The sequence below is a fragment of the Manis javanica genome, chromosome 7, assembly GCF_040802235.1.
Source record: "Manis javanica isolate MJ-LG chromosome 7, MJ_LKY, whole genome shotgun sequence".
Taxonomy (NCBI): Eukaryota; Metazoa; Chordata; class Mammalia; order Pholidota; family Manidae; genus Manis; species Manis javanica.
In genome coordinates, this window is record NC_133162.1 from 130,193,373 (window position 1) to 130,337,551 (window position 144,179).

Sequence of the window (144,179 nt, forward strand, 5' to 3'; positions counted from 1 at the left end):
TGCTGCCAGTGTTTGTATTTGTGGGCAGGCTCTCCCTGCTGGTGCCAGTGTTTGTATTTGTGGGCAGGCTCTCCCTGCTGGTGCCAGTGTTTGTATTTGTGGGCAGGCTCTCCCTGCTGGTGCCAGTGTTTGTATTTGTGGGCAGGCTCTCCCTGGTCTCTCATGGTTTCCAAGAGGGACCTAAAGGTTTTTAACCTTAAGGACAGTTTTTCACCTACACAGTTGGCTTGACCTGTCCTGATGGAGTTCCCCTTGCTTAACCAAGCAGCCCTGCTTGCCTGTCAGGGGGCACAGACGCACGGGGGAAATAAAACCTCATTAAGCTAGTTTATACATTTTACTAATGCCTGGAAAATGGTAGGGTTAATGGCTGCATGCCATTTTCAATGCTTTTTTCAGGAATCACATCTTATTTTTTCATTTTCAAAATGTGCCTACAGAAAGGAAGGAAGGGAAGAGGCCTGTGAATTCAGCCCCTCATCTCCCCTTGTGGTGGCTGTGAAGCCAGTGCATTAGCAGGAAGGAGAAAAGATAATAGGGCTAGTAATTGGCAGGGCTGTCCAGCTACACCTCCCCTCTCTCCCACCACTTGGCCCTGCCCCATTTATCTCATCCATAGCCCCTTGATGCCTCAGCTCTTCACCAAACTTTTAAAAAGTTGCCCCCTGTATCTGGTGGCTTGTTATGTAAGGATTTTCATCAAAGCTTCAACACGGATGTTCTTCCACTTGTTAATATTAAAACAAGAAAGAATCCCTAGTTTAAAGCATCCGTGTTGCCAGTCCCCAGCTGGATGGCCACTGCCAATGGTAAGTGGTAAGGGAAAAGTATAATTAAAACTTAACTTTCAAATAGATCTCTTAGTTTATACCCAGTAAGAAGCTCTTTTCACCGCATGAACCTTCAGGTGGCTGTTCCGAACAAAATAGGTGCTGATTCCTTTTATGTGAAACCCTTAAGATAACTTTAACATGGTCCTTTGCAGTTTAATTTATCATAAATTCTGGCACCATTTATCACTAAATGCAAAATGATGAAGAAATGGCTCTATTAAATCTGAATAACTACTGAATTAAAAAGCTGTTAAATGAGTTGAAGCGCATAGTACTGTTAACAATATGTGGAAGTGTATTTGCCTGGAATAAATTACTTTCACAGTTATCATTTGAAGAGTTTACCTTTAGAGAAGTATGTTCAAAATTCCACATCTTGATTCTATGACTAAATCCACATGCACTGCTAATGTACTTTTAAAATGACTTCACAGAGAACATGAGAAAACGCCTGGTCTGAAATTCTTAGGTATCAAAACAAAATTCCTCTATTTAAAAATTGAGAGAAAGAAGACCTTAAAATATCCTTGTATAATGTAATAACAGATTCCAATTAAGATATGTATTTTATTTTCCCACTTTTAATCTTTCTAGAAACGGCTTTGTAATATTTTCGTGGAATCTAGCACATTAATTTTTCAACAGCTCTCCCAAGAAAGTATTTTAGCATAGCCTATACATAGCAGTTTAAATAATAATAATAATGATAAAAGGATCAGCTCAAGCATCTAAGGAATTTATTTTTATTCTGAGAAATCAGGTGGTAACTATAACCAGGAGGATTGCTGAAACGAAGGCTCTGTCAGGTCATCTGTGTGCATCTATATTCTGAATAGCATTAACCAAAAAGTCTTAAATAGCAAGACATTTATAAACTTCAGAATATAGTATCTGGATTCAGGACTTCAACAAAAACCGTCCCTAGGATCTGCCCTGACAGACACTCTTCCCCAACTATGCCCTCCTGCAGTGTCTTAGCACATAGTAAGGGTGTCCTTAATCCCTACCCACATGAGGGCACTTTCTAACGTCTTTAATTATCACCCAGGTATTGTGATTAGAAACAAAGACTTTTCAATAATGGCGTCCTAGTGCATGTTTAGAGATATTTCAGTGTGAAATCTTTAATAAAGAGGATTTGTGAATGAACTTAATTAGCCCTGTTAAAAACATCTAGAGAACAGCAGTCTCCTGTCCACAGAGAGGGCTGTGTCATGGCATGGGGACAGGTTCCTTTCTCTGTGAAAAGCAAAGGTACTATTGTTCAAGGAAGCTCAAGCTTTATTTATATGTTTACCAAGAACAATATCTGCTTTATGGAAAGAAGTTTATTCAGCCATCCTCAAAGACAACCAGATGTATTGTTTTACAGGGAAAAAAATGTCTGTGGACACAATGTTAATTTCAACACACATACCTGCACATGCACATGCACACAGACACAGCACATTCTTCAGTTCCACTGTGGTACAGACATAACTTTTTTGCTTTTCTGTTTTAAATGAAACTATATGTATAAAAGAAAGTACAGATCAGTAATGTTTGTTTATATACCATTGGTTTCTTCTTTTTTTTGTTCTCATGTACCCCTCTTCATCTTCCATTCTTCCAGCCTATCTACCCCAGTAAGGTAACTTGATAGTCTCTAGATTATTGTATGGACTGAGGTAGAGAGAAAAGGGTAGACCACAGAAATTAGGAGATTGAATGGAGTAGAATACTTACCTTCTAAATGAACAGAGTAGTAGATAGATCATTCTCTAAGACCTCTAAGAGGCTCTAGCAGGCTTTGGTAACTGTTGGCTTATGGGATACCGGGGGACTTCTGAATCTGGTAGCCACATCATTTTCTCCCCTCCACTTTGAATTTCTCTGGGAGTGCTTTCTGCTTGGGACATGGCCGTTAATTCTACAAAACTCAGGATCCTCAGCGAAGTGGCCAGACAAGAGGAACCTATTAAGTTACCTACTAAGCTCAAAAGTCTTTGCTTGCTTATTTGTTTTCTTAGGTTTCTATTATAGCTTTTCTATCTGAGTTTAATAGGAAAAAAGGTAAAGATTCAGGGGTAGCATCCATCTAGAACTAAAACTTTTGCATTTGCCTGGGGCTTCCTTGTGCTGTAATGCTCTGTATAAGACAAAGGATCCTTCAGCATTAGATATTGAGGGACCTAATTAAGGGACACCAATCAAACTAGGAACCTGGAAGTCATCTCCTATTTTTCTTGCTATGTTATGGTAGGGAAGTTCCTCTGGCCAGGATCTTCACCTGACCCTAAACTACTCGATGGTGCTCACACACCCATTGGCAGTGAGCCATTATTGCTGGTGTTGCTACATGAAGAGCTCCACTCAGAGCTCTGCCTGGAGGCAGAGACAGAGATGGGCTTGCTGCATGCAGACTGCCCAGAGGCAGACGGGATTCCAGCACTCAACCTGCCACAACAAGAATAAAGTTCGGTTTACACCCTTTCATAAACACTAGCATTCTCTTGTTGTTATTCGGTCTCAGCGAAAGCAGAACAAACTTGCCTGGGGACAATCTCCCTCTAGTGAGACAATCATCCTCCCAGTAGTAGGAAGAACTCCTAAGATCCTTTCCCTACAAGATTCCTGTCCCCTGGTTATTCAGTCAGATGCTAATCTGGGAACATCTGTGAAGGGACATTGTAGATGGAACTAAGGTTAGTAATCAGCTCATTTTAAAATACAGAAATAATCCAGGTGGAAACAATGTAATCACACAAGGCCTTAAAAAAGGAGGACAAATGCAGAAACATCAGAAGAATCCAATGTGCCATTGCTGTTTCTGACATATAGGAAACTATGCGGATGGAGCAACAGGGAGGCTCTTAGGAGTTCAGAGACATCCCCACATGACAGCCAGCAAGAAACAAGGAAGCTAGTCCCACAACTACATGGAACTGAATTCTGCAAACAGTCTAAATGGGCCTGAGGACAATTCTCTTCTAGAGCCTCCAGTCCTGCCAGTACCTTGATTTCAGCCTTGTGAGACTAGAGGCAAAGAACCCACGTGAGCCCCCTTGACTTGCAATCTATAGAACTGTAAGATAATAAACAGGTGTTGTTTTAACTACTTACCAAATCTGTGCTAATTTGTTCTGGCAGCAATAGCAAAATAATATACTCCATATATGATATTAAGTTCTCTATATTCTATGTCCTTAATTTCTGGAATCTACTCCTTCCTCTCTTTACCCTATCACTAAATCCTCATCACTCCTTCCCTCTACTACCAAAATATGCCTAATGAGTTCTCCTTTTTATCTTCTTTTATCCTCAATCTATTCACCGTAGTGCTGCAGGATTAGTCTTTATTAAATACAAAATATGGCTTTAATATAAAGATGGTTGATTTCCTGCACACAATGATCTCTTCACCATCCAAGATCCAATTAAGATAACACTATATAAAACTTCAGTCATAAACCCATAATTTATTTTAAAACTGGGAAGGCAGGTCTATGAGTGGATGAAAAAGTTCCACACACATCTAGAAAGTAGTAAGTAGATGGATGACTGGTGACTCATGAAGCAAAACAAACGCATTACTGCTTAGATCCTTGCAGAAGATACTGCAGCCAGAAGGGGAGCCCATACACTCAGCAAAACTCCAAAGAAACTTGGGATTTGAAAGGGCAAAGCATGATTGAGGGCAGGAAAATGAGCAAGAGGTTGAAATCATGAGACCTAATCGAAAGTCAATAAACATGGCAATTGAATTCCCACTTCTTTTCCCACTTCTGTGCACAGAACTACAGCAACTAGATGTTTAAATACCAGGGCAAAAGACAAACAATAAGAACAAAACAAATGTTCTAGTCCAAAGAAGTGAGCAAACTATCTATGGAGGTTAGGGTAACTGGCATGGATCCGTAGCATACAGAGTGAAAGCACTTCCTTGCTGGGATAAGGGTGTGCCTGATGGCTGACTCATTGACAACCCCCCATGAAGTCTGCCAGTAGACAAGCAGATTTTCTTTCATTTCCTTCTTAATTATGAAATATTTAATAAGGATCACCAGATATTTGAAGAAATTCTACAATATGAAAGAGAAATGTCAGAGGAAATAGCGATAACTCAATAAATACAAGATTTTTTTGTAAGCTCTAAATAGTATAATAAGAAAGTCTTAAGATATTACAACCATTAAAAAAAAGACATGATGCTATGAAAAGAAAAGGAATCACAGCAAACAAGGAAAAAACTTTAGCACTAAAAATCTGATTACAAAATATTACAGATGGAGTTGAGGAGAAAAATCAATAGTCAAGAATTCAAACAACAGAAATCAGAAAATATGAGGAAAATGTACTTTCAAGGGTAGAGAGGATTAATCCAGAAATTCTATAATGATGATGTTAGGAGTTCCAGAAAGTAGTAACAGTGGAATAAGAAGTGATTAAATAACAGTTAGCCAAGAATTTCCCAGAGCTAAAGCACCAAAGCTTTTAAAATGAAAGTATCCTGCACAACTAATTAAAAAGAACCAGCACTAAACATATTATGAACTTTTGAAATGCAGAGTAAAAAATTTTGAGAAGCCTCCAGAAAGAAAAGTAAGTCTCTTAATGAGAAACAGGCTGGCGTCAGAGTTATCAACTTCAACAATGGATATTAAGAGAAAGAAAACAAAATTTGAATGTTCTGTGGGAAAATAAATTTCAACTTAGAATTCTATACCCAGCTAAATTATAATTCAAATGTGAGGGTAGAAATAACTATCATTTCAGACAAAAAAGAACTAAAATAGTTTACCTCCCAAACTCTTACAAAATTAGTTAAGATTTGTTCTACCTGAAAAAAAAGTGAAAAAAAGAAAAAGAGGATAATCTGGTATTCAGGAAATAATGGGTTCAAATTAGAGAAGAGCAATAAAGAAAAGTTGTAGGGTGACAGATGTGCCTAGATTTAGAGAGAATTTCATCCAGATGGAAGATAAAGGAGGAAGATTTCTGAGGGGAAAGAGAGAGAATTTCAGAGATTTATGTAATTATCTATCAATTGAAAGCCCTTAACTATGCATTAAAGTCCTTAAGTATGTTCAAAAGCACATGAAAAAGGAAGGCCTTGAGAAACTCACAGGAAAAGTTCAAGTACCTGAATAAATCCTGTAGATTGACTAATAATAATGTATTGATATTAATTTCTTAGTTTTGATCCTTGTACTATGACCATGCAAGATGTTAACAATAAGGAAAGCTGGGTAGAAGCTGGTACAGGAATGTTCTGTACAATTTTTGTAGCTTTTCCCTAAGTTTAAAACAGTTCAAAACAAAAGTAAATTTATCCTAAAAAGGTATGGTAACTGTATACTACTTGAATGTACAATGAACAATAATTACATAGTCAAGGCATAAACAGTGAAAATGGAGTAGCAGCATGAAGCAATTATTATTTTAGGGTGTGGGATGACTTCAGTTTTGTCTGCTACAAAAGCAGTGTCACCTGTGTGAAACATCACCAGCATAGATGGTCGAAATAGCAAATACCAAAATCTTTGATAGCTCCTTTGGTAGGAGCTATAGCTCCTATGAGGACTTGTCTCAGAAAATTGCTAACTACTTGGGAATGGAATTAGGCAGAGTGTTTAATGTAAAATTCAGCAACTAAGAGATAGGTGTGGAAATTGGTGGGAGTGTGCCTACACAAGAGGATATTTATATTATTCAGAGTGGTTGAGGCAAAATCAATAACAATCTACTGGCACATCTAATCAGGATTAATGTCTCCAATATCGTTGCAGCCAACTATGTTACTGCATTCGTCCCACACTTCCCTTAGGCCTGGAAGAACAAGAAAAATAAGAGCCAGGCCCCCGTCTTGACCAAACTTGTTGCAAATACGTTACGCATGTCAGACACTGATCATACCTTCTTCATGGCGTACATATTTCTAAGATTCAGAGCTTGTTGACATCCCATGAATAACTTGTATGTGAAACTAGCTGTACTAAAGTGAACGAAGAGTAATATCTCTATGTGTGAAACAACGATTTTCCAACCTGATACTCATGAGGCTAAGACAGGGATCATCGATGAATCACTCCAATGTGCCTTCGCTGTGATTGACAAAGATGAAAAGCAGGCCAGTGGTACGGATTCCAGGAAATAGTGGGGGATGTAAAGAATCAGCTGAGCATTATTGTGAATATCATAGCTGCCAATTGGGATACTTTTTGTCATGAAATTATCCTTCTCTATGAGGGAAACACTGAAGTTTTAGGCCCTCCTGACTCATGGCATCTTTTCTGGTCTAGCCATTTCTTGCATCAACAAAATGTGCTTTGATCTAGTTATAGTCGCCAACAGCAAACCTCTCTAGGTCCTGCCTCTAAAGATTAAAGCAAGACCTAAAAGTATCAAACCTTCTCCAAATAACTGCATTCCAGAATGAAGTACAGCAAGCTGAAAAGGAACACTATATATATATATAGTAGTGTGTGTGTGTGTGTAATATATATATATTCTGTTATACTATATTTATATATGTATATAATAAAATATACATGATATACATATGTGTGGGAAAATACTAAAAAGGTAAAAATACACAATACCTGTCACTTATCCAATAACAGAATTAGCAGATATGCAAAGAAGAGAAACACAACATGATAAGCAGAAAAATCAGTCAACTAAAACTGCTGCAAAATGACATAGTGTGCATAATTGATAAAGACATTTAAAAAATACTAAAACTGTATTCCACATATTCAATAAACTAGAAGATGGAACATGTTAAGCAGAGGCATGGATGATATTTTAAAAGACTCAAATCAAGCCTCTAGAAACAGAAGTTATAAGGCCAGAAGTTAAAAAATAAAAAAAAGTTAGTTTCATTATGTGAAATGCCACTGTCAGGAATAATCACAATTAACATGGTAGAATATCCCACTACTGCTGACATAACACACGTGTGCATGTGTACATGTGTGCAAGTAATTCTGCATGAAATGGTTCACACATTTAAATAGTATCAAACATCAGTGTGAAAGGAGGTGAACAGATGACAGAAGTGCAAATGTAAGAAAGTCAAGGTAGGAACACAATAGTAGCACACATTGGTCTTAAGGAAATCAATGTATGCTGCTACGTTGAGTGAACACACACAAATACAAATACAGTGTTTAAAATTGTAGTGGAAAGCTGTTACCAAAAATAGTGACATATTGCTATTACAGAATGTAGGAAAAAAAGTGGAGGGTTATATAAGTAAGCATCATCCATTGTAACAGGTAGTAATCAGAATACCTAGGGTAGATTAATCAAGAAACAGATTAACATAATATTTGATAACATAGCAAGCACCAGAAAAATGGAAAACAGGAAGAGATATAACAGATTCCCTCTGGAGAGCAGATACAGATGGTACAAATTAAGTATCTAACCCTAAACAAAAGGCACCACCTAAAATCTACTAAGCTGATGGTACATAAAAGTCAACATTGAGTGTTTTTAAATTTTTACTTTTTAGAATAAGCCTACAGACAATGCACTGAAGATTTAGTTATGCTTTTTATTTCAGTTATTTTAATGTTTCTATGTATTAATTAAAATCATAATGCTGTCACTCATTTTCCATGTTTGTACCTAGAATTTCATTCTCTTGACTAACTGCTATGGGCATTGGTGATAACCAGTGTTATTCCAGAGTTGAAGAAAAAACGTCTTTTCACTCATACAAAAGCATGATATTGAGGAGTATGTTAGTATGTGTGTGTGTGTTATTAATGAAGATGCCACCTATTTTAATAAGGGTTTTTGTCAGGAATAATGTAGAATTTTACCATTTATTTGCTTCATAAAAATAATTTAATTGTTGGAAAGAAGTATCATAATGCTATAAAAAATCAGTTGAGAAATTATTGATGGTTATCTTTATTCTTTAACTTTTTGTTGTCTATTAGTCTTTCTGAAGCAGCCAATCAGAAAGCCCTGCTTTTGAGAACAGGGACTCAGTGTTACATAGTGAAGATTAATACCCAAGAAGGCTTATAATTAAGCTTCAGTTCTTCAAGCAGAATATTGGCATATTGGACAAGTGACCTAAGAGTGCAAATCTCTAAATGGTTACAAGTAAGTTTAAAATTAATTTCCCACGAAGATGATTGGGAGTTTTTAAACATGACACCTGGGTTAAATGCCATTGTTTTGTAGTGCTGCAAACTCAAACAAGAGAGCTGGAAACAGCTCCAGCAGGAGGCAGCTTATCAGTACAATCAAGGGGAATTTATTAACTTCTAAAAAAATAGTATGTTTGCTTTGTTAATATTGTGAAAAATACTGCAACATTATTTATTAAAAATCAACATTTCTACTATTAGTTGTTTCTTTCAGGAAGAAGAATTATTTTTTGTTTTCCCATCTTTCTCATAATGATTTGAAGAAATTAATTGATATGACATACTGCTATAAGATAACAAAGGCAAAACAGGGAATTGATGAGAAGGAAAGGGAGAATAAATAAATCAGCGTATATTAACACTCATTTGCATAATTTTGAGCTCCTGTGAAGCAAGAGCAAAAAGGGGAATACATTATTTACATGTAACACAGAAGAATGTTAAATTTTTAGGAAAGAATCTTTTTCGGCATTAAATTCCAAGAGAAATTTCTTATATGAGACCATATGAGGTGGCATTAACAATGATTTATAACAAATGTGGTACCAATTTTTATCTTATTCTTTCTTATTAAAAGCCCATAAAAGTTGAAGAAAAGTTGAACTACCATTAAGTGAAAGTGATTTTGTAGACTAAGTTAATATACAACTTCAGTTAACACACAAACTTAGTTTCCAGTAAACTAACCTCTGTAGGAATAGAATTCAGAATAACTGGTGTTCAAGGCAAATAAATATATTTAATATGCCATTTTGTACTCTATTTGTTGATTCTGATTTTGAAGAATCCCAGAGACCTATCAAACTGCTTACTTTGTGTACTTTTTTCCTTTTTTTTTAGCATTTCTGGTATTCAAGGTATTACTGTTGCTGGAGAATATAAAGGTAGAAGACATAGTTCTTTATGGTATTCAATGAACATAATATATACCAAGATGGGTGTGTGTGTGCACATATATGCACTCACAGAAATAGACAGATAGGCAGATCTAGACAGGATCAGCTAAGAGCTCCAGAGATGCTTAGGCTCAGAATAAAACAAAACCAAAGAGAAGAAGGTATCATCCCAGGTGCCTATGTATTAATAAACAATAAGGAAAATCTGACCATGACTAGAACACCAAATCCTCTAAACCTGTCAGCAAGTCCATACAGAATGTCAAATTGCCATTATGGGAAATACAAAATAAGAGCAGGGTGTTTAGCTGGATCATCTTAAGAATTAGTTGGATACATCTCTCTGTGTGATCACGACATTGTCAGAAACAATCGAGTTAGATAATACTGAAGATATGCTCACATATTCTTGATAATTTTTTCAAGGATCCATGTTATTCATCCACTCTTTTAAAAATCATACTTTCTCCTGCATATCAGATGCTATGTCCTGCTCATATCCCTAGGATCTTGGCTGTTCAGGAATATGGAAATTCTACTGAGGATTTATTACCCTTTCAGCAATTTTCTAGACAAAATACAGTCTAGTGAGGACATGTGGAACACAGCAGTTTTCAGTGAGTATATGTGTCTGTATACACACAGACACCAGTATTATTCCTGAGTTGAAACCCATTAAGCTTTCCTTAATGTTGGATAACTTTATCCTCCTTATGAACCTCAGGAGTCATTCATTATAGGTTTACATGGAACCATCTCAAGTATTTTGATTTCACAATGATATGGACATCACCATAGCCAGTATGTATAGACTATGAAGTTTTGTTGTTCATATTATCCAAGAGGTAAATATTTTAGTGCCATTCTGAAGTGGCCTCATGTTTCTCCTTTTCTTTCAAGCAATGTAAAAATCACATGAAGTTTCCAAGATAATTTATGAATGCTTTCAGTTCTTTAAATTTTTGCTCCAATGTTACAGATGATGTCACACATACCTAAGAAATGAATGGATAACATTTGACTTATCACCAGTACTAATCATCTTCATTGGACTGCCATTATATAAGGTATTATAATATGAGGAATTTTAAATGTCTAGCACCTTGGTTCCAGATGTTTCTGAATCTTTGGTAATGGAACATACATTCTAAAACACAAACTCCATTCTCTCTTTCTGGGTTTTGGCTTAAATAAAATGAAGACTTCGAGACTGAAGGGATTAAAGTGGCAGTGTATGGAAATAGCCTGGCATCAAATATCAAAGGCATTTGAGCAGATTTAAAAAAATAGTATCTGAGGCGAAGGAAGAGGTACGGTGGGTAATGAAGAGACGCATTTCACTGCACACCTGCAGTCAGATGGAGGAAAGAGTAGGAGAAAGTTGCTCATGTAATATATTTTCTTAGCTCTGTTACCCTTTTGGGCATCAGTGGAGCCCAAAGTGGACATGATCAGGTTTTCCTGAAAATAATGGACTCAACTAGTTGATAATTTCAAGCCTCCTAGACCAAGAATTCTATGACGACCAGATATAGAGTTAATAGACATCCACTGATAATTTAAAGATAAGCAGTATTCATTTGGAATTTGGACGAGGAAAATATATTGAAAATTTTGTAATGGAAACCATACTATGCTAAATTGATAGTCTCTGATAGTAATAAGAGAAGCAAAAGAGATTAGACACAAAATATATTACAATTGCCATAACTGAAGGCCCCCTTGTTACTATATGGCTATTAAAAATCATGCAGAGCATGTAACTTTTTTATTGGCTTGGGATTTAGCCATTGATCTTATTTTTAAATTTTAATGACTGTGTTTTAACCCTTCCTTTAAGAACCAGAGAACTCCTATTTTCTTTTCTATAACAGATATGTTCTATGAATAAAATTAGGAGGGACATATTTTATTGAGGAAAAGTTACCTTTAGATGATCTAATCATATTTGAGTTTGGTGTTATAGATGAAATTAAAGACAGATAAAGATCATTGGGAAATCTTCTTGGATTAAGGATTATTCTTAGAGCACATAATCATTCACTTCTATGTGTTATAGAACATATAGAATATGAATTAACAACTAGATTCTATATAGAAGTGGAAAATTATACACTCTGAGAATCAGAAAAATGAGTGTGATCATAAGCAATATGCATTATCTCACATGACCATTCCTAAGCAATGGTTTTTCTAGGATTGAAACATTTTAAAGAAATTGGACATTAATTATAAATATGTATTAACCCCTATAATATGCTAGAAATTATGCCAAGACTTAAAATAAAGAGATGAGTATGATTCAGCCCTTGCTTTCTTGGAACACTTATCCTCTCTGGGAAGACAGGCAAACAAGAATTATGATATAATGTACTAAATGCAATGGTAGACATTTACACCAAACTGTAAGGGTGCAAGTATGTCTCCTGGTCCCTTCAAGCTTAAGTGCACCCAGATTGTTCATGAAAAATGGCAGCCTTTCTGTTCCTAAGGGGTTCCAGAAAAAGGCAGTCAGGGCAGGGTTGGTCCATCACCTCCCTTAGGAATAGATTCCCATGTTAAATGTGCTCCACTGACAGGTTAGCTTTCTTTGTATCTCATGGGGATCATTTTCTTTCTCAACAGGAGAGTTGATTCAGTGATCTAATTAATAGCACATTTTCTTGTTAGAAACGATAAGTACAATGGTTGCCAACTAAGAGATGTAATTTGGCAGCTATGCACGAGAGATCATGATCTTCAAATTATGTTACTTCTTTGAATTAGTTAGAAGACAATGGTAATAAATGAAGGTCTATGTATAAGGCCTAACTCCCACCTTCAGGAATGCAGAATTAAATGTATAATCTAGGTTGCTATTTTGTCCCACATATATCAGAATTGGGTTAATTGAACAAATTATTTTTAAGATTTTCTATTATAAATAGGATCCCAAATTAGAGTAACAGTGCAAAACCTAGTAACTTGTTTATGGTAAAATCATCCTTGCAGAGAATTTATTTTAAAATTTTGGAAAACAAATTTTTGGAACTATGGAGTCTCATAGTCCACTAAAAATTTGCACTGGTTATGTATAATATTCCTTTCTCTTGTTGATAATCCCCCTCTTTTTCAAGTTCTAACCTAAAACAAGATCACAATTGTTCTTTATGACTATCACATAGAATTGGGAATAATTCCTTCTTGTTCTCAAATTTTTCTCACCACCTCCCTGTAGAACACAAAACTTTTCATTGGTTGTTATATCACCCATTTTACAGTGAATGGTCTTGCCTAGATGTGACATTCCAGGCTGTTGGCCTTTATTTAAACATGTCAAATAGTTTCAGCAAAATGAAACAATCTAACTTAAATTATATTCCCCTCTTTCAATAATAAGTGTATGATATTGTACTCTCATTCAGCAAAAACATCAATTTGTTTCTGATAATTCTCTTAAATAGAATATGTTTTCCTCAGCGAAGGCAAGAGGTATGTTTGTTCCATCTTAGCAAGTCCTACTTCACTTCCTACTGCAATTATCTGAACGTTGTCAATTGTTATTTAAAACTATCATTTATGCAATGAAAGGTCTTATCTCCCTATGTATACTATAAGCTCATTAAAGACAGGAATTATGTTTTAGAACCATAAGTACCTATCCTAGATGTTCACACAGTCAGTACAAAACCAAATATTTAATTATGATGATAACTAAAAAGAAGTTGAAATTATTCTAAGATCTCTTCTTTTAAGAATCATGTGAATTCAGTGAAACAGTTACAGACCTATTTATTATGAGCAAAACTGGGTCATCAAATCTAAAGATCTCTAAACAATAATATTAAGTTTTTAAACACCTTGCTGAAGTATAATTACGCACACTTTACAGAGAAGGGAAAGAGGCAGATGGCAATAATGTACTGGACCCAATTCATATACTTTTTTTGTACATAATAAAATGGAAACCAAGTATCTTGTTCAGAAGAAAATGTCTGCATCATCTATTTTGACCTGCCTCTATGTGCTGGCTGTATGGATAACCCTCATAAAATGACATTTTCCAAAGATTATTTTCTTCCTTTCTAACAGTGTGTATGTAGTACATGAGTTAAGAGTATGATCTATTGAGTCAATCAGATTTAGACTCAAAATCTTGTTCTACTACTTACTAGATGTAAGACCTGAGAAAATCTCTAAATGTTTCTGTATTTCAGTTCCCTCATCTATAAAATGGGAAAAAATAATAACTGTACCTCCTCCATAGGTCATTGAGAGGATTAAACAAAATCATGTGCAAAAAGCACCTGGAACATGATACATGGTCAAAAACATGACAATTAATAGTAGTCCAAGCACACCAAATCTGCTTTCTTTCTAAAATTGTATTTCTATAGATGAAATGCATCTGCCGGTTGTGTTCTAAAAACATTTTAGGAAGCCCAATTCTTCACCACTGGTCCTGTGGGAACTGTAATGCCCAAGGAAAAGGGCAAAAGCTCTCCATTTCTATGGATTCCATTTTCTTCCATTCTAAAATTATATACTTATTTCAGACATCTAAGATCACCTCTTGGAATATGCACGTACTCAGAGGGCCCATGAGTGCTCCCCGCCGCTCATCTCACCTGTCTGCTTGATGTTATTCTTATGCTTCATTTCATAAATATGATTATTAGTCAACACTTATTGAGTGTTTACTCGGCATCAGATGCAGGGGTGGGCATTTTTCTTAGATTCTCTCATTTAAATTCTACTAATAAACTTATTTCATGGATCAGAAAATAGAGACTCAAGAATGTTCATTAACTTGCCCAATTAAACATGTAAGAAGCACATGGCAAATTAAAATGTAAGTCTTTATGACTCCAAGTCATCGCACTTTCTCTCCCCTATTAGGTTATTTTTTACAATCAAATGCTTTCCACCTTAACTTCTGACCATCAGATTTGCCTCACCTCTAAATTGAGAAACACTTCTACTACTTCACAGTATCAGCTGTCAAAATCCTTTTTGTGTGTGTTTTCTTTTGTATCTAATGTCCTTAGGCCAATCCTAACCATAAAGATCTAGTTCAAACCAACTATGAGACTGAATAGTCCTGGGATCTAGCCAATAAAGACCATATGCACCAAAAGAGAATGAAAATATTTTAACAACTTGGAAAAATGAGAGAACTCCAGCAAGTCCTCATTAAATTAAACCCATGATTATTTTTCTTAGAGATGGTGAGAGACATCATATGGAAGTAGGTTGTACCCATTTTCTTCAAAATTTCCGAGGTGCCTCTTCACGATCCTTTCCTTTCTCTTGGCAATCTAATTTAGGTTTCTCATTTAAGGATTAGTCTATTTTAAATTTATTTGAATTTTTAGCATCAGGACAACAAATCCCATAAATTTCCTCCTGATCCTGTGTGTGTATATTTCCTTTCACCTTTTCTAAATTTATTTTTCTTAAGCTTCAAGAGGTGCACCCCTGTCTCTCCCTCATCTTCAAATGGGTATGTAGATTTCAATCCTTATTTAGCCTTTATCTTTGGGATGGTGAATGCCCACGAACCTGCTTTCACTGGTTTCCCGATGGGCAGCCTCAGTGGCTCACTTTCCTTGATGATTTCGGCCACTCTTAGGCTTCTATCAAGCCTTTCTTGAGGTGCAGGACTAACAATTGCCAAATAGTACCTCAGATGATAAATATCAAGATCTTGTACAATCTAATTTTATTTTTTCTTTCCAGTGCCTTTCTATTACATCAACAGCCTATTGGATTTTCTCATCACAGTAATGTATTGAATTTGATTTTTAATGGATTCTTAGTTACTCTGGGGTATCATTATGAGCCCAGAATCCTATAAATGTAGTTTGGCTTATTTTACTCTCAAAGTTTTACCTTGCATTTGTCCATATTGAAATACTTTTATCATAGAACTATACACTTGGATATTCTCATAGGAACTTCTTGAAATTGATATCTATTGACTTATGTGATTGCTATCCATTGGGTAAAGTCCTCCCATCAGATCACATTAAATTATTAAATAAGACTATTTTTAGATCTTAAATATCAGCAAACTACTTCACTAACTCCCCATAACCTTTAAATTCCTAAATATGAGATTCTCAGGGAAGCAGAGACAATAAGCGTGACATAGACCAAATTTTCGGCCTGCCTGTTTCACTTTAGTTTACATACAGATAGAATTTGGAAATGAGCAGCTCTAGTGACTATCAAATAATTCCCAAACCAAAGCTTGGTCCAAGAGCTTAAGAGCATAACATTATTAAAGGTTTATGAATCAGCTTGGACTTTTCTCCACACTGACCCCTACTTACCCGTTGCCCTTTACTTCTGGGCAAAGATAAATTCTGCTTTTCACATAACATTTTATTATTTTTAATAACAACAATATTGTCACAAAATATTAAATCACAGTAGCCAGGGTTATTTTCATGTTTGGCCCTACAGCTTATTAGCAGGGAAAAAACAAGCAGCTTAAGGGAACTAAACGCTGATACCGAAAAATTAATTTGTAATAATCACACTTTTTGTTTACAAAGCTCTTTATATTTTATAAAATCATTTCAAAAATATGATCACAGGGTGTTTGAGAACACAGACAGCCTGGGCTGGAAAGCTGGCTCCCTGACTTATGCTCAGGGCAAGTCTTTGCATGTGTTTCAGTTTCCTCATCTGTAAAGTGACCCTGATGGTAACTGCAGAGACGTCAAAAGCTATCAAGAAGACTAAGTCAATTAATGTTTATAAAAGGCTTAGGACACTGTCTGGCATGTGGAAAGGGCTATAAAATTGTAAAAAAACAACAAGCTAAAGGGACTGCCCTTGCCTTCACACTTTCAGGGAGATGTGATCATTGCCTTTCCAGAGCTCAGAATGTGTAACTTAAGGAGATAAAGAACTGGCCCAAGCCTGCATGACTCCTAAGGGTTATAACTATGAGTCAAACCCAGCTATTCTGCTGCAAGTCTAGCTTCTCTTCCTTTTTAACAGGCATTAAATTGTGTAGATTAAATCTTCAGATTGTGCATATCTAATTACTTGTTTCATTTATGCAATATGCAGCCAGTAATTGTGATACAGTTTCTGTATAATGAGGTACCTTTACTCAGCAACCCTCCATAACATTTTAGCAAGTATAAGAATCACATACTTCTTTGCATTATATAGACTTCACATACAGGTTCTGAACCCACTTCATCAGCAACTCTTAAAAACTATTCTCAGACAAGATCTACTCTAATGAGAGCCTAGAAGACAGTTAAAAGTCAGTATTATTACAGCTGTGTCTTTTATGGTCTGGAAAAAAATGAAGACTAGCTACTGAAGGTCATCCTACAATAGTTCCAGAATAACCTCCCCACATCAACAGTCAGACTCTGTGGCAGTGGTCTTAACAAGCCAGGCTGCTCTGGTCTCATTCCCAAGCATTTATTTAGACTTTCCATGTGCCAAGTGTTGTGTTAAAGGCTGGGGAAATAGGAAAGATGCAATCTGTTCTCAAGATGCTCATAGTCTAGTGATAGAGATACATACATATTTATAGAATTACAATGGAATATGAGTATTGGACATACAATCCAGATAAATTTTTTTTACAATTATTAAACTTGGATGTGAATATATTCAGGAGTTTAAGGAAGCTTTTGGTTTTCAGTTTCTATATGTCTCTGTTTGTACTTTTTTAAAAAGAGCACATCCTACTTTTGTAATTTAAACACATCTAAGGTACAAAAAGAAAACTAAACCTGAATCTATTTCAAAGGGGAAAAATATCTGTGCAAAAGTGAGCAAGGAAATTTTTGGGAACTGTAGGAAGAAGTATGTCAAAAGAATCGGTGTAATGGTGACAAGAAAGGGTTTGACTTAGTGCACATTGAAAAGAGCAGGAAGAATCTTGTGGGAAAGCATTACTACAAGTGAAAAGCCCATGCATGTAACATTTGCACGAATTTTAGTTGTTTCCTGGGCAGATGATATGGGAGAGGTATTTCAGGCTTGGGAGAAGCGCATGCAAAGTCGCAGAGCAAGGAAGCCATGGGGATGGACAGGCGGTGATCACAGCCTCATCTTTAGCAACATCATGAAATACAGTGCAGACTGGAGGCTCAGAGAGAAGGCTACAGAGGTGGGCAGCGCCCAGATCTCGGTGGGCTCTGTACAACTTGCTAAGAATATCACGTTCTTATATTCTGAAGGAGTTTAAGCAGAGAGCTATCATGGCGAGGTTTATGTTTTCTACTCATCTGCTTTAGATTACTTCTTAGGTTGTACTCAAGAAATATCAAATATCTATCAAGTTGTAGGCACTGCTCTATGTATTGAGTGCATCCAAGAGCAAACAGACGAAAATCCAGTAGCGTGTTGAAGCCAACTTTTACCGGTTTGTAAGGGCATTTTTTAAAATATTTTGAGCGACTTTGCAAGCTGCTCATAAAATAGTAGTAGTTTGAACCGGTCATAATGGGAACATTTACACAACAGAAACTGACCTGTGTTATGGACCAGGGCTTTTTCCCTCCAGAGAGCTGACTGGGAAGCATTCACCAACCCACACTGAGGAGATTCCCAAATCCCATGGGTCTTATATCTAATGAAAGTATGTAATCATGTTTATATCATCTTTAAAATATATGTAGCTTATATTTTACATAACAGGTGCTATGGAGAAAAGGGTAGTGTTGATCAAAGCAACACTTGCAGAGGTGAAGGACTAAACCACGGCGTGCAGGGCTCTGGGATGGAAGCGAGCCTGGTGTGATGTTGGCAGAGCGAGTCCGCTGGGGCAGACAGCGAGGGCCGGAGCACTTGGGAGGCAATGGTGGGGGAGAAAGGGCCAGCAGGAGAACACAAACCTTCCTTTCTGGTATACCCTTTGGCTTTTAGGCTGCATGAAATAAGGAGTTATTGAAGACCTTCAAACAGAGGGAATGATGTTATCCATCTATAGCAACTCTCACTTGATAATGCTACTCAGCTTCCAGACTCTAATTCCATGACTTTATAAATAACAACTAAACTTTACAAAATTTCATTGTACCCTTCGCCTGCATGAAGCTTTGGTCTAATGATATTAACAAACCTACCCCTAAAAATGTTGGACCTCCCTGGTTTTCTCACATGTAAGCTGATTCTCATCACCCTTGAATGGTACACAGGAAAACCTGGCCAATAAAGAAAGAGGGTCGACACTACTCACCAGGAAAAGACACTCCCTTCTCCAATGTGACTTGAGGAATGTGCAGCTCCAATTTGGACAGAGCCACTGCTTTATACATGAGTCCATAACCAGGGCCAAAGAAAACCTTCCTTGACTAAATGGAAGAGGAGGCCATTTATATCCTCTCCTTTCATATTTCACAATATTAATCCCATTAATACTAACCCAGGAAGACAGCACAAAGTCTATATTATAGGTTTTCTTCTTACACCTACTCTTAGCAAATTGCAGTGGTATAAGTATTTATTTTATGCATATTGATCTTTTAAGTAGTAAACTCAAAGAAGTCAGAGGCTGTATTTCACTGATTTTGAGAACTATAAAAGATTGTCATTAGCAAGGAACTATTCAATAAATATTACAATGCTAATGATGCTGCTGGTGATTGAGTAAACACAAATGAATAGTGAAAATTATTTTAAACCTGGTTAGCAGATACTTTCCCATTTTCACAAAAGAGTGAACTGAGACAACATTAGAAATCATAGTGGAAACAATTTGGAACCAGGAGAGTTGGTGTAAACTACAACACACAGACCCAAAACAGGAGAGAAAGGACATACGATGATAGTACAGAATCACAGTTGGCCTGACTTCTTGAAGTATGGCTGACAGCTGGTTCTCCCACTAGCTTGTTGGCCACCCTAACACAACAGTTACAGGGGAGTCTAAGCCTGGAAAAAGAAAGGAACTGAAATATGCATTATGAACTATGCAAGAGTCTAAGCCCTGGATCACTCAGCAAAGTTCTGCAGAGGCACAATGATCATCTCAAAGACCTCAACTAGGCAGCCACCGCATTTAGTAGTAAAATAACGAAAACGTTTTTTATATTATCATTCATCCATGAAAATCATTTTGATAACCATAAGCCATTTATTTAGGGGTGTCTACTTTTTCATCCTATTTCTGAGAATGAATGTGCAAGCTGCATAAACTAGAGCTATTTTAATTTCAGTCAATAATGGAGTGTTTAACAAGCTGGATTTGCAGTATCATTTAGCTCATGGTCTCTGTAGTCTGAATACACTCGGTGATAAAAATGAAGGTACAGTATATTTCCAAGATACAAATAGTATGTTGGTACTTTTTGTGAATCCTGAACACTTTAATAAATAGAACAAACAGTTAACATGTGATGTAGGGACTTTTTGTGGTGCAGATTATTGACAGCATACAAACTCAATAGAATAAATACATGCCACTTTCTCTCCATTCTGTTTCAATTCTTTGATAGGCATAGCAACAATCAATACAGTAAGACTCAGCACTTCTCCATCAAATCCGTATTTGGTACAAACATTGAAAAATAATACCTCTTACCTCTGTAACATAGAAACATATATAATACAAGAGGATATCCATTCCAGTCATTCTGTAGATACAATATGCTTTGCATTTTTTAGTCTTCTTTGGAGACTAATATTTAAAACACAATTGCATTAATTATACATCCGTGCATTGGTATAAGAGTATGATGTCTATTCAAGACTCTTCAAAGTTTGTGTACAAATAATAAAGCGAAGTAGAAAAACGAGTAGCTTAATGCATTTGTGTAAGCTACTCCTTTAAAACAACATAGAAGATTCAAACAGTGACTAGATTGATTAATTAATATGGTAAAAAATTAGAAAACTGTGAGAAAACATCTTATCACATGAGACAGACTTTATTTTTCTAAAGATAATTTTTTAAAAGAACTTAAAAATTGTCAAATCTCATGAAAAACTGGAAGCAATATTTGGTAAGATTTTTATGAAACTATCAGCCATTTCTAACCTGTGTCTCTTAAATAGAATTCTTTCTACCTCAGTGTTCCTTCCAGTAGATTTTTCAGGTGACAAAAGCTAAAATGTTTCCAAAATAAACCCAGACATCAAATAATTATAAAAGCCTATCATTATCTAGCTATACTCTCTGCATCTAAATAGTTGTGGCTTTATAATAGTTAAAATCCATCAATTTAATATCACTAATTATTTTCCCTCTGCAGCTTTGATGGGTTAGTTATAGCCTGGAATAAAAAACACTGTGCTAAGGACAACTGTGCAGCAAGGTTAAGTGCCTTCTTGTCTTCAGTACCAATAATTACCTTTAAACAAAAAAAGGCTGTTTTTAGATTTGACAGTTAATTTACTAATGAGTATGTGTACCCAATTTATAATAAAGTAATATTGACCAGAAATAATCCTACATTGGTACTCATCTGAATTATTTTATTGTCCATGTTCTCTATTAAATAAATTGGAAAGGATTAATTTTGCAAGATGGGATTGTCAGAGACTGCTGCATAAACTAGATGCATGTCAGCACTAAATTTAATTATTGATCACAATACAATAGTGCTGAGTGTTCCAATCCCCAAACAGCTTCCAGTAACTATCAGCAGATTCCAAATATAGAGACTGAAGTAAAAATTTGATTGCAGATGACTATATTTTTAATAAATAAATATTTCATCAGCACTAAATAAAAATTTAATTTTACAGTACTATTTAGATCACTCATTGACCCATGGAGCAAATGAACGATGAATGAAGGTGACTCCTTTCAAGATACAAATTTTATTTTAATGCTTTAATGGTCTCAGTATTCATGGGATTTTTTTCTTCCCTTCATTTTGGCAGAGAAATGAAACTTGTAAATCGAAGGACATTTAGAGAAGACCTTTATGTTGTTGAAAAGCTTAAAGTGGCATCTGACTGTCTCAAATTCATATCTAGAATTCTGGACCACAGTCTCCTGCTATACAGGTTAGACTGGTGTAGTACAAAAATCAGTATCGGAATATAGTTTGATCTGTGAAACCTTGAAACGTGTTGAAAATTGAGAAATTCAATACATTAATTAGCTATAAAATATGAGATAAATAAATAAGATTTTTACATTGAAATTGTCCCCATTCACGAATTGGCTGTATTGTCAAGCAGACATTACTTGTAGACACTTACCTTAACTGAGAAACCATTTTGATAATGTAAAACTTAAGTTTAGCAATAAAACATATTCACAGTGCTTTTCCTAAGCTTATAGTTAAAGAATTAATGAATGTATAGCAAGATACACTATATCTATAAGAACTGAATTAGATGATGAGTTTTCTGCTACCAAAAAAATAGATATGATCTTAGTTTCATGGCTGCTGTCTATGAAGATATAAATATTCAGTGTATTCCAGATTTTATTATATAACCATAAAAAATTTATTTCAAACGAGAAAATAAAAAATACATATTAGCATTGTCATTACAGTTTGTATGACTTTGAATATTCTTTCTATGGTTAGTGTTCAAATAAAAACAAAAATATTTAATACTATGTGGGAGAGGATAAACCATCTTACTTTTAAATTACAAAAAAAAAGCAGCAGAATTGCCCTCCCTCCTAACTAAATCCTAAGGGAGGAAAAGATGCCTATAACATTTATCAAGAATTTATAGAGTGAAATTCATCAAATGTTGATTAGATCATTTGACTCCTTCAACTTATTTTAATTTGATATAAAACTTTGGAAATTAATACACTGTTTTAATTTTGATAAGCAATGATAAGGTAGAAAGTCATCATTATTCTAATAAATTTTAAACATGTATCTTGACAATTTTTCAATTTCCTCTGACCTTTTGAACAATAGCTCAACACATAATTCTTTAAAATTCATCAGTTTGGTTTGAAATAGAATTCATTCTTATCTATCTTGAATTTGAATCCAGTTATTCATTTCTGTATTACTTTAATAAATTAGTAAATTAAAAATAAAAAGCTTAGATCCATCTCAGAACTTACCTATTTACATGACAGTGTAGTACATTAAGAAAAGCCTGAGCTTCAGGGGTCAACCAGATATGGTTCAAAACCCAAATTAGCCATGGAATTCAATGTCATCCCAGCAATTCACCTACCTCCTCTGCATCTCAGTTTGTTCACCTGAATTTTTAACACCTACTTTTGATTAAATAAGAGCCTAACTTTGGATATACGTCTTTAAAAGTTAAAGGTTAGTTTTCAAAAGATTCAGTCTATGGCTAAACTTATTATTTCACTAGACTTCACTCTCGGCAGTCAATGGCATCTGGCACATTATATGCCACGGTGTACACCATGCATATTACATGTATGCTGTCACATCATGAGTGGTTTGGAGGTACCACAGTACTTCAAAAGCATTAAATACATCAAGTAACATTAAGGTCATTAAGTACAATTAACACCTGTTTCAGAACTTCACAAGGGAGTAAAATAGGACTGCTCTGTGTAAAGTAGGGCTATTTATATTAAAGTGACAAATCCAAATTAAACTGATTTAGACAAGAAAGGCTGTTTATTGACTAATGTAACTGAGAAGAATAGAAGGAAAGTGGTCCTCAGACACGGCCCAGTGAAGGCTCGAGGTCCATTTGCTGCAAGTCTCCCAGTTGGGCGCATTCCTGAATGTTGGTGGCATCTTTATGCTGTGTCCTCTCACAAACGCAAGCTGTGTGCTCTTTTGAGTCCCTAGGTCAATAGAGCAGAGACCTGCAGGAAAAGGCTGGCTTGCTGTCTGCTTTAGGATGGCCCATGGGCTAAGAATGGTTTTTACATTTCTAAATGGTTGGGGAAAAAATCTCGAGACGAACAATATCTGTGGCAGCACAAAAATTTGTATGAGATTAAAAACCTTCCAAGGTTCATAAGTAAGGTTTGACTGGAACACAGCCAGCCTCAGTCACATACTCATCACATGTGGCTGCTTCCATTTTATGATGGGAGGTAGAATCCAGTAGTTGCAAGAGGGACAGGGTCACATGAGCAACTGTAGCACATGCAGCCTGAGTTCAGCTTTAAGGGACAACCATAAAATAATTCCAGAGCAAGGGATTTGCCACTTACTGATTGTCTAATCAGTCTAGTGGATTTCTGCCTAAAAACAACCACTGACGTAAGGGGGATGGGATTACACTCATTGGCTTAACCAATCTTTACTATCCAATATGGAAGCCATTAACCAGCCACTTGTGCAAATGTGGCTGAGGATTGATTTTCTTCATTTTATTTCAACTAATTTTTATTTTAATTTAAAAATATTAAAGTCAACATATTTTATGTATATATAGAACATCGGTGTATGAATTTACTTGTTAACTATAAACTTCATGAAATCTAAACACAGATCAAGTATTTCAGATGAAAATTTAGCATCCAAGTGAGGCATCTGTTAGTCTAAAATACAGACCAGATTTTGAGGATTTAGTATCAATAAAGGGATATAAAATATTTCATTAACATTTTTATATTGGTTACATATTGAAATGATAATCTCTTAGATTTACTGGGCCAAATAAAACATATTAAATTGATTGCTTCTGTTTGCTTTTTCAACTATAACTATGCAAAATTTTAAATCATAATGACTTACATTATATTTCTAGTGGACAGTGCTAGCTGCAATCAATTTCTACTGTCACCCGAAGGAAGATATATGCATTATCTTCTGGTTGAGAGGGGCTGAGATTTTAGGTAGGCAACACATTTTTACTATGAAAATAACTTACAATGAATTGAGAATACCCTTGAAATGAATATTTTAGTGTGATAGTGTTAGACACTAAGTTCTACTCAAAATTGGTCAAAAGCATATTTTCTAGTAAGAAAACATAGCTAATTTACACAATTGATAGAATATGAGAACAATCAGTTGTTTTCTCTTTCACAAACTAAATGTAAGTATATGTATTAGGACACAGGGGAAGTTTATAGCATCTTCAAATCTGTACTAGTTTTAAAAAGATAGAAACTGGTTTCCTCTAACAAGACATTAAGACAGAGGTAGATTGTTCAAGACAGAAAGGCAGCTCTGCTCCACTAGGCAGTCGAGGGATCCAAAATCCTTCTTAGAGTGGCCATGAAATCGTGCCTCTCAGATATCCTGGAACAAGAAGCTTAGTTGACCAGTAACTCCAGCTGTCACCTTCTTGTCTGCCTCCACTGAAGCCACCACGCTTACCCCAGGAATCTGCCCACCAATTACTGCAGAGCTGAGGCACCAATGCAAGCCTTTTTCCTGCAAAGCGCAGGTCTGTCTTCCAGGTAACCTTAGCAAGAGGCCTCCCTGTAGCCTTGGCTGAAACGTTCTAATGTTCTGACAAGTGCTACCATCTCTCAGATGGGAGTCTGTCTTTCCCTGCCCAGTCCTTCCTTCAGCATCCTTTGATCCTTCGGAAGTGTTTCCTCCAATGTATCTCCTGCACAGCTCATCCCCTCTCTCTCTGTTTCCCTGCAGGAGGACCTGGACTAACAGATTTCTATTCTGCTACTGTCCCACTCCCTAGGTAGTGTCCTTGTCTGCACGGTCAGACCTAGCTGACCCGTGACATGTTCACACTCCAGCCCGCAGGAAGTGGGAAAAGGATAAAGAGGAGTTCACACTCAAATCATATTCCAAGGGAAAACCCAGAAGTTGCACAAATCCCTTCGATTCACTTCCCAGGCAGAACTGTCACATGGTCATGCGTAGTTGCAAGCAAAGGGAGAAAATCTCATCTCTAGTTGGGAGTACATAAGCTACTAAAAATAATGGGGGGCTCAAATGAAAAGAGAAACAGTAAAGCCTAAGGGATATTGAGAAGGTTCTGCCAAAATATGCTCTAAAAAATTTAGCTGTTTGGAAGATTGTTTACTATTTTTCCCCTAAAAATCATAAATAAAGTACATGTTACTCCTTTTGTAGACACTGACATTCAGGAAGAAAAATTGTATTTTCTGTGAATCACTTGGAAAGACTCTCTTGAAATTGTTCATAAAAAATTAATAACATTTGAATATTGCATGAAATCAGCTGAAAATGTTAATCTGAAAATTATCATCGTGACATCTCAATTCATAAATGATCTCAATATCATTTCTAGCATCAGTTTAAAATAAATACTTCAGCTCTTGAACAGACTGTATTTACACTGCTCCTTCAGGCCTACGGGAGATAACAAGTTCCCGCCCTCATTCTCCCTGGGTATCTCTACACACCATGTCTGTCTCCTTCATTAACGTATTATGCCCACACTCCTTTAAACTGTCATTTCATTAAAAAGCGAGCTCAAAAATTCCAGCAGAATGTGGCATATTCCTGCAGAGACACTAAGTGACAGAGCAACCCAAACCATAACATATGCTTAGGTTTAAAAAAGTAAGTGTTAGGAACAATGACACTTCCTTCCTCTAACAAGGAAGCCACAAATTCAGCTGAAGGGCAGACATTGTCCTAGATACTCTTGTCTCTGCACTTTGTTCCTCCCTCGCATGGCCCCAGGAGGCTGATCACCATTGCCTGCACCACCTGGTTCTCCTGCCTTCTGGGTTGTATGAATGGGAGGCTCTGGCAAAAAATAAATAAAAATAACAATGGTTGGAGCCAGCATTCAAGGTGTTTGCGCCCCCTATTCTCGCTCTGGAGGCCTGCAGCTGGGTGTGGTTGAATTCCTCAGCTGAGGTTTGCAGCTTCCGCCAGGCAGCCCTCCTGTACAGTCACCGACGTCACAGTGTTTGGGTAACTACTGGCCCTCCTGACCCCTTCAAGGCTAGGAGTGAGGTCCTGTTGCTACTAGTATCAAGGTGCCCAGTCCCCTCTTGCCTCCCCTTCTGTAGCTTTGCTCATAGTCCCTTGTCACAGTCTCCTCAGTGCCCCCCTCTGTGGGCTGGCTCTCTCCTGCCAGGTCTCTAGCTGATAGAGACAGAAAAGAAGTTCTGAATTCATAAAGACCAACCGCTCTTCTGAATGTGCAAACAGAATACTACAAAAATGGTGTTTCCCTAAAGTAATGTACAGATAATTTCAATGAAAACCCCAGTTTTTATTATTTTTTACTTTACAGAATGAATTGAGGATACATCCAAAAATCTGAGGCTGTTGAAGGAAATTTTGAAATAGTATATTTAAAGCAGGGAACTTCTGATAAATACTGAAAGTAGGGAGCAATGGTAATCAAAGAAATGGGATGTACCACAAACTGCCAGATAGACAATGGAAAGGAAAAGGTTCTCTGCAAGCACACCCTGCTGCAGAAAACAATTTAAGTAAAATAAGGATGCCATCACATACTAGAAAAGGAGGGGAATTCATGATTCCTGGATAGTTATTTAGTCATTTAGAAATAAAAAGAAACAAATTCTCCTCTGACCACTTAAGCCTAAATAAATTTCAGAAAGTGAAATACTAATTGAAATTATTCAAAAGATAAGAAAGTATAAACCGCAAAATGATGAAAGGCACCATAAATGAAAAGACTAATAAGTTTAACTACTTGTGATGCCTAAAAAGAATCCAGAAACACTAAAAAAAATGGTGTGTAATTAACTGGAAAATATTTGTAATGAACATATGCCTACAAAGGATTTAAACACATAGAAAGCAAAAAGAAAAATATAAGCACAACTAGGAGAATGTAGAATCATATAAGAAAAAATTTCCACAGAAAAAATGTAAAAATACATAATCCTGAAAAAATAACAATTTTACTACTAATTCAAAAAGGAAGCACTAAAACTATCAAGCCGATAATGAATGAAAATGCCACACACTGTCTATATTACATTAAAAGATGCTTAAATGCTCCTGGAGGCAAAATAAATCATCACCTCTCAGGAGATATTTGCCAAATTATTATCAAAATATTTTTAAAATATTCATAACATTTAAGACAATTTATTTACTACTGGCTAATCTCTTAAGAAACTATTCGGTGATATTAGGATTTTTAAAATTCACATTTAAATCTATTAATGAGCATGTCAGTCACAGTCTTATCTATGACAGTGAAATATGGAGAGAAGGTACAAAATAATATGAAAATGTTTAAAATCCATTATAAGTCATCCATGAGAGAGAATAATACAAGCCACAAAAATAATAAAATAATCTAATACTACATAGTGTTGGACAAAATACTTAAGCTAATATTAATATATAGGACACAAGATATTAACTTTATAATTGTATGATCCCTATTTCATTGGTATATATATCATATCAACCAAAGTTTTCTACACACCCATATAATATGCTGACTAGATGCCAAAACTTGATAAAGATCTAGTTCTTTAATAGCCTTAATTTATTCATAAGCAATTTGGTTTATATAATAACAATTTTAGCCTCTCGAGTCTTTCATATCCATGTCCAGTATTCTTTAGGAACACATCTGTCTCTTTGTATGTGCGTATATTCAGTCACAGAAACATAAAATAGGTGTATATACAAATGTATTGCTCTTAGAACTATTCAGATGGCCAATAGGCAGGTAAAAAGATGCTCCACATCACTAACCATCAGGGAAATGCAAATCAAAACCACAATGAGACATCACCTCACACCAGTTAGAATGGCCACTATCCAAAAGATAAGAAATAACAAGTGTTGGCGAGGATGTGGAGAAAAGGGAACACTCCTACACTGTTGGTGGTGATGTCAATTGGTGCAGCCACCATGGCAAACAGTATGGAGGTTCCTCAGAAAAATAAAAATAAAAATACCATACAACCCAGCAATTCCACTTCTAGGAATTTACACAGAGAAAACAAAATCCCAGATTCAAAAAGATAAATGAATCCCTATGTTTATTGCTGCATTACTTATAATAGCCAAGATAAGGAAGCAACCATAGTATCCATCAGTAGATGAATGGGTAAAGAGGAGGTGGTACATATACACAATAGAATATTATTCAGCCATAAAAAGAAAAGAAATCCTGCCATTTGCAACAAAATGGATGGATCTAGAGATTATTATGCTCGGTGAAATAAGCCAGGCAGAGAAAGACAATACCGTATAATTTCACTTATTTGCGGATGCCAGTGTGCCTGGATCACAGTGGTAGATAGATTCATGGTGGGAAAAGAGATCGCAGACAAACCAAATGGCCAAATGATACAGCACCTTATGGACCATGCCAAGGGGGTCTTGAGTTGTTTTTACTTAACAATAATGGAGAGTGGGAAAATAGATGTTCATGACATGAACTGGAGTTTCATTTTTCACAAATCACTCTGCCTTCTGAGAGGAAATCAGACCCTAAAGGCAATGAATAGAAACATGAAGATCATCGGAGAGGCTATTGCTGTGGTCTAACTGGGACCACAGTTTGGACCAGAGAGGCAAGGATGAGAGGTAGTCAGATTCTGGACGTATTTCTAAGGCAGAGGTCACAGGGTTTGCCAAATAATTGGCTGTAGAGAAGGAGACAAAGAAAGTAATAAACATTTTCTACAACCTTTGGGTCCGAGCAACTGAAAGAATGAATTTTTATACTGAGATGCAGAAGACAGAGGAACCATTTTATGGGGGAAAAATCAGCAGTGTGTTTCACGGCCTATGAAGTTGGGAGGTAGCTGTTGGGCATCCAAGCAGAGATGACGAATAAGCAGTTGATGTTCAGAACTAGAAGCAGGATTCTACAGATACAGATGTGCTGTTATCAGCACGTAAATATTATTTAAATCTACAGCGCTGGACAAGCTCACACAGATATTCAGTATAAACAGAGAAGAAGTCCGATGTGAGAATTCAGGGGCACTTCAAAATCTGGAAGAGGTGGAAGACCCAACACAGGAGACTTAGTTGTAGGAGCCACAGAATTGAAAGAAAAATATAAATACTATAAGATCCTGGAAGCCAAGTGAAGAAAGGGTGTTTCCAAAAAAAAAAGAGCGATCAACTTTGCCATGTGGTATGAATAGATCAAATACATGCCAACTGAGATGAGACTGGATCACTGGATCTAACAAATTAGTTCGCTGTTGACCTCAGAATTAGGAGTCAAAGAGTTTTAGCATAAAGGAGGCTCCAGTTCAAGTGGTTTGTGGATTTCAGGAAAGCCAAAGAAAATGGGAGAAGAGGGGGGTTAAAGGAGGTGGGAAATTGTAATTCAGTCGAACAGATCTGAGAGGTTATTGTGGACACTAGCAGGTACTGTATTTAAGAATTAACCTTGGGAAGTTAATAAGCTGTTTGTCCCCCCAAAAATATCTCTTACATAAATTTGAAGGGAACAAGTACTGTGGTATCAGGATAAATAGGCTCAACCCCAATACAAGGATGCTTTTACACGCACACGCACACGCACACGCACCGTCTTCCTTCTCAGCTAAGGAAAGGAACGCATCACCAGTGTTCATGAGGAAGAAACCAAACAGAAACTCTCACTGCTGCTGCAAACAAACGTTCTTTATGTGTGAGTTGTATATTATTCTCTGTTAATTAAATATATCGATATAACTTCTAAAACGAATGTTTTTCATTTCAGGTATTTCCAGGAGTTCTAGGAAAGGGGAATGTGCCAACAGGCTGTGTTCTATGAAATCAATTACTTGGGAGAACCCACATAACAAATGCTCTGTTTCAGGTGTCGCATGTCTAAAATTAAGATTACTGTTTTGACAAATGTAGTTGTCTAGTTCCCTTGGCAACTGAGAGTGACAGATGACAGAAAAAAATGCAGTAGAAAAACAGAAGACCAACCAGAAAAATACAATTTGAGTCCATTAGATACTAGACACAAACCATTCTGCCTAGTTCAATAGTCCCTAAGGTCTGTGCTGTTTTGCTGTAAAGGACAATGATTAATGCTTATTATAATGGACCTGAGTGATCATGAAGTGGTTAAAGTAATTCAGGCTTATTCTCTTATCTTTAGCTAGTAATACAATTTTGAAAAGATGCTTATCAAAAGCGGTTGAAGAGGTTTGAGAGATTGGTTTTAGTTATCTGAAACATTTATGTACCCAGAAAAAGTTTTCTGATGTCAGATATGGAAAGCATTAAATAAAGCAGCAAAATAACTATAAATGATTAGAAAAATATTGTTAAATAATCATAATAAATCATTAATACAAAAATAAATTCATTCAACAAAAACTTACTGAATGCAAATTTATTGTTCATGACAATGAGAAGAGAAATAATAAGATCTGTCTTCTACTTTTCGAAGCTCATGTTCTGGCAGTAAGAAAAGAGTTGATGCCATCCGAAGGTCTCAACAAATTTTTAGGACCAATGGAAATTAGTTGCTTTAAATGGTCATAATCAAAATACTGATGAGGGAGGGGAAGGAGTATTGGCTTCCTAATAATGAAACGCTGAAACTTCCTACATAGCAAGTAAGCCTAAAATTTGCATAGAGTACAGGTAGACAATATTTTTTATTTCCTTAGTTGTTTTCCAAGTTAAGGCTACTCGACAAAATTGTTATAAAATCCTGCATATTTTGATTACAGTTGCTACATTGAAATGGTCTTTTCTGCCACAGCTGCAGGAGAACTAAACTCCAGAAATATAATCAGGTATTTCTAGGTAAATAATATATTGTTACGTTATAGAATAGTAGGCTTAAAAATTTGTATAGCTTGCACTGAATTTGAATTCAAGACCTATGACTATTACAAGAGTCTTCCAGGTACTCTAGACTGAATGTCTTACTACCTAGTTTATGTTTCTACTAGATTGTTCTGTCATTTCAAGCTTGAGATGATTCGATGATTCAAATCAATCTTTTTTACACATATAAAATGACTTAATAATAATATAAATACTTGTAAGCACTTGGTGTATCTGAGTCAAATTTCTCACCACATTTCAAAATTTTTTTAAAAAGCTCTTTGAATTTTTCCCCTTTTAATAGTATCATAATTCTTTTAGTTACACAGAAATTAAATCTACACTTACGATGAGTTTCCAAGTTTTAAAACCACCAATCTTATCAATTCTCTCCTTTTTTCCCTAATTTACAGTACTATAGTCTCCAAATTTTTGCTTGCAATCTGCTACCTTTAAATTATTATCCATACTAGTCAGAAAAATATAATACATAACTATTAACCTAAAGCGCCTAGTATATCCGCATTGTCTACAGGCCTCCATGGCCTCACGTCCAAAGACCCAAAGTCCTGGACTTTTCTAGAATCTCCAAGCTTATTTAACACCTTCTCCATTTCACTCTGTATGCCCAGTGGTACCAAATTGCTCATGGTTCCATATCTCATTTGCTCTTTTATGTTTTTTATTCTGTCCCCTCTGCCCAAGAGGCCTTTTCCAACTGTCTAAATCAGGCTGGAAAGAGCTTGTCTTTCAGAAGTCAGTTTGTCCTACACCACATTTTTTCAGCCTTTAGAGCTTGTCCCAGACATTGTCCCCCAGGAAGATTTCCTTCAAGTGTCTAGTCTCTGTATTCTCCTACTGTGGCTGAGCACATATTTGGTTTCATGGCTACCATTTGGAATTGAAGTGTTTATCTGCCTGTCTCGACCATGAGGCTGCCCACTACTTGAGCATAAAGAAGGTATCTTATGCAGCATTTTCCCAAGGTCATTTTAACCGGTGAGACCATTTGATATGCACATAAGTAATATGTTCGAGTTATTATTAACTAAGTGTGCAAGTTCTTTGTGTCTGGTTCCTCCCATTCTTTTCAAGCGAATTTCCCCTGCAAGCTCCTTCCTATTCCTGAATGTTCTACTCACCATCAGTCCTTTAAAACCCTGTACTTTCCTTCCTCCAAGGTTTGTTCACTCCTGTGGCTGAGCTCACTCTCCGTGATTCCCTTTTCATGATCAAGGCGTGTATGGTGTACACTTGAGATGCTTGAGTGAGGAGGCTCCCTGGATTTCCAAATTTGGCCTATGACTGCCTTGGCTAAATTCTTCAGAGCTTTATTGCTTATCCTTCAAGGTTCTACCCTAAATATTCTTCTACTCTCTTTTAAAATTCATTTTCTTTACTGTAGAGTTTCAAAAACAAATTTAATGAGGCCTTTGCTCTATCTTCAGATGTCTTCACATGTCTGGTTGGTAGTAGCATTTATCACCCCTCTCTGCAGAGGCAGGCACCCAAACAGAGTCTGTTATTATGAAATATACACAGGAATTGGAGAAGGAGCTGGAAAGGGGTGAGGGAGTGGGGAAATAATGACTGAAGAAAAAAGTTCCTGTCCAAGTGAGAATTCGTTATGGGTTAGATCAAGGGATACCATTTGGGGCAAGAACAGGGTAGGAGTGGACACTGTCTACTCCTAAAAAGGCTCTCACACTTTTGCACTTAGGTTGGCTAGCATTTTTCAAGCCCCATTAAGTTCTGGTAATAGTACAATCTTGTGCCCCAATCCTATCTGGAAGCCAGTGTCAGATGTATTGTCATTTCTACTTTTTCCCCCAGAACATTGTGAAATATTCATTAAAGGACAACCAAAACATTTTAACATAAAATATATTTTTGTAACAGAAAGCCCAGGAAATGTGAGAGGCCATGGGCACTACAGCCCTGGTGCCTACAGTAACTTAGTTGAGCCTGGGATTGGCAAATTCCCTATCACTTCTACAAATGGACCCCAAATATTACATAGTGACTGCATGACTGTGGCCTTTCATGATTGCTTCACCTGAGATTTCTTTTTTTTTCTTTTCCAAAAGAAGTTTCACTGCTATGCTCATTTGTCTAGAAGGCCCCAAATACAGTGATATTCCTTCAAATGACTGCTGATTTCAAGGGAACTAGGGTCTTTTCTGTGAGTGTCCATCAAGCTTCAAGTTCTCAAGGAGCCATAAAAATGGGATCCTTTGAGCTCCTGCGTAACTGGAAATTCTTCACACTAGGTTATTGTTTCAGCAGCTCAAGCAAGGACTTTGATCCTTTGTCTCTCTTTATTTCTCAAAGAACAGAAATAGAACTGCCAAAATGCCACAAGGGAAGCTATTCTCATTGTCAGGTCAAACTGCAGTCCCATTAATAATGCTGGTGGGAGGAAGAAATATCATACAATTATACTGATGATTGTTCTTGTTACAATTTCACTCTCTTGATTTAAAATAACCATTTTTTTTCCTATTGCAACCATTTTTTTTCTTGTATAGGAAAAAAATTAATTGTTACTTTCCTTGTATAGGAAAAAATCAATTGTTACTTTCTTATCGTTAAGAAAACTTGGAAATTGTGCTCTTTTTTTTTCTTGTCTGTTATTATCCTTAGATAATTTATTTTAATGATGGGTAAATGCATCCTTTAACTTAAAATTTTGATTTGAGCATTTCCTAGGCTCAGTTTAAGGTTTAGTTCATGTCTCCTGTGTTAATCTTTGAGTTATGATTTAATAAGATTTCACTGGTCTCACAGTACAGAAAACAAGGAGAAAAAGTCAAAACTCTTGTTCATTCTTACATCCTAGAGAAGGGACTGGCAAACTTTCTCTACAAAGGATCAGATGGTAAATATTTTAGCCCTTGTGGGCTAATAGCCTCTGTTGCAACTACATAATTCTGCCATTATAGTGTGAAAGAAGCTATGATATATAAATGAATGGATGTGACTGTAGTCCAACAAAACTACTAAATAAATAGGATAGGGCTAGACTCCTCTTCTAGAGGAATTACTCTGTCAATTGATTAGAGAATACAGTTACTGGAGGCTGGAAAACAGTAGGATAACTACTTGATTGGGTAACCAGGATCCCACAGGAGCTAAAATTGTGAGTTAGAATTCATCTGATTTTTGGTGACAAAGTATATTTGTACTCTAGTCCAGGCCAAGCTTATAAAACAGAGGTCTCAAAGTAGAATGACTTAAATCAGATATAAATGTACCTTTCCCAAGTGTTACGGATTGAATTGTGTCTTCCAAAAAGATAATGTTGAAGTCCTACCCCCTAGTATCTGTGAATGTGATCTTAGGTGGAAATAAGGTCTTTGCAGATATACTTAGTTAAAATGAGGTCACACTGGACTAGAGCGGTCCCTTAATCGAATATGACTGGTGCCATGAAAAGAAGAAAGGTGACATGAACACACGGATGCACAGGGAGGACACCCAGTGAAGGGCAAGGCAGAGACTGGAGGGACACTTGTGTAAGCCGGAGGGCCCGGGGCTACCAGAAGCTGGGAGAAGCTAGGAGGCATTCTCCCCTGGAAGCTGCAGAGGGAGTGCGGCCCAGCCAACATCTTCATTTCAGACTTCCAGCCTCCAGATTTCTATTGTTTGAAGCCACCCAGTCTGTGGTACCTACTGATAGCGGCCCTGGAAAACGAATACACCCAGTAACAGCCCAGCCTTGAGGCTGGCAGGGCAACTATACCCTAGAAGCGCAGTTAGGAATCTAGCAGTCTCTTCTTCCATATTGCAAGCTGGCCCCCAAACAGCTCAACCAATGAGCCCTGTTGGCTATACTCAAAAGCCCGTGAATACCTTATTTAATATTTTAGTGGTATAAAATAAAATAAATGCGAAGGACTACAAAGGAAACCATTTTATTATAAACTATAAATCTAATCAAAATATTAGAAAAGCAAATTCATGTTACACCAGTATATCTGACTCTTTATTGATATAGTAAATATCAAGAGTGAGCAGTTGGTCGAATAACTGCCAAAATTTTTCAGTAGGATAAACAGAAAGAGTATTTTGATGTATCCTCTCTACAATGTGTTATGAAAATATCTGTTACTTCTTTGATGAAAAAAATCAGATACTGCTCAGACTACATTGGTTTTTATTGACACTCATAATTGAAAGAAATGCTAATTTTCATGAAAATTGAGATAATTGTTCCTTTCCAAGTTCATGACCCCCTTGGAATCTACCCACAGATCCCTCTGTTCACAGATCTCACAAGATTAAGAATCTCTCCCGGGATGTTCGCAACTGCAAGGTCCAAGCCAACCCTCCACAAATCCTTTGTTCCATCCCCAATAAAGGGAGGGTGAAGGTTGTCCTAGGTAAGGAGCTTTTTGTTTAATTAAGTGTCCTAGAAGTCACACATCGTCACCTCTGCTACATCTGGTAAATAGGAACTTAGTCACAGAGCTACAATTAGCTGCAAAGGAGGCTGGAAATCTAGTCTCATGTCACATGACCATGTGCCCACCTTATATAATAAGGTTCATTTAATAAAAGAAAAATATGGAAAATGAATAATTTAACACTATTAGCTGTCTGATCAAGAAATACAGGTTCCCTTTGGGCAGGCTTATTTCTAGGAAACTAGGAAAGAAATGTGCCAAAAGGAACTTAAAAATTTAAAAATACATAAGATACTAGTTAAAAGAAAATGCAGGAAGAACCAAGGGATGCGCCCAGGGAAGTATCACACCGCTTTAGGTTTTATGTTATACCAAATTATGCCAGAACGCAAGAAAGAAAGTAATAAAGCATTAATGAATTTCGGTGTTTTTCTTATCTAGTTCTCATCAAACTTCTCAGGAGTCTATGCATCTCTTCTTATATTTATTCCACATGGTCTGGATGAAGCTAACCTCTGCTGTCGAGGCTGCAATGACGGCAATCAAACTCCACATCAGCATGGCTCCAGCAACTGGCTCAACAATAGATCTCCTCAGAATTTTGACCTATGATAAAAACACTCCTGAATATCATAGCCGGTGAAGGTAAAGTGATCCAGCTGTCACATGGAGAGACTCCGTCTGGATATATCCAGAGGGAAGCAAAGCCTGGAGATGAATCGTAGTCCTGATGGCAGCACGTGAGCCTCTGGATCCGGCCATGACTAAGCCAGACGCCCCCACTGCTCAGTCGCAGAAGCCAGTGAATCCCCCTTTAGGTGAAATAAATACAGGAGATATCCTCATTCAACACCCCTCTGTCTGAATCACAATAACGGTTTTTATTGCATTTTAAAGCTCTGGGACTCACGCAGATGTTTGGGAACTCTCTGCCACAAGCACCACACGAATGATCTTCTGGCAATGATAATGCTACTTCTCAATGCTTTGCTTTACTTTCACCACTCTTCTCACTTGAGTTTGAGCAAAATTGACAAGGATTCTGCATGATTTTATTCTCTATAATACCCCGGGGATATTGGGTAACATTGATAAAGATTTTTTCTCGTAGGTGCAAAATAGTTTTATTTAAATTGCAATTTGGTGAGATGTCATCAGCCTATACATACTGAGGGATATCACAAACATAGCCACCCAAAACTGGTTACTCCACTCCCTGTCAGATGTGAATGCAGACAGTATCCCCTAAGTTAAACACTGCCTGCCCAATGGAGACTCAAAAGAAGTTTATCTTTGTTATCAGTAGCTCTGTGTTGCCAAGGCAACTGGATTATTTTTAGATTATGGATGTTATGAATTATGCAACTCATAATGTTTTTTTTTCATACAGGTTAGTTGGGAGTTTAAGGCCAATGTGTGACCCATCACTACTTGAATAGCAAATTTATCCTGCACTTTGTTCATCCACCTTACCCACAGATTCAAAATTTTCTTTGCCCCGATTCATTCAAACTTAAAGGGTTTTTTAATATTTTGTTGTATTGATCTTCACATTTGTCCATAAATTCTTCTTTTTAGAAACAGAGTGAAGAGTATATAAATATTTTCTCCTACTATCATAAATATAATAATGAATACTGTAAGAATGTAAAGTAATGATGTCAAGAACATAATTGGAACTCACTCATGATCAGATATCACTGATGCCTTTACTACATACAGTTTCTTTATTAATTTATAACTTTGTATTTGGGATTGACTCTTCCAAACTGCTTATGTCTCATCATGAGTTTACCATAGCAACAGCAAAAGGGAGCAATGGAATTTTGAATATTAAATTTTTATCAAGAATTCAATGCAAGTTTGATGACTTGGTTATACTGAATGGACACAATGCTTAATACAATACAATGAGTTTTCACTAAACAGAAGATGAAAAATTTGAAAACATGGGCATTAGCCATGAAAATTATCTTTAATTGGAAAAGGAAATACAGGCCACTGTCAAATAGAAGGATGATGTGAAATATTATAGTAAAATTTTCTGTAATTGGCATCTAAATTATTAAATATACAAGTTTTCTCCTGACTTTTGTTATTTCTTTTTTATTTCTCTAAGTAAGATACACCTGATAGAACTGAAAAAAAAGACTTTTTTTGCAAAGCACTTACATATTCCCTATTACATGTTAAGTAATTTTCCAGTTGGCTTGCAATTTTCCCTGTTCCTGGTTGCTTACTTCTATATCCTGTTCCATCTACACTGACAGCAATACTGAAAGCAGCCTAACGTTTATAAGATGCAAATGAGAATAGCAACTCATGACCTCACTAGAGTTCAGTTAATTAATAATTATTTGGGCAGCCAGTTGGTTTATGTCATATCAAAAACAAGACTAATCCAAAATAAGTTAATATAGATGGGACATATAGACTTGAATTTAAAGTCATTGACTACATTTTTCACTTCAAGCCATGGTTTCATGGGAAACATAATCAAATAATCCTCTCATGGAGGTATATTTCCTAGAGTAGAAAAAAGATATATGATATAAACAGTGATGACATAAACAAGAAAATCCTTTTAATGCCCCTCTACCCCAATCACCGTTGTTAAGTAATGCAAAAACTATTTTTGTTAAACCTCTGGAACGTAGTAACACTACATTCTACTCTCTTGTGGGCCCTAGCAGCACATACCACAGTGGTCGGTACATCCTAGGTACTATGATAACAAGAACTTCTGGACTTTGAGGTAAAATCATCTTCCAGAAGTTCCTCTTCTTACTGAATTAGTAGTTAGTAATAAGACACTGTTAAATATTGAAAAAACTAGCTGGGAAATATGGAAAGCATAAATTGGTTCTGTCTAATCTTATTTAGATTGCTTAATTAATCCCGAATCTTTTGCATTATTCAAAACACTGCATAATGACATAATGTCCAGAAAAAGACTACATACCTGATGAACGAGTAACCATCGGTAATGATGAGAATGCAAAGAACAGTCAATAGGTATTCACAGCAAGAAAGAGGAACCTGATAAGATGAAGAAGATTCTGTTCCCCACATTCCCTCTTTTATGAACTAACCTCACATATGATTGAAACTGTAAAAATGTGCAGATATTTAGAAAAATGCTATGGATGTCTTTCCCCTTCTAATAGTATTCTATTATTTCCCTACAAATTCATATACAGATCTAAAAAATTTAAATATCTTCACAGTAAAAAATACAGTATTGACACACTCAAATTTCCAGTAAGCATGAACAATACGAAATAGAAAAATGCCAAACTTGTTCTCACCAAACTATACTCCCAGTTCCAGAAGGCAGGAACAATTTAATCACTGGGCCACTTGGATGGTATTGAAAAGAAATATGAAATCATTTTACTTCATAATTTAATAATTCATACCAGAGAATTTAAAGTGGGTTTCGCACATTTAAAGATACATTTTTATTTTTATTAAATGTATTTTATATATTACCGGAGGGAGAAGCTAAAGAGCTCTGATAGCATTGTAACTGACTGAACGCCTGAACGCAAGCAAAGAAAAAAAAAAGACAGATTTCAAACTCTATTTTGTATTTAATAGGCTCAGTTAGCAAGTTTAAATTCCCTCTGCTTGTTGTGCTTTCAAGTTACAAATGAGATCTAAAACCATAAGGTAAAAGTAGGAAGAAAATTATTTTTGGATTCTCTGATGTTGGAGAAAATATATACAATGGGTTATATGAAGAAATGACCTTTTATCTGGCAAAGTAATCCGAATGTGTTTCATACACATTTTTCAATAGCCTTAAGAAAGCAAATTACATGAGATGAAGTTGTTAAAAGTTAAATGAGACAAAATGTCACTTGATTTAAAATGTAATGCTACAGAAATAAATTAATGTAGTATTACTAGCTATGAAAATATAGAAAGAATCCTTTTTATAGTTCTCTGTTTCCAGGACTATTAGTAAGAACACATAGTACTGCTCACTGTACCGTAAGATACCCCAGTATCATCATAGATAAGACCTTCAGATTTAACCTGACCTCCTCAGAATGGATAGCGACACTACAGTATGTTAGGAGACCTTTTTGATACCACTTTGATAATTCTTTGCAAACCTCCATTAGAAAGAGAGAAAAGCCACTTCAAGAGTGTGCACTTACAGCTTACTGTTTACCTATACACTCGTAAGATCAAAACCCCTGGTCTTACTGTTTTTGTTAACAAGGAGCAGTAAAAGTCTTCCCCCATACCGAGTATGGGTTTCCATTTTACAATCTGAGATGACAGACAGCACAAAAATGATGAGAAAACTGTGGGGAGGCTTCCAGAAGATTGATTCTCTCATCAGCTGATTCTTTTCTAGTTAGTCTTTTATTGACTACAAAGGGATATAGCCAATGCAGAAAAGGAAGACCGGACTGCCCTGTTTAATCCTGAGGGCATTGGCAAAAGGTGATCACTTTTTGAGAAAACAGAGGCCTTCAAGGAAATCAGCACACCGTATGAGCCGTTAAGCTGATTTAAACACACAAGGGATGCCTGGGGTTGAGCGCAAGATCTCTGAGGTGTGAGATGAGAATGAAACCATTCCACAGACTAATATTACTGAGCTTTAGTAGCAGGTGGTAGAGTTGATCGGTCAGGAACCTGTCATTTGGAGAATAGGCCAATATATCTGAGAGACACGAAAAATCCTTCATTTTTCTCCCTCCTTCTCACCAAGAGTAAAAATACTGCGATTTTGAACTTCTAACAATTATCATCTGCAAGTATCACAACTCAGACATTCATAAGAAATGAACAAAACCAAATTGCAGCTAAAATTTCCAAAGTTTGTCTAAGATCACAAACTATAAAAACTCATAGTGGCTGAAGCAGATATTTAGTTCTGACCTAAGTCCATCTGGAATGAATCTTTCCAGGCCACCACCATAACCTGCAATTCAGACAGCCCAGAAAAATCCACATGGCATTTTGATAGGTAGAGAGAGAAATAAAGAATCATATTTCCCTTTTTGTTTTGCTGATTTTGTGGTTTGGATGGTCAGTTTTCTTATTGGCCTGTTACTACTTAAGAATTGCAGAAGAAAATCTGCAATTTGATAATATCCACATGCTGATCGGAGTCTTGGAGAGAGAGTAAAACATTACAGTATATCATGAACTTATATTTCTAATGGCCATGTAAGATCTTATCATTGCTAATTACTATGCACAATTCAGCACCAATCTAAGCCTGAAGTAACAAATTTAAATAAAGCATAATAAATAAACTACTACATGCTTTAAAAGAGCATTGTCTGTACAACTAATTCTATACCATGAACATTTTAATTTACATATATGTAAATAAGGATAGTAATATATTTTCTTTAAACTAAGATACCATCAGTTTCAAATGCATCTAATTTCAAACATGTGATGTGCCAAATTGCAAAAATGCAATATTTGATTTTGCTTTTATTTACAATGGGTTAAGCCAAAGAATTCTGGGACATAGCAGTCTTCTCTTCAAATAACCTTTTATGACAGTAGATATTATTAATGATTATACCAACAATTATTTTTTTATTGTCCACCAGATGTCTTATAATTTCCTCAATTCTAGAAGATGGTGTGGTAGTGTAGGGTTATTTCGTTCTTTACAACCAATAAGCAAAGTGTTGAAGGACATTTGCTTCATCAAGCTTTTTATTTACTAGAATCTTTTCAGTAATAGAGCCCCCAAAAATATGCTCAAAGATGCCAGAAAAGAAATATAAACCAGAAATAACTTTGTCGAGGATAAATTCTTCTTTGAACTTTAACCAGTTAAGTTTTAGTGGTTTTTAAAAACATATCTGCAATATACTCATTACTTCTCCCAGCTCTTCAGTTTGAACCTGGACATTACACACTGATACTTAGACATATGAACTCAAATCACGAAATTATCTTCTCTGATTGCAATTCTCTAATGTTATGCCTCTCTCACCCTCTTACACCTACTGATGTCATATTGTCCCAGATCCATATTGATACTTGCTATTGTAAAAGCCAAGCAGCTCCCGTCTGCCCTCATTTATCTTCCTATCTCTGGTTAGCCATAACCAAGATCTGTCTGTCTTTCCTTCATGCTAGAAACGATGTCACCAGACACTGTGATTGTCAGAAAACGGCCAAGCCGCACTCACACATCCCCCAGAACAACAGAGCCTTCACAGAGAAACCTCAAGGAACAGGCACCATGCCAGGTACTTAGGCCCACTTGCCCCATCATATACTGGTCAGAGCACAGAATCTGTCAAGACCAGACCTCAGACTCCTGGTGAGGATCACAGACCCTTGGACTGTGGAACCTTTAAACTGCAGGGTCTAGGAAGCACCGCCCCTGCAGTGGCATCATCTGGAGTCAGGATAAATAATATGATGATGAGCCAGATATTGACTCCAACCTTAGCCTTTAGTACCAGCCCTTCCCCTGACACAGTCATGGGGCCAGAGACCAGCAGGCAGTTGAAGGTGTGTCATATGACAAGAACAGTGTATCACAATTGACCAAACACTAGTCCCTTCACTGGGGGTTAATGAAGCAGGTCCAAGTCCTGTAAAGGAAACTTCACCACTTGGTAAGCCCAGGGCATCAGCCTTTATGGTTGAAGTAACACCAGCTCCTTCCCAGGCACATGGGGCTGGGAGCCAGGCCTTGTCATTGACCAGGATCAGTTGTCTGCAGCACTGGCTCACCGCTGGCTCCCAGAACTTTGTAGGAAGCCAGTGCCTTCTCAGAGTGGCCAGGCTGCAGGGGTTAAATCTTAACCTTTAGCTCTCAGGTATTAAAAAACCAAAATGAAAAAGAAGTTCTAATAGTTTGTTTTCATATCTCAATTTTTACTTTCTCTGGAGTTCACATTTTCTCCAGCCCTAAATAAAGGGTATCATCTGTGGTCTCAGCTCCTGCTCCCTCTCTGCCAAGCAGTTCCGGGAAGGGCACAACACAGTGTCCACTTACGCCAATATCAGTTGAGCACGTAACTGTCCTTTCAAGCAATCCATATTTAATTTCTATGCTATTTCCTGCGATATCAATTACAAACTTTCCTTCTCTTTGAGGCTCTCACTCTCAGAATTTTGCCGTTATAATTACAGATCTTATAAAATGAACATCTTCAATGTTTCTATTCCAACCTTAATGTTTTTCCATATTCATTTAGTCTTGCCTGTTTTACTCTTTCTGTATTAGAGTGCACGATCCTTTGCTGCTCTAGCTCTGTATTAGACAAGCTATCCACGAGATCTCTCATGCCTTCAATTTCTTACCTGTACATTTCCTCTCCACTCATAAAAATATTCCAATGAATCAAAATATAATTTAATAAAATATTTCTATTCGTACTCTAGCTATCTTTGCTCCATATTATTTATTCAATGAAAACTTCTTAAAAGTCTCTCTCTTTACCTTGATGTTTTTACCCATTCACTCAAGGTTCTATCACTGAAATTGCTCCCTCTGAGATCTACAGTATCAGTGGTTACTAATGAGGGCAAGATCTATTCAGTGTTTTACAAATAGGAGAGATCATTTTTACCAAATTTCCACAAATTTTCCTTTCTCCTCTTGTCTCTGATTTCCCCTGGTTTATTAGCTGAACCTCAGATCAGAGCAATTCCTCCATCTTTAAACATCTTTTTATCCCCTCCCTATCTTATCACATTTGGCCTAACCCATACCAAATAAATGTATGAAAAGAATTAATAAGGACATAAGCAAATTAAAATGATGAAACCATGCATTCAATTGCAATAAAATAAAAATGCACATATACATGTATTTACTCTCCTCCTTTAATACATTATGTGCTTATTATAAGTCATATGAATATGGCAAAAGAAAATTATTTATATATGTATGCATGTACTTTAAACTATACCCTAAAAAATAAGCTTTGCCAACTACATATTTGTGTTGCTTTGCATTAGGATTAATTAATTATTTATGGTGTTTTAGATGTTTTGTGAAATAAAGTCTTTAAATGATTCCTTTCTAACACACTGGCAGTTTTTGCTTTCAGTTATACATACGTTATATATAACATGCATATTTGATCTGAATATCCCTCACATAGATGAAAAAGTATGATTGTACAATTTCCCACTTATCTGCAGGGGTAGGGGTTAAGAGATACTTGTTTTTTAAAAGAAATTACTTGAATTAAAGATAAACATATCTTCTCATTGTCAAACCAAATGTAATAGTAACAGAGGAAACTCCTAGCAAAGGTAGACATATAATAGAATTGATGGATAAAAGAATAGCCTGTTTATCTTCAGTACCAAAAGATATATTTCAATATCCTCTTTGCCAAATAAGAAAAAAAAATAGCAGGGGAGAAATTTTATTTCTCAGTCTCTAAAGATAGAAAGAAAAATTCTGTGTAGGAATACATAAATTGTAAATGTCATTTAACAGATATTCACATGTGAAAGTGCCTTCAGTACACTATTTCCAATTTGCTTAGACAACTTGAAAGTAAAACATCAAGATAAGTGCCTGTAGCTTGCCCCAGAAAGGCCAAGCTTTAAAGCAAAACAGTATTTTCTGATTTAACTTATTACTATTGATTCACAAGGGAGAAGTTGCATTCAAATATGTATTTTCAAAATAACACATCATACCTTAAAAACATCAAAATACATAGAAACAGTGTTTAAGCAAAGACAGAAAAATGAGAATAAAACTATCATAATTCACATGCAAACATATCCATTCCAATTCACACTGGAAGACTAGAATATGGAAAATGTGTTTTTTTTAAATAGACACTTGTTACAAATCCAATTAAAGTCAACCTCAAGAAGAAGAATTACCAAATATTTATTTTTACAATATGTTCAAGGTACTTTTGTGTCTCATTTCAAATTGTAACCTTCTCTTTTAAACAGCAATCACCTAGCATATCATGCCAGCATAATTACAGGCTTATTTCATTCAATCTTAATTTTCATGCCCTGCCTCAGTGCAGCTATAGCCCTGAGCCATACTTATAGGCCAGGAAAACAACCAGCTAGAAAGGCTCTGCTGTACATCTCACAGGGGAGTTTGTATTAGAACCCGTATTTTAGGCAGTTACACAAACACTGCTAAGCAGGTGGTTCAAGGAAGTCCATGCTCTTAGTTATATTCATAATCTTTTCAACCAAATGTGGGATATACATCAGATTCAAGTTTAGTATCCATAGTATGAAACCAAGTGAAAGGTAGCATTTTTTAAATACTTTACTGTATGAAGCTGGAAACCTAGATTCTTAACTATCTCTGTCATATTCTGGTCCTTCTAGTTCTACATGGACTACTTTTACCTACTTAAATACTGAGCTGACTGGGTACCTTTTTTTAAATAGAATGTTTATCTTTACAAGAAAACATATGAGCCCATTAAAAAGGTTTTGGCAATATGAAAGATCTGAACAGAGTTTAAAAATACATATTATGTCCAGACATAATTAATAAAATTTAAATATAATAAAGATGAAAAAGAGGAGGATTGGCTTAAAGATGGTGGCATGAGTAGGAAAACAGAAACCTCCTCCCCAAACTACATATATAATGAAAATACAACAGATACACCTAATACTGAAAGAGCAACAGGAAAGAACACTGTGACAGACTGCCTACATCTGGGAAAAGGAGCAGACTTCATGGAAAATTGTAAAGTACCAAAGCTGTGATCCGGCGGTACCCAAGACTTTCCTCCACCCCAGCTCACCAGCTGGAGGAAGAGAAACAAGAGATAGGGTGGAGGCCTAGGAGTGCTGAACACCCAGCCCTGGAAATCTGCTCTGGGAGCACGAACCTACATTACATGGTGCTCTGGAGATTAGTGGGGTTGGAAAGCTAAGACAGGTGGAATAGTCACAGAGACTGGGATTCCAGCTGCTTGTGGAGAACAGGCATGCACTACTGGCCTCTCTGGGACAAAAGAAAGGTGGGCACTCTGAGAGACTTCCCAACAGCAAGAGGGATGTTAAAGGAGCAAGGATTGCACAGAGTTTGCTGCTCAGGAGAAAGGACAGGTGGAGAAAATAGTCCCAGCACACTAAGCCCCACAGGTTGAGAACTTTCAGGAGCTTCAGGCACTCTATCCCCCTGGTGGCAATGCAGCTACAAGGCCCCTCACCATGATATGCAGCTGCTACTCCTTCCTCCCAGCCATTGGCAAAACTGCTGTTCCCCCCTCATTGCACCAGGTCAGCCAGAGGGAGGCTTCCCCCAAGGCAGCTACAATGGCATAACATAGAGACTACTTGGCAGTGGAAGCAGACCTCTTTCCTCCCAGCAGGCACCAGTGCAGCTTGCCTGTGAACCCAACATCACTCCAGGGGCTAAGCAGCTCCAGAGAGCAGAGGTTCTGGGCACTACAGGGTGCCAAATACAAATATGAAACATCAAAGGAAACTGGTTCAACCCAAAATCTTACAAATGCCAGAAAGAGGGCCAAGTGAAACTGAACTCACCAATATTCCTGAAAGAAATTTCAAAATAAAAATCATAAACATGCTAGTGGAGCTACAGAAAGATATTCAAGACCTCAGGGAGGAATTCAAGAAGGGGATAGAATCCTTGAAAAACACAGTATCCGAAATGAAACATACATACAATGGAGGGATTTACAAGCATATTAGAAGAAATAGAGGACAGGGCAAATGAAATAGAAATTAGAGAAGAAGAATACAAAGAAGCTGAGGCAAAGAAAGAAAAAAAGGATCTCTAGGAATGAAAGAATATTGAGAAACCTTTGCAACCAATCCAAACAAAACAATATTTGCATTATAAGGGTAACAGAAGAAGAATAGAGAGAAAAAGGGAAAGAAAGTATCTTTGAGGAGGTAATTGCTGAAAAATTCCCCAATCTGGGGAAGGAAATAGTCTCTCAGGCCATGGAGGTGTGCAGATCTCCCAATACAAGGGACCCAAGGAAGACAACACCAAGACATATAATGGTTAAAATGGCAAAGATCAAGGACAAGGACAGAGTATTAAAAGTAGCCAGAGAGAGAAAAAAGATCACATAAAAAATAAAACCCACCAGGCTATCATCAGACTTCTCAGGAGAAACCTTACAGGCCAGAAGGGAGTGGCATGATGTATTTAATGCAGTGAAACAGAAGGGCCTCCAACCAAGAATACTCTACCTGCCAAGATTATCATTTAAATTTGAAGGAGGGATTAAACAATTTCCAGATAAGTTAAAGTTGAGATAATTTACCTTCCACAAACCATCTCTACAATGTATTTGGAGGGACTCCTATAGATGGAAGTGTTCATAGGCTAAATAGCTGTCACCAGAGAAAAGAAAACCGCAGTAAAGCAAGTAGACCAATTAGTTACTAAGCATATACATAATTAAATCAACTACCCCCAAAGTCAGTCAAGCAATACACAAAGAGTACAGAATATGATATTTAATATTTAAAGAATGGAGGAAGAAAAGGAAAGGAGGAAATAAAAAAAGAATCTTTAGATTGTATTTGAAATAGAATACTAAGTGTGTTAAATTAGACTATTAGATAGTAAAGAACCTATCCTTGAACCTTTGGTAACCAGGAATCTAAAGCCTGCAATGGCAATAAGCACAAATCTATTGATAATCACTCTTAATGTAAATGGACTGAAAGCACCCATCAAAAGACACAGAGTTACTGCATAAATTAAAAAAAACAAGACCCATCTATACGCTGCCTATAAGAGACTCACTTCAAACCCAAAGACATACACAGACTAAAAGTGAAGGGATGGAAAAAGATATTTCATGCAACTAATAGGGAGAAAAAGTAGGCATTGCAGTACTTTCATCAGTCAAAATAGACTTCAAAACAAAAAAAGTAACAAGAGACAAAGAAGTACATTACAAAGGGGTCAGTCCAAAAAGAGGATATAACCATAATAAATATCTATGCACCCAACACGGGAGCATCTACATCTGTTTAAAACAAAGATTAAACAGAATTAAAGAGTGAAATACAATGCAGTGCATTCATTTTAGGAGACTTCAATACCCAACTCACTCCAACGGACAGATCAACCAGACAGAAAAAAAGTAAGGAGACAGAAGCACTGAAAAACACATTAGAACAGATGGACCTAACAGACATCTACAGAGTACTCCACCCAAAAGCAGCAGGATACACATTCTTCTCAAGTACTCATGGAACATTTTCAAGACATTTTCAAGAATAGATCATATACTAGGCCACAAAAAGAGTCTCAGTAAATTCAGGATTGAAATTGTACCAACCAGCTTTTCAGACCACAAAGGTATGAAACTAGAAGTAAATTATGCAAAGTAAACAAAAAAGCCCGTAAACACATGGAGCCTTAACAACATGCTCCTAAATAATCAATGGATCAATGACAAATAAAAACAGAGATCAAGCAATATATAGAGACAAATGACAACACAAACTCAATACCACAAAATCTGTGGGATGCAACAAACACCATGCTAAGAGGGAAGTATATTGCAACACATGCATAACTCATGAAAGAACAATCCCGTATGAACAGTCTATACTCACAATTAATGAAACTAGTAAAAGAAGAACAAATCAGACCTAAAGTCAGTAGAAGGATAGACATAGTAAAAATCAGAGCAGAAATAAATAAAATCAGGAAGAATTAAAGAATAGAATCAGTGAAAGCAGGTGCTGGTTCTTCGAGAAAATTAACAAAATAGGTAAACCCCTAGCCAGACTTATCAAGAAAAAAAGAGAGTCTACAGACATAAATAGCATCAGATATGAAAAAGGAGAAATCGCTATGGACACCACAGAAACACAAAGAATTACGAGAGAATACTATGAAAAATTGTATGCTAACAAACTGGATAACCTAGGAGAAATGGAAAACTTTCTAGAAAAATAAAAGTTTCCAAGACTGACCCAGGAAGAAACAGAAAATTTGAACAGACCAATTACTAGCAATGAAATTGAATTGGTAATAAAAAGACTACATAAGAACAAAATTCATGGAAAAGATGGCTTCACCACTGAATTTTGAATTTTATCAAACATTTAGTAAAGACCATTCGCCTTAAAGTTTTCCAAAATGTAGAAGAGGAGGGAACACTTCCAAACTCATTCTATGAGGCCAGCATCACCCTAATACAAAAACCAGGCAAAGACATCACAATAAAAGAAACTTACAGACCAATATCCCTGATGAACAGAGACACAAAATAACTCAACAAAATGTTAGCAAACCAAATTCAACAACACATCAAAAAAATCATTCATCATAATCAAGTATGACTCATTCCAGGGATGCAAGGATGGTACAATATTTGAAAATCCATCAACATCATCCACCACATCAACAAAAGAAGGGCAAAATCACATGATCATCTCCATAGATGCTGAAAAAGCATTCAAAAAAATTAAACACCCATTCATGATAAAAATTCTCAACAAAATGGGCATAAAGGACAAGTACTTCAACATAATAAAGGCCATATATGACAAACCCACAGCGAACATTATACTTAACAGTGAAAACCTGAAAGCTTTTCCTTTAAGATCAGGAACAAGACAAGGATGCCCACTCTCCCCATTTTCATTCAACATAGTACTGGAGGTCCTAGCCATGGCAATCTGACAACACAAAGAAATAAAATGCATCCACATTGGTAAGGAAGAAGTTAAACTGTCACTGTTTGCAGATGACATGATATTGTACATAGAAAACTCTAAAGAATCCACCCCCAAACTATTAGAACTAATAATTGAAATCAGCAAAGTCACAGGATACAAAATAAACACACAGAAATCTGTTGCATTCCTATATACTAATGATGAACAAGCAGAAAGAGAAATCAGGAAAACAATTCCATTTACAATTTCATCAAAAGAATAAAATACATAGAAGTAAACTTAACCAAGGAGGTGAAAGACCTATACTCTGAAAACCACAAGACACTCATGAGAGAAATTAAAGAAGACACCAATGAATGGAAATATATACCGTGCTTATGGATAGCAAAAATTAATATTGTCAAAATGGCCATCCTGCCTAAAGCAATTTGCAGATTCAACACTATTCGTATCAAAATGCAATGACATTCTTCAATGAACTACAATAAATACATTTTAGTTCTAAAATTCATGTGGAACCACAAAAGACCCCAAATAGCCAAAGCAATTCTGAGAAGAACAAAACTGGGGGGATCTCACTCCCCAACTTCAAGCTCTACTACAAGGCCATAGTAATCAAGACAATTTGGTACTGGCACAAGAACAGACCCATAGATCAATGGAACAAGAATAGAGAGCCCAGATATAAACCCACACATATATAGCCAGTTAATATGTGATAAAGGAGGCATGGATATATAGTGGGGAAATGACAGCCTCTTCAATGACTGGTGTTGGCAAAACTGAACAGCTACATGTAAGAGAATTAAACTGGATTACTCTCTAATTCCATATACAAAAGTAAAGTCAAAATGGATCAAAGACTTGAATGTAAGTCCTGAAACCATAAAACTCCTAGAAGAAAACATAGGCAAAAATCTCTTGAATATAAACATGAGCAACTTTTTCCTGAACACATCTCCTCAGGCAAGGGAAACAAAAGCAAAAATGAACAAATGGGACTACACCAAACTAAAAGGCTTCTGTACAGCAAAGAACACTATCAGTAGAACTAAAACGGCATTCTACAGTATGGGAGCATATATTCAAAAATGACATATGTGACAAGGGGTTAACATGCAAAATATATAAAGAACTCATACACCTCAACACTTCAAAAGCAGATAATCCAATTAAAAAATAGGCAGAGGATCTGAGAAGACACTTCTCCAAAGAAGAAATTCAGATGGCCAACAGGCACATGAAAAGATGCTCCACAATGCCAATTATCAGGGAAATGCAAATTAAAACCATAATGAGATATCACTTCACACCAGTTAGGATGGCCAATATCCAAAAGACAAGGAAGAACAAATGCTGGTGAGGCTACAGAGAAAGGGGAACCCTCCTACACTACTGGTAGGAATGTAAATTAGTTCAGTCATTGTGGAAAGCAATATGGAGGTTCCTCAAGAAACTAAAAATAGAAATGTCATTTGACCCAAGAATTCCACTCCTAGGAATTTACCCAAAGAAAACAAGATCCCAGATCCAAAAAGACATTTCCACCCCTATGTTTACTGCAGCACTATTTACAATAGCCAAAACATGGAAGCAACCTAAGTGTCCATCAGTAGATGAAGGGATAAAGAAGATGTGGTACATATACACAATGGAATACTATTCAGCCATGAAAATAAAACAAATCCTACCATTTGCAACAACATGGATGGAGCTAGAAGGTATTATGCTCAGTGAAATAAGCAGGTGGAGAAAGACAAGTACCAAATGATTTCCCTGATTTGTGGAGTATAACAACGAAGCAAAACTGAAGGAACAGCAGCAGACTCACAGACTCCAAGAAGAGACTAGCAGTTACCAAAGGGGAGGGGTGGAAGAGGGTGGGTCGGAGGGAGGGAGAAGGATATTGTGGGGCATTACAATTGGCACACATGGTGTGGGGTGGTCATGAGAAAAACAGTGTAGCACAGAGAAGAAAAGTAGTGACTCTGCGGTGTCTTGCTATGCTGATGGATGGAGACTGCAGCAGGGTGTTGGGGGGGACTTGATAATGTGGGTTTGTGGTAACAACATGTTTTTCATGTGAGGCCTTCATAAGAGTGTATGTCAATGATACCTTAATAAGAAAAAAGATGAAAAATTGTACCAGATAAATATGAATGAAAAAAAATCTTGGTAGCAATCTTAATATTTAATGAAATTAAACTTAAGGCAAGACAATATAAAAAGAAGACAGATGCTGTATTCTGATAAAAAGAACAAAAAATACATAGTATTAGTATAGTTATGAGCATCCTAACATACACAGTTAGCCATATAACCTTCAAATATATCAAGCAACTTTGAAGAGCTATAAGAAAAACTGTTCGAGTGTTGATTTTAAAATCCTCCACACAGACACAAAGAAAGCAACCAGGTAAAACTATATGCAGAGATATCAAAGGTCTGAAGAAAACAATTAAGCTTGATTACTAGATTACATTTAGAATTCCACACTCAAAGACAAACAATGAATGCTGTTTTTCAAACATTAACAAAAATGGTTCAAATATTCAGTTATGATGACTGTGGTAGTAAATCCCAAAGGACACGTGAAGCATTTGTTCTGTCCTCAATGCAATAAAATTCAAAACTAATAACAGAAAGATCATTTTAATTTCATATATATTGGGAATTAGACAACATGTTGTTAATTAATTCCTGGGTCAAAAGAAAATAAGAGAAATTAAGAAATATTTTAGAACTTAATGACAATGAAAACAGAACTTAGTAAAATAGATGAGAAGGGAATAAAGAGGTACAAACTTCCAATTATGAAATAAATAAGTCACCGGGACAAAAAGTACAGCATAGAGAATATAGCCAATAATATTGTAATAACTTTGTATGGGGACAGTGGTAACTACATTTATTGTGGTTAGCATTTCATGGAGTATTAATTGTCAAATCACTGTGTTGTGCAGCAGAGGCTGATATAATATTGCATGTCAACTATTCTTCAATTAAAATAAAACAAAATATTGCACAGATTTGAAGCAGTACTTAGAGTGAAATTTATAGTTTGAATGTGTATAGCAGGAAAGAAGGAAAATTAAATACAAACAAAATCATCATTTAATGAGAGACTGTAGAATAGCACCACCTAAGGATGCAAAGGAAGGAAATAAGAAGAATAAGGGGAAAAAATAAGTGAAATTGACAAAAATAGAGACAAGAAAAACAGATCTATTCTTTGAAAAAGATTAGTAAGAAATAGACTAATCAAGAAAGAAAGAAGAAAGGTATAAATAAATACAACAGGAATGAAATGGTTAAAACACAAAAGAGATATTAAGGAATTAAAAGAGTATGACAATGCACTGATAATTTGAAAACCTATATGAAATGAAATACATATTCCTAGGAAAATTATAAAATGCCAGATTTGACAAAAAAAATTAAGCACTGAATAGATCAGATATTTAAATGCTATTCAGCTCCTCTTTCTCTAAGTCTGTAAGTATAGATGCTTTACAGGTCAGTTCTACCAAACTCAATGAGCAGCTAAATTCTGTCTTAGAATATACATAATATAAATACTACATATATTATGTATTATTTATGTTTTTTATATATATAAATTTTAAATACATATTTGAAAATAATATATATATATTAGGAAATGAAAATGGGGAAAACAGACCCCCTGTTTTGGGGGCTACTATAAGGCTAAAACAATGCAAATAAGCAAAATTATAAAGCCATTTAACTTATAAACACATAAACAAACTTCCTGAAGAAAATATTAACTGACTAAAAAGTCAAGAAAATATGTCATGATCAAGCAGAGTGTACTACAGAAATGTAAGGATGTTTAAACATCCAAAATCCAAAATGCATATTCCACCATTTAATTATTAAGAAAAAGGAAGAAAAAAAATGTATTTCCTCCACTGATAAAGGGTTATATGAAAAATATATTTAATAGTGAAAAACTAAGTTGGTTGTCCATTAGACTGGGAACAAAGCTCACTTTAAGCACTTCCATTTATTATTTCACAGAATACCATAGCTGTTCAAATATAACTAGGAAAAGAAATAAAAGGCATGAATATCTAAACAAGTAAAAATGTCCATATAGAAGTTCATATGATAGTCTATATAGAAAATACAAAATAACTACTAAAACTAATATATGAATTTGGCAAATTTATGACACAAACTTAATCTGAAAAATTAATTTATTCTTAAATACTAGTAGAAAATCATTGTAAAATGAAAATTTAAAAATCCCCTTAATAGTAGAACCAAAAATCATGAAATATTCAAAGCAACAGGTTCAGGACATCTACACTAGATTCTACAAAAAATGCTGAGGGAAAAAAGCTTAAATAAATGGAAAGATACACTGTTCCTGAATTTGAAGACCCAATATTATTAAGACAGCAATTGGTCTATAGATTCAAAACAAATTTACATAAATTCCAAGTCTTTTTTCCTAAAATGTGACAAACTGATTCTAAAATTTGCTTGGAAATGCAAAGGACCTAAATTTAAAACAAAAAGTATTAAAAAAAAAAAAAGAAAAAAGTATGAGAATTTACCCAATTTGATTTTTAGTTTTACCTTAAAGCTAAACTAATCAAACAATTTACTATTTCCAAAAACAAAACAAAAAACACAGATATATAGATCAATGGAACATAATAATCCAGATATAGATCTGAATAATATGGTCAATTGATTTTTCACAAAGGTGACAAGGAAATTCAGTGGGGAAAAGAAAGTCTTTTGTTACAAATTATGCTGCAATAATTGGGTCTCCCTAAGCATAAGAGTGAATGCTGACCTGACGCCAAACACAAAATTAACTCAAATTGAATCATGGGTCTAAATATAAGACCTAAAATAATAAAATACCCAGAAGAAAGCATAGGAGAAAAATCTCTGTGACTTTAGCAAAGCCAAGTGTTCTTAAATAGAATGTAGAGCCAAAAAAGAAAAAAAAAATAGTAACGGGACCTCATCAATATAGCAAGCTGCTCTTTGAAAGACATTATCTAAAAAATGAAAACACATGCCACAGACTAGGAAAAGCATTCACAACACTTACATTGGACAAAAATCTTGTGTCTGGAGGATATGAAGAATTTTTACAACCCAGTAATAAAACACTCCAATAAAGATTAACATAAATGAGTATATATGATTGCTCAACAAGTATATGAAAAGATACTCGACATTGTTATTCAACAGGGAAACACAAATTAGCCTAAAATGAGATAACATTATAGAACCATGAGAATGGATCAAAATGACCTTACCACCCAAATGTCAGTGAGGATGTGGAACTAGAACTCTTATAAGGTGCTGATGAGGGTTTAAAATGGTATAATCACTTCATAAACAGTTTGACAGGTTCTTAACAAAGTTAAACATCTCCCTACCACGTGACTCAGCCCTACTATTTTTTGGAATGGACACCAGAGAATTGTAACATGTCCGCACAAAGACTTGTATATAAATGTTCATGGAAATTCTGTTGACCACAAGGAACTGAAAATATTTGTCTGTGTAGACTTGTACATGAATGTTCATTGAAACGGAGACCAATTCCTCTGCTCATCAACAGATAAGTGAAAAAACAAACCAGGGTATATTTGCCCAATGGCATACTTCCTAGTCGATAAAATTAACTAATGGTATAGATAACAACTTAGATGAATCGCAAAATCGTTGTGTTGAAGGAAAGAAGCCAAGCAAAAATAAAAATAGTATGTACATTAAGTTCTAAAAAATGCAAATTGAGCTATAACAGGTAAGTAAGTGTATTGGTTGGTTGAGGATAGTGGCAGCAAAGGGTTGGATTATAAAGCGGCACAAATGAGACTTTCAGGTGATGGAAATGTTTATTATCTTGATATTGGTAATGATCTCATGGTTGCATAAATATATTGAAACTGATCAGACTCAGCACTTTGTATATTTTCAGTTTATTTTACTTCACTTGTAATTCAAAGTCAAAAAATATAGATCCTATTTAAATTAGCATTAAGTTGCCAAATAAAAATGAACATTGCTATGGCCTCCACAGAAAATGGGCAGGTACAACCCGTGAGAGGCTTATAGTTTAAAGACATACATATCTTTTGTAAAAATATCTTAGTATACACAGAAAAACTTGGGATTTTATTAGGCAAGGCAATTTATAAGCCGCAGATGTCATAAAAGTAACAATTAGAACACCATTACCCATCAAAGAATCTCCTGGATATTTCTACCACTTTAGTATGCCAAAAAAATCTTAGCACCTGGAATGCTCGGAAAAAGAAAGCAGCCAGCATTATGAGCCACATGAGAATATTCTTTTGACTCAAAAAAAAGATTTTATGAAACATATAGTAACATATATTATAAAAATCCCAAATGTTTTTCTACCTCTGAAATACATACAATCTGTCAACTCTCCTTCCCCTTTGTCTGTCTCTTCCCCAAGACCCAGCAGGTTTCATTTGGTTACTGTCAAATCCTTCTTTCTGGCTGTCTCATCTCTTTTCTTCCAATTTCAAAGTGGTCATAAGGATATTTTTAAAGCACAAATTCATCATTTCATTATCCTATCTTCAAAATGGGCAGAATGCACTAACTCTGTAGTGTTTTTAAGGATCAGAGGGGTATACATCTATGAATAGACAGATGATAAATGGATGAGAGAAAGATAGATTGATTGATTGATTACAGATAAAAAGGTAGATATTCATTAAATGCTAACAATTACTCAATTTAAAATATGTGAATAATGTTTCCATCACACAGGATTTTGACCACTGCTTTTCATGCAGGCCATGAGCACACTCTTATATGCATGAGATAAAACTATAGATTTTTTGCCTTTCTTTTTAACTGAGACTACTTTCTCTGGCTGATATCCAAAACTATCTTCTCTTTTGAATTCCTTCATCAAGGCAGAATGTGATTTGGAATCAAGTGTTACACCCAAAAGCAACTCAAAAAAGAAACAGCACAGCTACTGGAATTGTAGCTACTCTCCTACTGACACTAAAACCTGACATCTCTTAAACCATTTTTGCAAGTACTTTTGAGGTGGAAGTCTGCCATGGAACAGATTTCTGGCAATTAATATGGGCCACAGAAAGGAATAAAGAATGGCTTATGAGCAGACTCCGTTCTGGAAAAATTTCATTTAAGCTAATTGCAATCATTTGCACAAGGATTGATATATATGGGTTCAACCTTTTATTTTAGCTTTCAGTGGTGTTGCACAACTGGGTCATAGCTGGCGCTACTTACTCTATGGGTGATACATAAAGACACTAACACATTATGTGTACTTGCCATCTTTCATCCCCCTGGATTTGTTTATAAATAATATAATTGATTTTTACCACCCACCACCAACCCCCACACAACATTTACCCACAATGCTCTTTTTTACTATTTTCCACAGGGGTTGCTAGACTCTGCTGCTGGCATTTTCTTAGATGGACATTCAGAAATCAGCTTTGTTTTAACACACACATGCACGCACTGATAAATCTCTGCCAAAAACAAAATTCAGATATAACCCCACTAAGACAACTGCTCCAGTTTACAGTTCAAGAGTAACATTCTTATTATGGCACTTGAAAAAAAGTCCGTTTTTAAAAAATTGCATGATCGATAAGTTTCTAAACCGTGAACAGAAATACAAAGCTATTAGTATTAATTACTGCTATTTCTATTGTTCTTTCCTTCACAGGCCAGAGTACCATGGTTCTAAACAGTTTCATTTGTTTCACAATAAATCTGATGCTTCAAATTGTCATTTGTTGGAGGAGACCATCTGTGCTTCAGTGTTGGCATTGCTCATTGCAGGCTAATAAATTTGTCATATTAGTAACTATTTCAGCCAATAAATCCATGGATAGAAAATCTGATTATAGGATGTGTCATTAACAAACTGTTACCTCAGATTGAAACAAAGGCACCTGCTCTTCAGTTCTTAAGATCCATAAGTCTCCCTAAAAATATCCATGATTCTATTTTGTACTGAATTCTACATACACATACTGGTTTTTTTTGCCAAAGACCCTGTCTGCCTAAGGATACTTTGGCTGTCTGAGAATGCCATTCTCTTATGCTAATGATGTATCACCAGAGTAAGCGACAATTAATTATTCAAAAACATACGACTGCTTGGTAAGACACCCAGTATAATGGAGTCAGTAAAATGTAGCAGCTAATAGTACTAGGCAGAGTGATTTTGTGAAACAAATGGTGTATTTCTTCCTTGAATTTCAGAGGTTTTTTGTTTTCTTCAATATGTTTTGTTTTTGCATGTGTTATTTGGGCAGGAAACATTCATTACAATTTTGCCTTACATAAAATTTAGAATTTTAGTGGTCAAATATTTCTTCATTTAGACTTTTTAAAGTCCATTACTCATTTGAGCAGAAATATTCTTTCCCATGGGCTAAAATGTTAGACTTAATAAGAAATTATAGTTCTTATAACTTCTTTCTTTGTTTTCAATCCACAGAAGCAACAAATTTCGGCTCTGGCCTGCTTAGGTTGATCATATCATCTAATTTATAAACTTTTTAGTTATAGGAATTACTCATTGATTTCCCAGTATGGAGTTTAGTCATCAATCAAACACGATTTATGCCCCGAACATAAACAAATTATCTCCAAAATTATTTCTACTTATCTGGACATATAAAATATATCTGGGTCCACCCATTTTATTAATACTTTTCTATAATGCTTCTCATTAGATCGACATCCAATGCCTAGATTATTATGATAATATGAATATTATTCCTCATTGAACTAAGTACTAGATAGAGATTACTTTTTGGAGGAGGCACAACTCTCTGTTTACAGTAAAGAGAGCACTTATCTTGTTCTTACCTCTTTGTGTTCTCTTTCCCACCCATTCAGCCCAAATTTTCCCCAAGTTTGCATTTTTCGCTCAATTATGTGCAAACACCCCATGCATCCCATCAGTTGCCTAATCTTGGACACAGATGCCCTGGAGTTTGTGACTTGCTTTCTACTTCTGGGGCACAACTCTCACCCTGACACCCCCTTTCATAATCATCCTGGGGCTTTATCTCTTTCTTGAGTTGGAGCCATTAGTTCCTAGATCCTATTATTTCTTCTCTCTTGGTCTGCCCTCTCCTTCAGTTTCTGTGAAAGGGTAAATTTTCTGAGAATTCTCATATCTGAAACTATCCTTGTCTACCTTACACATAACTAAGGTGTATAAAATTCTAGCTTGAGGGGGTCCTTTCCCTTCAAAATGGGAATGCCTTATTCCATTGTCCTTTAGCTTCGGGTGTCACAGTAGAGAAATCCATGAGCATTAGGACTACCAATCCTTTGCATGTGACCTCTTTTCTTGTTTGCTTGATTTCTTTTTTTCAACAAGCTTTTGCAATTGTCCCATTACTTTAGCGTATTGATATTTCATGACGACATTCTTTAATGTGGGTCAGGTTTTTCTTTTTTTCCCATTGAATGTGTTTTGTGAAATAGACTCATGTCCTTCAGTTCCATAAAGTCTTGAATCATTTCTTTAATGATTTTATTCCTTTAATTTTCCCTGATCTTTCTGATATACCTGCCACTTGATTTTTGGACTTCCTGGTGTGATGCTAAAAGTGTTCTCTCCTGTATGTCTGATTTGGTCCCTTTTACATGTATTGATTCCTGGCTATTCATATTTAAGCTGGAACACCTAAAAGCTGATTCAAAATTCTGTACTGATGTATGGTTATTGTTAACTGGGAGCCTCACTATAGGTCACCTGGCAGGCCTATTTCATTGGGAGCCTGGATGTGGGTGACTTTAAATTTTTCTCTTTGGCTACTCAGATTCCCCAAAATAGAATCAGCCTGTCTCCTGTATGGAGAATGTAAGCCTAGGTGTCAACATTATGGAATCCAAACTGGAAAAGAAAACTGGACATTACAATAAAAGAAACAATGGAAAAAAAACCTATTTGAAATGATTGCAGTGTCGTAAAGAAGGCAGTTCAAAATAAGCATTATAAATCAATAGATTGATGTGTAATAGCAATAAACATTTAGATCTTTCAAAAGCTGTTCATGCTTTTCATCTTAATAAATCTACCGCTTAAAATTTAACTGAAGGAAACAAAAACCTGACAAAGATTTCTATACATTAAGTTACTATATATTTGTGATACAAAACACTAGAAAACACCCCAAAATAGGATTAACTCTATTATATGTTATTATGTACAGCAAGTATTAGAATATATTATGCAATAGACATATTAGACCTTGTATTTTATTATACATGTATGGTACTTGTTATTTTAAACAGTAGGTATCAATCAACTTCATTTCTCAGGGTTCTCAATCAATTTTTTGTAGCTTAAAAAAAAGGGATTGAAGTGGGTAGGGTGGGATGGGAGGGAATATCTGTTCTAGTTCCTAAAATTTACACCAGTAGAACAGGCCAGAATTTTGACTCTGTTCTCAAGTTACTCTCAAAGCATTTGGCATTCTTACTGATTCAGTGGAAATCTCTTCATGCTGTAAGTGGCCATGAATACTGATGACATTGATGACTAGCTAATCAGTTTTTACAGTGTAGATAATATTCTAAAGTCCCTTCCCCCCACAACTAATTCTGTCCTTTATCAAATTGTTGTAAATGCTGAAGTACTAAAAACCAGAATCTCAAAACCACAAAAATAATGTAAATTTAGCTCAATGCCCTTTTCAAGGCTCTGGTTTTTGAATAAGCAGTGAGTCAGAAGTGCTGAAGGTTTTTCTGTCTTGTAAAAGGCAATAGTAACCTGGCACAAACCAGAACAGGGCAGTCAGAAAGCCTGAGAAGTTTCTTTTGTTGCATAGAACAAAGAAATGAGCTATAAGGTTTAAAACCCATCAGGGTTTCTGGAATAAATGAAAGTTTTTTGTTTGTTTCAGAACTGTTAAAATAAAGTCCTTATACACCAAAGGTTTTACAATCAAAATGGGTTATGTTCATGATTTTGCAAGCAAGGGAAATAACTTATTTGAAGGAAAACTGCCTTAGAAATAAAAAAAAAAAGAATCAGACTTATGGCCCTTACAGAGCAGTCAATATTACAAAGAACACACATTCAGACACAAGTATAGTCAAGGTATGCATGTAGAGCCTCTCCAACCTTAAAAGCCAATTTTTTTAGTGTCACATGACAAGAAGTAAATGTTTCAAACAGTTAGTGCTTAGCCTTCTCCAAGCTCTCTAAATAATACCAAAAAAAAAAAAAAAAAGTTGGAGAAGGAAGGAATGCATTATATAGTCTGTATACAATTTCAGTGATAATCATCATTTTTAACTGTTATTAATTGTGACTTTCATTCTCTGTATCTTCATTTGTCCAAACAGTTTTAATAAATTATTAAAGTTTTTGGAGGACTTGATTTTTATTCTACTGCCTTCCTTTCTGTTAAGTAGATTACAATCATCATAAATATAAATAGAACATATAAATCGAAAATATAGATAGAACATAAAATTCTTTTTTAAGGTGCCACAAAAGCGCCTCTATTAGATGACTCTAATTTCATTGGAAATCAGACCATGTTTTCTGAAAGTTACCAGTAATGAAAGTCAATCATTGAAGAAATATGATGAAACTATTAAAGAAAGTGTTCATTGAATACTTTTTTTAATAAAGTGTGTCCCTTATGGATAGTAACTGGGGTTCAAACATATACATGTAGGGGATATCTGCCTGTTTTGCCTATTCAGCAACTCTTCTTACTTCTTCTAATAATAATAACTTACTCTTTTGGAGGAAACTAACCTCCCCACTTTTATGTGGGCCTGATGATGTTATCAATAATAGGCCAAGCAGAACCGAGATACAAATGAAAAGATGGACTCTTGACCACATTGAAACTTATGCCATGCCTAAGACATTTCTCTCCCATCCTCAGAACACTTCTGAAAAAAATTATTTTTGAGTGATGCTTATGTAATAAAATAAAATATGGAGTGGTCATGGTATAAAAAAATTGGTAACGAATCTGAAAGCAATTTTAAAGAGTAAAGAACACCTCATTGTCCCCCCAAAGTGACAAAACTCAATATGAAGTCAAAGATTATGAATGGGAATTGTAAAGTAAATATATTAATTGTCATCTGAATAGTCTATCTAATATATAGCAATAAATAGAGGGCAGAGAGAATGGTCAAGAAATCAATTTAGTAATTTAAGATATATCAAGTTACGTTTGGAAACTTTAAAACAATACTTGAAACTTAAACACAAAAAGTATTTTGCATTCTATTTGTGTTTGGAGTTGTTAGGATATTTCCTTTTCATCTCTTAGAAATGAAAATAGATTAAAAATCACATCAATTATCACAATAAATGTGAAAGCAATAAAATTAAAATCCCAAATTAAAAACTGCACCCTAATGGGTTAAAAAATTACACACAAACCAATTACATGCTGCTCACAAGAAAGTAGTTAAACAAAAGATGAAAAATACTAAAATAAGAAGTTCAATAAAATATACAGATTAGCTCTACTCTTTCCAAAAAAACATAGGATGGACAGGAGGGAAGAAAGGAGAGAGGGAAGAAGTGGAGGTAAGAAAAAAACTGGTAAAGAAGAAAGAGGAGATGAGAAAAAGAAGAAAGCAAGCAAGAAAAAAAGCAAGCATCCTAAAATAAGAATTCATTCCAGAAAGAGCATGAAAAAGAAATGAGATAACTTTTTATGGATAAAGGTTTACTTCCAAAATGACTGTACAATATTTACAATATTCATGAATATATGAGCTAACATAACATGGAAATATAAAAGAAAAATGTCTACAAATATAAGAGAAATTGATCAGACTAAAGGCATAGGGATAAGAGCAGTTGTTCAGACCAAAGGCATCGGATTATTCAATGCGGTTCATTATGTAGATCAAATAGAAAAAGAAATAATTCAGAAAGTTTTTAAATCTGAGTGGTACATATAAAATTTTATGACCTAAAAAAAGTCATTTTTCTAATCTCCTGTGAAATATTTATTAAATTAACAAAGTGGTTGTGTATAAACATATAGATAGAGAGGTGGGTAGATAGATGATAGATATAGATAAACATGGATATTATGCTAAAAAATCATTGCATTTAACTTCATACTTTGTAAAACTCTGCTCACTTTATATAATTTAATTACTTCAGTATATAGCATATTAATTATTTCTTTCCTTGACTAATGGGCAAGGAAGTCATGCAATTCTTTAGTTTGCACAGGAATAGGGGATGAACTTATTTGCCCATCTTTATGGGGCATTGGAAGAATTTCTTTGGGGTATATGCTCAGAAATTGACTTTCTGTGTTAGAGATTATAGGAATATTTCACTTCCCAAAGTGCTGCAGATCATGCTCCAAAATATCTTCACTCCTTTATGTTATCATAAGAAGTACATCTCATCACATAATCCCCAGCAATAGATATTACTCAACTTTCTAATTTTGTCAAGTTGATGGAGATACTAAACAATTTCATTGTAGTTTTAATTTATATTTCTCAAATTACTAATGGCAACTATGACTAGTTCTTCATATATTTGATACATATTTGTTTTGACATCTTGTGAATTGGCTTTTCATAGCCTTTGCTCTTTTTTCTATTGGATTTCTTTTATTTTTCATGCTGACTTACAGGCTATCACTGTATATTCTAGAACTAATACACATCAGTTACAAACTTTGAAAATGTTTTCCCCTGATTTTCAATAATCTCTTAAGCATTTGAATGATATATTTTATTGATCAACAAAATCTATAAATATGTGCATTTGAGTATATCTGTCACACTGCTACACCCCAGTTTATAGGCTCTGCTTTTGAGGGTTTAAGAAGGCCATTAATATATAATCCTTCATTTATATAACTCAGTTTTACATATTACTTTTATGCCCCAAAGTAATTGCTCTATTCTCTTAGAAATTTTAATAATCTACTTAATAATAGATTATTATTATAAAAATATAATAATCTGTCTATATACATATAAATAGACAATTTTGTGTTGTCCATATATAAATAATGTCAAATAAAAAAATTTTTGTTTTTCTTGCCTTAATGTACTGGTTAGGTCCTCTATTTTAGTGATGAAAAGAAGTGGTGTTAGTAAGCATCTTTATCTTTCTAAAGGTGTCAAAAAATATTCAATGTTCCACCATTAATTTTGAGTTGCTGCATGCTTATATGAAATGCCTTCTCTCAGGTTGAAGAAGGTTCTTACTAGTCCTAGATTTCGACATGCTTGTATAATAAATGAATGCTATGTTTTGTCTTTTATAATTCCTGCTTCTATGATAATTACGGTAATTTTTTTTTTTCTCCTTTACCCTCTTAAGTCTGTTAATTGCATTGATTGATTTCCTAATGTTAAATACATTTTACTCCTGGAGCTCACTCAACTGGGACTTCACATGTTTCTTTCAATATATTGTTGAATTTTATTTGCTGATATATAAGATTTTTAAATCCCTCATGATATCAGATTTTGGACTATAATTCCCATTTTATTAAATGCTTGCCAGGTTTTTTATGCCAAGATCAACCTATTCAAAGGAAAATAGAAAACTATTCTGAATAAGTTCATGCAACAAATTTTAAAACTTAGATAAAAATACATGAAAATCTTGAAAATGTGACTTATCAAAGTTGCCACAGAAGAAATACAAAATATGATGAGCATGTAACTATTAAAAATTAAATTTCTTGTTAAAAACCTATTCACAAAGAAAGATTTAAGCCCAAATGCTTTTACTGGTGAGTTTTATCCCAAATTTAAAGAAGACGTATCACCATTTTTATATAGTCTTGCAGTAAATAAAGGAGGAGGGAACATTTCTAAATTCAAAGTTTTGAGACTAATCTAAGTTCAAACAAAAACCTGACCAAAAAATTACTGACCAATATCTGAGTGAATGTAGGTGCAAAAAATAATTGAACATATTGGCAAATCTAATCCAGAAATATATAAAAAGTATAATATATCATATTCAAAAGCATTTATTCCAAGAATGCAAGGTTGGTTTAAAATTCAAATAGTCTATCAATTTAATATACTGTATAATGGAAGAAGAGAAATGATCATTTCAATAATGCAATCACTTAAAAAAATCAGTACTTCATGATAAAAATATACAAACGCTCAGCAAACTATGAATGAAAAGAAACTATTTCAACTTGAGAAAGATTGTCTACCAAAAACAAAGAAATGAACCAAAAAAGACCCTACAATTGCTCTTACACTTAATGATGTAGTATTAGGCCCTTTATCTTTAGGTGGTGATCTTACTAATCTTACCACTATTGTTTAACTTGTTCAGGAGATCCTTACTCATAGTAATGAGAGGAAAACAATTTTTTAAGTATAGACATCTCCATTTGCGCAGGGCGTGATTGATTATATAGAAAATCCTAAGGAATTTGTAAAACAACTATGGGAACTAGTAAATGAACTTAGCAAAATGACAAGGTAAAATATCTAATTGTTAAAATAGTTTTTAATTTTGATTAAATCTAATTTATATATTTTTTTCATTGACAAATCGTGTCTAAGAACTCTTCACCTAAATTCAGTTCAGGAATATTTTCTCCTGTTTGCTTTTAAATTTTTGAAGTTTTGCATTTTACAGTTAGATCTATGATCAATTTTTATTTAAATTTTATACAGGTTTGAATTTTAGACTGTGATTCATATTTTTGTACACAGATTACCAATTGTTCCAACACCATTTGTTGAAAGACTATCTTTTCTCCATCGAATTTCTCTTATAACTTTGTCAAAAATCAAATAATCATAGATATATTTCTGAATTCTCTATTCTGTTCTGTTGATTTCTGTTTCTATTCCTTCACCAACACCACACTGTCAATGTAGAAGTCTTTTACAGTTTTGCTAATTTATTCCTCAGTATTTTATATTGACATGATAGCAGGTAATTTTTTTGTGTGTGTTCATTTCATTTTCCAGTTTCTTTCCAGTATTATATAAAATCTGATTGCTGTAGCTTGACTATAACTTTTAAAATCACATAGTAATTCCTCCACCTTAATTCTTACTTTATTTAGTTATTTGGGCTCCTTTGCTCTCCCCAATAAAAGGTCACAAAAATGACACAATCAAACATAGTTTTAACAGGATCATTCCAGTTGTTATGTTGGGAATAGTTTGAGGTTTATTAGTGCCATAGTCCATTGCTATTGTATTTTACAAAAAAGAGAAGATGGTAAATTGGAACAGAATAGTTTATATGGAAGTGGTAAAAAGTAGTTGAATTTGGATGTAGACTGTAGTTAGAGTTGAAAAATTTTGTGACAGAAGTAGGATAGGAGAAAAATAGAGGAGTCAGAGATGAATTGGTTTCTTGGCCTAAGAAATTGGAAAATATGGACTTAAACATTTGTATTGTATGTGTGCTAAGAAAACCATATTTTTAAAAAATTAATAGATAAAATTTTTAATAAGGAAACCATCCACATTAATAAAGCCAACTACCTAAGTATCCAATAATACCAGTAAGGGTAAGTACTATAAGGCCAAAAGTAGGGAAATGACACTTAAATATTATATAATTTTATAAAATTACATATTTGAAAATTTAATGACATGGGTTATGTTCATCAAATAAAGTGTTTTCATTCAATAAAATTAATATAAAAACTGTAATGACAGTCAAAGGATCAGTGGTTGTTAAGGGTTTAGAGGGAAGAAAGGGATCAATAGGCAGAGCAGATAGGACCCTTAAAGCAGTGACACCAACCTGCAGGACACTACAACGGTACGTACATTTCATTCTACAGTCGTCAAAACCCACAGAATGCACAACATCAAGAATAAACCCCAGGTAAACTATGGACGTTGGTGCGTCGATGTAGGTTCATTGACTGGTACAAATGTACCACTCTGGTGCACGATGCTGATAGTAGGGGAGGCTGTGAATGGGCGGGGTTGGGGTTTATAGAAGAAATCTCTCTACTTTCTGCCCAGTTTAGCTTTGAACCTAAAACTGCTCTAAAAAATAAAGTCTACTAAAATAGTCTTATTTATGTTATAAAGAAATATGTATATAAATATGCATGAATATACACACATACATATATATGCAAATGTGTATATGAGAGAGAAATGTTAACAATAATTATCTCTATGCCTAGAATTATAAAACACTTTTTATAGTTTCTGTATTTATAAAATTATCATGGGCGTTATGTTCTCAATCAGAATATAAATATGTAGTTATTTTAAAACAAAACTACTACATATACAACCTTATTTTTATGAAACAGCATGACTAAAATAAAATTTATATATTAATATGTGAATTAAATAAAATGCTATGTATTGTGAAAAGGTAGTTGTCTGTTCATGAGTAGTAATATAGGAAGAATGGTTATTAAAATTGAATGCCTAATGAAAACAACATATAAGTAAAATTCCACACTTTCTAGAAAGGATTAATGACAAACTCATTTTTATTATTCAAATGTAATATTTTCCTTTTACAGATACTTCTCATTTGTTAAGAGGGGATATCCAAGCTAGCAATAGGGATGAATCCACAAAAATCATACCACCTCCTAACATCAGCATCTTGCCAATCAAAAGCAGGGATGCTTACATGGAAAAACTAAATGTAGAGTTGTACACACACGAACAATATACCTCAGCATACATAGGAAAGATAAAGTGATTATGGGACAGACTTTAATCTACAAAGGCTACAAAGTGATGATGTGCCGTACAAAATGCCATTTGTGAGGAAGAAAACCCCACGTAATCCAGTTGAGGGTGAAAAACTACTTTTTCTTTCTCTTCTGTCATTTTTCCTAAAAGTCAGGATTTTAACCTCAGAAAGGTCTGTGACAGGTGAAGAAAAAACTGATAAATATTTAAGAACAGTTTTTATAGATGAGACAAATGCTTTAGAAAAACTGATACCTGATTTCTTCAAAGCTTCTTACGATAGTATTAGGGGGCTCTTTCATAAACAGGTTTATCTAGGCAGTTTTAAACAAATACGCATGTGTGTGTATGTGTGCATGTGCGCGCACTCACAAATAGTATTACAAAGGTCACACATTTTATTCAATTAAATGTGTATGAGTAAAACTAGGCCAGAAGAGTTAAAAAGACCTGCTATTTGCCCTAAACATTTCCATTCCTTCTTAACCGGGATAACAATGAATTTTTAGAGGAAAACTCATAGATATTTTTTGCATTTAAGTCAAATGTTTAATACCTTTTTGCTAGTCACGTGAGAAAAAATTTAACCAATATTAGGTGGATCTCAGCCAACTGTAGAAGTTACTAAAATAACAGATAAATGTACTTACGCTATTTTATATGAAGCCGCTTCATCATTTTGCAAGTCACCTTCTATGTGAGCAATGACTGGCACAACCTCTTTGTAAAGTGTGCTAGGGATTTTCCAGCTAATTCACAAATGTGATTTTTAAAGATTTTAAGAAAGGAAGAAAGAATAAAGGAAAGAAGGGAGGAAGGAAAATGGACACATGTTTACGCAGAGCCAGATCTGTGTCTTCAGTGATCTGCTTACTGACTCTGCCATATGTCGGCCACTTTACTTAAGATGTTTGGGGCACAGAATTCATTAGAGATAAAGTTGACAGGATAATTACAGGAAACTGAAATCAATTGAATACAGAGTTTTAAGTCCCATTAATCCTTTAAAATGTCCAGCTGCTATGGGGTAGGTACCACCTTATATGAGAGATGAGTTCCCTTTTGTTTTAATAAAGGACTTTGTTGATAAGGAAAACAATCTCCCCATTGATGAAAGTATAGGCGAAATACATTGATTCCAAATATTCTTTGAATTCTAAAAGACTGAAATTCTTAGCTCATTTGAAAGTAAATATTGTATATATATAGTTAAGATTTATATTTGTAGAATCAAACTAAAATGAAGTCACTTATGTCAAGAACAAAATGGAGACAGTCCACACAGGTACATAAGGAAACTTAACTTACCCTAATAGGAATTGACAGCTCTTTCAGAAGTCAGCAGAGGACACTAGCCAGTCCCCAAGTGCCAAGCCTGTTCATGTCATCTCTGGACTTCTTGTTCTCCTGACCCAAATAAGAAAGAAGATTACTAGCAACCAATCAGCTGAGAAAACCAAGTAGCTTTCGCATTTATCCCATAAAAATCCCTTAGTCTGTGAGCAACTCAGAACTCATTGTTCCTGGAGCCTTGAGTTTCCCAGCTTGTAGGTTGAAGGCTTTGCAATAAACTTAATTTCTGCTTCGTTTTATTCAGTATGCAGAGTTTGGTTTTTGACATATTACATGTAACTGGTTCTCATGATACATATGATTGCTTGGTAGTTTTTGCCTGACCTGTGTGGTAGTAACGATAGTTTAGAAACAGAGGTTGAACATTTCTCCAAGTTAATCCTCACGTCCACTTTCAATAGTGTTGCTACAGGAGTCATGTCTTTCTTTGTTGCCATAAGAAAGGGACAATACTTACCTCCCTCACAGAGGAGCTGTAATATTTAATCCTAATGATTTTCACAGGCTGAATTTTATTAGGACTTTACCAAATGGTCTTACATATCAAACAGAAAATCATAAATTTTTCATCTTGCAAATCTTGAAACTAAACTCTCTTCTTATACATTGTGATTGTCAATATTCTCTCAGAATTTTACAGCTTTTCTTCAAGCTTTTTGAAAAAAAAAAAAAAACCAGTGTAAGTCAAAAGACCATGACATCTCTTACAATAAAAAGGGGGTGAAAGTAGTATTCTCTGGTTGACAGTAGCCTTATGCATACTTGTGTTGTATTCTTCAATCTTCAAAGGAGGTCATTCATATAAATTCAGTAAAGACAGTAATGTCTGAATGTGATACCACCCTGACCCCTATCCACCTTAGAAGGCAACTCTAAGATTTCAAACAGTAAAATTCAGACCAAAAGCTACCTCTACTGCTGCCAAACAGATAGATAGCCTATATCTGAACTCAATTTACAAAACACGGACATCACTGTATGTTAGCCACTTTAATAGATTCAAGTTTATTTTCAGAATATATATCTACCTTCAGCAGAGAGCAAAGCAATTCAAGACCAAGAGGGAAAAAAGTGCTGACAGGCCAATAAGACAAAGAAAAGAAAGCATCAATTAACCTGCAGTGATAGAATCTTAAAAAAAAAGAGAACAGTGAATCCATTTATTCAACTTCAAATACCGTTTCTGTGGTACTATTTCTCAGCTTCCAAAAGTTCCCAGATGTGGTAGACATATTCATGCACAGCATGTTGTAGAAAGCTGTCAGTAGTTCTGATACAGTCACCCCAAGGTCTAATCCTATTATATTAGATGAAAAAAATACAAGGATGCTCACAAGACCAGCCTTTCTTAAGAGACATCAAGAAATACATAAAGTACTTTAGGTGCTTGGCCCTAAGTGTTGCTAGAACAGTAACAGGCTGCAAACAATCTATGAGTCTGGAGATGGCAGTAAACAGGATTGCTTTCAGTTTATGAGCTGTTAAGCCTGTTTCATAAAATAGTTCATGGTGACTGTCAGTTAAAACACTGGGTCATTCACTGGTTCCTGTGTCATGTGGCAAGTGGCACAAGGCCATGAAAAATGATGGCACTAGGAGAAAAATCTCACAGCAAATGTTCTTCTTTTGCAGCCACCTGTAAGGGAGATGACAAAAAGGGGTAGAAGTAGCTTGAAGCTATAAACTCCGCCAAAGCAAAGTTCCAGACTGCTGCAACCACAGACAATAACCACGTATAACAATTGCCAGTGACAGCCCAACATTGTCAATATTATAGCATTCTTTAGGGCAGTGTGAATGGAGGAGATGGATAAGAGGTTGGAACCAACTTTACCTCTAATGACTGATACTAAAAATTGCAACAGTCTATGCCAATTATCTCAGCGCTTATAGTTATTCTGTGAACTGGTAAGTCTGTACCAAATATGCAATGCTACATGACAACAAAATATTTCCCTACTTGATTTATGTTATAAGCACATATATTCTGAATTCCGGATCCAGATGATTGATCAAGCTTACGGCACACACTGTAATTCCTCCTCCCATTCAAAACTAATTGAAATATTTGATAGCATATAAATAAAGGAAGGGAACTGCATTTCCAGCTGCCAGGATCTGAGGAGGAATTCACAGAAGTACCTAATCAGTCTGAGTGGCTATGGAGTGTTAGAACTAGGCAGAGTCCACAGAATTTCAGGTTTCCACGGCAGTTACACAGAAGAAACCAAAGCCACAGGCTCCTTTCCTGCCAAGGAGGCAGGACCGTGGGACATATGTCTGCCTGCAAACAAGCCCCCAACCTTAACTACGGGAGGAAAAACCATGAACCAGAAACCAGGCTCAGTGTTTTGATGGTGCTGAGCCTGACTTCACGGTATCCATACAGTATAAACCTGATTAAAAGCAAAACAAACCTAGAGACCGAGAAGCAGTAGCAAGCAAAACATTACCCAGACAGGCCTCTACATCTCAGGATGACAAATCTCCCACTTACAACCATTCACAAATATAAGCTCACGGAAAGCAATTTCAGAACATATGAGGAATGTCATTTCCAAAGACGAGCATTTCTACCTGAAGAGTAGAAATAGATGCATCTGAACTTTAAAATAATTATAGTAATCCTCAAATAGATAAAGTAAGGAGTAATGCTCATGTACCAGGAACAGAAGTTAAGCAAACAGGGGAAAAAAAGCAAGGATATAAAAAAACAAAAGTCTAGGGAAATAAAAACATAGCCACTTGTATAAAGTCAGTAGATGTGGGCAGTTAGTAGATGAGATACAATCAAATGAAGAATTAGCAAATTAGGAGAAAGAACTGAAGAAATCTTTCAGGAAACAGCTAACAGAGGTAAAGAGATACTAAAATATGAGACAGAAAATAAGAAACATGGAAATAGCACAGAAGCTCCAGAATTCATCAAATGGCATATTAAGGAGGCAATATTTAAAGAAATATTGGCAGATAAATAACTCGTGGTGAAGAAAGCCATGAACTCTCCAATTGAAAAGGTACATCAAATGATAGGATCAATTTTTAAAAATATGTCGGCACATTATAACAAAACTGTAGAAGGCAGACATAAGGAGAAATTTCCAAATACCACTGAAGGAAAATATGTATATATAAAGCATGTACAAAATAATGATAATTAATTAATAGAAGTTTTCTTTGCCAGAGGCCCCTAAACCTCCTCCTCCCAAGTCCATGCCTCACTAGGAAGATGCCCAGGACTTACCATGTGTAGTACTTGTGACTATGACTTATTACATCAAAAGATGAAAAGCAAAATGAGCCATGGGATAGAGCTGATGAGCTAAAGTCCAGAGGGAACACGGAGCAAGCTTCTGAAAGTTTTGTCCCACTGGAATCACACAAGATGCACTTCATTCCTCCTTCATGCAAGTTGCAACAACACACAGGAAATGTCATCTATTAGGTGAACTCATTAAAGACTCAGTTCCTAGGGTTTTTGCTGGGAGTTGGTCACATAGGCCCCTGCTGCCTAGCATGGACCAAAATTCCAGATTCCCAGAAGGAAAGCAGGTATTCAGCATAAAACACATTGTACAGTTTAAGTATAGTGAGACATTCTTATCAGGAAATGGTGGAAACCCTCTCAGATCCAAGTTCCTAGAGGTCTCCTGAGCTAATCTGGCAAACAGGCCTTTCTAAGCAGAGCAATCTCAGGCCTGCTTTTCCACACAGCTTCTTAGTACCAAGGGCAGATACTTAAAGACAATGGAGAGTAATTCTGTTCCATTGTCTGTCTTTGAACTTCAAGCAGTAATGCAAATAATTGTTGATAGATATTGTAAAAGGACAAAATAAGAGCAAATTATTACTACTCTCCTCAGAAATCTTTCTCTCTGATCTTTCCTTATCTTCTTACACACTCTGGAGCAATCACAGTAATGTCCACAATGTTAGTTAACAACTCTGCTGATGAATCCCCACATTGTCATAGCCAAATCACATGTCCAGAATGAGTTCTAAGCCAGTATCTTTAACTTGCATTGAAAATATCTACATGAATGTCCTAATGCACACCTCACACTTAGTAAGTCCCTAAATTTTGCTCCCAGATAGGAAAAATTAATATTATCAAAATGACCATCCTGCCTAAAGCAATCTACAGATTCAATGCTATTCCTGTCAAAATACAAACAGCATTCCTCAACAAACTAGAACAAATAATTCTAAAATTCATATGGAACCACAAGACCCCGAATAGCCAAAGCAATCCTGAGAAGGAAGAACAAAGCTAGGGGCATCACACTCTCCAACTTCAAGCTCTACTACAAAGCCACAGTAATCAAGACAATTCCGTACTAGCACAAGAACAGACCTGTAGGTCAATGGAATAGGATAGAGAGCCTAGATATAAATCCACACATACATGGCCAATTAATATATGATAAGGGAGCTGTGGATATACAATGGGGAAATGGCAGCCTCGTCAACAACTGGTATTGGCAAAACTGGACAACTACATGTAAGAGAATGAAACTGGATTACTGTCTAACTCCATGTGCAAAAGTAAACTCAAAATGGATCAAAGACTTGAATGTAAGTCATGAAAACATAAAATTCTTAGAAGAAAACATAGGCAAAAATCGCTTGAATATAAACATGAGCAACTTTTTCCTGAACACATCTCCTCAGGCAAGGGAAACAACAACAAAAATGAATAAATGGGACTACATCAAACTAAAAAGCTTCTGTATAGCAAAGAACACCATCAGTAGAACAAAAAGGCATTCTATAGTACAGGAGAATATATTCAAAAATAACATATCTGACAAGGGGTTAACATCCAAAATATATAAAAAAAACTCACACACTGCAACACCCTAAAAGCAGATAATCCAATTAAAAAATAGGTAGAGGATCTGAGCAGACACTTTTCCAAAGAAGAAATTCAAATGGCCAAAAGGCACATGAAAAGATGCTCCACATTGCCATTTATCAGGGAAATGCAAATTACAACCACAATGAGATATCACCTCACACCAGTTAGGATGGCCAACATAGAAAAGACAAGGAACAAATGCTGGTGAGGATGCAGAGAAAGGGGAGAGACTTGACAATATCGGTGAATGTAGTAACCACAATATTGCTCATGTGAAACTTTATAAGATTGTACATCAATGATTCCTTAATAACAAATAAATAAATAAGTCCCTAAATTTTTATTACTCTGACTGAAAAACAAAACCTTTTTTTGCCATATATGACATATCTACCAATGTCACCAATCACACAATCTAGAAATTTCAAAGAAAAACCTATCAAAGGTAAAGTTCCTAGAACTAATACTTATGCTTACCAAGGTGGCTATGGAATATTTGCTCTCAGTAGACAAGTGTGCAAAATTAATCATATTCCTGTATATCAATAACAAACATTAAGAGTTTGACATAAAACATTACCATATATAATGGCATCAAAAAAATTCAGCACTAACCAACTAAGTGCAGGAACTGTACCCATTTTCAAGATTTACTAAAAACCTACTAGTGATTAAAAATTGCATATTTGAAAAGGAACAAACCATGCATCACTGGTACAGAGAACCCAGAAATACATAGACCCACACTGACAGAGTTAACTGATATTTGAAAAAGTACAGATATTATGAAGAAAACCCAAAGACTTGTATTTTCCACAGATGGTGCTGAAATAATTGGTCCTCCATAAGTTAAATAAATTTTTGCACCCTCACAACTCATTAAAAATTTAACTCAGTCTAAAACTGTAAAATATCTAGAAGAAAACATAGGTAAGTACCTACATGATCTTGGGTTGGGTTATGAGTTTTCAGATTTTAAAAAATCGTGATCCATGAAAATACTTGATAAATTAAGCATTATCATAATCAGAAATTCATACTCTAGTAAGAGAATGAAAAGACAAGCTATAGACTGGGAAAACAATTTCAAAGGCCTTTTTTTATTTTTAATTTTGGTATAATTAATCTACAATTACATGAGGAACATTATGTTTACTAGACTTCCCCCATCACCAAGTTCCCCCCATATACCCCATTTCAGTCACTGTCCATCAGCGTAGTAAGATGCTGCAGGACCACTACCTGTCCTCTCCGTGCTGTACAGCCCTCCCCGTGCCCCCCCACACACATTATGCATGCTAATCGTAAGGCCCCCTTTCTTCCCCACCCCTTATCCCTCCCTTCCCTCCCATCCCCCCTGGTCCCTTTCCCTTTGTTAACTGTCATTCCCTTCTTGGGTTCTGTGAGTCTGCTGCTGTTTTGCTCCTTCAGTTTTTTCTGTTTTTATACTCCACAAATGAGTGAAATCATTTGGTACTTGTCTTTCTCCGCCTGGCTTATTTCACTGAGCATAATACCCTCTAGCTCCATCCATGTTGTTGCAAATGGTAGGATTTGTTTTCTTCTTATGGCTGAATAATATTCCACTGTATATATATATATATACCACATCTTCTTTGATAAAGGACTTTTATTCAGAATATACAAAGAACTCCTAAAGCTCAATGATAATTAAACAAATACCCAATTAAAATGCAGGGCAAAAAAATTTGAACAGAAACACAAATGCACTCTTATGTGTGAGGAGCCCTGTAGATTCACTCTCTAGTGAAAAAAGCATAACTTGGAAAATTATTTAAAGAAACAGTCATTTAAAATCTCTGGAAATTGTCCTAGGGCATACGGCAAATGAAGAAATGTTTATTCAAGGAAGTTTACTAAAACTTGGTAAGAACAGCAAGAGACTGTGGTATTTGAACCATGACTCACTTCCTCCCTCCACTCCCAGCCCAGCGTGACAGGAACTCCACTCTAGGAGTGTCCAGTGATGAATGCAAGGATGCCCTCCCCACAGGTCCAAGTCAAGATACAGGCCACCAGCATTTCTCATCCACCCTAAGCTACATGGTGCAGAGGCTAAATTCAAGATGAGTGCAGACAAGAGGTCAGCAGTTCCCTTTTTCCATCCAGGCTACACTTGTAGAAAAATAGCTTGCCTCAGGCAGGAGAGGCTGAGAACACTGGGAACCTGATCACCATCAAGCTTACTCATAGGATGAAGTATCTACCCTGGGAGAAAGGAAACTAGAGGCTACTGCCCCAGCAGGCATGTTGGTCCTAAAGCAGGCATGTCATACGAAAGAAGCCTGCCCCGTCCTCTGTTCTTGTCCCCTGATAACACAACAATCATTCTAAGATTTGGCCCAGGAGAGACAAGCCATTAAACAAAAGACTCCAAAGCTCTCTCCTAAAGAACTGGACTCATTTGAAAAGGAGTGTGGGAAAATTCAACCTTCTCAGAAACAATAGATATATTGGTGGTAAGCAATTAAGAGGCGACTGGTGGCTTTGGGAGAGCAACAGGCTCATTAACTTACCAGAGAGAACCAAGGGAAGAAGCGGCTACGAAGAGACCTCCTGCGGCCAGAAAAGACCTCAAAGACTAGCTTCAAAAACAAGTCCTGAAAAGGTTAGGTTAGGATCAGATCAAGGAGCAATTGACGTCCTAGGACAAAGCTGAAAACAATAAAGAAATCAGCTACAATTAGTGGGGCTTAACAGCTGGGTGTAATACCAACAAAGGCAACAGTTCAGCTGAGTGATTACAGAAAGAAGCTGTTGAAGAGGGCCCTGCCAAAACCACTGTCCTCCCAGGGTGAATGTGCACATGCCTAAGGAGTGACATTAGAGGTTTTATAATGTCAAGGAAGTAGACAGCACTAAAGTCTTTTGGCCCAATGCAAAAGAATAACTCTGGACTTCTACTTCACATTATGTTAAAAAATAACTCAAAACAGATCATGGACATAAATGTGAAACTATAAAATATTTAGTAGCAAGCATAGACCTAAATTATCATGACCTTAGGATAGGCAATGGTTTCTTAACTATGACACCCAAAAGTCAAGCAACCAAATTAAAAAAAGATAAATTGAAATTCATCACAATTTAAAACTTTTTTGCTTCAGTGAACACCATTAAGAAAGTAAAAAACAACACACAGAATAGGAGAAAATATTTGCAAATGATATATCTAAGGGTGTTATATATAAAATAAAACAAGAACTTTTGCAGCTCAATAACAAAGAGACAAATAACCCAATGTTAAAAATGCACAAAGGATGTGAAAAGAAATTTATCCAAAGAAGATATGAAAATGACCATAAGCACATGAAAAGATGCTTAACATCATTTGCCACCTGAGAGATGTAAATCAAAATAATGGAATGTTATTCGACAATCAAAAGAATCAATTACTGATATGTATTATGACATAGATGATCCTTGAAATCATTATGCTAAGTGAAAGAAGCCAGTTATAAAAGACCACATATTATATGAATTCACTTATCTGAAATGTCCAGAATAGGCAAATGTATAGAGACAAAAAGTAGATTAAGAGTTGTCTAAGGCTGGGAGGTTCAGAAGAAATGGGGAGACGTGTGACTGATAGACGGGATAGCATTTCTTTTTGGCTCAATGATAATGTACTAAAATTGATGGTGTAGATGGTTTTGAAATTCTTGGTAAATACCAAACAAACACTGAATTGTACATATTAAATGGATTAATTATATAATATGTGAATTACATTTCAATAAATCTGGTACCCCACCAAAAAAGGTTCCCACAGATATTTTGCCAAAGATACACGAATAGGAAATAAACAGAAGGATAAATGTTCAGTATGATTTGTCAGTTGAAACATGCAAACTAAAACTCCAATGAGGTACTTATTAGAATGGTAAACAAACAAAAATAATACTGAATCTTGGCAAGAATATAAAAAAACAGGAACTTTCATACATTGCTGGTAGGAATGCAACATGTTTTAGCCACTTTAGAAGATAGTTTAGCATTTTTTATAAAGTTTAACATGCACTTACCATATGGTCAGGCTCCTTACTACCCCCACTCCTAGATATTTGCCCAAGTAAATGGAAAGCTTAGGTTCACACAAAAATCTGTATGTGAATGTTTATAGCAGCTTTATTCTTAATCACCAAAAACTTAATGTTATGGTCTGAATGTCTGTATCTCCAAACCCCAAAAAATTCATATTTTGAAATCCTTATGCCTACTGTGATAGTCTTTGGAGGTGATTAGGTCATGAGAGTAGAGCTCTTGTAAATAGGATTGGTACCTTTATAAAAATGGCCCCAGAGAGATCACGCACCCTTTCTACTATGTGAGAAAGACAATGAGAAATCTGTGACCTGAAGGAAGGTCCTCATCTAATTATACAGGCTCCTTGATCACAAACTTCCAGCCTCCAGAACTGTGACAAATAATTTTTTATTGTTTACAAGCCACCAAATCTGTGATATTTTGTTATTGCAGCCTGAACCAAGTCACTGGACATAACAAAAATGTCCTTCAATCAGTGACTGTATAAACAAGCTAGGATATATCCATACAGCATACCATTATTCAGCAATAAAGAAAAAAGGAACAAGTTTCTGATTCCTGCAAAAACATAAATGAGTCTTCAACACATTATTCTAAATGAAGCCAAGTCCAAAGTTTAAATATTATATAATTTAATTTACATGATAATATAAAAAAGATAAAATTATGGAGATGGAGAAAAAAAACAGCAGTTACCAAGAGCAAAGGGTTGGGATAGATGTTGAATACAAAGGGGCCTTACATAGGAATTTTTAGTGTGATTGACTTTTTCTGTTTGTTTCTGCATAAGAGAACATGTGACTATGCATTTGTCAAAAGCCACAGAGCTGTGATCTTTATGTAAATTTCAATAAAACCAACCAGGAGCTTGGGCGGATCCCAGGATGGAATTAAAATCTGTACCAAATGAAACTAACTATATTACAATTTATGAAATAACCTCAGTGGAGAAGGTAGAGAAAAAGGGATGTTACTTAAGTAACTTTTAGGAAATGGTATTTGACTACAAACTCTAAGTATGAAGACAAAAAGAACTTCATATAAACATTGTTCTCTATTAAATCTGATCCTTACAGAGGTGTGAGTTAACAATTCTGAAACTAATTTACATATGTTCTAAGTTTTAACAAATAAGTAAATAAATTATAGATAATGTGAGCCAAGTTCTCACTATCAGAGAAAGACATTATAAATAAACCAGGAGCTAATGTGAGATTGAAGCCTGTGATTCTAGATTAGAGTCAGTATAAACTCATGTTCAATTAAAAATAGAGACAGACATGTAATGCATACAAATATGTGTGTACACGTGTGTATTTTTCCTACTCTGTATACTAAGAGGTGCAGAAGCAGTAACACCCAGTAGCACTGAGCACCCAGATCTTGGTTTCTAAATCCTATTCTCCAATAAAAGGTGACTAGAGTTTCTGAGAGAAAAGGCTGATTATGAAATGGTGGAAATTAAAATAAAGAAGATACCACTTCTGTGGCAAGTGTCAGAAAAAAAGGAAGTGCTTTTCAAAAACAATTATATTTAGCTACATCAAACTTAAAGTATGCATTTCTAATCCACATTCTTCTCCAACTGCCCCTGCCCAATTCACATGTTGAGGTTCAGTATTAGACCTCCAACCAAAAGAGCGACTGTATTATCGCTTACCAGGAGAGCCATGATTGAATAGGCATCACATTTTTCTTCCTTATACATTTGCCAGCTTTAAATCAGTCTCAGCTTTCGAAGCTACATGAAATCTCAGTTCCCAATACGATATCACCATGCATGTAAAATTGGATCTTAAACCAAATCTATATAATATTCTGAGACATTATTTCCCCAGAAATTTAATGATATATAATAAATATATATATATATATATATATCAGTTCTCTTTAGTTAAATAAATGAATTTCATGTCTTCCTAAAGCTAAAAGAGAACTTTGATGGTGAAGCAAGAGTATTGCTTTGCTTTCCTGGCAGTTTTATCTAAGATGTGCTTGATTAACTATCTTCTGTATTTATTTCATTAAATCTGTCTCAGTTCATACAGTCGTAATGCTGATACAAATTCTAAGTCTTGGTTCTAGTGCCAGTTAAGCCAAGAGCTAGCTGTGCTCCCTTATAATAAGCCATTAATTCTGCTGAGATTCAGAGGTCTCCCCTGTAAAATTAGGGAATCAGAATATATTTTTAATGTCCCTAAGACCTAGAAGAGTGTGTGTCTTTATTACTTTTTGTGACTTAGATAATTTAATTAGGTCTTTGAATAAGTGTAAATCTGCCTTCTACTTTGGGTCTACAGTTATAATACTGGCTATGATTTGTCAATTTTCCCCACTCTTTAATTAATGAAGAATAGATACAGTTCTTTATCTCAAAATTTACCAAAGGCATCTGAAGCATATTCATTAGTATATCCACTAAACCATTAGAAGATTAGTCTCTTCAAGTGTCTTATCCAAAGTGTTGTGATCTATTTGTTTCTATCATAGTAATTTCCATTTACAACATTCATATTTAGGGTGATATTATCTATCAACCAAATACAGTCTAATAAAAAATAAATGTACTCAAAATATAGGATGAGAGAGGGATAGGATATTATGGACTTTGGATCAGAAAGACCTGCATGGATATATAATTAATCTACAACCCTATAGTTTTTATTTAAATTTAATTATGCTACTTAATCTTTCTGGACCTAAAACTCATAATCACTAAAAATTTTAATAATAATCGCTTCCTTAAAAGAGTGCTGAAAGTATTAAATGAGATGATATTTGTCAAGTGTATAGTATCTTGAAAACAGTGTTTTTCTGATGGTTAAAAAGAGTTCTTTTTAATCAATTTTCTAAATTCTATGAGGTGACTTTTTGATTCATGGTCTTCCATATAAATCATATAGAAAACCCACTGATACCAATGAAATATGAGAGATGTCATCTTTAATACTACTTCATAGTCACACTGTATGACTCACTAGTCTTCTTGAGTATCTGTTGGCCTTCTAGACTGAAAAAGTAGCTTCTTCAATAATCAAAATTTGCCCTCCAATGGACCAAATTACATGAATCAGCTGTTTTGAAACATTGGAAAAGAGATGATTTAGTACTGTGATACCTGAAAAGGGGAAACAAATGAGGGTATCTCTACAACTGTCCCAACATTCTGCCTAAGATATGGTGCAGGGAGGTGAAACCTAAGCAGAACATAACAATCTCATTAAATTGAGAAGACAGATTAGTGTTTGGAGACTAAAGTACAATTCTCAAGACAAGGGCACTGGAGAAGGAGCTACTTAGAGGAAACTCTGTATAGGGCTCCTCATAAGTCTTTGAATACTAAGCTGCACATGCATAAGATCAAAATCCAACAGGCCTTACAAAGAAGATCTACTCAGGAAACTAGGAGCTACAAGCTGAACAATTCCCAGAGCTCACACAAGGTTGAAAGACTTTCAAATTTCAGCCAGGTAAAGTGGAGAGACCTTTTTTTTAATCATCAATTAATATATTGACTTTATTTCCATTTACAAATGTACTGAATAATAAATTTTAATACAATGCTATAGGATGCTAACATATTCTAAGTTTAAAAGAGATAAATCACTATCATTTATTGAATGCTTACTTCATGCAACACACAATTGTTAATTTTTATGTATATTAATCATTGATCCCTTCATTACAGCACTAAGAACTATGTACTGAAAGTGTGCCAGTGTTACAGACCAAGAAACTGCCAGCCAAATACATTAAGTCACTCACTTATGTTTACATAAGTAGTCATTGATAGAGAACCAGAAAGAGTACTCAGACAATGTGACTCTAGAACCTAGCTGATATTCATTGTTCTTTCCCATCAAAAGGCAAACACTGACATCATTTTGAACAAATAAATATTAAGTTAAAAATTGTCAAAAATGAATAGAAAAACTAACAAACTACTGTTCTGCAGTAATTATTTTTAAATTTCTTTATAAAGCAGATAAATCCCGCACTGCCTAAGACAGAAAATATTCTAGAACTTCATGCAAACAATAGGCTGAAGAGCACAGGAAGCCATGAACAAAATTAATAAATGAAAAACACATGAGTGAATAGATAAATAATTTCTTTCTTTAAATATATTAAAAAATAAAAATAAGCACACAGAAAGGCATTGTGAAAAGCAGGACGAATGCCAAGAATAAGAATTTTAGTGAGCTGCTGAGATGCTGTTTTCTTTTTCTCCAAACTGATTCAGTAAGATGTGAAACATAGTTTAGTGCTGTAAGAGGGCAAATGTAGCTGATCAGAAAAAGAAGTTGGCAAAATGTTTTCCTGCTAATGCCTTCCTGTGTGGAGCACAAATGCATAAGATGCTGAAGAGTGTTATTTTCCTTTGTTATTTTCTCCTACTTATTAGTGTGCAGAAATAAATCACACCCTAAAAGGGTGGTTAGACACCACACACACACACACACACACACACACACACACACACACACACACACACACACACACATCTGGAGAGACCTTTTTAAACCAGTCAGGATATTTACTGGAAACTTCAGGAGAGTTGCACCATAGCAGTAGAATTAAAATAGCCCTAGAGTAAAGACTAGTCTAGACATCTTCTAAACAAACTTAGACATAAGACTCAAAAGAATCAAGCTAACTTGAAGTAGTACTATAACTAGCTGCCAAAATGAAAGTAAATACACATTAAAGTATTTCAACAAGGTAACTCAAAATGCTCAAATTAAAAATACATACATATGCAAAAAAATGGTAAAATAGTCAACCAAAATTGTGGGTGGGATTAAAGAAAAGTCATAAAGATCCTAAATAATTTTAAAGGAAATCATGACCATTGTGAGTAGAGATATGAAAGATATAAAAAAGCAAATGTGATTTCTAGAGCTTAAAAGTAAATACACAAAATTTTCAATTCCCTGCATGGAATGAACAGCAGATTAGAAACTGCAAACAAATAGACCTAGAAACTGGAAGACATGACAATAGAAATCAACTAGGTTGATGCACAGGAAGGAAATACAAAAGACCAAAATATGTGAATTGAGTAATAGTGAGTTATGAGACAAAAATCAACTGTGTTATCATACATAGAGAGTTACAGAAAGAGGGTAGTAGGAAAATATTCAAAGTAATAACAACAAACATGTTTCAAGTTTGATAAGAATAATAAACCTATTGATCTAAGAGGCTTAATCAACCCAAAGAAAGAAAAACACAAAGAAAACTAAAATAACAAAAAAAAAAAAACCTATGTTATAATAAATTGCTGACAAGCAGATATAAAGCAAAATACCATGAAAGCATCCAGAGAAAAAAAGACACATTATATACAGGACAATAAATACTTATAACTGGATTATGTCCTGAAACAATGCAAACTAGATGGCATTTTAGAATGGCATTTTAAAGCCCTGAAAGAAAGTAAGTCAACAAAATACATAATGCCATTTATATGAAACTCTTGATAAAACAAATCCAATGAATATTGATAGAAAAAAGGTGGTCTTCTGGGACTTGGTGGGAGATGATTTAGACTGGAAAGGCATGCAGGGGATCTGTTTGGAGTCATGTAAATGTTATATATATTGATCTTGGTGCACACATTTGTCAAAATACAACAAACTATAATTGAAATAGTGCATTTTATTAGGTAGATATCAATAAGGTTGATTTAAAAACAAGAGCTAAGTTCAAAAAAACATGAAAATACCTAGGGAAATACCTCACTATATATAAAAAATGTGCTCATAAAAAGTTGTATATTAAACAAATTAAACAATATTCTATATGGGCAAATAAACATTAATTATGGTTAATAATTGATTAAATAAATGATTACATAACCATTTCATGAACCAAAGATGTATTCTAAAAGTTAAAGAGAGCTATCTATAAAATTAACACATAGGCATAGTCCAGAAAAGCAGAGCAAGAAACTCAGCACATCTTTCGCAACAAAGCAACAGTTTAATTGGTAGAAAAGAAATGTAAACAATCATTTAAAGTCTCTGAAAATTGTCCAAGGGGCATACAGTATTGTAGAAACATTCATTTGAATCTCAGGAAGAACATCTAGAGTCTGTGGCATTTCAACCATGACCTATTTCCCTACTTGCACAACTCCATATATGGAAGCTCTTCCCAGGGCACTACTCTCTGGGAAGGTGTTTCCAAGACGGGAGCTCACTGTCCCCAAAATTCCCACTCTAGGGTTACAGTTTTATACCAGAATGGGATGGCTACCTGTGTTTCTCATAACTTTCAGCCCTGTGCTGCAGAAGCTCTATTCCAGGCAGATGTAGCTGAAAGGACCCCTCCTCCATGCAAACCTCATTTGTAGGGTCGAAGCTCGATCCCAGGTGCAGCAGTTGGAAAATACTGGGACTGGATCACCTCCACTGAGCTCACTCACAGAGCAGAGGTTCCAAGCTGGGAATGGCAAGTCAGGAAGACCAAGAGCTGCAAGGCTCCCTCAGTGCACACTTAGAGCTGGGTGTCACTTCAGAGAAAATGAGTCCCCACACCCAGTTCTCATGCAGTAGTATAGGATTTCTGCTCAGGAGTCAAGCAGGCCCTAAGAATAAAAAGTTCTGTAGTTCTGTACAAAGACGCTGACATTATAAAGAACACAGAGTAGAAAACTCTATGGCTGCAGGTATTGTTGGAAACTTCGGAGATCTTGGTGAAGAACAATTAAGAGCGGACTGGCAGCTCCTTGATACAAGCAGAAAGGCAAAACAGCCAGAAGTTAACAGGGAAAACTATGGAAATAGAGAGCCAAGAAGAATCCTCTTGAGATCAAAGTCAGATCTGAGGGGTTGGGAAGGCCATGCCCAGGCACTCAACTCACTCACAGAGCAGAGGTTCCAAGCTGGGAGTGGCTCAGAAGCAGAATGTGGGCAGACCTGGAAGCATTTCCCAAGCTGTGTGTGCATGCGGTACACACACACACACACACACACACACACACACACACTCACTCCCTCACTCCCTCACTCACTCACACATGACAGAAGGCTCATTGGCACAAAAGGGCTTAAAAACAACCTCTGACCAATACTGAACAATAATCTACTTTACCCAGTGTGATTCCTAGAGAGTTACTCTTAAAAATAAAATTACACTTACCCTATTATTGAAAGACTGTACATACCAAATGCTATACACTTCCAGGAGAAATCAGAGAGGGACTCCCCATGCTACTAGTTCTGAGAGGAACTTGGGACTTAAGAGCCTAAACTCCTTAAACTGTGATAGCAGCCTCCCAGCCCCATATACATTGAACAGTAATGGATAAAAATCAAACTTATAAGCAGGGATTAAGCACAATAAATAATTAACTACAACCCAAGGAACACCCCCAGTTAGCCAGGATAAAAAAAAAAGTAAGGGAAAAATCTAAGCAGGCATCATATGCTATGATAAAATAAAAATAAAGGACATCAGAGGCTGCACATGGCATGGAAAATAGACTTTGTAAAACTATAGCAACCAAGTAACTAAACAAATAAACAAATGACCAGCCAAAGACTAATAATAACAGCCCCTGGGTGGGGGGATCAATATCCAGAGTTGCTAAAATATATTACCTAAAATGAACAGTTTTCAACACAACAAAAAATCTGTAAGACATGCAAAGAACAGGAAAGGGTGATAGAAATTGGGTGACAGAAAAAAGGGTGACAGAGCAATAGAAATTGCCTTTGAAGGAACCCAGATGATGGACATAGTCAGGGAAAACTTCAAAGCAGCCATTATAAATATGTTCAAGAACTAAAGGAAATCAACCTAAAAGAGGTAAGAGAAAGCATAACAACAATGTTGCCCCAAATAGAATATCAATAAAGAAATAATTTTATTAAAATATCTGATTAGAAATCCTGGAGTTGCAAAGTATAATAAACAAAATTTTGAATTTACTACATGACTCACTGGAAGATCTGAGTGAGCAACAGAAAGAAATTACAAACTTGGAGATGGATCAATAGATATTATATAATCTGAAGGAGAGTAAAATAATAAATAACAATAAAGAGAATCTCAGAAGAATGTGCGACACCCTAACTGTGTAAATAAACATGTAGTGGAAAACCAGAAAGAAAGGAGAGAGAGGGGAAGAAAAATATTTGAAAAAATGAAGTTTGAAAATATCCCAAATTTAATGAAATATTTATCTACACATCCAATAAACTCAACAAATTCCAAGCAGAATAAACATTTAGAGATACACCTGCAGACATACCATAGCAAAACTGGTGAAAGAAAGTGACAAAGAGAAGACCCTGAAATAAGCAAGAGAAAGATGCTCCATTAAATACAAGGGAATTCCAGTAAGAGACACAGCTAACTTCTAATCGGAAACAATGGAAGCCACAAAGCAATGGTATGACATATTCAAAGTGCTTGAAGTAAATAGCTGTCAAATAAAAGTCATGAATACCACAAAATTATCTTTTTAAAATGAAAGTGAAATAAAGATATTCCCAGATAAAAATGTTATGTTAATTAACAGCAAATCTGCCATACAAGAAATACTGAAGGAAGTTTTTCTAGCTGAAAACAAATGGTACTAGATGACATAATTTCATATCTAAGGAGATTTAATTATTTAATATTAAAACTAATAAAGGCATTGAGCAAAGGGGTTGAGATTTAATATCCTTATAGGAAGGTAAGACAGGATAACAGAAAGGAGGGCACAGAAATTGAGATTTCTGTAAAAATCCAGGATCCCTAAAGAAGAACTAGAAGGAAAATTCAATTCACGAATAAGAAAAATCATGTTTCTACCCACCTCTAGAGGGAAGCTATTCCTGCAGATGTCCAGCCCAGCAGTAGGTTAGACTCTTCCACTCTAAGGATTTGATTTTTTCTCTTTTTGTTTCTGTATATTTTGAGAATTTATTCTTAGCATATTCGTGTAAAAATTTTATATTATAATGTTATATTGATCCTTTTATCACTATGAAGTGGTTCTGTTTATCCCTAGTAATATTTCCTATATTAAAGTTTGCATTGTCTAACATTAATATATGTACACCAGAACCTTAGAGTAATGTTTACTTAGTACCTCTTTTTCATACTTTATTTACTACCTTTCTTTATCCTTTGATGTTGACTTTTGTGTTTTTTAAGCAACATGTATTTGGTTGTATTGTTAATGCACCATTTCAATTATAATACCTAGCAAATAACTGTGTGTAAAAATATATTACCACCTTAAAAACCAAGCCACAGGCTGGGAGACAGTATGGAAATACACATAATAAGCAATATGTAAAGAAGTCTTACAAAAAAAACCAAACACACTAATGGGAAATGAATAAAGTACATGAACAGGCTATATACTGAAGCCATAACTCAAATGGCCAGAAAGCAAAAGTTGAGTAGCTTCAATTAGCAATCAGGGAAATGCACATTCAAACACCATTGCACAACTGTCAGATTGGTATTTTTTTTTTTAAATCTGTTAATACCAAGGGGCTTCTGAGGATGTAAAGATGCAGGAAGACGTATACAGTACTAATAGAGCACAATTACTTTGGAAAGCAATGTGAAAACACCAAATAATCTGTAGGTGCACTTTCCTTAGGAAAATAATTCTGCCCACTGTTAGCCATTCTAGAGATCCCCTAAAGCATTCTTCAGGGAGCATGGAGCAGAATTTTCCCTACTTCATCTGCAATAGTATAAAATTTGGAACAAAATTATTATCTATCAATATAGAAGTGGGTAAACAGTGGGGAAATAAATGGAATACAGTAGTTGAAAATTTGAAAACTTCATTGAAGCACAACAATGCATCAACATGGATAAATCTCAAAATACAATGTTATAAAAGAAAGAAAAATGAGTTCTAAAAGCATTAAAGTCACATAGTACTATTTATATACATTTTTAAAACACCCCCCAAAATTATATATTCTTTGAAAATACATATAAGTATAGCAAATCAAAGGCAATTCTTAGATTTAAATGAAGTATCCATGAAAGTAAGAGCTATTATTTGGTTTACTTTTTGAATGTACTAAATATTTCATATCAATATAAAAAAAATACTTCTTAGCATTGTGCATTTTCAGAATATAGTACTTATATAAAATAGAAAAATTTTTCAGTGAATATGGCAGAGGTAATACTAGATATGAAAGTAAATTTCAAATCTGATCTGAAAAATCTATATAATATAAATAGATCCTATTTCTCAATTTTATTTCCATCCCACTACTGCTTCTGAGACAGCTTCCATTAATGTGTAATTATGCAAATGTATAGATATTTAAACAAATAAAACCAAAAAGTCTCAACATAAAAGAAGTTAAGGCATGCAGGCACTAAAATTAAAAATACTCCTTTTGTTAAGCAAAACATTTATCTTAAAGATTTTTAGTCACTGACACAATTTGGAAAATGACATTGTTGAATAGACTCTGTTTTAGGAAAACAGGAAGATTAAGATGTGCAGAAAGAAAATTATCTGTAAATTAAATTTAAGTGGACTTCATCTCATGGTTCTTAGCAAAAACATTGAGTAACATAACCATACTTCCAACTGCAGTTTCTGAAAGCTAGACTGTCCTGGAAACTATTAATTTTGTAGGCTCTCAATCCTATAACTAAATTCACTGTAATTACAAACATTTCTTCTTTCTTGTACAACGTTTCTCTCAATTCCTTTGCTTACAAGTCACTTAAATGTCACAGAATTTTCCAAGAATGCCTTAAGAATCTTTCCTGTGAGTTTCTAAAAAACATTATCTTCCTCAGTCACAGGGGGGCCATCAGGTGAGAAATTGGGGATCAACAGAGGTGAGGCTTAGAACCTCACTCCCCCTGTTTTGAGAGAAATCTTCTGCATCCATGGATGTTTTGTTGCCCTTGTGTAGCTTGGATTAATACTTAGTCTATAGGCACACACCTGATCAGCTACATTTGCCCTCTTAGAGCACTAAACTATGTTTTCTACCTTTATCTTGCATCTACCTACCACTTCAGCATTTTATTAAAAATAATAATAATAATAAGGGAGAAATGTGGGATTCACATATAAATCAAGTATAAAAATCAAACGAATAATCATAATTGACCTGATTGTTCATAGTTCATGATGCATGATCAAAACTGAAAGAAGTTTCTGTGATGACTGCCCTTGTACTGTTCACCATGTAAGAACTTATTCACTATGTAAGAACTTGTTCACCATGTAAGAACTTGTTCGTTATGCTTCAGAAGATTGGAGACTGTTGAGAATTAGGCATGTGGTTGGTTAATGATTGTGCATTGAGTCCCCTATACAGAATTTCATTGTTGGTAACAACCATATGATCAATAAATATGAGAGATGCCCTCTCAAAAAAAATTATCTTCCTAATCACAGCATTTTCCACGTGATAGTTCCCTGTTTACTTGTGGGCATTTGCCTTAATCTCAGGTCAGACTCATATTAGTCACCCTTTTATGCTGGTGCCTAGTACACCACCAGTCACTGAATGTGTGCTCAAGTATTCATTGGTTCATACTTTCATCCATTCCTTTATTCTCATTAATCCGTATTCTCTATGTGCTTTATTTTAGTGTTTTCCTGTCCAGGAGGGAAATCAGTACATTGTGAATATATAGAAATGAAAACAGCAAAATGAATGAATGAATGAATGAACGACCAGTTGATTTATGGTCCATGTTGTCCTCTTCCTTCACATTTGCTCCCTGATCATTTCTTAGCATCCAGTTGGAGTAGATAAGGAATGGGTTTCAGAAACCAAAGTAATATTATCAGAGTTCATGTCTGAAAACTTCCAGAAGTATCCACTTCAACACACATTCAGGCATACACCCAAGGAAAAATAAAGTTGCTCCTATATCTAGAAGCCTGCATGAAATTCACCTCTGAAATAGTCAGATTATTAATAAAATAAGGTTTATATTTAATTGGGTTACCTGGAATTGAATTGCAACTATTTTTTTATTTCAAGTATGATGGCAGAGACTTGTACTTACTATCTATGCATGTTTTCAGCAGGGCATTTCCAGAAGTTGCTGAGAGAGCAGAAACCACAGGAGTTTCTGCAGAGTAATGAGGCAGAGGCCAGAGCAATGTGTTCTTTGGGAGGCATCAGGAGACATTGCCTTGAACAGCCAGTGCACACTTTCATATACTCGGGAGCATGAACTGCTGTAAAACTTTGTCAGGCAAGTACTCTCGAGTCTCACGGCGCTTGGCCAAGTGCAGCAGGATTCTGAATCAGCAACAGTGTGTGAAAAATAGACTTTTTTCTGATTTGGATCCAGTGTCAGTCTGTATAGTCCTCTAGGATATGGCCAGCAATTTCCATGGCATATGTCTAAGCTAATTCTGATCTTTCAAATACCAGTTAAAGTTATGGGGCAGTATCAGTAGAAATCTAACCTCTCAAGGACACATGCATAGGAAAGCAGATGGCTTGCAACAGACTGTTTAATCCCAAATCAAATAACAGAATCAGCACTTCAGGATGACTGCTTATATAGACACTTTTCGTCAGATAATGCGGCTGAGAGCTCCACTTCCCACACAATAAGCTCCATAAAGAGTTTGTGATACACTGATTGATCAGTGGCAAATTCATTAAGCTTATGCTGCAGACAGTGAGCTGCAGAGTGCATAATAAACGCTGTCCCAGACTGACATGAATTCACATTAAAAGATAACAAGACATTAAGCTTTTGGTATCTAAAGCCTTTTTTGTTGTTGATTGTTTTCATCTCTTCATAATGACCGCAGAAAGGTGCAAGGAAGCTTGATGAAGCCTGAAGAAGAGAAATATCCTTTCTTGATTTAATGTAATTGAGGAAGATTTCCATGAAGACAGCAATGAAAATGCTTCCAAATTAGCCACTCCTGGCATAAATAATCTGTGTAAATCTTCCCACCAGGGGAAGTAAGCCACTGAGAGTGCTTCTCCTTGTACACAAAGCTTTCTTTTGGTTTCTAGCATGGTGGGCGTGCTTTGCTAGAATCTCTGCGTTTTTTCAAATTAAGGCAATCCCATACTTGCTCTCCTTTTTTAAGGGAAAGCTCTGAAATATAAAGAATAGAGGTGATAGCGTAAAATGGATTTTCCCAAATGTGCTTTTCATATTATACTAAGAAGAAATTTAGTGTAGAAGTGATTCTATTGTCAAGTAAATTTAAGAAACGTTGCCTTAAAAATGCTAAAGATTCATGATCCCATAGGACTTCTCATAACTTTGAGTACGCTGGTATGAATTTGACTCTTTAAGAGAAAATTTTGTATGCAGCATTTCCCAAGATATTTGAGCACAGAAGTCTGTGTGTGTGTGTGTGTGTGTGTGTGTGTGTGTGTGTGATCACTCAAAAGACTAAAGGTTCCATGGGATGTACTTTTCAAAATCGTTGATGATCGTTTGTCCCTTTAACAGATGGTAGCTTCCACTTTTCAATATGTTCATTTTGAAGTTAAGCCATTCTCTCTCCTCTGGGTTAGACGTGCCGATAGATATGTGGACTTCATAGCAAGCTAGGAGTTGAGATGGAAGAAGAAAGCTATGGAGGCAAGAATGTGGAAGGTTGCAATAGTTGGAGCAGAAATAAAAGAAAATGAAAGAAAGTAGATTGGAGTCTTGGTGGTGGGAACCAAAAAAGAAGAAACTGGCTTTTGAAACATTATAGAAGAAAGAAATGGCAGGACATAGAAAGGTCCTACATGCAAGACAGAGAGATAATCAAAGATGGAGTGAAGGCTGTAACCCTGGGTGAGAGGACAGCTGTCGTGCTGCTAGCAATAATGGAAAGGCGAAGAGGGAAAATGATAAGCCTGGGCTATTATTACGGCATTTTTTAACTGAGGGGACACAATGAAGGTTTTCTTTATATGTGAAGGAAAAAAATTCCAAATCAAATAAAAATTTATAAATTAAACATTTCTCAAGCAGGTGTCAAAAAAAAATCCCTAAACAGGTCTTTATTTTTAGTCCCTATATGTATAGCTAATTGATTTGGTTGTGGTGAAATGGGTTTCTGTTTTCTCCTTCAACACTATTCATTGGCATTTCAGTTCTCATAATAATATAAAGACAAGCACACATTATGTATACTATGTATTAAAAGTATACATCCTTACGATTACATATGCAAGTATATACTTTTATATGCAAAAAAATTAATTTGCCCCATGAATGTAAATTTTCCTGGCTGAGAAACCAAAGGTAGTTTTAGGGAGAAAAAAAATATGAAAGTTTAACACTGTCAAAAGAGTTCTAATTCGATTTGCTAGTCTAATACAAATGAGAATGACACAAAGTCTTTATTTACTTGAAGAGCCCGTGAGGTTTTTCAGCACCATTGAAATGCTGTCCTCCACTCAAGTACTTTTCGTACATCAGAGAAGTGGCAAATTTAACAAAGCCTGCACTAATGTTTTGAATTTCTATTCTAAGTGAAATGCTTCAGAAAGTAAACATGAGTATTCAGCAATGCTACAGCCAGAGACAATGAGAAATGCTTCTGTTTCATGGTAGATTGACAAGTAAATCATTTTAAAAGCAGCAGTGTCGTTGAACACTGAAAGGCTAAATCAGTCATAAAATAGAGACTGCTTAAGCACCTTTGTTTATTTTCTGTGATAATACAAAAAAGTGTTGGCATGTGTGTGCTTTGTAAACTGTAGATATTTTGTGTATATAATTTAATACTTGAACATATTACAAAAAGAAAATCTGAAGTATGACTCCTGGAATAATTTTTAACATTATCCAGAGCCATGAATCCTCCAATAACTAAAAGAAAAATGAAGGCAGAGTAACAAGTTGTCTTTGAAATAATTTCAGAAAACCCTACAAGACCCAAATCAAGAAATTGCATTTAATGGTAAAAATTGCATCTTTATCATGTCTATAATAATCAAACCTGAACATGTAACTGAAAATTTGGCTGCATACTAGGGAAATTTCACCTTGCTGTGGAATAGCAGTTAAGAGCATGGCCCATAATTAAGCAGAAGCTGGTTTAAGTGGTTGCCGCCTGGCATATAAGCTGTGTGAATTTGGGCACATTCTTTTAGTCATGCTGAGTCCTAATTCTCTCAATTCAAAACATAAAAATAAAAAATAACATGTGGGAGGAATAATAATGGCATCTTAATGAACGTAAATGTTTAACCTAATGCTTGCTGTATAGTCAATATTCAATACAGATTAGGTGTTTTTATCTTAATTATTGTTATCAATATTATCAGAGAATATCTTCACTTATATTCGGTCATTTATACTGGGGGTTATAACGCATTACTACTTTATTATGTCGCCGAAACTGAACCAAATGTCCCTTTGGGTGGTCTCCAGCTGGTTCTTACGTCCCTCTGACATATGCCAACACCTTTGACGCTGTTGTTGTTTTAGAGCATTTGCTTACTTTCTTGCACTAAACTATCCTCAAGGCTCAATCTTCATAGATTCTGTCCCAGTCCTAGAATCAGCTGTTTCTCCAAAACCCCAGGGTTCTTCTCCTGGAAATTTGTATTAGAATGAGATCTGGCTGCTAGGTACATGCTGCTACTGAGGAGTGGTTGTCTCTAGTCATCTCAGTTAACAGAGCAGAGGAATAAATGTGTATGTACTAAGCCACATACATACATGTATCTATGAATATTTCTATATGTGTAACTATCTGTATCTATAGTAATCTAAACATGATTTCATACTGATGTCTCTCAACTGTAATCTGTCACCACATGGATCATTCTAGACTTCTCTCATTGATTATCTGTAATCTCCTATTAAAATTGGCTGCCACCACCTGCTATCAATTTACTTGATTATGTAATTCCAATATATATTTATCATGGTTTCAGGATTGAACAAATCCCCTTAAGATACAACTTTATCAACCATAGTACGGTGCTTATGTACAGTTTCTTTTACCTTTAGTTTTACAGACTCTATTTCCAAAATTATTTAGGTCATCACCTTCTTCCCACATACACCTCAGTGAGATTGTTGCATACATCTGTAAAATAGTTGAACTGTTTTATCACCTTCTGCATTCCTTCTGGGACCTCTTGACCTCCTATATGATTTTTCTTTTAGTTTGTGTGCATTAAGGTCATTTATGTGCTGTGAAGTTCTATGGGTCTGACAAATGCATAGTGTCTTGCATCCACCATTACAGTTCCACACGTAATAGTTTCACTATCCTAAAAGTCCCCCTGTGCTTCACAAGCTCAAGTCCTTGCCCCCTGCACCCTGGCAAACAGTTATCTTTTAACCATCTCTATAGTTTTGTCTTTTGCAGAATTTCGTATAATTGGAGTCATATACTATGTAGCCTGTTAAAACTGTTTTCTTTCCCTTAGCAATATGCATTTAAAATCATCCATGCTCTGTGTAACTAGATGATTCATTTCTTTTTATCGCTTTCACTGTATGGATGTATGTACTACAGTATGTTTATCCATTTTCCTATTGGAAGGCATATTGGTGCTTCCAATTTTGGGTGATTATGAAAAGAACCACTATAAATATTGGTATTCAAGTTTTCACATGGACATAAATTTTCAAGTCAGGTAAACACCTAGGGACACAGTTTCTGAATTACATAGCAAAACTGTGTTTAGCTTTGGAAGAAAATACAAAAACTGTTTCAAAGTGACTGTACTATTTTTCATTCTTAACAGCAATGAATGAGAATTATTGTTGTTCCATGAGCTCAACCAGGAATTGGTTAAGTTTTTAGACTTCAGTTGTTCTAATAGGTGTCTAATGGTATCTTATTGTTTTAATTTCTCAAATTCCTAGTGACAATGATGTTAAGCATCTTTTAAATGATCATATTCTGTGTATCTCCTTTTCCTTTATTTTTGGCAGTTTTTTATGAAGATTTTCTTGACTTTTACATTTTTTCTAAGTCCCTATCTATGTAGCTAAGGAGAGAAAAATTATTAGGGAATATTTTGGTTTATTTTACTTTATTTTTTAATAGATTTTATCTTTTAGAGCAAATTTAAGTTCACAGCAAAATTGAATAGAAGGTACAGAGACTATACCTATACCCACTTGGTACATACATGCCAAGCCTCCTAGATTGTCCACATCCGCTGGTGAATCTTCATTGACACATCCTATCTTCTTCAGGGAGATTTCTGTTTAGATCTTCTGGGCATTTTTTAATTGTTGTTTTTTTGTTTTGGGGTATTTTTGCTAAGATTTTTAAGTTATCTGTCTATTTTGGTAACAATCCTTTATCATATATGTGTTTGCAGATACTTTTTCCCAGACTGTGGTCTTTCTTTTCATTGCTTTAATAATATCTTTTGCAGAGAAGTTTTTAATTTTAATGAAGTACAACTCATCAGTTTTCTTTCATGGATCATGCTTTTGGTGTTCCATTACATTTCAAGGTCATATAGATTTTCTCCTAATATTTTTCATGTAGTTTTGTAATTTACACTTTATTTTCTTATAAATTTTGAGTTGGTTTGTGTAAAACATCTAAAGTATGTGTCTGCTAATTTTATTTGTGTGTGGACATCTAACTCTTCTCCCACCATTCATTCAGACAATCTTTTTTCCATTGAATTACCTTTGCTCCTTTTCAAAGATTACTTGAGTATAACTGTATAGACCTTCTGGGTTCTTTATTCTATGTTCCATTGATCTACCATACTGTCTTGATTACTGTGCCTTTATAGTAAGCCTTGAATTTTGGTAGGAGGACACTCCAAATTTGTTTTTATTCATCTTCTTTCATATTGTATTGGCTACTCTAGATCTTCTGCCTTTCCATATAAATTTTAGTAAGTTTGTCAGTATGTAAAAATAGCCCGCTTGAATTTTTATTGCAATTGCATGGATTTATAGATCAAATTAAGAAGAATTACATTTTAACAATATCGAGTCTTCTGATTCATAATCACAGACATCTTTCCTTTCATTTAGTTCTTTTGTGATTTCTTTCTTTAGAGTTTTATAGTCTGATATATAGATTCTGTACATACTGTGTGAGATTTATTCTATATTCATTGTTGGGGAGAGGTTGGTGATAATGATCTTTCTAAAATTTCAAATCCCAATAGTTCATTTCTGGAATACTTGGAAGTAATTGATGTTTATATATTTATCTTGTCCCTGTGACCCTGACATGCTGGCATATTCATTCCAGGAGGTGTTTTGGTGTGCCAACTTTTCTGGAATTATTTACATAGACAATCATATCATTTGTAAATAAAGACAGTTTTATTTCTTCATTGGAAATCTATATACATTTTATTTCCTTTTCTTGTCTTATTGCACTAGCAGGATTCCCAATATGATATTAAATAGGAGAAGATATACTTGCTTTCCTACTGATCTTCAGGGAAAAGCATATTGTTTTTCATGATTAAGTATTATGTTAGCAGTGGGCTTATCAAAGACATTTTTTATCACATTGAGGAAGTTCCCTTCACTTCCCAGTTAGCTAAGAGTTTTTATTACAAATGGGTGATGAATTCTGTCAAATGCTTTTTCTTCATCAATTGATGTGATCGTATGATATTATTTTCCTTTTTATTGATTTTATAGATTAAAAAGACGGACTTTCAAATTCTGGACCAGCCTTGTATATCTGGAATAAATTCTACTTGCTTATGGCACATATTTTCATTATACAATGTTGGATTTTATTTTCTAGTATTGGGTGAAAATTTTTATATCTGTATTCATGAGATATATTGGTTCTTATAATATCCTTCCTTTCTTATAACATCTTTCTCTAGTTTTGATAATGCTGGACTAATAGATTAAGTTAGGATGTGTTCCTGCTGCTTCTATTTCATTAGAGGGAATTACAAAGATTTTATATAATTTCTTCCTTAAACATTTACTAGAAATCCAAGTGAAATGATTTGGGCTTGCCGCTTTCTTTTTTTGGAAACATATAATTAAATTTTGATTTAATTTCTTTAATAGATATAAATAGGCATATTTAAATCATCTTTTTTTTCTTGTATGATATTTGATAGTTTGTCTTAAGAATTTGTCTATTTCATCTAATATATCAATTTAGAGAGCATAGAATTTGTTCATACTATTCCTTTATTATTCTTTAGTGACCACAAGATCCATAGTAATGGCATTACTTTCATTTATAATATTGGTGAATTTTATCTGCAATAGTCCTCCCTTTATCTGTGGGAGATATATTCCAAGACTCCCAGTGGAGCCCTGAAACCACAGATAGTATGAAACCCTATGTATACTATGTTTTCTCCTATATGTTCATACCTATGATAAAGTTTAACTTATAAATTAGGCATAATAAAGGATTAATAACAATAACTAATAATAAAATAAAACAATTAAAATATACTATAATAGAAGTTATGTGAGTGTGATCTATCTCTCTTTTTAAGAATTTCTACTCACCCTTCTTCTTGTGAAGATGTGTGAGGATAAAACACCCATCAGATGAGATGATGTGAGGTGGAAGATACAGGCATATGATATAGCATTAGGCTACTATTGACTTCCGGGCAGTGTGTCAGTAAGGAGGATCGTCTGCTTCCAGACTGGTTGAGCATGGGTAACTAAAACTACAGACAGTGAAACTACAGATAAGGGGCAACTACTATACTTTCTTTTTTTCTTAGTTAGGTTAACTAAAGATTTATCAATTTTTTTGATATTTTCAAAGAACCAGCATTTGGTTTTGCTGATTTACTCTATTTGTTTGCTGTTTTCAGTGCCATTGATTGCTGCTCTAATTATATTGGTTTTTTTCTTTTCTTTTTAAAATCTCCTTGACTTAGGCTTCAATTACTCTTCTCTCTCTAAGGTGGAAACTTAGGTTATTGACTTTAGTGTTTTATTATTTTCTAACAATAAGGATTTAGTGCTATAAATTCTATGCACAGATTTTCCCTCAATTCACAACTATTACATTTACAATTTATTTATATTTTGTTCAAAATATTTCTTCAGTTTCTCTTGAGACTTTTTATTTGACCCATATGTTATTCTGAAATATTTTCTCTACTAATATTCTGAAATATTTTTGTTTACTAATCAGGATCTTTCTGACTATCTTTCTGTTACTGATTTCTAGTCTAATTCCTTTGTGGTCTGGGATAGTATTTTGTATCCTTTCTATTCTTTTAAATTTGTTTAGGTATCTTCAATGGCTCAAAATGTGGTCTATCTTGCTGAATATTTCATGTGAACTTCAGAAGATTGTATACTTTGCTGTTGTTGAACAGGGTATTCTATAAAAGTCAATTCGCTCAAACTGACTGACAGTGCACTGCAGGTCAAGAATATCCGTACTGATTTATTGCCTGCTTGAACTATCAAATACCAACACAAGGGTTTGAAGTCTCCAGTTACAACAGATTTGTCTGTTTTTCCTTTCATTTCTGTCAGTTTTTGCTTCATGTATTATGATGTCTATACATTAGGATTATTACTCCTTCTGGGAGAATTAAGCACTTCTCATTGTGTAATGCTCCCCTTTATTCATAATAATTTTCTTTGTTTTGAGGGCTGTTTTGACTGAAATGAATATAGTTACTCCAGTTTAATTTTTATTGGTGTTTGCATGGTATAATTTCTTCATCCATTTACTTTAAACATTTCTGAGACATTATATTTAAAGTGACTCTTTTATGGATAATATGTAGTTGGGCTTATTTTTTCATTCATTCTGATAACCTCTATCTTAATTCTGTATTTAGACCATTTACATATAAGGTGATTACTGATATGGTCAGTTTAATATCAACCTTGTTTTTTAACAGTTCTCTTCATCATTTATTCTTTGTTTCATACTTTACCCCTCATTTTCTACTTTCTCTGGTTTTAACTGAGCATTTCATATGATTTCATATTAGCTCCCATCTTAAAATATCCAAGATATTTCTTTAATTATTTTAATGACTGCCCTAAGATTCCAATATACATTTTAATTTTAAATCTATCTTCAAACACCATTCACATATAGTTTTGCTACCTAATAACACAGTATGTGTATTATAGGTTCCGTGATAATGTAGTATTTCTAATTCCTCTCTTTCATTCTTTACACATTTCTGTCACTGATTTCACTTCTTTTTATGCTCTAATTGCCCAATATATTATAACTATTACTCTAAATAGTTACCTTTTAGATCAATTAAGAATAATAAAATAAAGATTTTTATGACTTTTACTTATTAGTTCTCTGCCACTTCCCTTTCTTTACATAAATATGAGTTCAGATGTATATCATTTTCCTTCTGCCTGAAGAACTTCTTTTAACATTTCTTCAATATCGAATCTGCTGGTTATTAATTTCCTCACTTTTTGTTTATATAAGAAAATCTTATATTTACTTTTGAAGATTAATTTTGCTGAATACAAAAATTCTAGATTAGTGGGTTTTTTCTTTCAACACATTAAATATTTCAATTTACTGTCTTTTGTGGCACATTCCTGATGAGTGAAGACCTCTATAATTATTACCCTGTCCTCTACTTCTTTTCCTCTGGCTTTCAAGACTTTCTGTTTTTGGTTTTCTGTAATTTGAATGTAATATGCTGGACGTGGGATTGTTTTTGTTTGTTTGCTTTGTTTTGGTTTGGTTTAGTTTGGTTTGTGGTATTTAGGCTATTCTCCGAGCTTCCTGCATCTGTAATAGTATCTGTCATTCATTTTGGAAAATTCTTGACCATTCTTCCTTCGAATATTTCTTCTGATTTGTTCTTGCTTTTTTCTGGTATTCCAGTTACATGTGTGCTATACTTTTTGAAATTGGCCACAGTACCTGGAGGTTCTGTTTGGTTTTGGGGTTTTTTCATTCTTTTTTCTCTTTTTGCATTCCAGTCTGAGAAGTTTTTGTGACCTATTTTAGGCAACCTTTCTATGCTTCCTTGTGTCGGGTCTACTGATGAGATCAAAGGTTTTCTTCATTTCTGTTACAATGTTTTCATTTCTAGCATTTCTTTTTTTATCTTTCTTAGAGTTTCTATCTCACTACTTCCATTAGTCATCTGTTTTTACATGCTGTCATTTTTTTCCATTAGAGACGGTAACATGGTAATCGATGTTATTTTAAATTTCTTATCTGCTATGTTTGATGACTGTTGTAGTTACAGGTGCCAAAGACTTTAAATTCCTCTAATATCACTGATTTTGTCTCCCCTTTTGCGTCTGGGCTTCCTCAGTAGTCCTCTGCAGAGGAAGTCTGTAGCTGGCAGCTGCTCTAGCTGTAACGCACCGCTGCAATCCTGGAGACCATGAGCGTGGTGGCAAAGCATGTCAAGAGAAGGAGTGTTCTGTAACATTCTGATTAAATCTCAGTTTTCCAGTGGATCTGCATCTTGGCACATGACCCTCATAAGTGTTTCCCAGCACTCTTTTCCCTGACTGTCTCATTCCCAAACTATTCCTTTAAGTCCTGACATTTATTAACTACCTTGGTTTTCTCCCTTAATCAAGAAAGGAAGGTAAAAATGGAATGAAGTATGTAAAATACTTTTCCCCCATCTGTGATAATGCTCCAGCAAAGTCTTTTTCCTTAGAGGTTCGGCCTTCATTATGGAGGACCCTTGAGATGCATTTCACAATGATTGCTTCTCCACTCTTCCAGTTCTTTGGGCTCTAATCCACTGCTGGGGTAGAGTTCTGTTCTTAGGTGATACGGTCTGGGGGAAGTGAAGCATTCTATAATCTTATGATTAACTCTCTGTGTTTTAATGGGCCTGTCTCTTACTGTTACCTTCACATGTGCTCCCCCAGAGGGAGAGCTTTTTATTTTTTCACATAGGTGAGACAAGAAGGCTAGATGCAACTGGAGAAATGCCGTTCCCTGGGTGGAATAATCTTGCAAAGGTTTCTTTTTTTTCCCTCACGCATAGGCCTTTGTTATAGAGAACATGCAGGTTGTATTTCCCAATGATGAAAATCCCCTAGTCCCTACCACAGGTACAAGGAATCTCTCTCAGATCTTCAGCCTCAGAGACAGGTGGACTCCATGGAAGTGATAACACATGACACTGTGGTGGCCCTCTAAAGCCACAACTCTGAGAAGTTTCTCGTTTTTATGCTGGTTATACTCATCCTTCAGCAACTAATTTATTTATGCCATGTAAGTGTTCCTAACAATTATGGCTCTAGCATCTTCTCCTTCAAGGAAACATATCTAAGCTGGTATTTACTGGATTTACCTATCTCTCCATATTTTGGTGTGGTTTTCCCTGCAAATTCAGTTCTCTAAGGGATTCAAAAAAGTGATTAATTTTCAGTTTGTTGAGCTTTATCTTGCTGTAAGTATAAGAGCAATGACTTCTAAGCCCTTCGCATGTTGGAGCTGAAGCAGAAGTCTATGATTTTCATTTTTTAAGCATAATTACTATAGGATCCCTAAACTCACAGTTAGTCTAACAAAAGAACACAGAAAAATGTGCACATATCAATGCATTACTTTAGAATTGTGACAAATACTATACATGTAAATAATAGAGTGAGGAAAAATAATGGTATGATTGAGATGGTGTGTCAGGGAAGGTTTTTCTGGGAGAGGAGAAATGAAATTAAAACCTGAAGAACTAATAAGATTTAGGATATGAGGGAACAGTGTGTAAGAAGGCTCAGAGGTGGACAATAGCTGGACTCAGTTATTTGCCTCATTTGCAACTGGAACACGGGCAGAGGCGGCTCTGAATGAGTCTGGAGTAGCTGGCAGCAGGCCGTTGGAGCAGGTATATCAGGCCGTGCCTGTTAAGGAGTGTTATTCTAAGTGCCTAAGAGAGCCATCGAAGGGCTTTAAGTAGTGAAGTGAAATGATCTTCTCATGTTAGATTATTCTCGCTGCAGTGTGAAAAACTGATTAAAGCGAGGCCAACCGAAGTGGAGACACCAATTAGGAAGTGGATGATGGCGGATTGATCCAAATTCGTGACACTAGAGAAGGAAAATAAGTGAATAGATTCAGGATGCATTTTTTGGATATAAAAACAAAACTGATAATTCTTTTTTAAAAGACTGTCAAAGGCCAGTTTCCAGTTCTACATGTAAGGAGGTTGGAAGTCATCACTCTGTCCTAACAAGTAAACAGCTGAACAGACCAAAAAATCATCGACTCTTTCTGGATCTGTTAGGATGGAGGACACAGGGCAGACCTCTGCCCCCAGGCTCCCAGACACAGGCTAAAAATGCAGGGAGTCATCACCCTATATTACATCTCACCAAAGAAGAGACTCATGAGTGGAAACCTCCATAGATTATTTTACATAGATTATTATTTTCCTCCATGGAAAGGAAAACCTGAACTATAATTGATGAATTGCTGGAGATTCAGGGTGGACAATGGAGAGTTAAAAACCCCAGGGGAACCAAGTCATAGGAGGAGACCTCACATTATTGTGTGATTGACCTCCGGGAGCTAGACGTTAAGTTCCCATAGTAAATATTGGAGAAAAGTCCCTTCATGTTTCCTGAAGGGGGAGGTAAAAGGAACCATTTTGATTTACATCAGAGTATTTTGCTCTTCTTAAGAAGACCTGCCCTAAGGAGAAACTAGTTAACCAGATTCTAGCCTTCTGGAATATAATCAGAGCCTAATTCACCCAGGAGAAGGGATATACCCAACTCCAACCCAGTCTAGCCATTTTGTCCCACCGAAGGGGGAAGAAAACCTGGGAAACACTTGTGAAATTCACAGTTCAGAGACATGGGATCACTAAAAGACTGAGACCTAATCGTCAAAATACAGAAGGTCCCTTACCCTGAGACTGGATCACCACATACTCAAGGACTATAAAACAGTTCCTTTTACCTAGTACATCATGCCCAGCTATCAAGGAAAATCATAAAGCATGCCAAAGCGAAAAAAATGCAGCATGAAGGGAAGAGCAGGTATTAAAGCCAGACATGGCAGGGATGTCAGAATTATCAAATTGGGAATTTTAAATGACTATGACAAATATACTAAGGGATCTAATGTATCAAATAGACAGCACACAAGAACATATGGGCAATACAGAGAGATATAAATTCTAACAAAGAACCAGAGAAATGCTAGAGATCAAAAGCACAGTAATGGATGTGAAGAATTCCTTGATGGGCTTACAACTATATTACACATGGATGAACAGAGAATCTCTGAGCTTCAGGATATATAGATAGAAACATTGAAAAACAAATGCAAAGGGAACAAAAAAGGGAACAAAGATTGAGAAAAAGAAAAAAGGAAATTGAATATCCAAGTACTATGAGAGAACTATAAAAAGTATAACATATGCATAATGGGAATATCAGAAGAAGAAGAAGAAAGAGAAAAAGGAACAGAAGAAATATTTGAAATAATAATGACTGAGAAACTCCCCAAATTCATTTCAGATACAGATCTAGGAAACTCAGAGAACAACAACAGGAAAGGTGGAGGTAAAAAAAAAAAAAGTAACTATACCCAGGAATATAAGTTTTAAATAACAAAAATCAAAGATAAAGAAAAGATCCCAAAATACGCCAGAGGAAAGAAAACTTACCTAGAGAGGAACAAAAGTAAAAATTACATTGAACTTCTCCTTAGAAATAAAAATATGAGGAGTGTGAAGTGAAATACTGGAAGTATGGAGAGAACGAAACCAACGAACCTAGAACTCTGTGATTGCAAAATTATCCTTTAAGAGTGAAGGAGAAACAAAATTTTCTCAAACAAATACTGAGACAATTTGTTGCCAGTAGAACCATACTGCAGAAAATGTCAAAATAATTTCCTTAGAGGGAAGGAAAATGATATAGGTGCAAAACTCAGATTTATATAGAAAGGAAGAACATAGGAGAATGAACAAGTGAAGGTAATATAAAATTTATTTTTCTTATTCTTAATTGATCTAACTGATAACTGTTTAAAATAATAACAACAATGTATTCAACTATGTTGCTTGTGTATATAATATATATCTGTGTGTGTATATATATATATGTATATATATTATGCTTATATGTAAGTGAAATGAATGATAATAATGATACAAGGCATTGGAGGGAAGATTTAGGATTATTCTGTTATAAGGTACTTACAATACCCATGAATAGGGATAGTGTGCTGTTTGAAAGTGGATTTAGAATAGTTGTAAACGTATATTGCAAACCTTAGGGAAACCACTAAAAAAATAATTCATTTAACTTATATGCTAAGAAGAGAGAAAACATGAAATCATATAAAATATTCAATTTAAATTATAAAAGGCAGAAAAAGAGTGAAAAACAGGAATAAATACAAGGGCAATAAGCAGAAAACAGTAATGAATATGATAGCTATGAATAGAACTATATCAAAAGCACTTTGAAAATCAGTGGTATCAAAATGCACTGATTAAAAGAGATCATCAGAGACTGTCAAAAAAACAGTACCCAAGTATATATTTTCTATAAGAAGCCTCCTTCAAATATAAACACATATGGATTATGAATAAATGATTGGAGAATATATACCGTCCTAACACTAATCAAAAGAAACCAAGAATTACTATATTAATTTTGGGTTGAGCAGACCTCAAAGCAAGAGAAATTATCATGGATAAGGAGGTACATTCCATAATGACAAAGGGGTCAGTTCTCCAATAAGACATAACAAACCCCAACATATATCACCCTAACAACAGAGCATCAAACAACATGAGGAAAAACTGATAGAAATGGTAGGAGAAGTATATGACTCCACTTTCATAATTAGAGACTTCAATGCCCCTCAGAAATGGAGAGACCCAGCAAGCTGAAAATCAGTAAGGACATAGTTAATTTAAGCTCAACACCATCAATCTTGAATAAAATCAACCTTTATAGACTACTTCATCCAACACCAATAGGATATATATTCTTCTCAAGTTCACATGGGACTTCTACCAAGATAGACCACATCTGGGGTCATAAAACATGTTCAGAAATTTTAAAAATAGAAATCATGCAATGTCTGCTCTTGGGCTATGATGGAATTACAGTAGAAATCTATAATTGAAGGATAACTGGAAATTCCATAATTTGTGGAGAGTAAGCAACATGCTTCTAAGTAAAACATGGGTCAAAGAATAAGTCTCAAGGAAAGTTTTTAAATTATGAGCTAAATTTAAATGAAAACAAACCTTACCAAAATTTGTGGGATGAAAAAAGCATGCCTATAGGGAAATTGATTACACTGAAAATGTACACTCAAAAAAAAAAAGAAAAATTGAAAATCATCATCTAAGCTCCCACCTTAGAAAGTTGGGAAAAGAAGAGCAAATCAAATCCAAAGTATGGAGGGGGAAAAAAGAAAAGAATAAAAACTAGAGAAAATATCAATGAAATTAAAAATAAGGAATCAATAGAGAAAATCAATGAAACCAAAAGCTGGTTATTTGAAATGATCAATAAAACTGATAAGCTTCCAGCCAGGCAATGTAAGAAAACAAAATAGGGAAGACAAATTATTAATATTACAAACAAAAGCAGCTATCACTATGTGTACCATAGACATTAAAAGATAATAAAGGAGCACTGAATAACTATGTGCCCACAATTTGATAACTTAGATGAACTATGAAACAAATCATTGAAAGACACAATCTGTCAAAACTCATACAAGAAGAGATATTTAATCTGAACAGGACTAGATCAAAGAAATTTAATCAATAATTAATAACTAGGTCCAGATGGGTTCACTAATAAATTCTACCAAATATTTAAGAAAAAAATGATAACAATTCTATAAAGTCATTTTCAGTGGATGGAGGCAGAGGGAATACTTCTTAACCAGTCTATGAGGCCAGCACTGGCCTAATACCTACACCAGACAAAGACATTACATAAAGTAAAACTATAGACCAATCTCTCTTGTAATTATACACACAAAAATCCACAACCACACACTAACAACAAGTTGAATCCAGCAATATAAAAAAAAAATTATATACCACATCTGAGTGAGATTTATCCCAGTTTGAATGGAGACAGCATTCAAAAATCAATTAATGTATTTAATCCATCATATCAACTGGCTAATGAAGAAAAATCACATGATCATATCAGTAAGTGCAAAAAAAGCATTTGACAAAATCCAGTACCTATTCAAGATAAAAGTTCTCAGTAAACATGGAATAGAGGATAAATTCTTCAAATTGATAAACATTATCTTCAAAAATACTTAAAGCCAGTATGATGAAAACTTCAAAGCTAGGATCAGAAACAATGCAAGATTCCTCCTCTCACCATGACTTTTCAGCATCCTACCTGAAGTTCCACTTAGTGCAATAAGAAAAGGAAATAAAAGGAATATAGATTGGGAAGAATAAATAAAACTACCTTTGTTCACAGATCACATGATCATCTATGTAGAAAACTCAAAACAATCCACAAAAGTATCTTTCAGAACTAATACACAACTACATCCAAGTTGTAGCTGATGTAATCATCTAGGTGGAAAATCTGAAAAAGTCAACAAAGGAAACTTACAGAACTATTAAAAAATTATAGCAAGTTTGCAGGCTATCAGGTTAATAACTAATAACAATAAAAGCATTCTATATATTATATAATGATACTATCAATCATTTCCTATATACCAGCAATTAACAAGTGGAACTTGATGTTAAAAACACAATTCTAAGAAGGTTATATACTAGATAATTCCACATGCATGGCTTTTTGGAAAAGGTGAAACAATGGAGACAGTAAAAGACCAGTTGTTGCCAGAGGTTGGGAGGTGGAGAGACATAAATCAGCAGAACCGCGAGGATTTAGAACAGTGAAACCACTCGGGATGATACTACAATGGTGGCTAAATGTCATTATGTATTTGCAAAAACCCATAAAATGAGCAACACCAAGAGTGAATTATAATGTAAACTATGCACTTTAGGTGATTATGATGTGTCAATAGAGTGTCATCAGTTAAAATTAATTGTACTGCTCTGGTGAGGGATGTTGATAATGGGGGATTCTATACAATTATGGGGGCAGGGGTGAAATTTCTGTACCTTCCTCTTAATTTTGCTACAAACTTAAAAATGCTTTAAAAAAATGAAGTCTTTCATACAGACAAACAAAAAAGGACTTTCTGATAGCTTGGCTATGAAGGTTATAGGAGAAAAGGAAAAGTCAAGGGTGACTCCCAGATTTTTGCATTAAGCAACAGAGTGAATTTTGAAGGTGTTTCCTGAAATAAAGAATGTGAGGGCAGCAAATATGGAGGTGAGTAATTGGTGATGGGCACAGGGATCAAAAGGTCACATTTAGGGATACTATTTTTAAGATATCAAAGGATATGCAAAATGGAACACACAGCTGAAGTTTCTGGATTTTAAAACAATGGGGTTGATGAATTCCCCTGGCCAGAAAATATAAAGTAGAAAATGCAGTTGGTAGCAAAAAGGGCCCCAACCAGTCAATTATAGAAGTCTCTTCAAAAGAAAACTATTTTTTGTTCCTGATTCAAATGGTTCCTAGACTTTCACCCAGATCTAGCACTGTAGATATGAATCTAAATTCCTATCATAGTTGAGGGGCCAGATAAAATATTTTGATGCTGTTTGTGTGACTACAGTGAATAGCTAAGGGAAACCAAAATGACTGAGCACCTCCTGTATTCCAGGCACTGAGCCCATGTCTTGGGAATATCAGAGAAATAAAAAATCAGTTAAAAGAAAAAAAACAAAAAGTACAGAAGCAGATGATCAAAAAGAGAGGAAAATAATAGAGAAAAACATGGAATGAAGGACACCACTCCAAAAAAGGGGAAGCATGGCAGACGGACAGGGTGACTAGATCTTACTAAGAACTTCTCCCTGCTGGAGGTGCTGAATTAGCTGTAAACTTGTCTTTACACATGCAAAGTCAAGTATGCCATGAATGTAATTTTGAAACCAATTTGTAATTTTTTTTAATGAAAAGAAAACTACATTAATAAGAAAGTTCTGACAGTATATACAAAAATGGTAACAATGATCCCTGTTAGTGGAATGTTTTAAAATCTGAGTCTTTTATACAAAAATACATCTGTTCTACAATTTGAAAAATATATAGTGGCCTTCATAATATCTGGAAGAGGAAACATGAATTCTGCTTAAATTCTTTGGTCATTTCATGAGAAAGGAGGTGGTGTTGCCCTGAATTATTTAGACATGACTTCATTCTTCATTTTGCTCGTATGGTGCTCACAGAAGCATTTGACAGTCAAACGAAGTAGAGAAGCTTGATTCAATACCAGAGGAAATGCTTCGATGAATAGTGTATTAATATATACCTCATTGGTACCTATACCTTTTTGTTGGACAAATTAGTTTCATTTGTGAACTTATCTATGCAATGGTTATTACCACATAAATCACACTTTGCAGTAAAGTATAAGAATTTCAGACATTATAAATCCCTATCACTCTTTTGCATGACAGGAAATATTCGCCCTGTGAAGTCCTCCATGCTGCCCATTTAAGAGGTTCCTTTAGCGTGTAGGTCTCTCTGCTGGTTCTCCGCTGGGGACAGGATCCCTTTGTGAGGGCACTTCTAAGAGGCTCAGGGAAGAACTAACTGCCATCCTATGCTGACCATATGGGGAAAGCATTTCCTATTGTATGGTTGCAAAGCCTACTTTTATACTCAGTAATAATAGGACAACTCACGCACACATTCAGGAGAGAGTTGTGATCGAATCCTTAAGTGTGATTTCAATGTTTGTGACAATAAGCTGTGACCATAATAATGGCAGTGATACAAGGACTTTCCAAAGTTTCCTTTACATAAAATCCTAGAAATACAACTCATGCCTCATGCCTGTTGGGTGGCTCCCTCACCCCCACCCTTCACCCTTCCCCTGGCATATGTGCAGGGAAGAATGAACAAGTTTCACCTACAGATCAATAGCCTGGATCAGAACTTCCCTTTTTATTGGGCTTCCTAGGGTTTCTAGAGGGATTTTTCTTTCACTGACTTTGACATAACCCGGCTCTTCCATGGTAGCTTTCGAGGGGTCCTTTGAGGGGAAGGAGAGTAGCTCATACCTCAGATAAGAGCCTAAAAATTTACAGTTTAAGCATTAGTGGAACAGTCAAATTCCTGTTTTTTTCTGCAAGTTTGCAAGGAGAGTTAATAGTGGCCAGCTACTTTTCAGAAAACAATCTGAGAGGGGACAAAGTCTCAGTATATTGATAAGGTTGTCTCCGATGTCAAACCAGAATGTCATCAAGAGATGGCTTCTTAGAGCATTTTTATATCTATGCCACCTGTTATGGACTGAACTGCATCCCCAGAATTCATATGTTGAAGCCCTAATCTCCAGCACCTTAGAATGTGACTATATTTGACACCAGGGATGCACTTGCACAGAGGGCAGAAAATGTGAGGACACAATAAGAAGGTGGCCATCTGCCAGTCAGGGAGGGAGGCCTCAGGAGAACTAAGCCTGCCCAACACCTTTATCTTGGACTTCTAGCCTCCAGAATTGTGAGCATATACATTTTTGTTGTTTAAACTCATTCAGAGACTGTAGCATTCGTTATAACATCCCAAGCAAACTAACACACCAACTAAGCTTTTCTAGAATGATCTATATGTTTAAAGTACAGATTTCCAGTCCCTATCTAGTGTCTGAATTCTGGACCTAGTAGGTAGGATATGCATTTCAACAGTTATTCCAAGAGTGTTCTGATGCCAGTTAAAGTTTGAGAACCTCTGATAGGAAGGTCATCTAAGCATCTTTACAGATCAAAATGGATAAACATTTAATCTTCTCCATTTTAACATAATGCTCTGTGATTACACTGTAGTAATAGCAAGGTTTGAAAATTAAGATCAACTGCCTTTCGCTGTGCTAGGTGACCCTTCTTACAGACTCACAGACTATTTTGTTCGGCCCTAAGTCCTGTCTCTTATCCTAGATGGGGATACCTGGCAGGTGGTGGACAGAGAACTTGTCATTAACGCAGATGGCTGAGTTCATGCCTAACATTAGCCAATAGCTGCAGACAAACCCAAGACTTGCTCCTTTAACTAAGACTGTCTTTATTCTTAAAATGTAAAAGACCATTAAATTAAAATTAAAACCATCACTATATATAGAATATATGACATTTTTGAAATAGAGTAAAACTTGTTGGAAAAATCTTGAGATCAAATCTTGCCCTCAGACACACAATACCTCCCACTAATGTCATTTCAGGGCCCTCTCACCATTTCCAACTAATTAAAGACAGCAAATCTTACAAAGGTTGAAAGGAACATTCTGATCAATTGTAAGGTAGCTTTTTTCTCTGCTCCTACAAAAAGAAGAAACCTATGTATATGCATGGTGTATAAAGAAATGTGAAAGGGGGGCAGTGAGAGGGGAAAACATTGGATAAAGTTTTTGCAAGACATTAAAAATAGCTTTGCTCACTTCTTTAGCTCACCTTCCTGAAAGGGAAAAATTTTATCTATATGCTGTTTGCATGGTTCTGAGTTACTAGTTTCTGAAAATTATGTCAGTGTTTTTCAGGTTTGCTCTTTGTCAGTTATTTCATCTATACATGCCATCTTTGATAATGAAATTAACAACTTGAATATTCCTTATCACTTTGACTCAGCTCAAAAGACATTTTTTAATACTTCTCATGTGTCATTATTATACCAACTTCTGCAGTGCTTGCCCCTCTGGCTCTAGAAATATGACACATCTTCTTTAAATGGGAACACAGTCTTTCCAAAGAGTGTATATATTTGCCATATATGCAAGCACAAAAATAACACATGCATAATGCCATATGCATATTCTCCCACGCCTCTCTCAGGGTTTTGTTTTCTTTGGGTAAATTCCTAGAAGTGAAATTACTGGGTCATAATGTATTTCTATTTATATTTTTTTGTGGAAAGTCCATACTGCTTTCCATAGTGGCTACACAATTTATATTGCCACCAACAGTGTAGGAGGGTTCCCTTTTTTCCATATCCTTGCAAACACTGGTTATTTCTTCTCTTTTGAATAGTGGTCATCCTAACTGGTGTGAGATGACATTTCATTGTGGTTTTGACTTGCATGTCCCTGAGGATTAGTGATGTGGAGCATCTTTTCATGTGCCTGTAGGTTATCTACATGTCTTCTCTGTAAAAAATGTCTACTCAGGTCCTCTACCCATTTCTTAATCACGTTATTTGTTTTTGTTTTTGTTTTTGGTGTTGAGGTGTGTGAGTTCATTTCATATTTTGGATGTTAGCCTCTTATTGTATATATCACTTGCATATATATTCTCCCATACCTTAGGTTGCCTTTTTGTTTGGTTGATGGTGTCCTTTGCTGTACAGAAGTTTTTTATTTGATGTAGTCCCACTGGTTCATTTCTGCTTTTGTTTCCTTTGTCCATGCAGATGTATCCAGAAAAAAATTACTCATCCTTATGTTCAAGAGATTTTTGCCTATGTTTTCTTCTAACAGTTTCATGGATTCATATCTTATATTTAGGTATTTAATCCATTACAAGTTTTCTTTTGAGTGTATGGTGTTAAAGAGTAATCCAGTATCATGTTCTGGCGTGTAGTTGTACAGTTTTCTTAACACCATTTATTGAAGATACTGTCTTTTCTCCATTGCATATTCTTGCCTCCTTTGTCATATTTTAATTAACCATATATATGTGAATTTGTTTCTTAGCTCTCAATTTTGTTCCATTCACTTTTAAGTCTGTTCTTGTTCCAGTACCATACTGTTTTGATAGTTGTAGCTTTGTAGTATAGCTTGAAGTCAGAGTGTGTGACATCCAGCTTTGTTTTCTTTCTCAAGATTGCTTTGGCTATTCAGGGTCTTTGTGGTTCTGTATAAACTTTACGATTATTTGCCCTAGTTCATTGAAAAATACCCCTGGTATTTTAATAGGGATTGAATTAAATTTGTAAGTTGCTTTGGACAGGATGGCCTTTTTGACAGTATTAATTATTCCTAACCATTAGCATGGGGTAGTTTCCATTTACTTGTGTGTTTTTCAATTTATTTCATCAATGTCTTATAATTTTTCAGAGTATAGGTCTTTCATTTCCTTGGTTAGGTTTATTCTTAGGTACTTTATTCTTTTTGATGCAATGTAAGTGGAATTGTTTTCTTGATTTCTCTTTCTGCTAGTTTATTGTTAGTATGTAGGAATGCAACAGATTTCTGCATATTAATTTTATATCTTGCAATTTTGGGGAATCCAGTTATTAGTTCTAATAGTTTGATGGAGTCTTTAGGGTTTTCTATAAAGAACATCATGTCATCTGCAAACAGTGACAGTTTTACTTCTTCAATTTAGATATGACTTTTATCTCTTCATCTTGTCTGATTGCCATGACTAGTACTTCCAGGAAGGTTGAATAAAACTGGTGAAAGTGGACATCTTTGTCTTGTTCCTCATCTTAGAGAAAAAGCGTTTATCTTTTCACCATTCAGTATGATATTAGTTGTGGGTCTGTCATATATGGCCTTTATTACATTGAGGTGTATTCCCTCTATATCCATTTCGTTGAGAGTTTTTAATCATGAATGGATGTTGGATTTTGTAAAATGCTTTTTCAGCATCTATTGAGATGGTCATACCATTTTTATCCTTCCTTTTGTAAATGTGGTGTATCACATTGATTGATTTATGAGTATTGTACCATCCTTGCTTCCCTGGAAAAAATCCCACTTGATTATGATGGGTGATCCTTTTGATACATTTCTGAATTCTGTTTGCTAATATTATGTTGAAAATTTTTGCATCTATGTTCATTGGGATATTGGTCTATAATTTTTTTGTATTATCTTTTTCTAATTTTGGTATTATAATAATGCTGGCCTCATAAAATGAGTTTGGAAGTGTTCCCTCCTCTTCTATTTTTTGGAATACTTTAAGAAGAATGGGGAGTACTTTATGAAGTTAATTCTTAACTAACATAAGAAGCCCTATGTTTTTATTTTAATAAAGGGCTTATGGAGTTTCATATTAGAATATTTGATAATTGTTGATATTGCTTTCACTCTTGAATGACATTCCAGCTGGGCATAAAATTCTAAGTTGACACTATATATCCCAATGTCTTAAAGTTATTATTCCATAATTTTCAGGCATCCATTTTACCAATGAAAATTGTGATGATTTAACTGTTGTTCCCTTGTATGGTCAGTGTATTTTTTCCTCTGCTTATACTGAACTGTCCTATCTTTATCCTTAATTTATTTAGGGTCACTTCAGGGAATCTAAAAATGAATTTAGTTTTATTTTTACTCTTGGGTTTGTATTCTTGCTGCAAGCCTTTGATCTGAAAACTAATGCTTTCTTTAGCTTTGGAAAATCATCTGAAATCATCTTTCAAATATTGTTTTACTCTTTTTCCCACTCATCATATATATTACTATGAATTTTAAAACTTAATGAAAGATCACCTTTTTGATAAAACAAAAATTACCAAAGAGATACAAAAACTTGGAAAATACAGTGAAACAACAGAACAGATAAAAATATGTGCATGCATAGCTCAGGAAAAAAGTCATAATGACATAAATGAAGGCCATGCAGAAGCAGAAGAAAGGAAAATAAACACACGGAGAACACAGTAAGGTGCATGGATGTTAGAATTAAAATAAATGAAATGGGTATGAACAAGGAGTTTTTCTAATTAGCCATTTATCTAAAGCACCATTAATATGATTCCTAGATGTCTGGGTCTTTGCCATATGTTCAAGTTATAGAGATACAAGTTCAGAATTTCATTTCACCAGGACTTGTTAGACTGAAGAGTTAAGAGGGCAAAATTAGGATGGAATTCATATCTAAGTATGCTCTGCTGCCCTCTCATCTTATCATATATTCCATAATCCTGAGATTGATAAAGTCAACCTCGCTTATAGAAGATGGTCCCTAGCATATATCCAGACTCGTTTTTATATATACCATCATGAAGATAAGTCTGGGTTTGAGGGGCCCAGATGAAATAATTTAAGATCTAATATTAACCTCATTAATTCAAAATTACCTTGATACTAAGTCCCGACTAACAATAAATTTTACTTGTCAGTGGGTGGATGAGAATCAATCATATACATTTCAGCCTGATCACATTGTTGATGAACTATCTGCAATATATTATCATTCACTTAATTCCTCCTATATCCTTTAAAGAACTAAATCATGCTTGATTTATCCAAACGATGTCTATATCTGGTGTTCCCTTCAGTCTGAGATCAATTAAGATGACTTTCTTGCTGCAGAATATTTTGAGTGAAAATGATAGCTACAGAATTTAGACAAGGAATATCCTAAGCATATTTAATTGATCTCCCTGAAGAAGAGAAACAGAATGATTTGACAAAAAATACATATGAACTAAGAAAACTTTTGAAGTATAAAAAAGATCAAGCCTACTGATTGACATCATTCACCATTATTCCAAAACAACTGTGAAGGGAAATCAGTACCAAGACATATCTTGTTAAAGACATTGGATGTTAACATAAAAAAGAGAATCACTTATAAACCAATGAAAAAATAAACAAAAAGATAACAGAGAGAAACACAAGCTGGTCTCAGAATTCCCCATAGAATTGTTCAGTGCTAGAAATGAGTGAATATCTACAAAATCCTCAATAAAAGAAGAGAGAGAGACCAGATAATGATATGTCCAGCCAAGATATGGTGCAAGTATAAAGGTAAAAGATGATAATTTTTAATTGTGCAAGACTCTGAGATTATAGTTTTCCTGAAACTTTTGTAAATAAATAACTACAAAATCCTTTAAATCACTACAATTATAATAAAAGAGCAAGGACAAGCATTAAACACATTAAAATATAGGATTAAGACTTTGAGAAATAGAGTTCATAGGTTCAGAACAGTTTGAAAATATAGAATAATATCACTGGGGGAAAAGAATCTAAAACATAGGGGACGAATTCTAATCTCTTCATCTTTAAAAGCTGGCAACCAAATGAAATTATTTTAAAACTGATGAAAAAATCAAATAATAGAAGTTTAAATGTAAACTGTGGCAAACACCATTCTTTTTCCTTTAAAACAGATGCCCCTCTTTCATGTTAATAGAATCTGAATTTGTTCGGGCATAATGAGAGATCCCCCCTTTTTGGAAGTGTAGGGCTCTAATATGGCCATAGAAGAAACTGAGCTTAGTCTAAAACAGTTATAACACATTGTTTCCATTTGGTCGTTAATTGTCTAGAAGAGCTATGTCGCCCGGTTCTGATCAATGAAACCTAAGCAGAAATTTCTTGGGTGATGCTTCAGGAAAATTTTTACTATGCTGATTTTAAAATAAGGGACAATTTAGCTAGAATATATAACTGTCCCTTCCTGTCCCTCCTCCTTTGGCAAGATTGGAGACATGGCAGCTGGAGTTGCAGCAACATCCTTGTGACCATAGGGCAGCAAGAGTGAAGAAAAGCATGAGAAAAATTTCAGGAATAAATCCTGATATTGTGAAGCCATTGAAGTAACACGAGCAGTACAATTTATTTTTTCAAAAACCAGAACATAAAATATTAACCTGGGACCACTAGACTTCTAATTTCATGCCAGAGTCAACTAAAGCCAGATTATTAATTTTGAAATTCAACAATAAAGCTGCAGTTAAGGAACTGTTAAAATGTTTAAGACACGACATCTCATTGAACAGTTAACCTATAGGAATAACAGTATATTAACCGCAAAGATTATTTTTCATAATGTACAAGTAATCTTGATTCCGATTTATTATAAATTATCTAGTTTTTGTTAAATTTGTATTTTTTTGTACTGAGAATTTTCTTTTTCCTGTGCTTTTATTATTAGCCATATTTGGATAAGTCATTCTCTCAAATTATATGGCAAATGATAATCAAATTTTAGGAAATATGTTTATATTGAGCCTCTTTCATTCTACTCACATTTGAATTCATTTCATGATAAAAAGATAAATTTTCTTAATCTGAGCTTTATCATTTCTTTCCAAGCAATGCCACTACCTTAGGACTCTCTCCCCACAGGTCACTTATATTTTCCAAACACACATCTGATATATGACCCTCTAGTTTTAAAATATGATTTTAAGTTTGTGGTTAGTGTATATACTTACAATTTAGGCAAATTTTTGTTTACATAAATAATATTACAACCAGAATTATTAGCTTTAAATAATGTTATTTATTCCAGATAAGCATGAGGAGTATGAGAAAAAAAGGAAGATATCCCTTGGATATCCCTGGATGGAAATAAGATTTTTTTTTAATGGAAAGAAGAAATGAAAGAACAACGATCTATGCCTTTCAAACTGAATTGCCGATTTAAGCTCCTTATTGGTTAGGATCATTAGGGCAGAGAGGGTATCATTTTAGGATATGTATAATCACACAAATATTGTTTAAGTGAATTTTTTATTAAAGTATAGCTTGTATACAATATATATTGGTTTTAAGTATACAACACAGTGATTCAACAATCACACAAATTTATTTGTGTAAGAGTGAAAACTTTGTAAGTGCACCATGGGGTATTTACAGGAGTATTTTCTAAATAATATGGACCTAGTATTTAGAATCCATTTGCTAAATGATATGGATTAAAGAAATTACTACCCCGTAAGAATAGTTAGGTGGCCTTAAATAGCCATATAAGCAACAAAAAATAAAGTCCTTTGGAAGCAGAGGAGTCGTGTGTCTTTTTCATTGATTTTGTCATTTCACCACGTACAACAAGTCTATATCAACAAGAGTGGCAAACCTCAGAGGGAAAAAGTGTACAAGTCAAGGCCACGAAAGCAGAAGATGTACTTAGGAATTTTTGTCTATTGTACTCATAATGAGAAGGCTTATCTTTCAGAATAGAATTCACAACACTGTCTCCAAGGAGATGTTAAAGACACTTTAACATAGGTGTCTCTCAGTCAATATGAGTCAAATTTCTTTAAAGAGAAAAAAATATGGCAGCCATCTTAACTGGGCATCATTTCCATAAAATATTATTAGTTTCTTACTGTATTAGTTTGTTAGGGCTGCTGTAACAAAATACCACAAACTGAGTAGTTTAAATACAAGAAATCTGTTACCTTATACTCTGAACAGTAGAGGCCCACGGCATGCTCCCTCTGAAGACGCTTGGGACACATCAGCCCAAGTCCTCCTGCCAAGCATCTGTGTGCATTTCTCTGCCCAAATTTGCCCTCTGGATAAAGATACCAGTCGTGTTGGTTTAAGGATCCAACCAATCTGTGAGTCTGACCTCACCTTGACTACTCCATACACAATGACCCTATTTCCAAATAAGTCACATTGTGAGATATGTATGTTCAACATATGAATTTGGCGGTGACACAAATATACCCATAACACTTACTAATACTCAGTTTTTTCATTACCATTAAACATTATGTATAATGTACAAAATCATTTTTCATTGGTTACTTTTTGGAGATCTTACTTTGTGCAAGACAACAAAAAGAAAGTGAAAACATGGTTTCTTTTGCTGAAAGATGTTGCAATTTTAGAAGGAAGATACACTGTAGACATATGAACAGACGTCTATTAGTACAAGACAGGAAGTAATGTGGTCAAATTCATATTACTAAGAGCAAGGAATAACAGAGTCCCAGAAGGATTTTACAGGGATGTTCAAGCTGTACAAAAAAAAGTTGCACAGTGGGCAGCGTTTTATGGACAAAAAAATGTGGAAGAGGTTACACAGACGTACACATTCACATACACACAGACGTAACATCAGGATTCTTAAAAGGGGAGAAGAGGGCACAGAGGGGAATTCATTTGATTGGATCCTTACATGGTAGGCAAAAAGTTTGGATTTTGTGACATAAGCAATGGGAAGACTTAGAAGTGTGTAAGAGTACATTCTAAAAACATATTTCAGGAATATTAAGGCAGCATTGTAAATGACTGAAGGAGGAAGATCATAGAAATAATGTACACTAAACCTCTTTAGAGGCCAAACCAAAGGATGGAAACCCCCCTTTCGCATGTGTGAAATCCCCATCCCTCTTCTGAAATAATTCATTTGGCCAGTATTCTTCCTTTCTCGACACTTCATCAATCATGAAGCAATGGAGGCCTGGAAAAGCTGCAGAAGTGGACGTACTGATCACCACGAAACAGAATGACCCAGGAATTGGAAGCCCCTGCCTCAGAGAACTAGACAGGGCGATTTCCGAGGTCTACCAAACACCGGCACAAGTCACAAGATGGAAAGTTACTTCGTATTTCTGAAATATTTTAAATATTATCAGAAGGTAATTATGGGCAGGTTCATACTGACACTTGTAAAATGAAGACGGTTATTGTTATTCTGGACTGCGTATGCAAAAGAAACAAACGTGTGGAACAGAGAAGAGTCCCCTCTTTGTGATTCAGGAGAGACTGGAGCAAGAATATGCATTCAGTTTGGGGATCTCATTATAAGAAAAAGAGAGACATACTGTAGGAAGATCAGAAGAAATCAACAGGAATAATTAAGGAGCCAGAGGTATTTACTCTAGAGGAAATATTAAAAGAATAAATAATGTACGTGCAGTGGGCAAACTAAGGGGAACATGAGAATTGTCTACAAATACCTAATGTGTGTAAACATTGAAAACTGAAAGTCAGTATAAAGCCTAGAGCAGGAAGGCAAAATTAAAAGCAAGGCAGTTAAATAAAAAAGAAAATTCTGGCAAAATACAAGAGAAAGCAAGACAAACTGTAATAGCTGGTCTGGTTCTTCCCAGAATATTTTAAAACAAACTAGGCAAATAGAATATGTGCTGTGCGGGGGTACAACACCCAGGAATAAATAAGTTTTCTGCAATACTATGTTACCTTATTTTCCTTTTTTAAAAAACCAAATTTTAATATTTTGTCACTCACAGAATGACCATATGGGAAAAATATTTTTAGGTCAAATTGAAAAATAATAGTGCAGTTTAGCCATCTGATATGTTTGACAATAGAATGTTATTAAGAAGTTCAAAGAGTCTAGTTATGGCTTCTCTTATCAGGAGCAAATTCTGCTTACCTGCAAATGGGGGAGTGAGCTGGACACAGGCACTGTTATTTCTTGCACATCACCAGTCTCCCCTTGGAAGCAAGATGCGTGCAAAGGACTTTTTCATGAAGCCGTACAGCGGCTCTGTTCTTCCCCACAGGCTTCTTTTCTCACCTGGGGCAGCTTCATGATCCCGGCACCACCAAAGCACTTCTACACCTCTCTCTTTCATTGACTTAACCCGGAGTCTCTTCTGATCTATCTGATTTGAGGAGTCCTACTAATACCTCCCCAGCATAGAGGAAGACCACTGAGGCAAAGTTGTTATCACCAGAAGCGTGACACTCTGCTCATTATCCTCAGTTCCCAGCACAGGGCTGGTTTCAGCTCTCAGAGAACATTTCCAAACCGAATGAATGTTGTGGTCCCAATCCTTTCTTCATAATGAGAGGGAAATGAGTCCTCTCCTCTTCAATACTCTGCAAATGACGAGTTTCTGATTATTTCGTGATCATGGTTACTGACTTCTCTTTTTGTCTGTTTTCTTTCTTTCTGGAGCAGGATTGCTATTTCCTTGCTGTTAGAGGTAGAATATTTTATTCGAAATGGGCTTCATGAAAAGCACTGTGTGCATTTCTGGTTTTATGCAGAAGTACAGATGGAACATTTGCCCTCCAATCGGACCTCACCTTGCCCAAGGTGGGTTGAATGGAGTGTTTTGGAATTGGGGGTGTATTCTGAGGTTTAATTCTCTGCTTTGTTTCAAGCCTAAGTCTCGGTTTGCATATGTGTAAATAGCAATTCCTGCCGCACCTGTGTCATCAGAGATGCTCCACTTTTCCCAAGGAGGTCCGGCGTAGGAAAGCAAACAGAAATACCTTCAGAAGACCTATGTAAATTGGGGTAACTGCAAGATTTATTGCCCAGTCCTGTGCAGAGAGACGCAGCCATGGAAAACTACCTCCTCATCCATTACATCCAGAGAACAGCTTGCTTCTACTATTTTAATTTTAATACAGTTCCTTCTGTTCCCCCAGGAGTCTGGTATGTTATAGTTTCTAAGTAACACCTTTATCATAAACAATATCTTTAACTCTGTCTGAATTTCATAGACTTTCTATATAAAAACATCTTAAGTTTCAGCTCATTGCACAAAACCAACTGATAAATATTCTGCAGTTTTATACTTCAGCCAGTAAAAAATTACAGCTTATTCCCCAGCCTACACTAATAAAAAATTAATTCTATTAAAAACTTAAATGTAAAAACACATATTCTTATAACTTAAATTTTTATTGCTATATATGTCCTCTTCCATTTAAATTTTAAGAAACAGTGATGAGATGAGGTGGGAAGTAAATTGATCACAAGCCTATATCCAGTGAATCTGAAGACATATGGTGTGACTTGGAGCTGGAGAGCAAGTATTCTCTTGGTCTAGCACAGTTCATGAAGTGATGTGTAAAATGGGACACAAGTGACTTGGGTACAGTCATTTAGCATCTGTTCCAGTCATGTTAATTCAGGTTGGATATCATATGAAGGCAGGAACATAACATGATGCAGAAACACTTAAAAAAACATAATTGCCAGTTTAATCACTTGGCAAGAAATGAATGTTTAACCTTTGCAGGAGAGAAACCAGATTCATTTTAATAGTAAGAGTCTCCATTCCCCAGAAACCATGACAACAAACCATGAAATAGTTGTCCTTCACCTTAATAAAGGCAATGGTGATCACTGTTCAATCATTTATTCATTGGCTCATCCTTCAAATCTCAGCTTAAATATGATCCCCAACATGAAGATAAAGGGATGCATATTAAAAATAGAGATAATAGCAAGTACGAATGAATTTCCAGAATCAAAAGTAGGAGAGTTCACTAAGTAGTGTATTGGATTCATACTAGAAAAGTATGCAAGACATTACACAGAATAAAAACAAATTATGTGATGTGAGGCACCTTAATTAAGGACTTAAAGATTATCATACATTTCAGTCAACTCTTTATTTCCCGTAGAGGGTGAAGATAATTTTCTTATACATGTTTTTTCTTGGAAAGGGGAAAGTAGACTATACATCCTCAATTTTACGGTGTTCTGAGGCTACTGTCAAAATTTCAGCTGAGTTACTTTAAATGTAATAAATGCTGCCCAAAGAATATAGTCAATACGCTGTGTTCATTAGCATCAGGCTCCAAAGAAATCCAACAGTTTCAGAACATAGTTTTAGACAATTGCTAAGTGTGTGAAATGGGCACTTTACATCATTTCTACACAAATCTTAGCGATAGGGAGCAGCATGATGTAGGAGGAAGGAGGTCACGGAACTGGGGGTCAAGAACTGTGGCTTCTACTCCCGACATTAATTAACTACAAGTGACTCAATCACTATGAGCTCCATCCAGTACAATCAGTGAGTTGAACCAATTGGCCTCTAAGACCCCTGCCACCTCTATGGTTTATTTTTAATTTCTGATCTATCATCATTAACAAAAAACACTTTTTAAATGGGCTTTCATTTCTAAAAATAAAGTTGATATGACTTAATAAACTTTAGTTTTCTCTGAGCTATACATACTGTTAATAGATCTCCATTACCATTAATACCATTTCCAAGATGGCTTACTGAGAAGCAGCCTAAGGATAGAAAATAGAATGTTTCTCAGGTTTATGCCTCTGAGTACTTTTGGAAATACATCTCACAACATGAGTCTAATTTACAGGATTACCTCAAAGACACTGCCAGTTTGGGTCCAGATCATAGAAATAAAGTGAATATCTCAATAAAGTTAGTCAAATGAATATTTTGGTTTCCCAGTACATATAAAAGTTATGTTTACACTATGCTGGAGTCTATTAGTGTACAATAGCATTATGTTAAGAAAATGTACATACTTAAATAAAAAATACTTTATTGTTAAAAATGCTAACAACCATCTGAGCTTTCAGTCAGTTGTAATCTTTTGGCTGGTGGAGGGTCCTGCCTCCACGTGGATGCTTGCTGACCAATCAGGGTGATAGATGCTGAAGGAATAGGGTGGTGGCAGCAATTTCTTAAAATAACACTTCATTGATGGGCTCTTCCTTTCACAAATGATTTCACTGTAATATGCCATGCTGCTTGATAGCATTTTTTTGTTTTAAACATGCCTCTTTTATTCAGTTGTATAAATGAGAACAGGTTAGCTAAAACGCTAAGCCTCTGTGTTCTCATTTGTATTTATTTTTAAGTGTAATTTTTTAATTGAAGTATAGTTGATACACAATATTATACTGGTTTCAAGTATACAAGGCAGTGATTCAACAGTTACACACATTATTTAATCCTCACCCCAACTAGTGCAGTTATTGTCAATGTATCAATATGTTAACGAACCATTGACTATATTCTCCATACTGCACTTCCATCCCCATGACCAACTTATATTATGATTGAGATTTTTGTGTCTCTTTATCCTCCTCACCCACGCTATCCACTCACTTGCCCATGGTAACTACCAGTCACTTCTCAGTGTCTATGAGTTTACTGCTATTCATTTTGTTTTGTTTCATTTTTGATTCCACATATAAGTGATATCATATGGTATTCGCCTTTACCCACAGTAGAACTTCTTTCAAAATTGGAATCAATCCATTCAAATCCTGCTGCTGCTTTATTAACTTAAGTTTATACTCTTAGTCTTTGTTGCCATTTCAATAATTTTCACAACCTCTTCACCAGGAGTAGATTCCTCTCAATAAACTACTTTCTTTGTTCATCCATAAGGAGCAACTTCTCAACTGTTCAAGTTTTGTCATGAGATTGCAGCAATTCAGTTGCACATTCAGAATCCACTTCTAAATCTCTTGTTGTTTCTACCACATCTGCAGGGACTTCCTCCAGGGAAGTCTCAAACCCTTAAAGTCATCCATGGGAGTTGAAATCAACCCCTTACAAACTCCTGTGATGTTGACATTTTGACCTCTTTTCATGGTCATAAATGTTCTTGATGGCATCTAGAATGGTAAATCCTTAACAAGAAGGATTTTACTTTAACCAGATCCATAAGAAGAATCACTATCTATAGCAGTTAAAGCCTTTCAAAATATATTTCTTTAATAATAAGACTTGAAAGTCAAAATTAATCCTTGGTTCATGAGTAATCTTGGATCATTAAGAGTAATCAAGGTTTATCGAGAAATCCTTGATCCAGAATGGATGTTATGGTAGCAGCGTAAAAACAACATCAACCTCGTCTTACATCTCCATCAGAGCACCTGGGTGACCAGGTGCATTGTCAATGAGCAGTAATATTTTGAAAGGAATCTTTTTGGCTGAGCAATAGGTGCTAACACTAGGCTTAAAATATTTAGTAGACCATGTCATACACAGATGTGCAGTGATCCAGGCCTTGCTGTTCCACTCATAGAGAATAGACAGAGTACATTTAGTATAATTCTTAATAGCCTTATGATTTTTGGAATGGTCGATGAGCACTGGCTTCAACTTAAAGTTGTCAGCTGCAAGTCACTCTAACAAGAGAGTCAGTCTGTCTTTCGAAGCTCTGAAGCCCAGGCACTGACTTCTCTTCAGCTATGAAAGTCCTAGATGGCATCTTCTTCCTAGAGAAAGCTGTTATCTCTACACTGAAAATCTGTTGTTTAGTGTAGCCATTGTCATTGTCTTTGTTAGATCTTCTGTGTAACTTGCTGTAGCTTCTCCATCAGCACTTGCTGTTTCACCTTGTGAGCTTGTTGTTCACTTTGATGTTAGGGAGATGACTTCTTTCCTGAAACCTCATGACCCAACTTCCCAGATTTCTTCTGCAGTTTCCTCACCTCACTCAGCCTTCATAAAATTGAAGAGAGTCAGGGCCTTGCTCTGAATAAAGTTGGCTTAAGGGATATTGTAGTTTGTTCAACCTTCTATCCAGACCCCTAAAACTTTCACCATATCAGTGATAAGGTGTTTGGCTTTCTTCTCCTTTTGTGTGTTCACTGGAGGAGCACTTTTAATTCCCTTCCAGAACTTTCCCTTCACACCCACAGCTTGGCTGACTGGCACAGGCGGCCCGGCTTTCAGCCTGTCTTCGCTTCCAGCATGCCTTCCTCACTAAACTTGACCATTTCTAGTGTTTTATTTAAAGTGAGAGATGTGTGACTTTTTCTTTCACTTGAACATGTAGAGGCCACTGTAGGGTTGTTAACTGGCCTGATTTCAACATTGTTGTGTCTCGGAGGGAGAGCGACTGAGGAAAGGCCAGTCAGTAGGGCAGTCCGGACACACACATGCATCAACAAGCTATCTTTTATGGGCATGGAGAGGACACCCCCAAAAAAATTGTAAGAGTAACACCAAAGATCACCAAGCACAGATCACCATAACAAATATAATAATGAAAAAGTTTGAAGTATTATAAGAATTACCAAAATATGACACAGAGAACCCCAAATGAGCAAAAAATGCTGCTGGGAAAATGGTGCTAATAGGCTTGCTCCACTCAGAGTTGCCACAAAACTTCACTTTGTAAAAAATGCAGTCACTGCAAAGTGCAATGAAACAAGGTATGCCTGCACTCTTCTACTCCAAACTATTTTATTGAGTGACTACTATGGACTATGAAATATGCTGGTTACTGGGAAACAAAGCAAGCACAAAAATGTTTTAGAATCATACTTGCATTACTAGCATTTGTTACCTTATAAAACTTATCTGGATTCTTTCTCTCATAATTTTTTCAAAGCCCACTTTTTTCCTGAACTAAAAATATGAAACTTTGTAAAATTTTCAAATTGTAGCATGAAGTTTTTTTTTTAAGTCAAGAGCCTCAATAAAGGAAAAGCAAGAAAATGTAAAATAGAATGCACTTACTAATTGTTTTGAAATCAAATAATTACTCTGAAGCTATTTCTATACAATGCTGGAATATCTTAAAGAAAAAGTGGAATTATTTTTCTTAAAGAAAACAACTGGAATTGTTTTTCTTTAAGATGGAAACTGCTACATAAGACAGCAGAAGCAGATAATGTCAAGTTTAATGTTTCATTAGTACACTGATAGCAGTTAAGCATAAAGAAAAATAGCATATGGGCTTAAATAATTTGTAATTGTAAAAAAAATGAAAAAGAATAAAATAAAGGTATATTAAAACAAAGTAGCTTTACATAGTACATAACTTTTTAAAATAACTCTTGGTTAGTAACACTCCAGTAAATGTCCAGATTTGCAAACTCATTCTTTCCTCGCTCTTGCTTGCCCCCAGCCCCCAGCACACTGAGACGCACACTACCCGTTCCTTTCCTCCACAACCAGGCTCAGAAGCCCCTCTTCATTTCATACAGTTTCTCAAGTCCTTCCCAACTGCAGAAAGTATACTACTGTTTTAAAGCACAATAAGATAGCGTATATGCTAAGCAAATAGCAAGCACTTTGGTAGATTGTATTATCGCTCCAAATTTTTCAGGCCATCTCCGTATAAGATCACACGTCTATCCCCATTGCTTTGTGGGGCTTTCCTGGAAGGAGGAATTATAACCTCAGAAACAGCTCACACACGAGTTCACACATATGAGGAATTCAGTAATGCTTGTTCCAGTAACACAGAAGTTATTGGAGAAAATGAAAAAGATATTAGAATAAATTATCCCAATATATATATTATAAAAATATTAAAGTATCTTAAATACATATAATATATTAAAAATATTGAAATAGACTTTAAAAGATACTGGGATATATAATAATCTCCCCTATTTAGAGGGGCTGATAGCTATTTAAAAGACCTTAATCTTCAGAAAAAAAAAAATTTTCAGTTTTCTTGGACATCAATAATTTTCAAAGATACCAACTAGACTGAAATCCCCCTTGAGAACCACACATTGCTTACCCAGCATTGGGCCCTCCATAGTGCATACAATGATCAGAATGAATAAATATTTCCTGAGTTGAAAGAATTAAATACTTTGTACTGAAATATTGAGAATGTATTTGTCAAAGCTGGAGAGACTGGAATCAATTCATGCTTGTAATTTTAATCATGAGTATAATAAAGCAACTACATATTTTTCTAGCAAAAAGACAAATAGCATATCTTGAAACCTAGATGAATTAAATAAGACAAATACTAGTAATTATCAATACCAATGTGGATAGTAGCTAAGCTATAATAACTGCTGTATGCCAGAAAAAGTTCTAAGCCTTTTACATATACTTACTTAATTTCCCCCACCAATCCAATGAGAAAAGTATAATTAATATCTCTATTTTACAAATCAGGAAACTAAAAATTAGCTTAAGTAATTTGCCCTCAGTTGTTTACTATAGACCAGGAACAATGTTAAGCAATTTATATGCATTATGAAGTTCCATTCTCATAACTACCATTGAAGTAGGAACCATTTTACTTAAGTGAAAGCAAAGATTTTGCAAGGTTACATCATTTCCTAAGAATCACAGCCCAGTAAGAGAGAGAACCGGAATGTGAACCAGATTTGTTTGATTTCAGAGAATGAGCTCTCAATCACTACCACATTCTGAAGAACTATTCACATATATACATGTCCACACATATGCACATGAAATTGTATGGCATGCTAAATTGTGAGTTACATAAAGCTTGAAACTATATAAAATATGTTGAATGATAGAGTTTGAATTCAAAAAGATCTCCACATATAAGAAAGGACATAGACTCTTACAAAAGATTGAATAGGAATAAATGTTACACCCTGTATTTAAATCCAGTGAACCATCAACACAAATAAAATATAAAAAGATGTAACTTCTAAGGGTAACATGTATGAAAATAAAAAGGATTTGGGTGTGACATACTTCATGATTTTAACAAGAGTCAATAGTGTAGAGGGGCCACCAAATGTCAGATTGATCTGAAGATTATCTGAAGTATAAAATTATGGACCTCTCTATTCTGTATTGTCAGACCATCTGAAATACAAAAAGTGATGAAGTTCCTGGGAGTTTTTAACTCATAGAATTGAAGATGTGATAATTATCCATAAGTATTAGTAGGAATGTACCAGGGAAGAAGAACTTTACTGGCTTCATATAAACCCAAATGGAAGAACAACGTATGGCAATTACAAGAAGACAGGTTTGTGGCTCAATCTAATAGTCAAACACTGTCAAACATGGACCTGGCTCTCGGGTTGAGGACACATCATCCAAGAAGGGGCTGGAGTTCAGTATGTTGAAGATGTTGTCCAGTGGATTCAGATGACTGTCAAGTCATGCTTAATTTTTCTTCTAAATTTCACTTTCTATGAGTCCATGGAGTCTCATTGTAAGTACAAGGAAAACAAAACAAACCTAAAGGCTCAAGTAAAATTCAAGCCAACAATGGAAATGAGGTGGCCAGTTATTTCATGCAATCGCTCAGTTTCTCCAGCAGTTCCGGACTATCCAGAAGCTAAAGAGCAAGGAGCCAGGTGATTGTTTTCAAGTAAACAAGCTCTCATTATTTTCTCTGTAATACATTGGAAATACACTCTTTAAAATAATTCCTATTTCAGCACCCTCCAGCTGTGCTTTCCTCTTGTGTACATAAACTTTTCTTGGCCCTAAACATGAAATTGATGTATAAGTAAAAATTAATATTTCTATTATTAAACCACATTTCAAAATAACTCCAAGGATTCGACCCAAGGAGGAACTCACATATTCTTTTTCTGTCTTACAAACACAAAGAAAATGTATATTGTTGCTTTAGGTACAGAGCATTCCCTGTCAAAAGGTCTCTTCCCCTGTTCCCACCTGACGGTTGTTGCCAGCATTCTCTGTCTCTACATTATCCTTTGCTTGCTAAAATAGCTCTGCCTAATAATGGCGACAGAGTGCCGGCCTGAGACTGCCATGAAAACCCACATCCATAGAAATCATTTTTCCACTTTTGTTAAGCTTCTTATCACAAACAAGCTTTGTGTTGATGGTAAAACACACAAAAGAAAGAACTCTCTCTAGGCCTCTTTCCTCCTTCTGCCCTTTTTCAACGATCATTCTATTTTTATTGAGACTCGTTTGCTAGGGAAGCAAGCTACAGTTCACTCACTATAGGACAGTGAGCCCCAAAGAGCCACCTCACAACTATGACAAACCGTTTCCACTTCGTACGTTAACATTTCATCTCGCAGGACTTTCTCTCTCTGGCAGTTGCAAGGTACCTCTTCTGTGTCTACTGTGCTTACTGTGTGAAGGTGCGTCGTTGAGTATAGCGAAGCGAACTCAAAATTGCCAATTTGAAGCTGGCACACAGGTTTTTTAAATTGTATTGAAATTGATGCCCCCCCACGACTTGTGCTGCCCTGAACAGCAGTTTACATTTTCATAACATTTTGCTCCTGAAACACCCTTAGGGAGAGTCAACATGCCAACTTCTGTATTTGGGGGTCGGGAGAGTTGCTGATTTAATGCAACAGATTCGATCACACCTGCAGCCCCCTCCTGTGTCCATCACAGGGGTCTTTCCTCTTTGTTCTCTCTTCTCTCTTCTGAACTCACTTGGTTCTTCAAAGAAGAACAAGTTCTAAAATGCTAACTGTGGTGGCCCTTTCAGTGAGGGTTTTCCAGCAAAATAAAATGCAAGGCATGAAGGCAGTCTGCTTACCAAAGCTATAGACAAAATTCTCCTCTCAAAGTCCACCTCTACATCTCTTGCTAAGACACACTTCATAAGGAAAACTATGCAGAAAATTAACCATTGTTTCTTTCCAAGGGGGTTCTGAGCATGCTGAATGTCACTGAGACAAGTGGTTCTCAAAATGCACTCTGAAGATTGGCAGTATCAGCATCCTGGAAGCATGTTGGAAATGCAAATTCTTGGACCCCACCTCAGGCCTACAGACTCAAGCTCAGAGGGTAGAGACCATGAAGCTATTTTAACAAGCCCTGCTGGTGATTCTGATGCACAGTAAAGTTTGAACAGTCTAAACGAATCTAAGCAGCTCAAATACTGTTGCATTTGATGAAAAGTCTGTAATTGGAGTACAATTTCAAAAGTGCACAATGAGAATAGGAACCGGGTAAGATAATGGAGTAATAAGTCATGATTCAGTAAACTGGATTTTAGCAAACTGAACTCATTCAAACAGGATCGCTTCAAAACTGATTAATTTATCTGAAAAGTATTCTTAAGAATATGAATATAAATAACACCCAAATCAAGATCACTTGTTCTACATTAGTATCTGCTAAAATAAACATGAGGATCAGTTGCTACCACAACAAATGTACCTTAAGCAGTTGCTTTATATGTTACGCTGTGCTAGGATCCAGGAAAAGAGACAAAGATCCCAAGCTCATGTCTATGAGGAGAACTAGAACATTTACGTGCAATGCTGCAGAAATAGGGAAAAAAGTCACTCCATCAAGCAAAGGTGAAATTCTTCAAAAGTTCAGAAGAGGGTGGAAAAATTTGTATCTGGTAAATCAACGAAAGCTTTATGAGATACAATACCAATTCAATTTATACACAAAAGAAATAGAAAGGCCAACAAGTGGAGAATATACTAATCTCATTAAATGTAGTAAATAAAAATCGACAGGATATGATTTTTACCTGTTAGAGTTGCAGTGTTTTTAAAATGAGGGTGCTGTGAACAAGAAACTTTAACCACACACTAGGAGGGTAAATTGGTATATTTATGGTAGGAAATTTATGCATCAAAAACTCTAGAAGTGTTTATACTATTTGACCTAGTTATTCCATTTTAAGAATTTAACCAGAAGGAATAAGCAGAAATGTGTAAAATGTTCTAAATACAAAAATAATCAATGAAGCAAAAAGAAAAAAGATAGAAAAAAAAGCATGGTCAAAAATAGTAGTGTGAATAAATAAAGACTGCACATAAAGGAACATTTTGCTGCCATTAACATCACATTTTAGAACAAAATCCATGGAATGAAAAAAAAGTGTTCATGGTATTTTGTTAGGTGAAAATGTCAGGTCACAATACTTTATACTCCTGACCTTATTTTTTATATGTATTTCCATATATGCAGTAAAAAGTACTGAAGAAAAATGAGTTGATATTCTGTCTGTAGTTGGTACTGACCCTAACCTATTGGGCTGTTGGGGTTTTCTTTCCCTTATATTTCTGTAGTTTTTGTATTTTATAAGACACTCCGAATAAAATCTACCCGTATCATAGCTCTGATTTCTGCCTTCTGTGACTGCACTTCACACCTCCTCATCACCCTGATCGCAAGCACCAGGCCTTTTTTCTTTGTTTGTTTCCTCACATACAGCAAGTGCTGGTGTTCTGGAAGCTTCTGCATCAGCTGTTCCCTCTGCCTGGAACTCTCTGCCCCCAGGTCGTTGTGCAGCTGACTCCTTCACATCATTCTGCTCGAGGTATCATGTCTTCAGAGACACCGTACTCCCATTTCCCAGATGTTTATCAGTCAAAGTGACACTGTGCAGAGTTCCGACACTAACAGGGTAACACCACACCCACACACTGAAGTTTAACTACAAGCAAATTTAACCTAGTCTTTCATCATTCACAAGCAGATCACATAAGAACAGTAGAGTCCTGGGACCTCCCAAATGAGATTTAACAATACAAGTTCTAACTCTATGGAGGCTCTGCATGTCCTGGGGTCTTATTTTTAGAAAAGCAGAAATTCTCCCTGATCAGTAATTTCTCCATAGTAGTTGTAAAAGTTGAGGACTGGCATCACCTCCGTGACTCCTATTTGTACTGAGCTGATGACAAGATTAGAGAAAATGTGAAGCTCTATGAAGTATACTATTGTTCTATGTTTTTAATACAAAACTTGAATATTTATTTGTGTATCTTCTTTACTCAAACAATAATTGTAAGATCAAATAGTTTGGAGTAGAGAGAAAGAAAGACAAAAGGCTTTAAAAATACATCAATTGATTATGTAACTCTTTTATTCTTCATGTTGTTTATTTCAGAGAAGTAGCTGCAAGAATTACCTTGATTATCTGGTAAAATTCAGGAAGTGGCCTGAATCTTCTAAAGAGGGAAAGTTTCCATGTTCATATCAAAAAGTCCCTGCTTTTCTTGAAAATGCCACAATTGGACCTTTAAAAAATCAATTATTTTTACTTTTGCTTTATAAAATACCAAAGTTGAGAAATATCTAGCTCAAAACATAATTATGGAGTTTAACTACAACATGACAGAGATGGCAGATATGCATACTAAGATCAAGGCTGAACTTTTTGATCCTTAGAAGAACCCCTAAGGGAAATGGATCAAGCAATATAATTGCCATTTTCCACTTAATGATATGGAGTGTTGATTGTGAATAGACTAAAAATAGGTAGGAAATGAGCAAATCTTCAAAATATCCTTTACCTTCTATAAACTGTGGCATTTAACTAAGGGGATGCAAAAGAAACCAAACAACTGGGAATGAGCGGGGATCCTCTAAACAGACAACACCATTCTCATTAACGGCCAAGGTGCAGGCTGACTCTGTGTTATAACAAGGGTAGAGAACCAGGACTTCTCCCTAGTGGGTTCAGTGGCCAGAAAAGAATTATTGCTTCTCTCACTTAACAATGTCTGTGAGTCTTTAGAAGTGCAAACCATGCCCATTGACCCCATAGTCTCAATTACTGTGACAAAGACCTTGTCCTATCCCTGTATTTCATAACAATAACAATTAAAGCAACTGATATTTATTAAGTGCCAAAAAACTGTATGACAAGCATAGGTATACCTTTTTCATTTAATCTTCATAATAGCTCTATTAGGCAAGGAGCATTAGTCCTATTTCAAACCAAGGTAATTCAGTAAGGAGATTAAGTTAGTAGCTCAGGATGGCTTAGTGTTGTTAGTTTAGCAGCTAATAAGTAGTAGAGCAAAGCTTTGAGCCCAGGTCTCTGTGTCCTAAGGCCCAAAATCTTATCCACAACAGGACACTGAAAAAAAATGACCCTGTGAGTGGAAAATTGTGAAAAATTAGACCTTCAGCAATCTGTATCTAGAAGGTGTTGTGTTCAGCTTTCAGGTCCTTTGCTAAATCTGATTAAACAATTAGATGTTTCTTTGGAGTCTTTAACATCAGTCCATTAGTTTTTTGGAATACAAATTACTCTTAGGTAAAGTTAATTTAAACTATACCCATTCCCTTACTTTCCTATATAAAGAGTATTTGAAAATATGTGAAATACATAGTGTATATAACATCAATGATTTATACAATATAACAAATTTAAAAACACACAAACTATATATACATACATTTTTAGAAGGAGTCTTTGATGCTATTTCCAACATTCCATACATTTTCATAATTATGTTTTCTTAAGAATTAAACTTATGGCCAGCCAGCTTAAGTCCTATGAGCTTCCAAATGAGGTTTAACATTCATTCCAGCACTTGATTATTTCCATCTTGCTCACAATTGGCTTGTAAGGTTAATAGTCTAGACTTCATATATCTAGTATAAGCATATCCATTTTTGTTTTGTACTTACTTTTATATATTAATGTCCAAATTCAATAAAACTGTCATCAGTTGCCCAAACACTTGTCCAATGGGGCAGGTCTCCAAAAACAAAAAAAGAATAACTAGCTGGTAAACAATTCCTCCGAGGAATCTGGTGACCAAAACAAGGTTTGGAGAAGTCAGTGTAGATTATATGTAATTGTGACTGTGAATATATAAAAGTCAAGAGAAGAAACATGGCACAAAGACTTTTAGAGTGGAATCTAAAGGCAGATAGACCAGAATTTGAACCCAAATTCTGGGCATGCTTATCATTTATGGTTTCCTCAACAATAACAGTACTGATATCCATCTTAATCAGTTTGCACTATTATAATAAACAACCCTAGACTGGGCGACTTAAACAACAAATGTTTTCTCTCTCATCTTTCTGGAAGCTGGAAGTCCACATTCAAGGTGCCAGCATTCTCAGGTTCTGGCGAGGGACTTCTTCCGGGATGCAGACTGCTGACTTTCCCTTGTGTTCTCGCACGGTGGTAAGGGAGCGAGCTGGTTTCCTGACCTCTTCACATGAGACTCTAATCTTCCACGGCGGAAGGGGGAAGGGAATTCTCTGGGGCCTCTTTTATAAGGACACTAATCCCATTCATGAGTCTCTACATTCATGACGTAAGTACTTCCCCAAACCTTATTTCCGGATACCATCATATTGGGGATTATATTTCAACATATAATCTTTGGAGAACACAAACATTAAGTCCATAATAATACCTACTTCTTATGTTTATCTTAAGGATCACAGGACATTGTGAAGGTAAAGTACAATTGCTGGTATCCAATAAGGATCGGTAAATATTAGCTGTTACCACTGCTATTATAATTGTAATTATTGTAAGCATTGTACTTACTTTAGTATATAGGAACTCAGCAAGATCTGTATCACTGAGATTAACTCCATATGACCCTTTGGCATTCAGATCAAGCATGCACCAATAAGTGATTTGAGCCCAGATCACATAGCTAAATAGAGGTACTGAGTACTTAGCCTGACAGCAACATTTTTTCACCTTAAGTGTGCAAAGTAATCAGAAGTTGCCCAGTTTAAGAATGAAAAGTGTTTTGTGACTTTCAATAAAATATCACTTGGGTCTTTCTTCAAAACAAAATATTCTCCCCAACTTACATATACCTGGCTCAAATTGATTGATTTGCCTCAGGTCAAAGACAAGTCAATGTTTAGTTCAGAGAAGAGCTTCAGTCTCCTGAATCATTTATTATATTCTATTAATTTTAATTATGAGGCATTGGTCAAAATTTAATTCATTAATAACACTTAATGAAGTAGAGTTTGTCATTGTACAGATTCTTACTAATCACCAAAGTGAACACTTTGAAAGGAAGTATGTACTTTTCTAACCACCTGGACACTGTTTAGTATGACCAAGAGCAATTTACTGAGTGGTATCAGGGGAATCTTGATAACGAAATGTAAAATTGTATGCAAGAAAAAGTTGGGAGGAATCACACACTACCATGTAAACTTACCGCAGTATGTCCTTGTGAATATTAATCAATGCAACTTCCCCCTCAAGGAGAAGAGAATTATGCTCATTATTAATCATAGTTTTAAACTGGATTAGAATACTCAGATATGAAGTGGGCCTGATGTGTAGAATCTAGTTGTGTACTCTTTCAAAGGAAAGCAGCATGGACAGTTACCTTCAGATGAGAGGAAACAGCCATTTTGATCAAAACTTTTAATTTTGTCATGCAATCCCAATGCTAAATCAGCTTTTGGAACCAATAGAATCAGAACTGGATAGCTCTTGGTGATAAATTACTGAGAATTACTATGACAGACCTGTCTTATATCCAAAGGCTTTTATAGAGAGAAGAACGAGGACTTTGAAAGTTGCAAATAAGAGCTCTGTTAAAAATAATAAGCAAAAGTTTAAAATAAATTGCCCCAAGCCTTAAATATGTCTTTGGCAAATTGGGGGAGAGATGCAACTGGACTTCACTGGCAATCTTTCAAAGAAATGATGAAGCCTAACATGAACATTTTGTTAAGCCTCAAAAGTCCTGGTGAATATTCTACAAACAATGATATTTCAGCATTTTCCCCCATCACAATCATACCAGATGTTGTACTTTCAAACCTTATTCCCTGACTCATAGTAAGAAGAAAGGGAAAAAATTATCCTTCTATTTATGACAATAGGAAAAAAAGGTAACGATTTTTCAAACTATTAGTTCAAATATGGTAGGCTGGACAGTTTTGACTTGAACAGAAAACATAGTATAATGATAAATAGTGGCAGCCGGGATTTATGATACCCTGTTTTCTCAAAACTCAGCTTATCTTGAGTTTTGCTCCATTCACAATATTTCAGAGGAAACTGAAAGAGATATAACCTCTGCAATAGTTAGTGGCAACTTTCTATGAGATTAGAAATGTATTCACTGTGAAAATATTGAGTCACTAAGCCTCTGGACTGCATTCCAAAAGTCTACTAGGGACATTTCAATCATGGGTGCAAGAATGTGACAGCCAGGCCATTTGGGCTAAAAAGCACAGAACAGAATTATGTTGGTGAATCTACTGCCCTCCAAATGACCTCATGTGTGGCCATGGTATTAAGTCACGGAGAAACCTATTCATAAGTTGAATTTTTCTTTTTTTCCAAAAAAGGGAGAAAAAGAAAGAGTCCTGAGTTCCCCGTAAGAATGCTAAATTACCCCATCTCCCAGTGGAATGATTCACTTTCATTTCCAATAGCGGTAAAGCCTATTGACCCCCGTGCTGTTACCCTTCTCGCTGCTCATGCAGTACTTTCTTTAATCTCTCGGATCAGAGATTGGTCAATAAAAATCATCTCTGCTTTTGTGGGGAGCAAACAAACTCCGCTCAGTCCTATGATAATTGTAAGTTTCCACAAAATTCTAAAGAAAGAAATACCCATGTGTTGTTATTAAATTGGCAAAGGAAACAAGTTGTCTTCTATTTGGTGAGCCCATTTCGAATGCACAGGATTTTCCCAGTAAGGTACATGCTACTTCTCTTGGGGAGTTTTTGTTCTGTGTTTTTCCCGTCTTCCTAAAAATTTTAAATGAATTTTGAATCAGTGAAAGATCTCTTACCAATGACCCTGAACACTGAAGTCCAATTTTTCTGCAGAAAAAAATTACATGGAGGTGTCATTTTGAAAAAAGAACATCAATATAAATGACAGCCTCAATATGAACTGCCCTTTGCAATAAAGGAAACATGCCTCAATCCCACACGAAAAGGACAACTTCTTTGGTGAAAGAGTAGACCAGTTGTTTTCTCCATTAAAGTTTGGTCCACTTTGCTAAGTAGTAGCAAGTTTCAAGAGAAGATGGAAATAATATCTAGTTTTGGGGGGGGCGGTTTTAGGTCTGTGTTTAGTCGATTAAAACTAGACTCAGTTCATTGACTTATTTTGTAATAGATCATCTAATAGTCACTCATGAGAGATTCATGCTTTTACTGAATTATTTCAAAGTTGACAAATTGCTAATTTAGTAGGGTACAGTTTGCCATTTCCAACCCCATTAGGCCTTTAAAATTTTATTTCAATTTCCTAATTGCTGATCATAAGAATACATACTGCCTTCTGAACTCTGTTTCTTACATCCTCATTTAAATAAAAAAGTAGTAGGAATTTAGTACTTTGCAGAAGTGAACTCTGTATCAGAATATCCTGTTCCATCAGAAGGAAATAATTATCAATTTCAATGATATGGTGTGAAATACCAATTATGGGAGATGGTTATTCTAAATACAACTAGGTATTTTATATTTTATCTAATGATCTAGGAGAAAAGAAGTACCTAAAGATATGAAAATCTATAAGGACTATTAAATACAAAGTAGAAGAATTGATTGCCAGGGAGACAGAACACTTTCTACACTGAGGTTTATATTTTCACATATTTTGTTCTGCATTAATGTGGATATTACTACTGGTATTTTCTGATAAACATGTTTTTAATAACTATTCTATAGGAAATCCCAATATCTGCCTACTATATATCTTACAGGGCTGTTGTAAAAACAAATAAAAGCATGTATTTTAAAATCGTTAAAAGAATAAGATTAAACAAATCCAAGAGTTATTGTTACCATTCACTTGAAATAATTATCCAATGAAACTTTGTTATATTTATAAACAAGTTATTGTGATTTTTTTTAATAATAATTAGGAGCAGTGGCTTTGGAGTTAGAGAAACGAGCCAAAACTCTAGACTTATGACTTGTCTTTATAGAGTTCTTATACCTACTGAGTTTTCGTTTCTTCTTCTATAAAATTGGAATTAAAGTAAAATTCACCATTGTTTTGTGGTATGGATAAAGCATACATAGTACATAAAAAATGTCTAGTGCCATTCTCGGGTTATTCTAAATACTCAGCTAACATTCACTGAGCACTTACTATCACCAGGACTTGTTCTAAGTACTTTTCTTATATTAATTCATTCAAACTCCAAATTATCTTTAAGGTAGACACTATGATGAACACATTTTACAGACAAGAAAACAATAACACAGAGAAATTCATCAACTTGCCTCTAGTGAGTGGCAGAGGCAGGATTTGAACCCAGGGAGTCTAACTCAAGAACTTGAACTCCTTGGAGGCCACACTACACTGCCTCTCTAGTTAACAATAGCTATTATGTTAATGTGTGCAGCACTGTCTCACGCTAAATGTACTTGAGGTTTGCATTCTTTTAACTGAAGCCCTCAATGGTGATGTCTACGTGGGCAGACCGTTTCATGTCTTTGACTTTACTCTTCACTAGTATTGCGAGGAAATGACTCTCAATATTACAGAGTAGATCAGAAAATATGATGGATATAAATAAGATAAATAATACTGATATTTTAGTGAGCCATGCTGTATCCTGGGGAAAAAAAATATTCTACCTCAATCCAGTGACCCAAATGCTTTGGGGGTCCATAGTTTTCAGACTGCGCTCCCCAAATCCAGGCCCTTAGGGACTCTCATTAGGAGTCAGACAGGAACCTGAACTCCCTCCACCCCACACAAACAGAACTTAATTTTTGTAGTCCCACTGAGAATATGCTGAAAAAAGGATTGCAGAGGTAAAAATATTTTAAAATATCTGAATTCAGTAGACTGTACCTTCCAGTCAAAATCCAATCATATCAACATTACCACTATTTCACATGCTAAAGAGAATTGGAAATACTAATTAACTTAAATGTAAATTTCTTTTTACTATTACCGAATAGTGTTTCTAAGTATTGAGAAAGTTTAGTTAGACCATTTATTTACAAGTTGACGTATGTTTAGGATGAAAGAAATAAGCAAGGGAAACTTGAGATTGTGTTTTTCTATTACGAGTCTGAGTTCATTGTATATGTTAACCACTAAAATCCAATTTTATGGATGATACTATCTCAAAATTTATAACGCATACACCTCACAGTTAACACTAGTTGTGAAGGAGTAAATTCTACATCCAAACATTCATTCATTCAAAAATGACTCATTGGGCTTTTATTGAAACTTGTACCGCAACCACTATACAAGAAATATACATTCTACATAGGAAACTAAAAATACAGAAAAGTATAGAGAATATTTTGGTATACTTCTAGACTTTCTGCAGTTTTTACACTTTCATCTTATTGTATAAACAAGCCTGTATGAATAAAGTTTTAAGTAATATAATTTTGTGACTGTAATAGTAATGTATACTTAATAAAGCAATATTAGAATTTACATAAAATTTAAATGAAGAAAAGGGACTCATTCAGAAGGCAAATATTCATGAGCAATTGGTATATTTGATTACTGCAAAACATTTAAAAATAGTTGAAGTTATTTTGTATGTTCTGACTTCTAACTGTACTTAACACAGAGTCATTCAGAGATCTTAGACGAGAAGGAAGCTGGGATGGAATCAGTGAATTATCTCTGCCACAGGATAGTTTCTTGAGGCAGTAAGTCATGTCTCAGGTCATTTAATGTAAGTTTAAATATGGAGAAATTAATCACTCAATTACCCTGGAAATCTAAAAATTAAAACAGGCCTTTTTATTGTTCTATGCAACTCTGCCATGGATTAAAGAGGGAAAAAGATGTTTTTTACAAGGTCAGTTCTAAATTATAAATTGTTAGTATGAGCTGAACCAGAATCCCACAAAGTTTGGTTAAAATTCTCATCCTTAACATCTACAGTCGTCTCCTCAACTAGTTTCTTTCTTAATGCTGCCTATTAGGACATGGTCTCAAAGGTAAGCAGTGATTTCCAAACTTTGATGAGTCTGCCAGTAACCTGAGGATCTTGTGCAAATGCAGATTCTGACTGAGTAGGTCTAGCCAGGATCTGAGATCCCTAATTTCTCCCAGGCTCCCAGGGGAGAGCAATAGTCTCTCTCCAGCTCCTGAAACCTACGGACGCAGGGGTGAGATGCCCAGTCTTCTGCTGGGTACGGGCCCGAGGCTCCTGAGCCAGGGAGAACATTTTGAAGGAAGAAAGAATCTGCCTACCTCCTTTCAGGTAATTAAGACTGATCTGTTCCTTGTTTAAAAAATACTTACAAGCCACATTTTGATTTTACATTTTTCATCATTTCCTGTGTCTTCACAAGCATGTTAGTGAAAAATTAGAAGAAAAAGCGTCAGGGACAACTAATCTTAAGCATGTATACCGGAAGTTAGTTTTAGATCATTTTTAAAAGTGAAATTTAAGAGAAAAAAGAGAGAACATAAATGTTTCATGAATTCCTTCAACAGCCAGCCATGAAGAAGTTGGAAAGGAGGAAATGGCTAACAAGTTGTAAGAATAATGACTCTCCCACGGGACACAAAACTACCTCTTTATTCCGATTTCTTTCGATGCAAAGTGTTCCAATGATATTAGCAGCCTAAGCCTCTGGTGCCGACAGGTGAGTGCATCCTAGGAGAGCCCATGCCGGGGGCCAGGCACAGATGGCTGTCAGTGATCCTGTTTGGCATTAAAACACTTCCTGCAGCATGAGAACCAGAGAATATAATTTAAACCACATCGCGAATGAAATCAAGTGGGAGAGAATTTCACTTATACATGTTCATTCCCCAAAAAGAGAAATAAACAAAAACAAACTACCTACATAGCAGTGTGCTCCCCCGAGGCAAATGACTGCATCTCTGCATCAACTGGTTTCAGAGAGAGCTCTGTGAGCCAAGATAATTAAGTACTGTCCTGCCCAGAAGCAGAGGGATGGGTAAAATGACCTCTTGAAGTCCCAATCCTGTAATTTAGGAAATGGTAACTGACTCCTTCAGTATAACCACAGAAGCAGTGGTAAAGGTGGTAGCAGGTACCGGTAGCCAAAAGGCATTATACTTTAACTCTCTGTCAGTCATGCCAGAATGTGAGCAGAGAAAATACTATTGCTTCCAATACCTGGAAACTTAAATTCCTGTGGTCCTCTAATCCTAGTGGACGTCACCATGTAATTTCCTATTGGCATGAGGACATTCTCCAAGGAGTCACAGAATTTTTGTTTCTGTTTGTTAAACAAGCACAGATATTTTTTTAAAGTCATAGTTATACAGTAAAGGTACAGAATCAAAGGCCTTAAAGTGTCTTGAGAGATCATCTTGCTGTAATAATCCCAGAGAAATGAACTAATACTCATTTTGAATGATCCTCAGTTATCTAGAATGGTATATTGGCTGAGAAATTTTATTTTAAAAATACGCGTTGTAAGATTTGGTAAACTATACTCTATGTGCATGATCAAGGTCCAAAGAATCAGAATACCTGATGCTAACCCGATCTGGCTGCCGTTGATGTGTAGCATTAATAAGAAGGGAATCTGGACAAGAGACTGGATGACTCTGCAAATCTATCACCAACGACTAAAAACAAAACCAAACAAAAAAGCCGAACTCCCCTCCTGATGGGGGTTCAGAAGAATCTTCCTTGCTGACCAAGGAGAGATTTAGTTATGGGACATGGCGAGAGTCGTGATGCCTGTCTATATCGCTTGGACCAGGTGGCCAATTTCTGGTTTAGAATCTAAGACAGAAATGACACAGCAGCCAGGCCTCCCTGTGACAGACTTTTACAAGGTCCTCTGCTTGTCCTTTGTGGGGTCCAGCAGCTTACAACTTTGTGTAGGGCAGCAGAGCTCCTCCTGCCCTTCCACAGTGACAGAGACTTTTCGTTTTTTCCCTCTTGATTCCACAGCACCTCTAAGCTTGGTGCCCTATACATAGTAGGCCCTCACTTAAAGAGTCACCAGATACATTTTTAAATAAACTTTGGGTATTGATATGTAAGTTCTCCTTGAGCTAACAGAAGTTGCTTGATAAAGACATTTTTTAAGTAGAGTTCATTTTAGTCATAGCAATGGTGTCTTTAAATATTAATACTTTCATGGGACTTTATTGGTGGAGCTGATTTCTCACTCTGCTGTCTTACACTAAACACATAAATTCGTTCCATGTATGGATGATGAGAGAGAAGGACAAAAATTCCCGATTAGCAAAGTTAATATCCCAGATAAACAGGGAATTAAAAGCCAGATATGGAATCAGGTTCTTAAAATATTCTATTACCTGTTCAACCACAAAGTGCAACTCCCTCCATTACTAACAGAGTTCATCCATTAGCTCAACAATTATATTAATGGAAGCACTATTTAAATCACATGAATGACTAATGACCTATTTTTAAATTTACATGTATTTAAAAAGTAAACATACAATATATAAATACATCTGCATGAAATCAATAAATAGGACTTAACATTTTGATTTTCTTTCTTCATATGTTATACCATATACGATATTTTCTGCAATAAATAGGGAAACTCATCCAAAAATACCAAGGCTTGTTTTTTAAACAAAGCACTCCGATACTAAAAAAACTAAATACTTCATAAAGAAAATAGGTTGCTCTCCCCTAAAATTGCCTCTAATGTTAGCTGAATATTAATAAAATCCATAAACCATTAGTACATTATAGCTGCTTTGTTCTGAATTACATAGACCTTTTATGTTTATTCCTCAGTGAAAATGCATAAAAAAATGAAATCCACTCTAATTGTACTCTCTGAAGATAGCTGGTAAAATCATTTCTAGCAGCTATAAATCAATTGTAGTATTAAAATGACCCGCCAGGTGCATCTTCTGGGTATCAGACTAATTAAGGGAATGTATTAATTGCAACTATTCATCAACACCACCAACATTGTTAGGTTACCCTTACAATGAATCTTTTTTACCATATTATCTAGCAATAAAACTGCAGTTTTATAAAATGTGAGGGGGAAAAAAAGGGAGAAGCCTGGGAGAATGGCTTGTATTTCTGCTTCTCCATTTCAAAAAGGTCTTCCACAGAGTTGTAAGATCGCTAGAATAGAATCTTTTTCTTACATAAAATCTTTAATTCGTGCTTGGGTTTCTTTCATATTTTACTTTGTAAAACATCTTTAATATGTGGTAAAATTCAGGATTTTAAAACCATTATTTATGGTTTTATTTTAGCATATTGTGGATATATATGTATACATGTGAGTGTATACATGTACACATGCACAGACCTGCATGTGTAAAACAGTGCTGCGTGCTTGTGTGTGTTTGTGCATTAGTGTGTGTGTGTGGATACATATATTATATGTATGATTTATGTGTGTGCACACACACACATACATATATACAGAGATGATATAGAGACAGATATATATCCTTTCCCAGATGGAAGTCAATTAAGCTGTGATGATAATTAATATAAAAAGAATGTCAGAAAAATGTAGACCTTGATCCTAAGTACTAACTGAAAAGGCTTTTGAAATTAATTTTGAATAACTGCCACTCACTATTACATATTTCATTCCTCAAGGGAGAAAAGAAATGTAAAATCCAGAAAAAAATTACAAAACAAGGAACATTTTTCCTTTGTGAACGAGCCAATTCCCCAAGGGTGTTCAGCAGCTCACTAATTCTAGGAAAACAATTCACTGTGTCATTGTGGTAACATTTTTTGAGTTTGGCTTCCTTTAGTACTTTAAATAATACAAGTGACAAAATGACAAATTGCAAGTGAAAGAGACTGTTATTTTTCTGCTTTTCTGGTGTAAATCAATCCAAGATTCTGAATATTTCTGAAAACCCGTTTTAAAAGCTGGTTCCATGTGTCTGTAAATGTGGTTCCTTTCAGATGAGGTCTTGGCCACCTGCTACCACTTTGGAGTTTCTTTGCAAGAAATCTGTTGGAGTCTAAAGTATTCTGAGGCCACAGGATGCAGAGTAGACTTATTACACGAGCACATCTGATACCCCTATACTACGAATGGTGAGAGACTGGAATTGGTAGTTCCACACAGCAGTGCTCTTAACAGCAGTAAGAGAAGCAGTCACAGATATCGACTGTTCGAACGCAAGTTGCCTACTGCTGTTTGGCCATGACCAGCCTCAGAAGGCTTGTGCTGAGGCAAAGGAATTCCCCTTCTCCTGCATGGTTTGAATTTTCAGGTAGGCAAGAACTAGGTTTAATGATTGCCCTAAGTCTGAGAAGAATCTGCTGCAACCCCAAAAAAGAGCATACTTGGGTAAGAAATTGACAAACACTGTTTGGCACTTCTACTTGGATAGCCAAACTCTTCAATTCACCCATGGAGACGCAAAATGCAAGCCCCACATCAGGGACTGGAGCTCTGTGTCCACTCCTACTCTCCATTTCTCAAGGAGCTAAAATATAAGAAAAACAAAAAACAGACTGAAGGCGAACAGGGCAGACAAAAGCCCCCAGGCAAGGGCAACTGGGGCAGGGCCTCAGGCTGGAGTGCCCAACAACTCCAGGAAAGCCCTGGGGACAGGAGGTCACTCCTTTAAGGAGCTGGGCCCTCATGAAGCAGTGCCGGGCGTCTGCACAGTCAGGAGCAGCTTGTCAAGAGGTGGGCAGGCATCCTAAGTCTGGGAGGGGGTGGGCAAAACACTGACTCAAGTTTGCCAAAGGAAATGTTCGGGCTTCTGTCGTTCTCTAGTAGTACACAAGAGAAGAGGCTGAGCATAAGAACAAAGCAAGAACTGAAGGAACAAAACAGCAGCACACTCACGGAACCCGAGAATGGACTAACAGTTACCAAAGGGAAGGGGACTGGGGAGGATGGGTGGGAAGGGAGGCATAAGGGGGGAAAAGGGGCATTACGATTAGCACGCATAACATAGTGGGAGGGGGGCACGGAGGAGACAGTACAAGACAGAGAAGACAAGTAGTGATTCTGTAGCATCTTACTACGCTGATGGACAGTGACTGTAATGGGGTATGTGGGGGGGACTTGATAATGGAGGGAGTCTAGTAACCACAATGTTGCTCATGTAAGTGTACATTAATGATACCAAAATAAAAAAAAGTTAAGAAAACAAAAATAAAATAAAGTAAATAAAAGTCAGAGTAGAGCCTATCAGAGAAGCCATGCAATCAATACTCTCAGGATGAGTGACGACAACCATGACGGGGGTAACTGACTGAAGATGAGGTGTTTTCTAGACCGTTAAAACAACTGTTTCTGGTTTTCATAGATTCTCACTTAAAGAGTCAAAGAAGTATGTTATTTTGAAAGTCTCATCTGCAAACAGGGTCAGTTCACTTATTAATACTAATGTGAAACAGTAGAACAGAGCATGACCCCAAAGTCACTTTGGGCTCCAAAACAAGTGGGTTTTGATATTTCCTTTTGGATACAGGAATGCTATATGATTGTTTTTATTTTTATTTCTCTATTCCTGACAAGCTCAAAAAAGAAAAAAAAATCATTTCATTATCTCTCAGATTTACCTGTTGCATTTTTGTGTTTGTGAACACTGTACAAAGCAAAATAGACTTAACTCAGAAAATGCTCCTAAACTATTTAATTTTCCCAGTCAGTACCACTGGTTGACACCTTCTTGAATTCTATTCTGGGAATTATTAACTCCCACCCAAGGTGACATTTTGTATCACTCTTCATCTTTCTGTGTATATATCTAAGGCACGATTATCTCTGACAACATTCAAGCTTATAAATATTGTATTTCCCATGTCTCTTCTTTTACCTTTGACAGAGTCCATCATCCATTAATTCTTCGAAATCCATCCCTGGTTAGACCTTATCCTTTACCTATATGATGTAAAACAACATTTTATAGATCCTTCTGTCTCCCCACTGTCTACTCCAACCTACAGGTAAAGGAATTTCTTTGCCAAGCACTTTGACCATCTTATATCACTTCTCTGGTCAGCTCTTGGGTGAATGTCCTCTGAAATTCCAAGTACAGGTCCAAAGGAAAGTACTGTTTTATGAAACATTGTTTAGAAAAACTTTCTC